The sequence below is a fragment of the Lissotriton vulgaris genome, chromosome 5 (genome assembly GCF_964263255.1).
Source record: "Lissotriton vulgaris chromosome 5, aLisVul1.2, whole genome shotgun sequence".
Classification (NCBI taxonomy): domain Eukaryota; kingdom Metazoa; phylum Chordata; class Amphibia; order Caudata; family Salamandridae; genus Lissotriton; species Lissotriton vulgaris.
In genome coordinates this window covers 24811133-24941336 of record NC_141693.1, presented here as the reverse complement: position 1 = coordinate 24941336, position 130204 = coordinate 24811133, and the positions used below count along the sequence as shown (strand labels likewise).

Below are 130204 nucleotides of genomic sequence, written 5' to 3'. Positions count from 1 at the left end.
CTGAAGGCAGGAGCAGCGCAGTAAGGCCATGGTGGGCCAATGCCTCATACAGGCACACATCGCAGTCGCCACTCACATCACACATCACAGCATGGCAACACACGCACATCACATGTGTCACCGCTGCCACTGGCCCTGTACACATGCATCCACTCCCCGACACACTATCCATCCCCAGATACTCACCATCTCTGTCTTACAGCTGATGCCCCTTCAGACGTGCAGCCAGGTCTGGATTGGTCACTGCCAGTATGCGTCCCATCTGCGGAGTCATGGTTCGCCGTGCCAAATGCCCTGTGCGTGGTAGCATCCCCAAGGTCATCTCTGCCACTTGCTTAGCCAGCCGGCTGATGTCGTCCCACCTCTTGTGACAGTGTGTGTGTCGTCTGTTTGATACCCCCAGGGCTCGCACCTTTGTGCTATGGCCCTCCACACGGCCTTACGTTGGTGTGGCTTGAGCTGAAGGTATGAGAATTGAGAAGGGAAAAATGACATTTATGACATGTGAAAAATCAGCATCCATCAGTACAGCAGCCACACACTGTCTCAGGACTCACAGTAACCTCCCTCCCTCCATCACTGGGGGTACCTTCACGAGGGCACTCAGCTTGACATAAACATTAGTGATTGCATGCACACATTGTGGTTCCTAGTCTCAATGACTTTCACACAAATGAACAAGTTACTTACCTTCGGTAACGCTTTTTCTGGTAGATACAATATCTGCCTGTGGATTCCTCACCTTGTGAATATCCCCCTTGCGCCAGCAACATTCGGAAATTCTTTTTCGTAGCCTCGCGCCGACGTGGATAGGACGTCACAGAGACACGGCTCCGCTCGCGACTCCGCTGACGTCACCGACGCCTACAATAGGCCCACGCCGGCGTGATGACATCAGTTCCGCCTTTTTTCTGTGCCATCGAGGCACACGGACGGACCAATGACAGTAGATATATACAAAGTATACACAGTATACAATAGTCAAGGCAAAACACACAGTGTAAAGCAAATGCCGTAAAGCAAATGAAACATTTCCTTGACAACAAAATAAATATACAATACAGTACAATAACTCTGGCATAGAAGAGTGGACAATGGGGAGGCGGGTGGGTCAGTGAGGAATCCACAGGCAGATATTGTATCTACCAGAAAAAGCGTTACCGAAGGTAAGTAACTTGTTCTTCTGATAGATACATCTGCTGTGTGGATTCCTCACCTTGTGAATAGAGTCCCACAGCAGTCCCCACTCCCGGAGGAGGGTGTCCACTCTTCTAAACCAGGAAATCCTGAAGGACAGAGCGCGCAAAGTGGCCGTCCCTCCTGACTTCGGTATCCAAGCAGTAATGCTTCGCGAAAGTATGGAGGGAAGACCAGGTTGCCGCCCTACAAATGTCCTCCACAGGAACACCTCTAGCCAAAGCAGAGGTAGTAGACTTAGCTCTAGTGGAATGAGCCCTAATACCCTCTGGAGGTTCCTTACCGGCCAAAGAGTAGCAGATCTTTATACAGAGGACGATCCATCTTGATAAAGTTCTTTTATGGACCGCTCTTCCCTTCTTGCAGCCAGCAAAGCCAATGAAGAGTTGATCGTCCAAGCGACAGTCTTTAGTTCTGTCCAAATAAAAAGACACCGCCCTCTTAGGGTCCAGATGGTGCAACCTCTCCTCCTCCTTGGAAGGGTGTGGGGGAGGATAAAAGGTAGGGAGGGTAATGGATTGACCAAGGTGGAAAGGAGTCACCACCTTAGGAAGAAAAGCAGCCCTAGTCCTTAGAACCATCCGATCAGCATGTATGGTCAGGAACGGGGGCTTGGAACTAAGAGCTTGAAGTTCACTCACCCTCCTTGCCGAGGTAATTGCAACTAGGAAAACTGCCTTAAAGGTTAAAAGCCTCATAGGACATGTATGAAGAGGCTCAAAGGGAGAGCCCATCAGAAAAGTCAGAACAAGATTCAAGTCCCATTGAGGTACAATAAAAGGGGTAGGAGGAAACTTGTTTACAAGACCCTTCAAAAACCTCAAGACTACAGGAGACTTAAAAAGAGAGGGCTGATCAGGCAAACAAATAAAAGCCGACAGCGCCGAAAGATAGCCCTTAACTGTGGCAACTGCCAGCCCCTGTTGTGCCAAAGAAAGAGCAAACCGTAGCACATCTGATAAATGGGCTCTCAATGGGTCAATATCATTCTCACCACACCAAATAACAAACCTAGACCATCTATAAGAATAGACAGTCTTAGTGGAGTCACGTCTGGCAGACAAAATGACATCCACCACATCAGGTGTGAGAGAATAGGAAATCAGGTTGCCCCGTTCAATCTCCAGGCATGAAGGTGCAATGTCTGGAGGTGGGGGTGTAGAACCTGCCCCTCCATCTGAGAGAGGAGGTCTGCCCTGAGAGGGAGACGGAGCGGCGGGTGAGGGGAGAGGTGGAGTAGATCTGTATACCACACCCTTCTTGGCCAATCCGGGGCGACCAATATAACTTGGGCCCGGTCTTGGCGAATTTTCCTCAGAACCCGAGGAATCAAGGGTATGGGAGGAAACGCGTAAAGGAGTTGATTTCCCCAACTCAACTGAAACGCGTCCCCCAAGGCTCCTTGCATCGGATACTGGAGACTGCAGAATGACGGGCAGTGAGCATTCTCGCGAGTGGCAAACAGGTCCACCTGAGGAGTCCCCCACGTCCGAAAGACGTGACGAACCACCTCCGGATGAAGCCTCCACTCGTGGTCGGCAGAGAACTGCCGACTGAGACTGTCTGCACGCACGTTCAGAACTCCGGCCAGATGATTTGCCATCAGACAAATCTGGTGGTCCTGAACCCAGGACCAGAGACGCAGAGCCTCTCTGCAGAGACACTTCGACCCCACTCCTCCCTGCTTGTTGATGTACCACATCGCGGTCGTGTTGTCCGTCAGGACTTGGATCGACTGACCGCGAAGGGAAGGGAGGAAGGCCTTGAGCGCCAAACGTATCGCCCGCAACTCTAGAAGGTTGATGTGAAGCAACCTTTCCTCTGGAGACCAAAGACCCTTGACCTCCAGATCCCCCAGATGAGCACCCCACCCTAGAGTGGATGCATCCGTTATCACCGTGGCCACCGATGGAGGTAGATGGAAAGGCTTCCCTTGCGACAGGTTGCCTTCCACGCTCCACCAAGACAGATCCGCTGCAGTTTCTCTGGAGATCTTCACCGACTCCCCGAGATCTCCGTTGTGCTGATACCACTGCCTGCGGAGGCACCACTGGAGTGCCCTCATGTGCCAGCGTGCATGGTTGACCAGGAGAATGCAAGAAGCCATCAGACCGAGCAGGCGAAGGACCTTCAGGACTGGAACGACCGCTCCAGGGTAAAACAAAGGAATCATTTCCTGTATGTCGTGAATCCTTTGAGGTGGAGGGAATGCACGACAAACAGTAGTGTCCAGTACGGCACCTATGAACAGGTTGCGCTGGGAGGGCACCAGGTGAGACTTGGGTACATTTATCGAAAAACCCAACCTGAACAACAACTGAGTTGTCTCCTGCAGATGATGGAGCACCTTCTCTGACGACTCTGCTTTGATCAGCCAGTCGTCCAAATACGGGAACACAGGTATCCCCGATCTCCTGAGATGAGCTGCCACCACCGCCATCACCTTGGTGAAGACTCGAGGCGCAGTAGTAAGACCAAACGGAAGGACCGCAAACTGGTAGTGCTGCGACCCAACCGTGAAACGGAGATACTTCCTGTGCGACTTCAGGATGGGTATATGGAAATACGCATCCTGCAAGTCGAGCGACACCATCCAGTCTCCTTCCATCAACGCTTGAAGAACCTGAACAAGGGTGAGCATCTTGAATTTCTCCTGCTTCAGATAGAGATTCAAGATCCTGAGGTCCAGGATAGGACGAAGCCTGCCATCCTTTTTGGGGATCAGGAAATACCGGGAGTAGCATCCCTGACCCCTTTCCTGCTCTGGGACCACCTCTATCGCACCCTTTCGTAACAGAGTTAGAACCTCCTCCTGCAGAAGAGACAGATGTTCCTGGGTGCAAAAACCTTGACAAGGAGGGTAAACAGGGGGGAATTCCCGAAAGGGAAGGGCATACCCATTTTCTACAAGATTGAGAACCCAAAGATCTGTCGTAACCGATTCCCAATCCTGTAGAAAATGGGTAAGCCGACCCCCAACCGGACCCACATGATCCTGAATAGCGGATCTAGGGCTGCTTTTCTGCGGCAGGGGGGTTGGAAGAGGTGGAGGAAGAGGAGGGCTGACGTCCACGAGGACGCGCTCTTTGTTTTCCCCTGTACGATCTGTACATTGAATTTTGCTGCTGCTGCTGTTGCTGCTGCTGTCGGCCTTGCCGGAAATTCCGAAAGGAGCGACCAAAGCCCCTGAACCTTCTCCCGGAAGAAGTGCCCCTGATCTGGAGGCCCAAAGACTTCGCCGTTGCCCTGCAATCCTTGAATCGCTCAAGAGCCGCATCCGCCTTTTTCCCAAAGAGACCTGAGCCATCAAAAGGAAGATCAAGCAGAGTCGCCTGAACATCAGCCGAAAAGTCCGATGACTTCAACCAGGCTGACCTCCTAGTGGCAACAGGGGTGCCCATAATACGAGCCACAGAGTCAGCAGTGTCCAGACCACTTTGAATTACCTGGCGGGCTGCAGCCTGAGTGTCATTAATCACCTCCTCAAAATCCTTCCGGTTTGCGTCAGGAATTTTAGGAGCCAGGATACGCAAGGAGTCCATCAGGGCATGCACATACCTCCCCATTAGGCATGTGGCATTAGTTGACTTTAAGGCCATACTAGCCGATGAAAAGGTCTTTTTTGCCACCTGGTCCTGTTTCTTTGCTTCCTTCTCACAAGGAACCTGAGGAAAGGCACTAAGACTCTTCTTTGAACAGGCAGCCTGAATGACCAGGCTCTCCGGCGAAGGATGTGAAGACAGAAAAGCCGGGTCCTCAGGAGCGGCCCTGTACCTCCTTGCAACACTCTTTGATACCGCAGGAGCCGACAAAGGTTTCTTCCAAACTTCCATAATAGGATCAGTCAAGGCATCATTGAATGGAAGTAAAGGCTCAACCACAGAATTTGGTGAATGCAAGACTTCTGTGAGGAGATTAGACTTGAACTCCACTGTAGGCAGAGTCAATTGAAGAAGCTCAGCAGCCTTTCTCATAACCAGATGGTAAGGCTGGATATCCTTAGAGGGAGCACCTGAGCCTGAGGGCAACTCCCACTCTGGAGAGAAATCAAGGGTCCCAGAATCCGCCAATTCCTCAAAACAGCTCTCCTCTAGTTCACCTTCTTCGACATCAGACTGTGAGCCCATATAACTCTGCTCCTCCAAAAGGCGTTGCGCCTCTCTTCTTGACCTCTCCTTTACACGCCTCGCAGCCGGATCCACCAGCGGCTTTGACGGATTCGGGGCCGGCGCCGGTATCGAATCCGACGGCACAGAAGAATGCCCTCGAGGATGATCAGGAGCAGGTGACGCCGGAATCGGCGTCGACGACTTCGGCGGAGCCGGGAAATGCCAATGCGGCGTCGGAGCCGGCATGTAGGGCATAAACGGAGCCGGAGGATAGGAGTGAGGAACTCCCAGGCTGAATGCCAATGGACCCGTGGGACCCGAAGGTGCACCAGAGGGGTACCATGCCCTTGAGAAGACACCATACATTGCGTTAAGAAACGCTGAAGGGTCCTGGCCTGGAGCAGGAAAGGGCGGCTGGAAACCATCAGGCCGGTCCTGAAGAGGGATCGGTTTCGGCTCTTCGACAGGCGCGGAATCCACATCCTCCCGGGCCTCTTCCTCTTCATGGGCCGGGGACGGCGCCGGAGACGGACTCGGAACCGGAGAAGCTTTCGGAGCCGGAGATGGAGAACGCCCACGCGACTCAGATGGCGAGACCTCACCTTCATGCTCGGAGACTTCGAGGGTAACCACCTTCGAACGTACCTTCTTCGGTGACCTCGACCTCGACCTCGAGCCCGACTCCTTACCAGAGCGACGTCGGGACTCATGTCTCCTCTTCTTGTGCTTCTTCTTCGACTTCGAAACATGATCCGACGCCGACTTCGAAGACGACCTCTCTCGAGAAGCAGATCTCGACCTCGCCCTGGACTTCGACCTCGCTCTTCGAGAACGAGACCTCGACGACTTCTCCTTTCCAGCTTTCACCTTCGCAACCAGAAGTTTGGCTTCTCTCTCCCTCAGGGCCTTCGGATTCATCTTCCGACATGAAGAACAATCCTCCACATCATGGTCGGAACTTAAGCACCAGATGCAGTCTTCATGGGGGTCGGTAATGGACATCATTTTACCGCACTCCCTGCAGGGCTTGAAGCCGGTCTTCTTAGATGACATCTTCGAAGAAACAGGATACAGAGAAGCAGAAATAACCAACAAAATGGCAACAATGTACCAGTAGGCTACAGAGATTCCCGATAACCGTTAGCGTTGACGACGCGGAAAAAAGGGAACTGATGTCATCACGCCGGCGTGGGCCTATTGTAGGCGTCGGTGACGTCAGCGGAGTCGCGAGCGGAGCCGTGTCTCTGTGACGTCCTATCCACGTCGGCGCGAGGCTACGAAAAAGAATTTCCGAATGTTGCTGGCGCAAGGGGGATATTCACAAGGTGAAGAATCCACACGGCAGATGTATCTATCAGAAGCATGATGCATCAACCAAAATGCATCGGCAGCAGTGTGTAAATCAGTAATTGTAGAGGGCACTGATGGGGCATATGTAATATTCAGTGTGCAGCTACTGTAGCTGGTGAGTCTGTTGATGTACATCGACTGGCAGTGCTGCCACTAAACCTACTCTGCTGGTCCTGAAGAGGGATCGGATTCGGCTCTTCGACAGGCGCGGAATCCACATCCTCCCGGGCCTCTTCCTCTTCACGGGCCGGGGACGGCGCCGGAGACGGACTTGGAACCGGAGAAGCTTTCGGAGCCGGAGATGGAGAACGCCCACGCGACTCAGATGGCGAGGCCTCACCTTCATGCTCGGAGACTTCGAGGGTAACCACCTTCGAACGTACCTTCTTTGGTGACCTCGACCTCGAGCCCGACTCCTTACCAGAGCGACGTCGGGACTCATGTCTCCTCTTCTTGTGCTTCTTCTTCGACTTCAAAACATGATCCGACGCCGACTTCGAAGACGACCTCTCTCGAGAAGCAGATCTCGACCTCGCCCTGGACTTCGACCTCGCTCTTCGAGAACGAGACCTCGACGACTTCTCCTTTCCAGCTTTCACCTTCGCAACCAGAAGTTTGGCATCTCTCTCCCTCAGGGCCTTCGGATTCATCTTCCGACATGAAGAACAATCCTCCACATCATGGTCGGAACTTAAGCACCAGATGCAGTCTTCATGGGGGTCGGTAATGGACATCATTTTACCGCACTCCCTTTAGGGCTTGAAGCCGGTCTTCTTAGATGACATCTTCGAAGAAACAGGATACAGAGAAGCAGAAATAACCAACAAAATGGCAACAATGTACCAGTAGGCTACAGAGATTCCCGATAACCGTTAGCGTCAACGACGCGGAAAAAAGGGAACTGATGTCATCACGCCGGCGTGGGCCTATTGTAGGCGTCGGTGACGTCAGCGGAGTCGCGAGCAGAGCCGTGTCTCTGTGACGTCCTATCCACGTCGGCGCGAGGCTACGAAAAAGAATTTCCGAATGTTGCTGGCGCAAGGGGGATATTCACAAGGTGAGGAATCCACACGGCAGATGTATCTATCAGAAGCATGATGCATCAACCAAAATGCATCGGCAGCAGTGTGTAAATCAGTAATTGTAGAGGGCACTGATGGGGCATATGTAATATTCAGTGTGCAGCTACTGTAGCTGGTGAGTCTGTTGATGTACATCGACTGGCAGTGCTGCCACTAAACCTACTCTGTGGGTCAAACTGACTCTGACTACAGGGGCACCCACAAATGTCCTCACAAGCATTCACTGTTCTTCCATCTAATGGGACAACAAGCGTTGGTTCTGTATGTGCGACAATGGAACACATCCCACTCACACATACAGGTACAGGGCTATAAAAGAGTTACATAGCAACACACACACTCCCTCGAGGTGGATACATATTGTCTGTCAGTGTCTGTCATCACCCCACATCCCCAATCATATTATGCAGCATCACGACTACACGTCTCACACCACCCTGCCCTACAGCTCCCTTCATGGTGACTTACCACAACATTGGGCCCACCGAACAGCCGTGGGTACTGTGCCAGCACCTCGTCCACAAGGACATCTAGCTCCTCACACGTGAATGGACTGGCACGGATCTTATCTGTTCTTGACATCCCTGTGGATATGGCAGACCTGTGGCGGAACTGAGTTGTGAGGGTTCCCAGACAGCAGGCTCTTGGTGCAGCAACAGGATAGGCTCCCAGGCAGCAGGCTCTTGGTGCAGCAACAGGATAGGCTCCCAGGCAGCAGGCTCTTGGTGCAGCAGCAGGATAGGCTCCCAGGCAGCAGGCTCTTGGGGCAGCAGCAGGATAGGCTCCCAGGCAGCAGGCTCTGTGAGCAGTGGAAATGTGAGGCTCACACACACAGATTTATAGCCCCCTGGGGTTGTTTGGAAGATCAAAAGCTGCAACAATTGGTTGTCCGGGTCTGCATTGTTCAAAAGCAACCAATGCCCGCCTCCGCGGTTGCGGAGCACACCTTCCGCGATTTTCAAATATACATCATGCCACCGCCATCATCGCTGCCATTGGCCGCATGCAATGCCCCATGGCAGCGACGCACCGCCGGGGCCCGGCGGTAGGTACTCCCATTTTCGTACCCATTGGTGTGTATGTCAATCAAGGGCACTGTATCAGCACCCTGCAGCAACAAGGAGAAGGGGACATCATTGTACACACGATGCCACACAGCCATGTCATCCACAGGTGTATGCACGTTCAGTGTGAGTCACTTTGGACTGGGTTTCACACACTTTAGTGACACATTTGTTGGCTGATGATGATTGACAGGCTTCAGCTGTTGATGGTCAATGCAGACCTTGACCTGGCTGGTGGCACCACATTGTATGGGACCAGACTTCTGCTATCACAAATGGTCATGCACACAACCGGAAGTGTTCCTGCTATTGTGATCATTCTGTTGATGAATGTGTAATGACTTTACATGATGCCTTGAGGTGTGGGAGGTACAACAGATGTGTAAGATAGACATTGTAAGTCACAATACATTAGCGGGTCTTGCTGCACCTTGTCTGCACATGTGAATTGGACATCCATTAAATCCGCATTCACTGTCCCAGATGTGTGCATGATAGTTGTGCATTGTCACTGGAGAGGTGTGCCGTCTGTGTGTAGCAATTAGCCAGCCATGTAACCTCAAGTGTCATCCATCTCTCGTGCAATGGTTGTTTTCCCATTACATCATTGGTGTTTTGTGCTATACCCATCTCATGATGCTTGTCACTGACATTGTCATTTCACTTCTCAACTAGGAGGAGGCCGAATCTCCTACGTCAACTAACAGTGCTGGAGGACATGGAGAATGAGGCAATCATCAGGAAATTCAGGCTGGACAGACCAACACTGAAGTTCTGTTGTGTCTCCCTAGGTGCCACAGTGGGTTCCTGCCATGCATACTGTACATCATTTCTACACATCATGGACATTGTGTACAATGTAAATACTGGACTACATAAATCACTACACAAAATCTTGTGCTTAAGGTATTTTATTTTGTGAGTGGACCTGTGATTGGTGCAGTAATATTTACATGAAGGTGTGGAATGAGCAGTGAGTTGACAGTCCTGTTCAATGAGCTGCTACAGTAGACACCACATTGATGTGGTGACCCAGTCCAACAGAGAGGTGCCATTGGCAGGGCAATGTGGGGAAAGATAGTCCAAAAAGTGAATGCAGTTGGGAAGAGGGTTGTCTTCACGGCTGGCTCCGTGACTGGCGTGTCGTTGGTGCTTTGCCCCCAGTAACTCCCAGGCTTTTCTTCGGATGCCCCCTAGTTCTTTTTGGCAGTGGGGGGTCTGCTGAATGGCCAGCGGCGTCAGGGAAGTCGTCCCTCTCTGTTGGCGCAGGGGAGGATGGTGCACTGTCATCCTGCGGTGCAACAGAAGGGGACGGAGGTGGTGGTTGGGACACAGGCCTGTCCCTCTGCAACGCCACTTGCTGGTCTATCAGGTCCACCATCTGTCCCAGGCGGTTATCGATGGACCTCATCAGCACGATCAGCTCCCTCATGAGTTCATCCGACCGGCCACTTTGTCCCTGGACCTCTTGGTAGGCCTCCACAACTCTGGTGAAGTGGTCCAGGGATGGTGTCCACTCCTCCCGAGGTCTGGTGGTGACCCTGGCCCTCCCACGTGCTCTGCTGCCACGGACCTCTTCACTCGCCACTGGGGGGCCACGCACTCTATCCCTGCCCTCCACAGCTGTTGGTGTGGGATGGTCATCCCTGGGGACAGGGTGGGTGCTGCTGGTGGTCCTGGTGGTGTTGGTGGCAGTGGCGGTGGTGGCTGTGGTGGTTGCGGTGGTAGAGGCAGTGCCTGCGGGGGGCTGCTGCGTTGTAGTGGCAGCAGAGGTGGTGGTGGTGAGGATGGGGGCCTGGGACCTCTGGGTCTGTGGCACACCAGATGTGCCGGGCTGGAGCTCATCATCCATACTGTCCTGGGAGTCCACATCCGAGAGTCCATGTGCCGGGGGTGGAGACTGGCTCAGCTGGTCGTTGGTGTTGTCCTCAGCAGTGAGTTGTTCGTCACCTGTGGAGTAGATGGGGAGTGGTCAGTGTTTGTGTCATCTGTACACTACTTACATATGCATTCATCAGTAGTACTAATCATGACAACACCGTGTAACATTTCATAGTGCTGAGTCACATCATGGAGTCATACATGTTGATTGTCAATGCTTTGGGTTCTATTGTTGTAGGTTGTCTGGATGCAGGTCACACACACACACACCATGCAGATTTACTGTAGATACGTGCCTGTTAGGTGACTGTGCAGGATGCAATGGCTGAGACATGCCCCTAGGTGGGGGAGGCCTCCATGCTCCTGGGTGGGGGAGGCCTCCATGCTCCTGGGTGGGGGAGGCCTCCATGCTGCTGGGGTGGGGGCCAGGGGGAATGGTGGCAGTTGTAGTGCAGGCCTCCCTCCCTCCCTCCCTCCCACACCCTCTCAGTGAAGATGGCTACCAACCTGTAAGTCTGTTTGTTATACTCTGCAATGGCTGAGACATGCTCCTGGGTGGGGGAGGCCTCCATGCTGCTGGGGTGGGGGCCAGGGGGAATGGTGGCAGTTGTAGTGCAGGCCTCCCTCCCTCCCTCCCTCCCACACCCTCTCAGTGAAGATGGCTACCAACCTGTAAGTCTGCTTGTTACACTCTGCAATGGCTGAGACATGCTCCTGGGTGGAGGAGGCCTCCATGCTGCTGGGGTGGGGGCAAGGGGGAATGAATGGCCGGATCTCGTATTTGTTTACAATTGGCACATTCCTCGCAGGTGTTGTATAACGTATGGCTGATGAGTGAACGCTTTGTCGGGCGTTTTTTGTAAGAACTGAGACGCCCATACTCTACATGTTTTTGTTAAGGGTAGAGACGGCTCATGTTTTAATAATATCTAGTCGATCACGGCTTTCAAAACTCAAATCGAATTCTGTGCGAAATACATCTTGTGCACAGTGTTTCCTCTTGATATTACATCATAATGTGAAAGGAAGCGACAAACGACATATGTTTCTTCCTCCTTTGGAATTACAAACTAATGGTGACTCTGGGATCTATTGATTCCTCATGTATGCATTTTAAACCTAGAGAATAGAATGCTGGTACATAAATCGAACCTCTGATGCATGTGTGGTATTATAATGAAGAACATTGCGATCATTGATTTTGTGACACATGAAACTAAGAACATCATTTGCTCTTGCCTTGCTATGAATCGGTTGAGTGTTTTCATGATTGTATTTTGCTAAACAGAGCGGTGCTCCTTATTTACCTGAGCTGCAGCCAGGTGAGGTGAGGCGCCATCCCCACAGAAATTGGGTGAGTGACATCATGTCAATTAAATTGTAAAAAACATGATCACAAGAATATCACTACTATGGAGTGCATTCTTTTACAAATATGCCTGTTTTTCTCTTTTTCTTTTCTTACATACACGACTATTTTAGATTGTGGTGGAGAATCTACACCTGAAAAAACAGGTGATATTGTTCCTTTTATTCCTTTCTAACATCTAGGTCCTGATGAATGCAGAGGATCTTTTCCTCACATGCAGAAACATGTCGACCACTTGCTGAGTAGATATTATGTCAAATCTACTTTTTTTCACCTTTCACTTGTTTTTAAGCTTAGGGGCCTGAGAGAAAACATTAAAAATACCTATTCTACTCAGTTCCACCTAATTTTACTCACTTCACTTACGTTCACTTGCACTGCTTTTTTTCAGTTGTAAATATCACACCGACACCATACTGACACCACCCAGTAAAAAACTAACGTCAGTCTCCTTACTCACACAGTCCCTTTCTTACAACTAGTGTGTCTGCCTTTATACTAACTCCTGGGTAAGGAGAAACCAAATGATGTAACAGTGGCGGTACAGAGAGACAACTGATGGGAAAAATTCCTACCTTGATTGCATGTTGCATGTATGGGTGGTTAAATGGTGTTTATACACATCTGTGTTCAACTCACATTCTATTTTTTGTCGTGTAGCGGTTTTGTTTAAGAGAGAAACTTGGTTGTGACTCCTGGATACCTTTTGTTGTAACTAGTCTTGTATTTAGGGGCATGTGTCCAGTACAGAGTCATTAAAGTAGCCCTTAGACCCTCATTTAAATAGTGTGTGTCCTGTAGAGACACCATCCTGAAAGATTGCTTCTTGAGATAGGTGTTTAAGGATCTGAGATCCAGAATGGGGCGCCATTGGAGCTTGTTTTTCTTGACAAGAAAAACCGGGAGTAAAACCCTTTGTTTTCCTGAGCTTTCGGTACCGGTTCTATTGCTCCCTTTTGGAGCATTGTCCGAATCTCCTGCCGGAGTTGATGCAGATGGCTGGCTCTCTGATGCATTGGTGGCGTACATGGGGGCGTTTGAAGAAATTCTAGGGTGTGACCGAATTGAACAATTTTGAGGACCCATTGGTCCGTTGTTATTTTCCGCCAATTTTGAAGATGGTGAGCAATCTTTCCACCCAGGGGAGCACCTGACATAGCCGGAAGATGGAGGTTGTCATTGCCGTCGGGTGTTGTCCTTCCCCTGACGGCCACCCCTTCCTCTTGGAGTTGATTTTGTATATCCTCCTGATTGACGCTGATTGTACTGTTGACGGTAAGGCTGCGATGAGGCAGAATAAGAGGAATATCTCCCTTGTTGATATCCTCCTCTATACGAGGACTGCCCTCTACCTCTGGAGCCACGAACAGGGGTTTTTCTGTACTGCAGTGCCCCCAAAGCCTTTGCAGTATCAGTATCCTTCTTGATACTCTGCAGAGTATCATCAATATGCTTCCCAAATAGATCCTCTCCATTGAAAGGGAGGTCTAGAATCTTGTTTTGCACCTCCGGCCTAAGCCGTTGCTCGTAGCCATCCTTGCCTGCGCAGGACTGCTGCTCCTCCCAAGTGCCGTCTATGACTTCAGCCGAAGTCCTCTCCCCTTCCAGGAGAATCTTCTTGGCCTCCTGCTTCTCCGGTTCCGGCACCTGGTTAATGTATGAAGACAGGTCACACCACATTTGCCTGTCGTACCTTCCCAAGATAGCGAGGGCATTAGCTGCTTTCACCAGCAGAGCCGACATTAAGGAAACATGTTTTCCTGCATTATCCAGTCTTCTGCACTCTCTGTCCGGAGGTGTTGTGATCGGAGCAGATGGGTTTCTGGATTTCTGCTGTGCCGCCTGAGTAATTACAGAATCCGGTTTGGGATGACCCAAAAGGCAAGCTGGAGCATCTATAGGTGCCTTATACTTTTTGTCTAGTCTGGTCATAACCAGCGTCACCGTAGCTGGCGTCTCCATGACTTTTAATCCTTCCTCCCAAATATGACTCACTATAGGCAAGGATCGCACAGATTTGCGATACGAGTCCTTGAAGTCGTATAAAAAGCATTCTGCTTTATCCTCAGTCATGATGAGTGCAAATCTCTTAGTGGCTCTTTCCATCAAATTATGAAAACCACCAATGTCTTCCGGTGGAGAATCTACTGGCCTCGGCGTAGGAGTTGAAGGTGAGGGGATGAGATAGTCATTCCATTCTGCACTTGGTTCCGCAATCTCTCCTCCTCCATCCTCGTGGTCCTCATCCGAGGTATCGTGTTGTGACGGTGGTGGTGGAGACCTAGCAGTAGGCTCCGGCAAAACCTCTCTCCTACGCACAGGCGTCCCCGGTACAGACCGTGGACACGGAGTAAGCTCTGGAACTTGCTATAATCCTTCAACATGCCCTGGAGGTCTTTCAACAAAGAGGATGGTACACTTGTCATATGCTCACGTTGCTGTTGGTGATATTGGTGCTGTTCTTGAAAACCCCCATATTCTTCCTCAGAATCGACCTCCTGGTACTTGATTTGCAATTGCGAAGGGCTACTCGCAAAACCATAAGGACCCTCGTCATCTTCTTCATCTGAATCTTCCTCTTCCAGAAGGTGAGATGGCATCAATGGGGATACCTTGCTCGGCGATGTAACCTCTGGTGTTATAGGCTTTTTCCAGGGTACCAATCTTTTCTCTGGTGTCTTTTCCGTCGTCGACAAGCCCGTCCACGAGATTCCCATCGCCGTCGTCGACCAAGTCATGGTCGTCGATGCCACCGTCGATGTTGTAGTTACCGTCGACGCTGTCCTCGTCGACGCTCCGGTCGTTGACGCTGCCGTTGATGATGTAGATACAGTGACGCTCGTCGACGCCCTCGCCGTCGACTGTGAAATCGTCCACGCTGCCTTCTCACCAGCTTTTACACCTTCTTTTCTCGTCGACGACGTCGATGTTTTTGTCATCGAGGATGACATCTTTTTCATCAACGGTCCCGTCGACAGCGCTGAAACACTACCTTTCTCCTCAGAAGGCGCAGAGGAAGTTCTCTTGATGGTAATCTTGACTTTATGAGGCGATTTTGGTGGTTCTGAGGCGGACTTCACTTGCTTTACCTAAGAAGCAGAACCCTTCTTCCCCTTAGCTTTAACTGAAGGGGATTTTGAGGGACTGCGCCCTGAAGACCCTGGGGTGTTTTTTTTGGGGCCTTCTCGGGTCTTTCTCAAGAGGAATGTGTTTGAGGAGATCTACTTCTGTTTTGAGATCTCTTAGACAATACAGACTCCTCCTCACTCTCACTTGAGAGGATTTCTTTTCTGGCTTTCACCTTCTGGAGCAAAATCAGCAGCTTTCCCTCATGATCCCTCAAGGTTTTATTTGAAAAGGTTCGACATAACTTACAATCTTCTGCCTTATGGTCTGGATAGAGTAGGAGTATATGCAATCTTTGTGAGGGTCATCTGTATAAAGCCTCTTCTTAGAGCAGGTGGAACAAGCTATAAATAATCCCCTTTTCTCCTTTTCAGACATGGTAGATGAATAAGGAACTCCAATAAGAAGAAATTAGAAGATGAGAGACCTCAAATCTCAGTCAAAATACTGTTGAAGTAAAGAGTTTGAGCAGAGCTCAAAGGAGACTCCCTAGCACAACGTGCGGTAGAAAATCTGAGGGGCAGAAGGTTCTCTCGGGAGTGTTCTAGAGGGTGAGGAGCTCTGATTGGTTCAGGGAAAAATTTGAGCCTTTTTTACATAACAAAGGCTATGGGTTGCAAAAGGGAAATGGGCCTAGGCCTCTTTTCAGTTTTCTATACTACTAAGCATTGCTTTCTTATATACCGGAGACTCCCGTCTCGATGACGGGGAATGATTCAGGCATGTGAATCTATGAAAGTTCCAATACTGGAGTAAAGAAGCCCTATTAGAACAATTTCCTCAGGCTAACTCAAACATGTATCTTTAAATTGGCACATTGCTATAGGCAACTTGACTGTCACAATTCTACTTTAGACCCCACGTTCTTTACGCACCTTGCAGGGGCGGTAAAGTGGGGAAAGGCACCAGCACTTTAACAACACAGCTTTCTCTCAGCTCAATGTGTTATTTCTTTTTTACGGCTGCTCTACGGCCAACGTGGACATTGTCATGCACATGTGCACTTTGATAGCCGCTCTCCCCATGCCATTTACATTTTTATGAAGGTGTTGCTAAGCCCCACTGCATATATGCTCATGGGGGCAATAATCTAGAGTGGTAGGGTAGATTGATGGTTCCCTCTCCCAACTTTGCCTAATCAATGCATCGGTTAGAGGGTTATTAGCTTTGCATTTGACGTTTAAATGAATTTACAGATGATGAACTTTGCTATGTTCGCCTCTAACCCCTTCCATGCTGCCGTCGGCCATTGGCCGATGGCAACGCTACCTCGCTGGTGCTGCCGTCGGCCAACGGCCGACGCGACCCCGCCCGTTTTGCGGAAGTGCCGCACTTCCGCAAAATGGCGGGCGCAGTGGAGGGGTTAATGCAGACTGTTCGGATGTGAATGCTTTACGTGTTTTATGATGTGTTTTTTGATAATAACATTGCAATGGTTTTTAGTAATCAAGCAACAAAGACTTTACTTACTTAGAAAACTTTATTGCTATTAAGCTCACCCAACACAGAAAATGTAGAGGGAATATCACTTACTCTTTTACAGCAGCTTCAACATGTTTCTGTGCACATTGTAGCCAGGTTAGTTAGGGGCATTCATCACAACTTCTATCTCATGACCAATGTACCTGGTAGATAGATATATTAAAGTTTGGACGAGTGGAGTTCACTAGTTTCCGCTGGTTCTTCCACTCTTCCTTACTTCCACTACAACATGTAGCTATCCCCAGAAGAAGGAGCTTTTCTCTAAGTTGAAATATTTTGTTCTGATGTCCATGCCATGTACAGGATTGTTTGCTTCCCACACCTATGTGCAAGGGTGCATGTACAATCACTGGACTGCCTGCATGGGTGTTTGCATGTTTGTTGGTGATGTATTTCCATTTCCATTGCCTGGAAGTGAGGAGGAGGTGCAAGGACGCGAGGGGGCAGCTTTACGACAACCCAGAGTATCAGAGATGCGGAGAGTGGAGTGAGAGGCTCAACGCGGTCAACACCAATCGGGCCCTTGCAGTACTTTGCAGGTTTACAAGCCTACCTTGCAAGCCAGGAGGTAAGCGCCGGGTCAGAGAGAGGCCCAGGCACTGCATTACCTCAACTCAACTCACCCTGCCTCTGTCCTGCCCCCACTCGAAGTCAGCAGATCTGTTGCTCATCATGCTACCTCACAGTGCCTCCCTCGACCCTCCCTTACATAGCAGCAGTGCGGACGAGCAGGGCAAGAGCAGGACCAGAAGCACAGCTCTCATGCCCCACGCATTTCTTGTTGAGGCAGCAGGAACTGGATAGGACCAGGAGTGCAGAAGGAAAGTGAGGTGAGAGCACCAGCGGGCAAGCAGAGGCGCAACTAGAGCCAAATTTCGTGGGGAGGGGGGCTACAAAATGTTTTGGGGGGCTGACTCTTCCAGCAATATGCAGAGTGGAGATGAGGGGGCCCTAAGAAGCAGTGAAAAGTGACAAACCCTTGTTAACAAGCAAATGGTCTTTTAAAGATCTGTGAAGTGCTCGGGTGACGCTGTGTGTGTGCCCGGGAAGCTGTCTCAGCCCGGGCTGCCACACACGACTAGGGGGAGGGGCTGAAGCCCTTTGAGACCAATGGGCGTTGCACGCCTGGCTGCAAGGCACGGAGGCGGACGGCACTATGCAAGTGCTGCCTGTGCCCGCGCAAAGTTCTGCATCCGCCGGCCACAGGCTGCCCAGAGAGTTATCCAGTGCTTTAAAAGTTGGCAAAATGTCACCACTTCCTCTGAAGTTAGATCTCAGAGTTCTAAGGCGGAGCAAGAAAGCTGACATTTATTGAAAAGAGCTGATGCACGCTGATTTCCAGATACAACCAGGCCGGCAGGTCCTGGCCCGGTCTAGGACCTGCAGATGATACCGGCAAGTGGGCAAAGTGATTCAAAAGGTGTGAAAAGGTCCAAGAGAAATGTTGAAAGCTATTGCAGTCCATTTTACAACAAAACATCTAAACAAATAAAACCCGCTCCCCGCACCTCCATAGCGGGTGAAGTCAGTCTGGAATCATGGCAGGGAGGGCAGGGCTCGTGCCTCCCTGACAAAACCGATTGCATAAGGCCGCCTGGGGTCCTCAAGCAGATGTCGGGAATAAGGCGGCCCCAGGAGAAATAGTCTCCGCTGTGTTGCCCAATCACCACTGTCTGTAAGGCGAGGCTTCCAAGCCCATTTCTTAAGTTTCATCTCACGCATGAAGTGGGAGTTTAATTAATGCTGTCAGGAAAAACAAGGGGGCGAATCCAAGCCAGGGGAAAACAAGCGCTGAAACACAAGTGCGGCCCGTGGCCGCGAAAGTTAAAGTGAAGTGCACTCTGCGGCTAGAAACACGCTCAGTCCATCTACAGTGTTTACCTTGCGGGAGCGAGCAGCGGCGGGCGCGATAATTGCAAACAGATAGCGCCGCTGCTTGCTTACGCAAGGTAAATGCCATACATGCTCGAGGGCTGATTGGAAACAGTGCAGAACATGCGCGAGTTTCCACAAAATCCCGGAGTGATTCCAAGAGGTCACTCCAAAGCACCGATTGCGCGCTTTGTAGGCAAGACCTAATGCAACTTAAATGTTCTAATTTTTTTCTTTTTGAATGCATTCCTCTAGGGAAAATGGGCTGCATTTAAAAAAAAGGATTGCTTTATTGAAAAGCATTCCCAGATATAATGGTCTGTTGACCGCAGCAGGCAATCATCCCTGTGATGGCAGCGAATCGTAGTGGGCCACAAATTGCAACCTACCACATTAATATACCTGAGATAGGTCTATTTTCAACCCACAGGGAATTGCTAAATGTAACTCAAAGAGTTTCATACATAAGGAATAGTGATTTCCTTATTACGATCTGCAGGAAATCATAATCAGGAAATCTGACTCCTAATCATCGTACATCTAGCCTAAATCACTTCCATGTACCGCAAAATCCGACCCCTAACAATACCCCATTTCTGTTGCAACTCAACATCCCATCACAGCTGATGAACGAATCCTGACTTCATGACCTGCCATCACCACTATTGAAATCACTGCTTCCATGAAGACAATCCACTTGAGGGCTTCATCTGACCCTTGCCTCCATCACGCCTTAACCAAAGGGCATCTACTGATCAGCGAAGACCTAACACCCATCCTTAATGCCTCAGTCAACTCAGCCACATTACTCAACATCTTGAAACATGTCACCATCAATCTCATGCTTAAGAAACCATCTGCTGACCCAGCCACGCTTTCCAACTACAGATAACCGCCCTCCTACCAATGGTCTTAGAGAAACTAATCAACAAACTCCTCACAGACCACCTCAGTAACCACTAGCTTCTCGACACCACACCGTTTGGATTCACGCACAACCACAGCACAGAAACAACACTCATCGCAGCCACAAAATCTTCATGATTCATGACAGAGGAGACATGACAGCCCTCATTATCCTGGACATCTCTGCAGCATTTGACATGATCTCATCAGGTGCCTGTATGGGATTGGCATTCAAGGACCCACTCTGCACTGGATCTGCTCCTTCCTGGCAAACAGAACATAAGCTGTCAGCATGGCACCTTACTCCTCGGAAGCCTGCAAACTCATCTGTGGAGTGCCACAAGGTTCATTGCTCAGCCCCAACCTCTTCAGTGCATACATGATCTCTCTGGCCAGCGTCATCCCTGTACACGACTTTCACGTCCTCTCCTACGCTGATGGTGCATAACTCTTCCTCTCAGATTAGACCGCAAAAAAAGAAACAACACATATTTTACAAGGAGACTGAGGTAACAACGATCACACTTTTCACCATAATGGGTACACGTTTTAAACAAAGTTAAAGAAGGTGCACGAGTCTGGAAGGTCAGTCCACTTAACCTTCCCAACAGGATAAAGTCCAAAATGACAATTACAACATGGGAGGCCCAGCACTCAAATCATCACGGAATTATACCAAACTCATGAGCGCAAACTATACCGTAAATTGCAAAGTTCAATATTAACAAAACCACACAATGCAAGGAATCATCCAGTTGGTTTGAAAGTAATACTTTTTAAACCAATCAGATGATTCCTTGCATTTTGTGGTTTTGCTTATATTGAGCTTTGAAATTTTCTGTAAAGTTTACGCTCATGTGTCTGGTATAATTCCATGATGATTTGAGGTCTGGGTTTCCCATGTTTTAAGCACAAGAAACACGTCCACCCCCTGCGTGATCAAAGTGGCTAACTGGATGAAAGCCAACTGTCTCTAGCTCAACACTGACAAGACAGAAGTAGTGATCTTCGGCAAGAAAACCACACCCATGAGACTCCAACTGGTGGCTAGCCAAACACGGACCCACGCTCAGAACCCGTGCAGGAACTACGTCTATCTGAACAGTAGCATCTCTTTACATCAATCACCCAGACACCTCAGCTCCACAGAACCTATACCTGCAACCATCCTCCTCATACAGAGAACCAGGCATGGAACGCCCTCCCACGTCACATCAGAGACTCCTCCTCTCTTCCTGAATTCCACAAGAAGCTGAGGCCCTGGCTCTTTAATTAGCCACGGGCGAGGCACACCCTCCTGCTGAGCACTAGGACACCCTTGCGGGTCATAGTGCACATTACACATAAACACATAACTTAACCTATTGATATTAACATCATAGGCTAGATCATAAGGATTATGGTGCTTACCCTGAATGCACCTATTTGTTGCATGTAGTAGTGTAGATTTGCATACTCTGCATCCTACTGCCCTCTAGTGTTGGTCTTGGACGTTGCACCTTGTTTTTCTTCAAATAAGTCTTTTGAGTCATGAGGTCCTGTGACTCATCCTCTGAAAAGTAATGCTCACGGTCATCAGCTCCATTGTCAGATTGTTTTTTGCACATCAGGTGCATGAGTAGGGAGCTAGAAGCCGTTTGTAGTGATGACCATTTAATGTAAAAAGGAAGAAGGTGAACATATGCGACACCCACTGACTTCCAGGGAGGAGGGTGGGCGCATGTGAATCTACGGCACTACATGCAACCAACAGATGCTTACAGGGTAAGTAAAATAACCCCTCCCTTCGTAGTATGTGCAGCTGTAGATACACATGCTCTGCAGAGACTGTTAAGCAGTTCTCACCTTGCAGGGGCTGGTCAGTGCCTGTTGCAGATGTTGGACAAGCAGTACTCAGTACTCTACGTCAAATGCATGCTTGTTCGCTTTGACACCCACGCAATAGTATTTGGTAAACATGGGTGGGGTTGACCATGGCGCTGCCATGTAGATGTCAGCTATAGGAATGTGCTTTTGAAGGGTCTGGAAATGTCCTTTTGCCCTTAATGTAACATGTCTCAATACATTTGACAGTTCATCTGGCAATACCTGCCTTAGATATTGCATGACCCTTTTTAGGGTTGGAGATCTGGCAGATTAGACACTGCATGATTATTAGGCTAGGAAACGCTAGGTAGGAGTATGTCATTGTATGTATAATCTCTGCCAATGCACAATCATCGAATTGTTCATTTTCTGTACCATCCTTATAATGCTGGTTACACTATTTTAGTTCCTACTAATAATCATTGCAGCACACACATTTTATACAAGAGTCCATTTGCTTCAATAACTATTTGAAATGCCAATCTGTGTACTTCTTGTATCTCCCTTTAAGTATGCATGAGCTACAAACGAAAGGGCAAGATCTGTTTCCACGATGTCTTAGGGGAAATTAGGACGTCATGTTCAGAGGTTGCAGACACCATTGTCTGCCCTATCAGGTTAGGGGCCTAGAGGGAACACTGTGAGCTAGCCAGGTACTAGGTCAACATATTCTGATGGTATGTACAGACTCAGTCCTACATAGTTTTGAAGGTTATGTTGAAGGTTATGTTGCCCAAATGTACAGTTTTACTGAGAAAGTAGCAACCATCCAACGTCACCGATGTTCTAGCTTGAGTATTTACTTAATGGGTCTCCCGAGTAGTTTTCTCAAATGTGCCCAGTGACTCACCAATTAAGCAGAGATGTTTGTGGTGTGAGGGAACAAATCCTCTTCAAGAGCTACTCAGATTTTTCACAGGTATAGTCAGGTTATACGGATTGGTGTCACTACAACGCATGCTTTTACATCGCATGCCTTTACAACGCGGTTTTTACCACGCAGTCCATTACAACACATAATGCTTTTAGGCGCTGGATAGTGAATTATTTAATTTACTATTCCAACTCCAGTCCCCGTGGATAGCAGGGAAGGTGTTGGATAGTAAATTAAATATATTCCCTATCCTAGAGCGCCCCCCAGCACAATGCGTTGTAATGGTATGCGTTGTAATGGTTGCGATGTAATGGTAGTGCGTTGTAAAAAATGCGTTGTAAGTGATGTTCCCCGGTTATACAGATGTATGACAGTTCATTGTGCAAACAATAACAATAAACTCAGCAAGGAATGCTCAAGCTACACAACCACATTTAGGGATGCCGGAGATTGGTCCAGTACCATTAATGCAATATTGGGAAAAGTTTCTAAAAGATGAAAGAAAGTCCTGTTCAGGACTGCACAAAAAACATATCAGCTGAAGCAGTGTTTCCCCCATATGGGACCTCAAACTAAGCATAGAATTCTCACAATGTGCCTGCCTTTGGGGAAGGTTCCCCCTGGTAGAAACTGCACCTCTTAAGGCATGGTATTTGCTGCGGTCTATACAATAACACAGGGCACAGTATCTATTGCTGTTTTACCAGAGATACTAAAACAGATTCAAAATTAATACGGCTGAGCCCCGGCCTTGGACTTGGGGATGAAACTTCTAGCAATTATGCAACAGTCTTCTTAATTATTTTAAGTAGTAATAAAAAGGAAGCAGCAGCCTTGGCGGTACACCAGCATCTCGCACAAGTTCCAACAGTGGTTCAGGAACAAGAATTTCCTAAATGTATTGCTGAAACCTATAAATCCATAGGTAGAGATCATTTGGGATCCAGACCTAGTAAACTACAACTTAAGGGTAATTCTGAAAAGGATAACTCGAAGCAGGCACCTGAGTCTTCTCACAAATGCTAAGATAGTGAAAAGAATAATCAAGAAAAAGGCAAACCACAGGGTGGATCTCCTGCACAGGAGTCCCCTGCAAAGAGCAATACTTTGAGCACCTGTGATACTATTAAACAGCCTGATAGGTACCACTATACTGATACACGTCCTTCTTGTTCCTTTCAGGAGTCATCTGAAAAGAGTTCTGAGAGATACACATATTGAGGACTCTGCTTTGAATGGGGAGTGGGATCTGACTCTGCTAGACAGCGTGGCAGAAGCCACAAAAGTTAGTCAGAATCTTCAAGAGTGTCTTGCGGCAGTAGCACTTAGTGAGTATGTCCAGGTAGAAACACCGAACCATAGACTTAGTATCCTAAGTCATTTGTATGAATTACAACTCCAAATGGAGGTTGATATACCTCGAAAAGTAAGCATTCACTTTTGGGAGAACGAATCATTTGGTTACGACATTCGCTTGGCTGAAAAGCATTGACCACCTGAGTTTGTTAGAGAAGTTCCATAAGGGAAAAATGTAAACATTCATATGCCACGAAGTGGGCCCTTGATCAACAGCAATCATGTGACCTGGGATGAGGGATCCCCCCTACGATGTTGTACGCATAAGGTCAAGCCCACAAGTGCAACCACAATATCCCATTAAACATAAGGCTAAACAACAAGTTAGAGAAATTCTCACACAACTCGACTATCAAGGTGTAATTGAAACATGCACCTCCTCAATGACTAATCCTTTATTTCTCATAATGTAACCAAATCATTCACATCAAATAATCTTACACTATAGACACACAATTACCATAGAAAACACACACAGGACAGCAATAATCAGCAACATAATGCGCAAAAAATACAAAATCACATTAGACATATCAAATGGGTTTCTCTGCCAAAACATAGCACCTGAAAGCAGTAATTTGACTTCACTTATTAATTTATTCCATTTGTAAAGTGCATGGTTTTACCCACCGGTGCGTCCCGACGCTGAAGATCTAACCCCAAGCAGATAGGAGGAAGTGGAAAGGATAACTCAGTGACCACATATTTACCACCTTAGGGTCTAAAAAACAATTCTGTTGATTGCCACATGGCTATAAGCTAAAGATTGTTTTCTGCCTGTGTAAATGAAATGTTACAGAACTTTGACAATGAAGCATTGTCCTATGCTGATTACACATATATCATTGATGATGGCTTACAAACACATCTGGGCAGAATAAATCACATAATTCTAGGATTTTCTCACACGGGGCACAAATTAATTTTCAAAAAATCAAAAAGGGCCTATCTCAGTGTTCTGTTTCTTGTTCTTAAGATACGAGTTGTCAGACAAAGCCAAAAGCTTAGCAACACACGCCCTAAAGAAGTGTGCACTCTTAAAACCACTAAATACAATAAAAAGACTACAATAATTACTGTTTTTTCTAAATTTTAGATAGAACGTACATACCAGATTATGCACAATGGATTAATGACCTGATCCATCCAGACTTTTAAATCACACATTGGACACCAGAGCACACATAGATTTTGCGTGCAGTACAAACTGACATGCTAGCAGCAAAACACTTGCACACATGTGTAGACACAACAAATGTGGGAATCTGCGTGATTGCGGTACCACTGGATACACATATATCACATTCAATGACGGTGACACAGTACCAATTACATATAAATTGCATTTATATTGCAATGCAGAATTGTGTTTTGCACCTACAGAGAAAATCTTGACAGCAGTACAGACTGCTGTAGTGAATGAAAGTACTGAGAGAAGGGGTCCCAGCAAACGAAAGCATAATATATACAAAAGTGACAGAAAATAATGACACAATTAATTCACATACATTGTTATTTAATCACAATGTAGGTATATCTTGAATAGCACAACATTGCATATATAAATAATTTATAAAATATTTACAAGTGCCCCTGGGAAGGAGGGAAGTGGTATTGTGATGGGAAGTGTGGGTAAAGGATAGTGACATACAACACGGCAAAGCGGCCTCACTGTATTATGTAAATATAGTCAAACAGAGACAAAAGGACCATCAGTTCAAATAATTCATAATGAACATATCATGCTCCACTTATTACAATCAATGTAAAATTTGTGTGGGGTGGAGCTGAAGGGTAATCAAAGCTGTCGACGTTTCGACCCCTTGTAATTTGCAGGTACCAATTGTTCCCTTGCGGTGGGGTCGGGCAGGATACCTAATTGGTAAGTAACAAATGTGTGTTTTAATAAATAGCACAAATCAGGATGAATTCGCTGAAAATGAGCCCACAACAGAAAATAGGCAAGACATACCCAATGGTCGCTTGTCTTGGGTGGAGATGGAAGGGAGGCTAACTGCTCTCGTAGAGAGGAAATACGGGATCCTACAGAGTCAAAGAGAATATGATTGACGGTCCAGTTACGGGAAAGGTCACAATGATACTAGGAACTGAGAAATTATCAGGACAGGCACTTACTCGATGGGTGGAGATGGATCGACCATCAATGTAGGGTTCAGGTCGCAAAAGCGTTGTGGGTCCGCCCGTGGTGTAGATCGTCGTCATGTAATACAACGTCTGTAAAAAGCGGACCCGAGTTATATTGAGGAAAACAAGTGGGGACAGACAAGAGACGTCTTAACCCGAGGGACGATGCTTACCAGAAGTGGGTAGAATTAATCCATCCAGGCAGAAGCGTGGTCAGTAATGGAGACCGGCTTCTTCCTGGTTGTTCTATAACCATGGTAACTGGAACACGTGACCAGGGTCGACGTGCTCTTTCAATAGACAAAGAAACAGGACTGTTGGAGTCTGAAATGGAATTACGAGGGATGAGTAATAACGGGTTATTGTAAAGTGCCGTTCTCAGTCTCAAAACATTGCGACGCCAAGAAAATAGCTAAATTTTACAATTCTGTAATATAATAAAACATTTTTAAGGGACATGTGAAATATTGGTAAGATCACAGAACAAATATAAAAAATGTTTATAAAAGAATATGCATATCAATGAGAAAAAGGATGGAGAGAGACCCATTTCAATTGCATAATAGCAGTCAATACAATCGAGGGCAATTGTGAAAGACGCGTGTGGCAACCAGGAACATTTAGTATTCAGCACTATATTTGTATCACGCATGTAGAACCCCATAATGACAGAGAAAGTAGTTGATAGATAGGAGTTCAAATGAGACTAGAATGGGAGTCAAAACCAGTTTAGAAATAGGAGGAGTAAGGACCCCATTAATTCAACGCGGCCAGTTGTGAAAAGGAACTATCATGCTCATTTAGGCCATTATGAATGGAATCGAAGTAAAACATCCCTTTCAGCTCACGTATGTTGAGAATATTGGACATGTTGCCACCTCGGGGCTCCAATGTGACCTTTTCAAGAATGACCCATTTGAAGCTATCAGCCGAGTGTTGCGCAGATAAAAAATGCTCGACCAGCGGTGCACCTTGTACTTCACAGGGTATAGGACTGGTATGTTGCGGGATTCTGACTTAGGCCTTTTGCTGCGTTTGGCCAATGTATATCTGGTTGCAAGGGCACACTATGGATGATGTTAGTTGTGTTACAATTGGTATGTGATTTAAGTGGCACTTTGTATTGATTATGATGAAACTCTTTGGTTTGTACCGTAGTATCACATGCCTTGCATTGTCCACATCTATGATGACCTACAACCGGAGGGAGATTCCACGTGGTTATAAGTGTTTGTTTCTCCCTGGGTTGTAGAAACGATCTCACCACATGGTCTCTTACACTTTTTTGCTTTTTTAAAAGCATGTAGGGGTGTACTCTCTTGTCCTACATCTTCAGCGACCAGTGTCCAGTGTTTGTTGATAACACGTTTTATTTTGTGACTTTTTGTTGATAACGTGGTAACGCACACAAGTCTTTGTTCCTGTTGGTCTGTCTTTTCTTTAGGAGTCAATAGATGTTCACGAGGACTATACCATGCACGTTTTCTAGCCCGTTTGACAATTCTTTTTGGGTAGCCACGTTGTAGAAGGCGGTTACACAAATCCAGAGATTCATTCATATAATCTTCTTTATTTGAGCAATTCCTACGAATTCGTAGGAACTTCCCATAGGGCAAATCGCCCCGCAGGGCTCTAGGATGATGGCTGTTATATTGTAGGAGTGAGTTCCTCTCCGCCGGTTTTCGATATAGAGTTGTTCGAAGAATCCCAGATTCCTCATAGATGGTAATGTCCATGAGTGCATAGTGAACTCTAAATGGGGTGATTGCTGATTGAGCCATGAATGGAAAGATGTCAGATCAGTATGGTTCCCGTTCCATATCAGTAGTATATCATCTATATACCTCATCCAGAGACCGAGATGGTCTCTGAATGGGTTGAAGCTGTTCAGGATGACGTTGTCCTCAAAAGTAGACATGTATATGATCGCTACATCAGGAGCAAAAGTAGCCCCCATGGCTACACCTTTAGTCTGAAGGAAGAATTGGTTACTGAAAATAAAAAAGTTCTTTGTCATTGCTATCCTGAGAAGGGCAACAATGAATTCTGTGGGCACTGCCACCGGTGCGGGGCGTTTGTCAAGAGATCTAGTCACTACTGCTAAAGCCTCCTCCTGGGGGATAGAAGTGTAGAGGGAGACTACATCACATGTAGCAAGGATCTGTTTACTGCTGTCGAAAGATAGGTTTTCCACAATGTTAATGGTGTGCATTCTATCACGCAGATATGTCTTGGTTGCTTCAGCAATGGGTTTAAGAAAGAAATCCACGTATCTTCCAAGTGGTTCAAGCATGGAGCCACAGGCCGAGACGATGGGTCGTCCCGGGGGGTCTACCATGCTTTTGTGTATCTTGGGTAGTATGTAAATCGTTGGTAGCCTGGGATTCTTCTGATTCAAATAGTCAAATTCTTGTTTATTTATTTAAAAAGTTTTATATAGCGCGAACAAGATCTTCGCAGATATAAGAGCGCTTTACATAGAAGGGTACATGAAAGAACATAGTCAAACAAGTAAATCAATAGATTACACGGTACAAATAGTACAAATAGGTGACTGCGAAGCCAATCGTGTGAGTATAAGACAACTCATACAAATAGGTAAAGCGGTCAAGCATGTAGTCCAGATCGGTGCAGGGTGTTAATAGGGTTCGAGATAGTAGTTCAAGTGTATTTAGCCATGAGGATAGCTTTTACTTCTTTTTTAAAGAGTGTAGTGGAGGAGATAAGCCTGGTTTCGGGAGGGAGTGAGTTCCAAATCCTAGGCGCCATTCCTGAGAAGGAGCGCTTGTATGTTTTTTCTTTCCGGAATCTTCGAGGTTTCAGCAGAAGATTGTTTGTGCCTCTCGTGTTTCTGCTTCCCCCAGAGATTGTCAGTTTCTGCGCAAGGTAGGCGGGTGAGTTTAGGTGTACCGCCTTGTGTGTCATGCAGGCGATTTTCAGATGTATTCTGGCTTCAAAAGGCAGCCAATTCAGGGATTTCAAGTCAGGGGTGATGTGGGAGTGCTTTTTTGACCCAGTGATGAGTCTCGCTGCAGCATTTAGAGAAGCTTTTAGTGGTGCGGTTGTAGTTAGGGGGAGTCCGCAGAGGGCGGTGTTGCCGTATTCAATTTGCGGAATGATTAGTGCTTGTACTGCAGTTTGGAAGTCTTTGGCTGGGAGGTAGGGTTTAAGTTTCCTCAGAGTGTTGATCTGGAAGTTCGCTCCCTTTGTTGCCTTGCTGATATGTTGCTGCATGTTGAGATTGGTGTCGAGTGTTATGCCTAAAGATTTTGCTGAGTCCACGATGGTGGGTTGGACATTGAGTGCGGTTAGGAGTTTAAGCCAATGTTGAGTGGTGGATATCTTCGCTGGTGGTGATATCAGAAGGAATTCTGTTTTCAGGGCATTGAGTTTGAGGTGATTGTCGGCAATCCAGGATTGGGTGCATCTGATCGTTGAGTTCAGGAGCAGGGTGTCATTGGGTGATTGTAATTTGAGGTAAAGTTGGGTGTCATCGGCGTACATGTGGAAGTGTACATTGGATGCTTGTAGCAAGGTGGTGAGAGGTTCCATGACTAAGTTGAACAAAGTTGGGGATAGAGAGGATCCTTGGGGGACGCCTAGCGTTACAGGTATTGGCGAGGACATCAGGTTGTTGCTCTTGAATTTCTGCGACCTGTTGTGAAGAAAGGAAGTGAACCACTTGAGGACAGTTCCAGAAAAGCCCATTCTTGTGTTTAGTAGTTCTAGTAGATTCTCATGTTTAACGGTGTCGAATGCTGAGGAGAGATCAAGAAGGATGAGGAGGCAGGTGTCGTTTTGATCTAGCATTTGAAGTGCGTCGTCAATTATGTGAGTCATAGCAGTTTCTGTGCTGTGTCCTGCTCGGAAGCCTGACTGGTGAGGGTTGAGGAGATCGAATTGCTCAATGTGTTTAGTCAATTGTAGTTGTGTGCATTTTTCCAGCAGTTTGGCGAGAGTGGGGATATTGGTGATGGGACGGTAATTGTTGAGATCAGAGGGGTCGGCTGTTGGTTTCTTTAGTAGAGGTGTGACCTGACCAACTTTGAGGGAGTCAGGTATGCTTCCTAGTTGGAGAGAGCTGTTGATGATTTTAGTCCAGAGAGGGAGAAGCAAAGGGGTAAAGTCTTTTACCGCAAAGGCAGGGAGGGGGTCTGTGAGGTGATTGGATGGTTTCAGGGTGCTGAGTAATTTGCCAATTTCTTCTTCCGAGTATGTGCCAAAGGTTGACCATGTAGCATTGTTTTTTGGTTCAGTGGGTGCTGGGCATTGGGGTTTGGAGTAAAGGCTTGCGTCAATAAGGAGATCGCTTTTTATTTTGTTAGTTTTTTGGATAAAGAAAGCAGCGAAGTCTTCACAGGAGGGTGCCTCACGCCCAGTGTTGAGTGGTTGTGGTTGCTCCTTGGATTGTGATTTGATTAGCTCAAACAGTTTTCTCGGGCGGTTTTTTGCTTGGTCGAGTTGGAGGCTGAAGAATTCCGATTTTGAGCGTTTTATTTTCCTGAAGTAGGCGTTTCTCTTTTTCTTCAGATCTTTTAGGTGCATTGCGGGGGGCGCTGATCTCCACGTCCGTTCTGCCAATCGCATGTCTCTTCTATCCTCGTTGAGACTCCCGTCGTACCATGGTTTGGAGATTTTAGTAGAGACTCTTTTTAGCTGCATAGGTGCAGCCTCATTAATTATAGAGGTCATAGCGTTGAGATAGTGGTCAGTCAGAGTTTGGACGTCCGTGACGCCTGTAGGTGGGAGTAGAAGATTGCAACTGTTAGGGGGCAAAGAGCCTGGGTTGAGCTTTTTCGAGTCTCTGTTCCGTGAGGAAGCCCAGATCGAGACCTTCCCTAGTGACTTCAAGGATTTCACGAGCCAGAGACAGTGATGGCTCAGCCGTGAGATGTTTGTAGCTAACCCCATCGTTCAATTGTGTGAGGATCTCTGATTCGTATTTGGAAGCATCCTGTAGGACTATTGCCTCGCCCTTATCGGCTGGTTTGATAACAACCTCTTTATTTTTGGCAAGGGACAGGAGTGCCTTCCTCTCTGCTTTATTGATGTTGAACTTGGTGTAGGTATTTTCTTTCAAGATTTTGTCGATATCGCTCCAAACCACAGACTCATATGTTAGAATCTTATGTGACATGGCTTTTGTGGGAGGAACAAAAGTTGATGGAATCCTCAAGCCAGTCTGTGATCGATTTGGTAGGGCGGGGCATTGCGGAAGAAATATTTCAATCTGATCTTTCTGAAAAACTTGAACAGTTCAGTCCTCACCGAGAATTTATCCGGTAGGTTAGTGGGGATATAGGATAGTCCCTTGCAGAGTACTTTATGTTCATCTTCACTCAGGTTGTAGTCAGAGATATTCACTACAGGGTTGACACTGGTTGTAAGATTTACCAAAGATAAGTCTTGCGTAGTGTTGTTCATTCTCCATGCTGTTCCTGTTGGAAATGTACTTGTTTCTGAGGTTGGCCCCTGCCCCCATCCCATGAGTTGGTGTTCTGTTGCTGTCCCCGTTGTGGGCCCCTGAACCAGTTGTTGCCTCTGCCTCTTGGAGGCCTCCATTGGCCTTGTCCCTGTCATAAAAAAGGAGGGTATTGGTTGGGGTTGTATCCGTAGTCTTGGTTAGTATAGGTGTTACTTGGGCCTGCTTGGTCAGGTTCTCCTTCGGAGCTATAGGAGGAATCCGTGAATGTTGTATACGTGCGTCTTCCACGGTAGGAGGCTCGGCCTCTGTTGGTAAACCGGCCTAGGTTGTCTTGGCGGTAATAATCCTCTTGCAGGTAAGGGTAGGTCGTCTTTTTGTCATATAATCGCAGATCACGGGGTATTGATAGTGACATACAACACGGCCAAGCGGCCTCACTGTATTATGTAAATATAGTCAAACATAGACTAAAGGATTATTTGAACTGATGGTCCTTTTGTACAGAAAGTCTTAAAAATCTGCCAAGAAGATCCTTGAGTGGCCAGACTCCCTATGAGGTCGTGTTTGGGGTCAAGATGTGGGCTCAAGACCTTGACAATCCAGGAACAGTTGTGGCAGAAATGCCTTTAGATATCAGTGAACGTTTGGCTGTCTTACAAGAACTATAGGGCATATTATCAAAGACTGGTGTTAAAATTGGTATGTAACACTTACAACGCAACTTTTACGTCGTAATGCTGTTACAACGCAGCTATTACAACGCAGGATCCATTACATCGGATGCCATTACAACGCATGGCATTACATAGCAGATGGTATTACAACGCATACCATTACATTGTAAGTATTGGTAAGTATATAATTTTTTTTATTTTATTTAATATTATATAATTGATTTAATTATTATTAATTATAAATAAAAATATTTATTTATGTTTTTAAATATTATAAATTAAATATATTAATTTAAGTAATTTTTTTAATAAGTATGAGTATAGGAGTATATGTTTTGGGGTACTGAGGTATATGTTTTGGGGTGTTTGGGTATTTTTATGTTTTAGGGCAGGGTTTGTGTTTTGGGGTACAGGGGTGTTTTTAGGTTTTAGGGCAGGGTTTGGGTTTTGGGGTACAGGGGTGTTTTTAGGTTTTAGGGTAGGGTTTGGGTTTTGGGGTACAGGGGTGTTTTTAGGTTTTAGGGTAGGGTTTGGGTTTTGGGGTACAGGGGTGTTTTTAGGTTTTAGGGCAGGGTTTGGGTTTTGGGGTACAGGGGTGTTTTTAGGTTTTAGGGCAGGGTTTGTGTTTTGGGGTACAGGGGTGTTTTTAGGTTTTAGGGTAGGGTTTGGGTTTTGGGGTACAGGGGTGTTTTTAGGTTTTAGGGTAGGGTTTGGGTTTTGGGGTACAGGGGTGTTTTTAGGTTTTAGGGCAGGGTTTGGGTTTTGGGGTACAGGGGTGTTTTTAGGTTTTAGGGCAGGGTTTGGGTTTTTGGGTACAGGGGTGTTAGGTTTTAGGGCAGGGTTTGGGTTTTGGGGTACAGGGGTGTTTTTAGGTTTTAGGGCAGGGTTTAGGTTTTGGGGTACAGGGGTGTTTTTAGGTTTTAGGGCAGGGTTTGGGTTTTGGGGTACAGGGGTGTTTTTAGGTTTTAGGGTAGGGTTTGGGTTTGGGGTACAGGGGTGTTTTTAGGTTTTAGGGTAGGGTTTGGGTTTTGGGGTACAGGGGTGTTTTTAGGTTTTAGGGCAGGGTTTGGGTTTTGGGGTACAGGGGTGTTTTTAGGTTTTAGGGCAGGGTTTGGGTTTTGGGGTACAGGGGTGTTTTTAGGTTTTAGGGCAGGGTTTGGGTTTTGGGGTACAGGGGTGTTTTTAGGTTTTAGGGCAGGGTTTAGGTTTTGGGGTACAGGGGTGTTTTTAGGTTTTAGGGCAGGGTTTGGGTTTTGGGGTACAGGGGTGTTTTTAGGTTTTAGGGTAGGGTTTGGGTTTGGGGTACAGGGGTGTTTTTAGGTTTTAGGGTAGGGTTTGGGTTTTGGGGTACAGGGGTGTTTTTAGGTTTTAGGGCAGGGTTTGGGTTTTGGGGTACAGGGGTGTTTTTAGGTTTTAGGGCAGGGTTTGGGTTTTTGGGTACAGGGGTGTTAGGTTTTAGGGCAGGGTTTGGGTTTTGGGGTACAGGGGTGTTTTTAGGTTTTAGGGCAGGGTTTAGGTTTTGGGGTACAGGGGTGTTTTTAGGTTTTAGGGCAGGGTTTGGGTTTTGGGGTACAGGGGTGTTTTTAGGTTTTAGGGTAGGGTTTGGGTTTGGGGTACAGGGGTGTTTTTAGGTTTGAGGGTAGGGTTTGGGTTTTGGGGTACAGGGGTGTTTTTAGGTTTTAGGGCAGGGTTTGGGTTTTTGGGTACAGGGGTGTTAGGTTTTAGGGCAGGGTTTGGGTTTTGGGGTACAGGGGTGTTTTTAGGTTTTAGGGCAGGGTTTAGGTTTTGGGGTACAGGGGTGTTTTTAGGTTTTAGGGCAGGGTTTGGGTTTTGGGGTACAGGGGTGTTTTTAGGTTTTAGGGTAGGGTTTGGGTTTGGGGTACAGGGGTGTTTTTAGGTTTTAGGGTAGGGTTTGGGTTTTGGGGTACAGGGGTGTTTTTAGGTTTTAGGGCAGGGTTTGGGTTTTGGGGTACAGGGGTGTTTTTAGGTTTTAGGGCAGGGTTTGGGTTTTGGGGTACAGGGGTGTTTTTAGGTTTTAGGGCAGGGTTTGGGTTTTGGGGTACAGGGGTATTGTAGGGTTCAGGGGTAGGTTTGTGTTTTGGGATAATTAAATTATATTTACCATTTTTAAATTAATTAAAATATATTTAATAAATTAAATTAATTTTATTACATTAAATACATTTTTAAATTTAATTAATTAAATTAAATAAATTATTTCAATTAATTTAATTTCATTTCATTTATAAAAATATGTACATTAAATTAATTTTATTATTTTAATTAAATTAAATTATTTCCATTTTTTATTAAAATTACATTTATTAAATAGATATTATTTTATTAAAATAAATCAATGGCTATTTTAAAATGTATTTTAATTAAATTAAATAAATTAAATTAATTAAATTAACTTAATAACATTTTTAAAAAAAAGGTATACTTACCTATACTTACGATGTAATGCCATGCGTTGTAATAGCATCTGCTATGTAATGCCATGCGTTGTAATGGCATCCGATGTAATGGATCCTGCGTTGTAAAAATTCCGTTGTAACGGAATGCGTTGTAAAAATCTGCGTTGTACTGACACCAATCCGTTAAAATTATCGCCGTTTTATCGGCAGGAAACTGCCGATAAAATGGGGATAATGGGCTTGATAATACGCCCTTGTTAATTCCCATAGAAGCCCATGTTAACATCAGAACATGGGCTTCTATAGGAATTAACAAGGGCGTATTATCAAGCCCATTATCGCCATTTTATCGTCAGTTTGCTGCCGATAAAACAGCGATATTTTAACAACGGTCCTTGATAATATGCCCCTCTATGATTTCCAGCAAGAGCAAAGCATCGAGCTACTGAAACGTTCAGCCACTGCAGAGGTGAAGGACAATCAGCAATTCCTGGCTGTATTCTAATGATCAGGGATCTGGTTTGAGAAAAAATTGTGGACAAGGAGTTCACCCATTTTACAGATGGCAGGCTGTCTGAGGTATCAAAAGCTGGAGCCTCTTCAGGTCCTCCAAACAAGATGCACATCCATATATGTGAAAAAATCCAAAAACCTTAAACCAGTTTATCATATCTTAATTTGTATTCCTAACGTTCTCGATTTTAATCCAAATGTTTTCATGCTTCAAATTTTTTGATCTCCAATTTCTCAGCGATTTCAATCCAGTATTTTCTCAGTGGCGCATGGAGGTTCAATAATCCTCATAAATCAATGTCAGAAGTGTGTACCCAATGCATTTCAGAATGATTCCCTTCATCAGGGGAAACTACAATGTAAGATGGTTAAAGAGAACCCAACAACACAACCAATAAAAATAAACTCAATAAAAACCGTGAATTCATCGTACCACAGTCACACCAAATGCACTGTAACTTGTCTAACATAAAAGCCTGAAATTACAACCCTGCCCATGTCAACTCATCTGTGACCACCCCCAAGTCCAAGTATAACAGCAATTTCAAACAACTACAGTTCAGTGATAAAGCCCAGTTAAACCAGCACCTGGAGATAAGCATAATACAACGCTGATCGGACAGGGACACAGCAAAATTAAATACTATAAAATAAACCTCATCTGCTTGCTGTGTAAACACATGGCGTGTCTGTGAAACACAAGGTTGCTAAAAGCTGACTTATGCTTTAAAACAAAACCCTGTTAAACCTCGAATAAACAATGAAAGGGGACAATGTAACCCAATAAGTTTACCTAATGTTTATCACAAAATAAACATGTGACTAGTGAAAGAACCAGTGCATCAACTCCATATTTATGTGGACCATGGCCAACTCTTGAAGCCACCATATATGAAACTGTAAGTTTTTATCAAAAAGGACCAGAAGATCTATGGACCGTCCACTAACATGTGGCGTCCTAAGAAGTGTTAAAAAAGAAACCAGGTTCAACCAGTGTTTTTAAATATTGAATATGATGGATTGCCTTCACATGCCCTGAAACCAGCCCATACTTGTCAGTAAAAACAAACAAAAGACTATACACATGCAGTAAAAAGCAAAAACTCCCCAGCGAAATATAAACTAAGTACCAAATCAAATGTAAAGGTAAATGTAGTTGTAAATGTAGTTGAGCTTATATAGCGCACAGCTACCCGCAGTGGGTGTCCCGGCGCTTGCTTAGGGAACCCGTCCTGATATTCCCCTGTGTGATAGCCCCAGCGGGTATCCACAAGGTGAAAGTCAGGCATCCCGCCGCGAGGGGTCGTTGTGGAGATTAAGCAAGCTATTGCCCAGAGTTGCAGAGTGTGAACCCGTGAGTCGAGAAGGCACCTGAGCGAGAATTATCGAGTCCGTGGATATTTTTAGCCCAAGACCCGCCGAGGCGGGGAATTGAACCCTGGTCCAGGACCGATCTCAGCTTCCGGGTCTGCCGTCTCTAACCCCTGAGCCACACTTCTCAGACGGTGACATGAAGTGAATGTACACAAATAAGCACAAAATGCAACACATTATGTTAAATACTTGAAAGTGAACCAAATATGAATGCAGAAAACGATTTAAATCATAATTACCAACAATACAGGAATAAAATCAATGAAAATGCATAGACCTATAATCAGTTAATTACACAAATCTACAGAAATATATATCAAATGTTTGCAAAGCAAATGTAGGGAAAATTAAATGCAATTAAAATAATATGATAATGCCTGTTGGTACTTTTACTGCCCCTTGCTGTTTGTAAACACAAGAGATTTGTATCCATTCATCTCATCAAACCACACCATGTGGCCAGTTAGTGGAGAAGTGTGGCTCACTGGTTAGAGCAGGCAGACCCTGAAGCAGAAGTCAGACCCGGGACCAGGGTTCAATTCCCGACGCGGCAGGGTCTTGAGCTCAAATGTCCACAAACTCGATAATTCTTGCTTCGGTGCCTGACCTAATCATGGGTTCACACTCTGCAACTCTGGGCATTAAGCTTGCTTAATCTCCACAACGGCCCCCCGCGGCGGGATGCCTGGCTTTCACCTTGGGGATGCCCATTAGGGGCTATCTCACAGGGAAAAGCCAGGACGGGTTCCCAAGGCAAGCGCCAAGATGCCTCCGGGTAGTCGAGCGCTATATAAGAACATACAAAAAAAAAAAAAAAGTTCTACATAGTTGGTCAGGAGGACGCCTGGGTAGTTGCCTGTATCCTCTCACTACCTTACAAGAGATCCAACTAAAAGCTTTTACCAAGACTGAAGCTTTTGTTCCCTGACTGGGGACATCCAAGACTGAAGTTTTGCTACTTCCAGTTACATCTGCCAACACCGTCGGTTTTAAAACTGTGTGCCAACAACAACGTTGTTTCTTACAAACTACCATTGGAGTTAACTACCAGCTCAACATAACCCTGTCAGGTCCCTGCTTTTGCAGAAACTGACTGACTACTTTGTCGACATTGATCACTTTTCCTCAGATTCATCAGACCCACCACCGCATGGAACTCATGCATTTATAATTTGGCTCAAAGACACATACCTGTACCTCCATGGATTTACATTCGGATTTGCATTTTGTTGTTCTTCCTTTTCCTGTGGATTGGTTTTGTGACAGTTTTCCTTTTGCTTCCGAATGGAGATTATCTCCCAGAACACTCTGCTGTTGAACTTGTAATCAAGGTATTGAAGCCTCAGACTTTATCAAACAAAGTGCAAAGAAAGCTGCCTCTAATTAACATTTCAGCAGCTCCTGTCATTGATGGAATTGTCAGAGACAAGGTTCCATTTGATATATTTGAACCTACAGAAACATTACCGATACCATATGTATTTAAATATCAATAAGTGACATTATTACTCGTAGCAGAATCTCTGATGATTGGGACCTGAATACTGTCAAAACGATGCTTTCTGAGCTTCTTCTATAATGATCAAGAAGCTGAGCTTCTTGATCATTATACTGTAGTTGAGGGTGAAGGTATATGTAGTGGAACGTCTTATAATGATGAAATGTTCTGTTATGGATATGCACACCATTACTTACAGAAAGCTAGTACTCCATGTTAAGTATTTAATTATACACAGTGGGAACATTTTGCAGAAATGTTTGCATATTTGTCTGGGAACAACCCCATAGATCCGGAGTCTTTTCCATTATCAGGTAATGAAAAATATGCTAATTGAGAAAAACGTGGTTTATTCGGCCTCCTTTCTTTCCCAAATGTTAATAGAAGGGTTTGACTTTTGGAAAGAAAATGTTGATTTAAAATCTATTCATGGACTGAAAGATTGGCACGTTCAAGGCAAAGAGGCTTCCTTTAGAGCATGTCGAATGCCACGACAAATGATTTTCAAAAGTGTACAGCAAACATCCTGCCTTGGCCTGGACAAGATAAAAGACATGAAAAAACCAAACATTCCCAAATGTGCACATTTTGAAAACTCAATAACATGCTCAAAAAAGGTACATACAATTCTTCACATTCCAGTACAGGGGTTCGGCTAGTGTGGCCATTACATACTAATGGTCGTCATGCATGCTTTTTGAACAACACATCAGGTTTTAGTATCAACAGACCAGACCCACGTTACATGCAGATACAACACTTAATAGTGGTAACAACATATAGCGTGGGGAAATTATACCTTTTAATGGCTAAAAAATTCCACATTACATTAGGTGAAAAAACATGTGTCTCTCCTTTCTGATGACTGGATTTACAGAATTGTTTTTTTAAGAACTAGAAAGCCACATGAAAAACACTTTTTTGTACGCAATATACAATGAATTGTGGAAAGTATTACTGTAGGAAGCTGCTGAACTGATACGTGAAATTGACTGGGCTAATTTAGAAAATGCTCTAGCAGTAGTTGATAATGGTATAACCACTTTATCCACTCACATTTATTCTCTGAGTAACATAATATTGTCAGCAATTGACATCATATAGAGTGACATGTCCCTCCTACAACATGGACAGAGCCACCTTAGATCCATCACGTTGTTAAGCTGGACTTTACAGACTTTGCGCAAATGTCATAAGTCGTGAACACATTTAATCATAATTGACTAGTTCCTGCCATATAATTTATCAAAAGAGCAGAGGGCTATGGCAAAGAAGGACTTGAGACACAATGGGAAATATGGAGCATTCAGAGAAATTACCATTCACTTATAGGGAGTCATTGAATCTCTCTTTACAGTCATCTATTCCATAACCTCATAACAATATTCCTCTGCCCTAGACAATGATGTGTCCTTACACTAGTCAATCTTTGGCTAGCTGCAGTGAGCACCCACATCCTTCCAAGCATGTGGCCCCCTCCCTGTAAAAACAAATATTTACTACAGACCACAGTCAATCTCCAGCAAATGCATTGATTCTCCCCTACTCTGGTAAAACCCCATTCCTTAGGTGCACGAGCCCCCTCACGGAGGGTACTCTCTGTTTCCCATACACCTCAGTCATGATCTCTTACAAACTATAGTGAGCCAATAAAGAACCCCTGATATGCAAGTGTCCTCCCCATGAGCGTGCCATGCTCATACCACAATCAGCTGCAGGCTGCAGCGTTGCTCTCTCAGGCCCTCAGTCCCATAGGTACCATACCTCAGTTGCAAGCTTCGACTGGCAGTACTTCCTCCCTACCCCAACACTGAGTTTGACATCACCCTCTCGAGGATACAAGTACCCCTCACCCTCACTGCTTGATAACCACCAGTTAATCTCTAGCACCCTGCAGTGGCCTATGTCTCCTAGACAGAAATGCTCCAAACTTGGGGGAGAGGGATACTTACCGCACGCTACCTTCAAAATCTCTGGCAGGCTGCTGTGCTCCACCTGAAGTGTGTATATTTTCTCATCTCCTTCCTGAATTTCCACAGTCGTCCTGACCTGGTAGGTTCCATCGGGGTTTGGCAGGATTTCCCTTGACTCCCATGGTATCTCTACACCATTCCTGACCCATTTCACCTCGATGTCTCTGGGATAGAATCCATACGCGTAGCCGGTCAGAAAGGTGCGAGCACCGCTCTTTGTTTGTGAAATCCTTGTTTTAGGAGAGACTGGAAGGAAACATAACTACAGTTACACAGCAATCCCAACATATGAAAAAGTTATCCAGAGCTCCAGTCCTCCAGAACACGCTTGGATACTATTCCTTGACACCAAATGCAGAAACCTTGGCTTTGGATTTTGAAGGAGTGCTCACCTTTGTAACCCAGTCACGCCACTTTGCAAACTCAGTGATGTCACAAGAGGTGCATAAAGACCTTGGCATCATTTCAAAACTCTTTTGCAAAGTACTGCAAGAAACAATACAGCCAAGGGATGGTGGCGCTTGGTGGCTAGTGGAGCAGACATGGTGGGCGGCAGCATCTTTGTCAGTTTGTGAATCAGGAAATACAGGAAGACAAACTGCCAGGCGTCCTCAAGCTGTGCTCCTGGGATCTGGAACGCCATTCCAATCCAGACAAGCCAATCTCCATTCCTTCTCGACCACTGCAAGGAGTCGAAGCACCATTTCTTCAAACAACACCTTCACAGAATACTATCGGGATCAACTTCACATTGTCATCTTTTCAGTCTTGTATCCAACATTCAGTCTGTCACCATTCCGTCCATCCATCCCTCCATATCCAAACTGATCCAATCATCTTCAATTTTATCCATCAAGCATACCATTCTATTACTCGGCCATCCCTCCTTTTACTTATCTATCCCCCTTTCATCCATTCAGCCATCATTTCAGTCATCCATCCTTTCGCTCATTCATTTACCCTTTCGCTCATCCATCCACTCTTTCCTCATCCATCAACCCTTTCACTCCATCCATCAATCCTTCCTTTCACTCATCCATTGAACCACCCATTAATTCAGCCATCCATCCTTCTACTCATCCATTCACCATTCAACCCATCCATCCACTCATCCATCCATCAACACTTTTACTCATCCATCCATCTACTCAATCATCCGTCTTTCCACCCTTTCACTCATTCGACCATCCATTAACCCTTTCACTCATCCATCTGTCCACCCTTTCATCCAGCCATCCATCTACTCTCCTTTCACTCATTCATCCATTCTTTCACTTACATCTATCCTTTACTCATCTATACATCCAATCATCCACAAATACACCCTTTCCACTCAGTCTGTGCATCCATCTTCTCATTGATCCATCCATTTATCCTTTCACTCACTCATCCATCCTTCCTTTCTCTCAATATCATCCATCCTTTCGCTCATCCATCCATCCACTCTTCTGCTTATCCATCCTTACATCCATAATTTTACTCATTCATCCATGCATCTATCATCCACCTTTTCACTCACACATCATTCATCCATCCATCCACTCACTCATCCATCTGTCCCCCCTTTCACTCATTGACCCATCCAACTTTTCATCCAGCCATCCATGTGCCTTCCTCTCACTCATCCATCCATTGGTTCACTCATCCATCCTTATATACATCCTTTCACTCATCCATACATCAAATCACTCCTCAATCCATCCATTTATCCTTTGGCTCACTTATCCATTCTTTCGCTCTCTCATCATCTATCTAGCCATCCACTCTTTCACTCATTTATCCATTCACCCGTTCACTCATCCATTCATCCACTCTTTAAATCATCCATCATTACATCCATCCTCTTACTCATTCATCCATGCATCTATCATCCACCTTTTCACTCACATATCCACCCATCCTTTAACTCATCCATCCACTCACTCATCCATCAGTCCACCCTTTCACTCATCCATCCATCCATCCATCCTCACATTCATCGAGCCTCCCTTTCACTCATTCATCCAGTCTTTCACTTATGCGTCTTTACATCCATCCTTTCACTCATTCATCCATACATTCTGTCACTCATCCATCCAATCACCCTTTCAACCTGGCCATACATCCAGCCTTTCACTCCTGCATACATCTTTCCTTTCGTTCACACATCCATCCTTTCACTCATTCATCCATGCCTCTATCCATTCACCCCTTCACTCATCCCCCACCATTTCACTCACACATCCATCAATCTTTCACTCATTCTCCTTCCTACCATTTTGCATTAATTATGAGATTATGAGCCATTGACAGCTGAGTTGAGGACAGAAGAAGCCCATTAAAAACCCACCCGTGCTGCAGCTGCTAAAGCGGGAGGGGGAATTGACGACCCACCTGGTACACACCCCCCCACTGTGTGCACCAGTTTACCTGTGCAAGTTAATGGTGCAAGAGTGCCTATGGTGCAAAAGCTATGACAACCTAGAGAAGGATGGAAAAAGCAGCACACTATACTAAACTAACAGGAAGAGCTCAACATTCTTACACAGAATTGTTCGATACTGTAAGGAAACTTACACAACCAAGATCAATATGTGATGTGATGTGATGTGATACGACATTTATATAGCGCACTACCACTCCAAGGAGCATCTTGGCGCTTAGACTCCATATCTGCCAGCAGATGTATGCGGCTATACTGTCCCCACTAGGAGAGAAATCCAACATGATAATGTCTAGACTGTCCCTACTAGAGGTGAAATTTATATGAGTCCTTTGCATCCTGTGTCTGGCAAAGTATAGATCCACGTTTTTTGAGATTTTCTGAATCTTTGCTCAGTATTGATCTCACGGAGCTGGTGAGGTAGCTTGTTCCAGGCCTTTGCCCCAATCACTGCCAAGGATTTACCTCCCTTTGTCGCCATCCTGAATTTGGGGACAGTGAGCAAGTTGGCTGTGTTTGACCTAAGTTCCCGAGATGGATGGCATTGCGTAAAATATTTGCGCAGATACAGCGGACCCTGATGATGAAAAGCCCTATAGGTAATAGTCAGGACCTTAAACAGAATGCGCTTATGAATCGGGAGCCAGTGCAGGATATCAATCAACCGCTGTGTGACTGTATTGACAGATTATTTTAGAATAAAGCAGAAGGCATCTACCTTGAGGGTTATAGCCCTAGGGTTACTTTGGCTGACCCTGATCCTGTACGGATCCCTCCACACCCCCTGCCCACTATCTCGGAAATCACCCCTCTCTCTTCCAATCAGGTCTCGACCTTATCCTTTCAGCTCAGTCAGGCTCTCCACTAGATCCTTGTCCAGTTTCCATTTGGAAAATGGTCCCTGAAGTCATGGCTGATAATATCTCACGTTGAAAAGGGGTGTTTACCCAAAACATGGAATTAGCTTCAATAATTCCTCTCCTTAAGAAACCCAGTCTCAATCCTAATGACCCTAATAATTCTCAGCCGATCTCTCAGCTTTCGCTTCCAGCCAAATTGGTGGCAATATTCTTGAATCTCCAACTCTCCTCTTTTATTCAGGAAAATCTTCTGCTAGATGATACGCAATCTGGCTCCAGAGAAGGCCACCGCACCGAATCTGCTCTGATTATATGATCAGAGGTAATCGGAGAGGACCTAGATTCTGGAGGTAGGGCTGCACTATCTAATTTGATCTATCGGCGACTTGTGACGCGGTCCACCAATACCTATTATTGGACCACCTCGCAAGAACTGGAGTACAGAGGTTAGCTCTGACTCCGTTGCGATTCTTAATTTTGGATAGGAAACTTTGTGGCTCTCGACTCTTTCGTTTCCAAACCATTTTTCCTCCGGTGTGGGGTCCCACAGGGATCCTCTATCAGCCCGACCCTGTTTAATGTTTATGTGTAAGCCTTGGCTCCTTCAATAGGATCCTTTGAGTTCTCTCTGACCTCCTACGCCGAAGACACGCAAACTGTTGTCTCTATATCTAAGAAGGGCAAAAATACCTGCACCAGTTTTAATGCTTGTATGAAGGCTATCAGCACATGGATGAGCAACAACTGCCTAGAGTTGAATTCTGACAAAACGGCCATTCTCTCTGACAACAATACCTCCTTCCGGTCTCAATCTTGGGGGCAAGAGGAACTGGGCTCATCGCCGACTCCCGTCAGGATAGCCAAAAACCTGGAAGTCCTAATGGACTAAAAGCTCGCCTTTGGGGAACAGGTTCATTCCTTGACAGCTTCCACCTGTTTTATTCTGAGTATGATTAAACAGAGCTTACATTTTATTTCTGCAGATTCCCCAAAACTTGTTGTGAACTCCCTGGTCTTGTCAAGGCTGGATTACTGCAGTTGTACCTTAACATGCAGCATCAACATCTTAGAAAGGTGCAAGTGCTTCAAAATGCTGCGGCTAGGCTTCTGTCCGGTATCCCTAAATTCAGCTCTGTTAAAACATTGACCCAGGAACAGGATCTAGATTGAAGCTTTGTGTACAGCCTTCAAGGCACTACACAACACTGGACCCTCGCACCTCAGACCAAGATTCACGTGGTACGTACCTACTAGAACCCTCTGTTCCTCATGTACAAGAACCCTGGTCACGACCAGATTTAAAAAACTCTAAGTGGAGACTTCATCTTTGGTATGGACAAGGCTTGTACGAGCTGCCTCTCTTCATCCGTTCTGCTCCAAACCTGATTACTTTCAGGATAAAGGTGAAAACATGGCTTTTTAACAACTGCGCCCCCTCACGGTTGTTCCCTGTTATTCATTGGAGCCAGCACCGGGACACCTCTGGGCAACTTTATAACATCACATAACATTAACCTCCCACACACAGCAGTGCCCCCTGTGTTACGCTGCCCCTGGAAACCCCCTTTTACCATCCTTGGGGGGAAGGAAATACCAGAGACTACATGCGGGGGGCGTTGGAGGGGTGCAGAACAAACTTTACAGGAGCATCAAATAAACAACGACCCCTGAGGGGAACACTGCCTCCCCCGCCAGACCCACTCCCACATGAGCTCTGTGCAGTACAGCGCTACCAGTACCTTTCCACACAAGCGCTTGAGTGCCTGGTGGAGGCAGTATGCGCTATATAAATACCATAACCCACCTCTCTGCATACTCTCCTCCCCGAGCTTCAGGTATTTCTTCAGATCCTCGATGCACGTCCCCTCAAGGTACTCCTTATCTCGCTGGGCCTTGGTCCTGTCCGAGTTCCATCGGTCCTGTGTGATCCTGGCCGCATCCATTGCTGCCGTGTAGGTCAGTCTGTCCTTGTCGAGGCTGATGAAGTCGTGTCCGTCGAAGGCATATTGTAGAAACCCCCCAGTGGAGCCGTCGTCCCGGAGCTCACAGCCGATCATCCGCTGAACAATGTGAAGACCTGTGGGGGGGAGAAGAGGAGAGTGAGGGCCCAAGGAGGGAGCAAGGGTCCAACACCTACAGGGAGAGAGTGAGGGGGGCAGAACCCCAAGCAGAGCCCTCCTCCCAGAGCTCGGTGGATTAGGAGGGGGAGATTTGAGGACGGGGTGAAAGAGTGAGGGGATCATGTGATCATGGAGCAGTGTGATAGTCTGGGGCTGAGGAGGGACACGCAAGGAAACCCGCTGGGGGAGCAGAGCCTGTCTTTGAGGGAGAAACAGCAGAGAGCGATGTAAGTGCGAGAACCCCAGAGGTGAAATGAGAGCCTGGGTGGAGAGGAGCAGAGTGATTGACCAAGAGCGGGGGAGATAAAATCCATCACCCCTGTCTCCCCTCGGCCCCCCGCAGAGCCGGTCACCCAGAGCTTACAGCCAAACACCACCTGAACCATGGGGAGACCTGGGGGCAGGGGGAAAGAGAGGTGGGGGTCAAGAGGGTCTGAGGGAGCAGAGCGAGGACTGGAGGATAGGGGAGGGATGCGACAGCTCCAGACAAAGAGTGAGTATAGACCTGAACTCCCCCACTTCAATTGAGCTGTCCCGATAATGAGGGGAAGGAGCTAAAGTGAGATTGGATGACAGTACAGAGCATCTGTGGGAGCGTGAACAGCCTGGGTTGGGGTGCATGTTACCCCCCCACCATCAGGGCATGCAGAAACACCCATCACAGCTCCTGCCCCTCAAAATGTTCAGTGTGACTTCATCTGTCACCCCGTTTTCCAGACACTCGCACCCCCAAATGCTGCCTCCTCTCTGACCTCTCACACCACCTCTTCCTGGGTCTCTACACCCCCAAGTCAAGTTCAATTCACAGTTGTACAGCCCTGTGCAGGGGAGTCCCCCCTCCCGTGCCATTCCACCATACTCTTCCCAAACCCCATCATTCACCCCCAGTCTTGATTTGTAATTACTCCGGAGTCACTTACTCCCTGTCTGGTTGCTCCTCCTTGGTGTCACTCACCCCTGGTCTGGTTACCCCCTCCCTCCAGTGTCACTTGTTTACGCTCTGGTTGCCCCTTCCCCCCAGTGTGCCTTACCCCCGGTCTGGTTGCATCCCTCCTCTGTGTCATTTACCCCTAGTAGGGTTGCCCCTCCCCCGGTGTCACTCACCCCTGGTCTGGTTGCCCCTCCCCCAGTGTCACTCACCCCTGGGCTGGTCGCCCCTCCCCTGGTGCCACTCACCCCTGGTATGGTTGCCCCTCCCCTGGTGCCACTCACCCCTGGTCTGGTTGCCCCTCCCCCAGTGTCACTCACCCCTGGGCTGGTTGCCCCTCCCCCGGTGTCACTCACCCCTGGTCTGGTTGCCCCTCCCCCAGTGTCACTCACCCCTGGGCTGGTTGCCCCTCCCCTGGTGTCACTCACCCCTGGGCTGGTTGCCCCTCCCCTGGTGTCACTCATGCTCGGTCTGGTTTCCTCTTCCCCATGTCAGGACCGGCCATAGTGGGCACCCTGGCAGGGTGGGGGTTGTTTTTTGAGTGATGGGGGCCATTTTTGTTACGAAGGTCCGTTTTTGTAGCAGTGTTGCAATATTGCCCCCCTGTAACAAAAGCAGCGGCAGTGTTTCTCACTAGCACCCACCCCCTCCAGGTGCCGGTCCAACTGAATTGCCCGGGCTGGTTTGTGTTCCTAGTCGGCCCTACCTTCCCTCGGTGTCCCTCACCCCAAGTCTGGTTACCTTCCTTCCCCAGTGTCACTCACCCCAGGTGTGCTTGCCCCTCCCTCGGTGTCACTCCACTTGGTCTGGTTTGCCCCTCCCCCAGTGTCACTAACCCCCGGTCTGGTCGCCCACCGGTCCTGTGGGTGGCCCAGGCCTAGGTAGAAGCACAACATCATTACATTGACATGCCTCTTAAGTTGTCTTAACAGGTTAGAATAACTTTCTCTGAAACACCAGTGCCTACTTCATGGGTACACTATAACGACCAACTTGAACATTCAGTACAAGGCCCAATAGTACAATGTGCAAATGTTGTTATTTGCCCATCGTCCGAAAGGGACACAGCTATCGTAAGTAAGTAAACGGTGTCTGCCAGGCTGAGGTCGTGGCACGGAAGCATGGACACTTGTTTTAAATACGAGTGCACTTCTGTTTTTAGACAGAGGAGTCCTCTGCTGTCATTGGCGAGGTCGCTGCTCGACGGAATCTCAGCCTTGCTGACTTCTGTTTTCTTTCTGTGAGAAGGGATGTCCAACTTGTGACCAAGAGGGGACCCTCACACATTTACCACAGGTAATGGGGAGTTAGATCATCCAGTACCGGGATTTGACGGGTCCCTCACCCTAGACTGCTACGCTAGTCATCACATGATACATAGTACATACATAAGCCAGAATATATCGACTGCTTCAGCACAATAGTGGAATTGTATATTCTTTTCACTGTTTTAGTAATGATAATTACACTTGTATGCTTCTGTCTAATCATTTCAGCACATATATTCCGTACAAGGATCACAGTGCTTCAATAAATATTTAAATGCCACTTTGTGTACGCCTTCAACATATCTCTGGGTGTGCACAAGTGACTGAGTGAGAGTGTTCTAGGTCTGTTACCACTATTCCTTGGGAGTCAGGGTTGTCATGTTCTAAGGTTGCGTAATCCATTTGAGACCGGCTCAGGGTTAAGGATACTTACGATTGCAGAGTGAGTTACCCAGACTATAGGCCGACAGGTCCTCAGGGGGTGCGCAAAACCAGTCTGGCACCATCCTGAAGTTTATGTCCAACAAACACACACTTCCTGCAGGGAAAACGGAAACCAGGCGACACTCCATCCCCGGTGCCACTCAACCCAAGTCTGGATACTCTTCCTCCACTGGTGTCACTTACCCCCGGTCTGGTTGACCCTCCCCAAGTGTCACTTACCCCTGGTGTGATTGCCCCTCCCCCAGTATCCCCGGTGTCACTCACCCCTGGTCCGGTTGCCCTTCCACCCCCGATGTTACTCATCCCTGTTCTGGTTGCCCCTCACCCAGTGTCACTCACCCCTGGTCTGGTTGCTCCTCCCCCAGTGTCCCCTTTGTCACTCACCCCTGGTCTGTTTGCCCCTCCCACAGTCTCACTCACCCTCAGTCTGGTTGACTCGCTCCATCAGGATCCTCACACCGGCCTTGTACCCCTGCTCCTTCCCTCGGAGCATCTCTGTCTCCGTCTCCCAGTACTTGGGGTCCTCTGCAGTCACATTCTCCATCCAGGGGGCCCGGGGCTCCACCCTGCGGCTCTCACTGGTGTAACAGGTGATAGGGATGTCATCCACGTACCCGACCTCAGCGAACTGGGGAACCCCGGGGAGGGACTCAGAGAGACAGTATTGGAAGTACCGGAGGGAGTGCGAGCCTGGGGGAGAGAGGTACAGTGGGTCAGAGAAGAAAGCACCCCACATGTAATTCCTTCCATCTGCTCCCCACACAACACATACACCCCCAGCCATCCCTACCATCAACTGTGCATGTGGCTCTTCCAAGTAAACTGGGGGACCCCTGAGAGGGGCCCGAGAGGGAGGAGACATAAAGGAGGGGCAGGGGCCTGAGGAGGGAGTGGGGGACCTGCAGGGGGGGCATGAAAAACAGATCTCCTCCCCCCACCAACGCAAGACATTGCCCTCTCCTTTCTGTCGAGCATGTTCCTGACCCGAGAGAGACGAGGCTGGTGGGGGGGATGGGGGAGGAACGTGGGGCGGGGTATCTTTCACAAGGAGAGATGGAGGAAAAAAGCATGCAAGTTTGGTGGGGGAGGTAAGGTAACACATCACATATAGATGCCTTAAAAGCGCCCACCCCTATGGCCCCACTTGTGTACGATTACTGCCTCCCCCCCCCCACCTCCCAGCGACCACTGCTCGGCACTTACTGTCTCCGTGAGGTGGCTTACGGGGGTAATGGGGTTTTAGTCATGGCGGAACAAACGGTACTAGGCTTTGATGATACTTTGGGCCTGTGTTTATATAACCCCCCCTTCAGTGGTGTAACCACACCCCTCTAATGATAGGGGGGTCCTAGATTTATCCCCATGAATTACATGGCCACGCCTCTTAGCTTTGTACAAACTCCCCTACATCAGTTCCAACAGAAGAGTAAGAACCACACCCCGCCCACAGTAAACAACTCTCTTATCGACGCTACAAGAATTAAAGGCTGAATGTGCCCTGTATTGCCTTTAATGCCTGTAGGTGATACCACTGTATGTACAGCCCTGGGATCCGAAAATACTTCAGGAACTCATAACTGGCGGTCAGTATGCGGCAGGGGAAAGGGTGGAATCACGAGGGGCGGTCTCCGATAGTCAGCTCTAAGCATGGGTGAATTTTGCGAATTCGCGATCCGCAAAATTCGCGAATTTGTGCGAATTTTTGTTTTTTTGCGTGTTCGCGGGGTTTTTTGCGTGTCCGCGGGGTTTTTAGCGTGTTCGCGGGGCTTTTTGCATCTTCGCGAGCCGCTTGCATAGCGAAGTTACCCATGCAGTCGTTTATGGGAGAGGGAGAGAGAGATAGATAGATAGATAGATGGATAGATAGACAGTGAAGTAGTGTGGCTCACTGGTTAGAGGCGGCAGACCCGAGAGCAGAGGACGGCCCGGGACCAGGGTTCGATTCCCGGCGCGGCAGGTTTCTGGACCAGGGTCAGCGGACTCGATAATTCTCTCGCCTCGGTGCCCACTCTGATCAGCGATCACACTCGGCAACTCTGGGCATTAGCTTGCCTCATCTTCACTAACGGCCCCAACAGACCGCCGGGGATGCCTGGTCTCACCCTGGAGATACCCATTAAGGGGCCATCTCTCAGGGAAGCCAGGAAGGGTTTCGCAGCGGTCGAAGCGCCTTGGGACCCTACGGGTAAGTAGTGCGCTATATAAATGCCTATACATTTACATTTACATTTACATAGATAGATAGATAGAAAGAGAGAGAAAGAGAGGGAAAGAGAGAGGGAGAGAGAGAACGAGAGAAAGAAAGAGAGGCCAGATCTCTGAAGGGCCAGATTCCTGAGTTGCCCCTACAGAACATACAGCTTTTCATTTTTAGCAAAATGCATATGAAAATTGTGCTGTAAAGGTCTCTTTTAGTTTAACCCCTCCTGACAACTCAAAATGGGTGCATTTGCCATCCTCTCCCTTCTTCCTGTTTTTTATATCTGTAAGTGCTTCCTGATGAGGTTTAATTCCTTGGACAGGTGCCTCGTTGCCTACTTGTAACTATTCTCTGACCCTGTTTCAAGGGTCAGAGCAGGGTCAGAGAATAGTTGCAAGTAGGCAACGAGGCGCCAGGAAGCAATTAGCAGCAGGTGTCCAAGTTGAAGTTAATTTGTTTGTAACCCTTTTCAAAAGGTTACAAAGAAATTAGGTTCAACTTTTGCACCTGCTGCTGTAACCCTTGCTTGGCTGAAAATTCGTCCCCGCTGATTCGAGGATTTTACCGCGATTTCGCGAGATTCGCGGATTGCGAAATCGCGGAAAATCCGCAAATTTGCCCGCGAAACGGATTTTACGCCCACCCTTAGTCAGCTCGCCCTTTTATTTTTTTTAAAATACACCAACAAAGACAAATGTGACACTAAATCTGCTCTGGCTTACCTAACTGATCACATCACAAAGAGGCTGCCTTTTAAAAGATCTCTTGGGGTTCAGGCACTTGCTGCAGAGATGTGTGTGCCCACCCAGCAACTATTAGGGGATAATAGTACTGGCAAGATAACTCTGGAGGTTAATGCACTTGCTGCAAAGATCCGTGTTTTATCCAGTCACAGTTTCAAATCAACGTAGCATAAGGGTTACTGCACCTGCTGCAAGGCACATCACGTAACCTACCAGTTAGTGAGTTACTCAGTTTCACATACAAAACTGCCCCCAGCAGCCACTACCATCTACAGAGCATGCTACTTGTCCAACAGACCTGGTGTAACCCCAGAGAGGGGCCCGAAAGAAGAAGTAAAAGAACTGGAGGGGTCAGAAGACAGAACGCCCCTCCGACCATATGTAATACCATCCGTCCACACCTCCACACAATACTTACCCCAACCCCCAGCCACCCCCTCCTGCCTACGTGCATGTTATTCCCAGGGCGGGCTCTCTGGTCTCTGGGATATGTACCAGAAGCACCCCTGTCAAGTTCCCCAGGTCCAAGCGTGTTGTCCTGGACCAGGCCAGGTTTTTATAAATGACAGGACTCCAAGTCCCAGAACTCAAAGGAAACAAACATTTGCAATGCAATCATTCCCGGATTTAGAAAGTTAGAGCTCTTAGCGTTGAAAATGACAATGTTTTTTATTTTTGTTTTCTTATTTGCAGTGGAGTGATCATATTTGCATCGCGCTATTCGTATGGCATCTGCACATGCATTATATTCTTTTCAACTTGACCAAAAACGGCTTGTTAAAATCAATGGCCAGAGTCACTGGCCGCTTGCCCAGAAGAAGGTGACTGAGCGAAGTGAGTGCCCAGTGTAAAACCGTGTCTAAAACCTGCAGGCAACAGATTTGTATCAGAACAGGATTATTCGGGCTCCTGGGACCGGCGAGTATAGTTGAGGAGCGACATATATTAAAAGCGACAAACAACTCAGTTAATGTCAAGAGCTTTACACTTAGGGGCAGATTTACAAGCCCCTTGCGCCACTTTTGCGTCACTTTCCCCATGTTAAAAGTGACGCAAAAGTGGCGCAAGGGGCTTGTAAATCTGCCCCTCAATATACCACGGCGACAGTATCCACACGGTTAGCCGCCTAGTAACAGGGCCTCCATACCTCCGCCGGGCTCAGCGAGCACCAGAGGAGACCGACACCTTTCCCACCTTTATCGCCTTTAATGGGTGGGCGGGGCTACTCGTTGCAATAAAAGTCAGTCGAGGACAAGTTGTGTATTGTGGAAGAGGCGTGGCCCTGCATGGGAATAACGTGGTGAATAGCTTCAATCCTTATGGTAATTAGACGACTCTAGAGCACGTCTATTGGCCGGGTGAAGAGAAGTAAGCCCACACGGCAGGTAGGAACAAGGGCTTTATTTCATGACCAGCCACAGCAGCTCCCCGGCAGCAACTGCCAGGGACGGAATTATAAGCAGTGTTCCACGCAGGGAACATTCTGAAATACATTGCAATGGCAGGACAAGCAGGCAAGGGGAAAACCCAGCACACCTCCCTTTCTACACAAAGAAAAGAAAGAGAAAGAAAGGGAGAAAAACCAAAAGAAAAGAAACAGAAAGAAAAAGAGAGGAAAGCACAAATCAACCTTGACCACATAAAACAGGCAAGGCATCACCCCATGGTATCACCCCATCATATAGTCCTGAAATTTCACAGGAACAGATCTGACTCTGGAGGAAGTTACCTCCAAAAATAATTGGGGCCAACAGGCTCTTTCTTACCTTTACAGGTATTGATTTAGAAAAGCTTCCACCTGAAGGTAGACAAAGGAAACAATAAAAGGACTTGGCACTGGACACCTAGATAATAGAATTAAAAAAAAATGAATGTGCCCATCTCTAATGCAATTGGTGCTCATATAAAGTGCTCTGATACATTCGGGTTGAGTTCACGCTACATAAAACTGCAAAAAAGAACGAGCAGGCAGGTCTGATGGAAAGAGCCCTGGGGTTCTTTAGATTATTGAATATTCCAAATGTTCCAAGTCCGCAGAGCATGCTGACGAACAAATCAGTTTTCAACTTGAGAGAGCACGCTTTATTGTACAGATTGATGAATTTGTGGCCCAAAATAAACACATATTCTCTGTGCAGCCTGCACGCAAAAAGAGACGTAGAGGAGTCACTTTTTGCAACATGCCGTAAGTTAACAACAAGTGTCTTTCAGTCTGCCTAAGTGGTTTTAAATCATGGATTTAGCAAGGAAAGCTGAAAGCTGCAATATAAAACTGTTGACTTGGGATTGCAGTTATGGTGTTGCATATGTTGCGATGGCCGACCAGGAAAGATGGCAGCATGGGCCGGAGGGGGGTATGTGAGCAAGGAGGCAAAAGATAGCCAGAGATGGCCAACCAAAAGAACCAATTGGTGAATTCTGCTGGGAGGGAACCAAGCACCCAAAGGCAGGACATAAGGACACTATTGACCAACCAGAGTAAAGAAATTTCGAAAGGCAGGCAAACCAACCAACCAAAAGCGCTGGGCGTGCTGAAAGCCCATAGACTGAATACAGCATGCCTTGCAGAGCAGCACATGCGCTGTCTATGCTTGACCTAAAAAGGCCTGGCGTGGAGTACCACATCACACACGGACCTGGGAAGAAAGACAGGTATGTGTGACGGTGGGGGGGGGTGAAGAACAGAGGGTCAGAGACCGGATATCACAGAGCAGTAGCAAAGCCTCCCCCCCTTGTGTGTCAGCACACAGGTGTGGGGGCAGCAAACATACCAAACCCCTGACAATAGATAGATAGATGTGTATTTTGTCAAGTTATTTAAAACCATCACAATAGAAAAACAGCAATCTGGAAAAAAGGAACTAAAACTGAACAACAGACAATTTATGGCTTAATCCGTTGATATACGTAGCAGCGCTTGACTCTGTAGGGAGGCAGGTCCAGTGCAAGGCGCGATGACGACCACATGAGATTAAAAGAGCCATCAAATGAAAAGAAATTAACCTACTCCATACATGGAAGGTGCAGAGTGAAACACTGTCCCCTCCCGCAAAGGCCACTCTTCTCTCCATTGTGTGCAGTCACAACTCCACCGTCCTGAACACTCATTCATACCAAACACTGCCTCCTGGCTGTCTCCTCCCACTTGTCCGTCACTGGTCCAAAACAAACAGAGGTGTTGGACAGGCCTCGTGAAAGGCCCGCTCCCTCCCCGCATGAGAAGACTCGGACGCCGGCTCTCCCGGTGTCCCCAGAAAGCACCACCCCTGCAACCCACCGAAGCAACCCGCAACCCATCCCCAACAGGACACCTGCTCCCGAACACCCCAGCATCGGCTGACCCGGGCCTCCGTCAGCACCATTGCCCCGGCCCAGCCGCCATCTTGGACACTGCACCACGAGGCCGCGTTGCCTCAGCTCGACCCCAACCCTGGGCCTGGCCAGGCCCCGACATCGAGGCACCACCATCCACCCAGGAGGTGAGGAGACCACTTGGCAGGTCAATGGGAGAAAGGAGTGTCGATGGCTCTCCCCCGCCAGGTGCCGATCGCCCCCGGCCTCCCCGGGCGCTGGCTCCACCCCCCTGCTGGGTGTCTGGAATCCCTCATCCCGGACCTCCCGACCTCCAAGCGCGAGGGTCCGGACATCAAAGGAGACCAGACCTATAACTGGGGCAGCTCCAGAGCAGGAAGGCAATTGTATCCTGGAGTCGAGAGACACCTTGAAGAACTCATCCCTGACGGACTGCTGGTGCTGCCGCAGCCCTGCCTTGTGAACCATCTCTGAAGCCTGCTGGCGCTGCCGCGGCCCTCTGCAACGTGCATCTTCGTCTGGACCTGCTGGCGCTGCCGCGGCCCATCCTTGTGAACCATCGCTCTTGCCTGCTGGCGCTGCCGCGGCCCCTCTGCAAAGAAGTCATCATCGTAGCCTGCTGGCGCTGCCGCGGCCCACCGTACCGAGAACCATCGTCCTAGCCTGCTGGCGCTGCCGCGGCCCTCCTTGCCGAGACTTTTCATCCTAGCCTGCTGGCGCTGCCGCGGCCCGACCTTTCAGACCTCCGAGCTCGAGGATTGTGAGCTCCTTCTGGCCGCCCTTGTACCGGACCGGTACCCAAGACTGTCCCGCTACTCCTTACCCTACAGAGACTAGAATTGGGAGAATCCTCGTGTCCTGCCCCCACTGTATCGTTGATAACCTTGCCTCAAGAATCCTATATAAAGTGTGCAGATCTTATCCTTGTGTGGTGTCCATTTGTGGGGGGGAAGTTACTTGTCTGTACGATCGTCGGAGACGGTCCTCACCGGAGGCCTCTCCCCCTGTACTAGGCCGACCCTCCAGGTCCCCGTCTAACAAGAGGTTACCCGGGAAACAGGAGTGGAAGAACTAGAAGGTGGGGGTGGGGCAGGAGGGGGCAGAAGAGGCGTTACAGCAGAGCTGGTGCTTTGAAACTGTGGAACCATGTTTGAGACATCGGCTCAACACCCTGTTATTCTGGGCAAATCACTTAATGTTTGTATCCCAAAAAAAGATCTGACCTTCTGTAATATAATCTGGAGCTCATGCGCTATATAAACTACAGAGATAAACAGGATTAAAGGCCAGGCCTCTGTGTGTAACCCTGTCCCGCCCCCTCTCCACCATGCAGGTACCCAACCCAGGGAAGGTGGAGGGCAGCAGACCTGAGGAGCAAGGGAACCAAGACGGTGAGGGCAAGGGCTGCTGCAAACACTGCAGCCCCCCATGTTTCTCAACCCCAGGCTTCCAGTGGGACATAAAGTAGGCCTGGGCACCCAATAAGAAGTGGCCTTCTGTCTTCATGTTCTCTTGTTTCGGGGGAGGGGTTTTTGGTTTTATTTCAAGTATTAATCTTCTTGACGCGTCTCCACCTCTAAGTCTAGCACAGCACAGTGGGATTGGGTAGGGTTAATGGCGGATCTGTAACACTGCTCAATGAGAAACCCCAGGAAGGGCACGTTCAGAGCCCTGCAATACACTGACTGGGGGTATCTGCTTTGGGGTTTGTGGGGGTTTAGACCCCTTACATTCACTGGCCGAGGGTCTTCGCGGCAAAAGGGTGGTTTAGAGCCCTCACATTCACACTAATTGAGGGTCTCTGCTGTGAAGGGTGGGGGATTTAGACCCCTTACATACACCGATTGGGAGTCTATGCTGCAGCCAGGACACGTTCGAGCCATTACATTCACTGATTTAGGGTTGCAGCTGCGAAGGGTGAGGAAGTTTAGAGCCCTTACATTCACTGATCAAGAGTACAGGGTGAGAGAATCACAGCAGCAACACAAGAATGTCAGGGGACGGGGCAAGAAAATGGCAATTCTCAAACTAGTACGCAGAGCGAATCTTGATTTCATTAAAGACAACAGAGGCTAACATTATGCAATACATTTTTATTGCTGCCCCAAAATACAGCCCGTTCAAGAACAGTAATACATCATAAAGCACTTAGAATGTTCATGAAAGCATATTAATATCCTGCGGACAAAGACATCCTCCTCTTTAGGCTGCGACGAACCAGGAAATGAGCTACTTCATGGACTTCTGTTGAATTTTATAAAGCACTGTTGGAAGGGGGCGACCTCAGGGGTCAGGATTGCTCTCCTAACCACCCGAGACCCTCCTCTCCCACAATTCCTGCCGAGTCTTATCGAGGGAGGGTCCCCACCGGGGAGGACCGATCGTACACACTGTCGGCACACCACTCTTACGAACAGACACCACACCGTGAATCTTTATCAAGTATGAACTTTATCAAAGGTAAAAAGGTAGCAATATACAGCGATCGAGGGATCGTGAAAGTCTCGCAACACAAGGGAACGGGGAAGTGGGACAGTCTCATGGGCCGGCCAGTACGTAGAGTACCCTGCGCACAGTTCGCAATCCTCGAACTGGGGGGTACGGAGGCGGGCGTTGGTACTTGCTGTCCTACTCGCTTCAGTTCGAGGTAGTCGAGATGGTAGCGTTGATGGTCCAGCCGGACCAGAGGGCTCCTCAAGCCGAGACAAGGTCAGCAGGGCTCGATCCGGAGGGCACCATAGTGTTCGTAGTTCAGGAGGAGCCGCGACAGCGTCAGCAGGGCTCAGGATGGTAGCAAAAGTCTCTTGTTCTCAAAAGTAGGCCGCGACGAGGTCAGCAGGGCTCCGATGGTTCAAGTCTTTCTCTTCGAGGAAGAGCCGCGACAGCGTCAGCAGGGCTCGGTGGTTCAGTTCCGTAGTTTCAAGGACGAGCTGCGACAGCGTCAGCAGGGCTCGGTGGGTCAGAGTCTGTTCTCCTCAAGGTCAGCCGCGATCAGATCAGCAGGGCTATCTTGTCCAGGATACAACTGCCGGCTGGATGTGAGGCAGGCTGTCTTATAGTTCAGAGGCCCCTTGATGTCCGGACCCTCATAGGCAGGGGGCCGGTGGTCCGAGGGCCAGGCGGCCGATTGTCTGGGCGGCTGGTTCTTTGATGCTTTGGACCGTGCGTCCAGGGATTCCCAGACGCCCATCAAGGTTTGGAGCCAGCTCGCTAGGAGGCCAAAGGTGTGATCGAAACCAGCCCCCAGGGATAGTTCAGAGGTGTGAGGGGAACCAGTTTCTCGGGGGGAGGCCGGAGGTGTGATTGAAGTCTTGGTTTCGGGTACTTGGTGGGTCTTTCACCCCCCGGGCGGGTCCGGGCGCGCCGGACGCGCACGCCTGTCTGCAGCCAGGGTCGGCCAAGAGCTGCCGAAAGGGAAAAAGGCGGCCGGCCGGCCGGTGTGGCCAAACATGGAGTCTGATGGTCACGTGCACGGGTGCAGGCACGCGGTCTGGAGATCGGCTCAGGTCCGGTGTAGAGGGGTCGTGTACAGTTCTGGGCGGGCTGGGGTCAGGTCCACCAGTAGTTCTTGGGTTGCGGGGATCAGAGAGGACCACGTCACGAGGCCGGGTCCAACAAGCACTAGCTTACCCGTCGCGCGTTGCTGCGATCTCAGAAGAAAGGAAATTTAAGGAAACTTGTTATGATAACATTCAATTTACATTGCGTCATTTTTATTAAAACATATTCATTTTAATATGGAAAACATTTTAAAGTGTTGTATTAATTCTGTTTATTTATTCGAGTGCTTGTGGATACACGGTATTTTTTGTTTTTCCGTCTGGTGCGTACACGAATAATTCAGAAGGTTTTCCGTCGCGTGAGCTGGCCACATACAGTTGTCCATGTGATAAGCACGGATTCTCCTAATCTAGTCCACACACTTGCAGCGATTGTCCTTGTGCTTTGTTGATGGTCAGTGCAAGAGCGAGTCGCACCGGAAACTGTAAACGGTCAGAATTGGAAAGATTATGAGGGCCCTGGGGGGCCAGGGGGCCGATATTTAACACATGTTTCTTTTTTTTTGCCAGAAACCTTCGCCGGAGTGTACTCAACAACTTCCCAAAGTTTCATGGCGATCGGATGAATGATATAGTAATGCATGAAGGACAAATAGACATACTTTAGTTTTTATATATATAGATTATCTAAAAGAATGGAAACAAACCTCACAAAAAATGAAATCCAAACCTCTGAATGGCAAATTAGTTGCTTTAAAGAGATACATTTTCTTTAAACACTACCAAAAAGATATTATTAATATATTGAAATTATTTTAAATACTCAACATTAAAATACATCTCCTTAAGGGTTAGGAGGGTAGAATAACGTCAGCCTTCGTAGTCTTTAATGAAATCAAGATTCTCTTTGTATGTTAATTGGAGAATTGTCATTTCATTACAAGACCGGCGGTTGCCATTATGCATATTTAAGGCCAGCTAAAGCTATATTACTAGCAAGCCCCACTGGCTGCAAACTTTGCAAAATTATTTGCATTTGGCCAGTCTGCTGTTTCAAGCATTTTAGGTAGGGAACCACCTGCCCAAAAGACAATACTAGCCTTGGCCCCCATGAAGAATGGGCTCCAAACCTAGAAAGGTCAACACCTGCTTCGCTCATAATCATACGTACCCATCTGGCCAATGTGGATGTAGATACAGGTTTACAAGGTTTTACACTGGATAAAAAGAAGTTGATTAACACCACGCATTCTAAACTACAAGACCTTGCTCTTGTACTCCTTCATACAGCTTACCACACTTTTTTTTATCTTACATCTGTTTTTATTATCTCATCTCACTAATTGAGTAAACAAGTTTTTTGTTTTTTTTACATTACAAAATCATTGCATGTTATTATACATCAGTTGTACATTTATAATGCTATGTTAAATGATTTCAAGCTAACATGGCTGTATGCTGAGATTAAGATAGGATCTTGGAGTGTTGTAATGTGACCTTTTTGACCCCATATGGGGTTGTCCTTCCTGTGATGTGTCCGGCTTGTGGAACTGCTGGTGCAATCAACTGGTTACTAGCTTGGGAATGAACCAGGGTAAGTGGTTGGGGATTTGAATGGGCGGACGAGTATTTGTTTTTTATGACCATGTTGTGGGTCTTATGGGACCTGGTGAGAGACGGTTCCGTCCCTGTAGGGGATGACTAGGATATGCGTACATTTGTTGTGTGTGGAGGACCCCGCAGTGCCGGGGGCTCACTGGGGACCTCGGCAGGTGGGACCCAGTCAGGCTCTCGGGTGGAGGCTAGTAACGTTGAGTCTGGTTGGGTTTCTTCTGTGTGTTGGCGGAAGTGCTGCAGAAGTACGGCCCATTCTGTGGAAATCTGGCACCGAGGCACTCCTCGTACCTCTTTGTGCCTAATTGCATCCTCCTCAGCTGTGCCCCATTTACTAACCGCACCTATACAGGCTGCCGTTAGAGGATCTGCTGGAGCCCACCAAAACATAGTGATCCTTCGCTTTGCTAATAAAATAGCCAGCGATGCAAATCGTGTCTGGACCTTACATTGATTCCGACATCGGAACACCCCTAGCGCGCAGGCCTCCCACGTGTTTATCTCAGTAAGCCCTGTGACCTCCCGCATTGTGTCGTGGACTAAGCTCCGATATGGTTACAGACTAGTAGGGCAATTCCAGAACCTGTGTTGGAATGTTGCGCTGGGGGTTTGGCAGCATGGGCATTGAAACTGTGTTCCTTGGTAGAGTCTCTGGGAATGTGCTGGTGTAAGGTATGCATGGTGTACGATGACGTGTTTTATATTTTTGAACCGCGAGTTGTGAAGAGACTTTCTTTGGATACTCCAGGGCTTGCTCCTATTCTTCATCATGTAGTAGCCACTCAAACTCCTCCTCCTATTTGTGTCTCAGTGGATTAGGTGAGGTTGTTGTGAGTTCTCGTATGGCTTTGTATAGCCATGTGAATAATTGGCGTCCAGGGTCCATGTGTTTTACTGTGTGGAGCACTGGGTGCGTCGCCGGTTCCCCTTCGGATAGGTCCCAAAGTTTGAGGCAGTCGGAGATGATTTGTCTGTGAAGGAGAAATTGTCCTCATGGGAGGCCGCTGTCCTCTACTAAGTGGTCGAATGTGAGAAGTTGACCGTCCGTGAACAGGGACCCCATCTTGAGGAGAGAGTGGTCTGTCCAGCACTGCATGGTTTGAGCTGTGTAAAATACTCTGCCTCGGGGCAGCCCGACCAAAATTAGCTGGGGAGTTTAGAGTGGAACCCTTTGGGACATGCGATGAATCCTCATCCTGCGTGGGATATGTCGAGGTAGGTCGGGCTCCAGGTAGGAGCAAGCGATGAAGCGCTGGTATCAGTAGAGGTCCAGCTTCTGAGAAGGTTTCCTCCAGGTGGCGGACAGCCACTGGAGCTTTGCTGCCAGAAAATACTCTTCAAAGGATGGGGCATCTAGAACCCCGGTCAATCGGTAGTTGCATCTTGATTAGGGCTACACTTCGTCGGCGATTGATCCATATAAGGGAGCTGAGCAGCGTATGTAGTCTCCTAAAAAAGGCGCTGGGGATTATCGGTATATTGGTGAAGTGATACAGGAGCCGAGGCACTATAATCATCTTTTCTAGGGTTATTTTACCAACTAGAGCCTGAGCTAAGTTCTTCCAGAAACCCATCATGGTCTGTATGCCTGTCAGTGCCTTACAGTGATTGCCTTCGTATAGGTCGGCCGGAGTGTGATAGAGTCTGACTCCCAAGAAGCGTAGGTCCTGGGCGCTTCAAGCGAGCTGGCCATTTCCCATGCATATTTCTCAACGGGGAGAGGTCGGGATTCAAAGGATAAAAGGTGGCGCGAAGTCTGTGAGTGTGGCCCATAGGGGCCGAGGTCCATCTCGATATCCTGCACATAAAGCAGCAGATCTGCCAGCAGAGTGAGAAATTGGTCTACAAGTTCTGCCCTGCGTTCCCATATACCTGAGCATAATAGTCATTGACGTGCTGCAGAATGCTTGCTTATGAGTGGGTCAATTCATGGCCCCTGCAGGGCTGATCATTTCTGTAATAAGAGGGATGTCTTCGTCCTGGCGGGCCAACCAGGCCAGTAGTGTCCCAGCCCGATCTCCTTCCAGGTGTGTCCTTGCTGCGTACTCTTTGAAGTTGTGTCTCTGTAAGTCTGCTAATGCTTCTGTGTAGGTCGTCTTTGCCTCCACGACCTGAGCCAGTAATGCCTCACCAGCATCCGTTGCTATGGTCAGGGCTGTAAGCTTGCTCTCTGTCTTCTGTAAGTTGGGATCTAGTGTCTGGCCGAACCCTGCTAGCTGTCTGATACATGCCCCTCTGATTACCACCTTAAAGGCGTCCCATACTAGCATCCTGGAGGATGCCGTATGGGCGTTTGTTGAGAAGTAACCTTGAATACTGTATTCCTGTTCATGATGAAATACCGGGCCTTCAAAGCAATCTCGTGGTAGTCTCCATGTGGGTACTGGAGGCAGAGGGGGTCGCATCTGAGGATTAAGAGATGCGCATCATAGTCAGATATGACCCGGGCCAGGTAATCCACATGTTGGTCATGGGAATAATTGTTGGCGTGCACAAAGAGCGGTCAAGGCGCACCAGTAAATTATGGGGGATGGAGTGGAAGGAGTAGAGCCTAGTTGTCGGGTATCAAATTCTCCATGCATCCATGAGTGACCAGTGTGTTACCCAGGAATTATATTGTTCTGGTTGTGCGTGAGCCAGAGTGTGGGAGTGGGCAGGTGTGATCTATCCAGGGAGATGTCTAATGCACAATTGAAGCCCTCCTCTATAATCCATGGTGATGTTGAACACCTTACCACACGTAACTCAGAATCAAGGAAAAAAAGGTAGAAGACTGAATCTGATATCTTTTTTTTCCAAATATCAAAGTGTACACCTTGTAATGAATAGAATCTGTTAGACAACTCTAGGGCTTTGATTTCAGAGACTGTTAGAAATGAGGTTTCTGGTTGGCAAGGGTATGCACCTAAGCCAGGCAGAATCCACCATTCTAGCAGGGTAAGGGAAATTGCACACCCACAAAAACCTCTGCTCACCTCTTTAGTAGCTTGGCAAGAGCAGGCAGGCTTATCTTAGAGGCAGTGTGTAAAGAATTTGCACATAACTGTGAAAATACAGTGAAAACACTACAAAATGACATCACAACAGTTTTAGAAAAAATATCCATATTTACCTTTGTAAAACAAGACCCAAACGATAAAAATCTAACATATAGTGCTCCAAATACCAGTAAAGCAAAAAAGTAATTTATATACAGTTCCTTGAAGTTGATAGCTCTGTCTGGGCCTTTCATGGCGTCGCGATCAAGTAAATCCAACAGTTCTGAGCTACTGCAGCGTCATGGGCCAGCTATGGTGTCAAGGAGACCATTTGTAGATGCAGGGTGCTGGACCTTGCGGGTGAGCTTTGGAGGAGTGGCGTTGGCAGGCGTTGGTTCCTGGAGTCGGCGCAGGAGTCGTCGGGCCCTTTTAGTCAAACGTGTTGCAGATCGAACTCTTTGCAGTTCAAGTGAGGATCACTGGCAGGTGTCAGGGCTGTGGTGCAAAGTGCAGCGGTGTGGTGTGCAGTGCCCTCAGGTTGCGGTGCAGGCAGCGGCTCGGTGATGGCATCCAGCAGCAGCAATGAGACCAGGGCTGCGGTGTGAAGTGGGGCGGTGCTCATCACAGTGCTATCAGGTCACAGTGCAATCAGCATTGTCGTTGTCGCTGAGGCAGGTCGTCGGCTGATGAACTGGAGTCGATGGAGCTGGAGTTCATGAGCCACGGCTGTGGTGTGGGACGGAGCTTTGCTTGAGTAACCTATGAGCGGTGCCCCCAAACCACGGTGCAGACAGTGGTGGCGTAATCAGCTTGGAGAGCCGTTGTTTGAGAGACCAGGGCTGCAGTGCAAAGCGGTGATCCCTGTTTTCAACGCATAGTGTCCACAGGTCACGGTGCAGGCAGCATTGTCGGCGATGGTATCGTTGGGGATACCAAGGTGGAGGTGTGAAGTGAGGCAGTGCAGAGTGCCGTGCCAACAGGTCACTGTTCAAGCAGCGGCTCAGTGGTGGCGCGGGCATCGGTGGTGAGACCAGTGTTGTGGTGCAAAGTGTGGTGGTGTCCTCTGCAGTGCCTTCATGTCATGGAGCAGGCAGCGGCATCATTGACGGCGTCGGGTTACCTTTTCTCCTCTGTGGCAGCTGAAACATCCAGTTCCAGAAGCCGGTACACAGAAGATGTTTAAGTCTTTGATTTCCTTGAAACTTCGAACAGGAGGCAAGCTCTACATCAAGCACTTGGAGATACTTAGAATTCAGAAATAGCAGCCTAGTCTTTCCCTGCCCAAGACAGAAGCAGCCACTGTAGGCCAACCCATCAAAGCAAAGGGGCAGTACTCCTCCTGGCAGCTCTCCCAGATCTTCTTCCTGGGAGGTTCCTTAGCCCAACAGTAATCTAAAGTTCTGGGATCAGGGACCACATTTCCCTTTGAAGGTGGCAGAAACAAAGTTGCAACCACCCCCAACCCATGTCTGTCTTGTGTGAATGTGCATCTCTGCTCCTGTCACTCTGAACCCAGATGGTGAATACACAAAAGGCAGAGGCACACAGGATGGTTAAGCAAGAAAATGCCCACTTTCTAATAGTCCATTACCACCCCCTTTTGTACCGCTTTTGGCGGCCATAAGTGTGGCAGGGTATGCTCAGACATGAGTCCCTTGCTCACTTTGCCACTGGATTCAAGCAAGCCGGGCTGAACACGGCTGGTATGCCAGAAAACGGTCCTCGGAAGCTTGTTTCCGTTCCAGGGAAGGCATGGCTTGGCAGTTCGGGCTGGACTGTTCCCATGAGGCACAGGGACAGACTGATTTGCATATAGCCATGTCTGAACTTTGGTGGCAGTGTGGGCTAAAGAACGGTGATGGATTAAACCCAGATCTTTTGACTGGGTGTGAGTGTTTGATTGGTTCAGATGCTCCATCCATTAACACCCCCTTTTGTACCACTTTCTAATAGTGGCATTTTCAAACCCACAACATAAAAATCATCTTTACCAAAAGACGTATTTTTAAATCCTGAGTTCAGGAAGCCTGAACTATACTTCTCTGTCTTGTCCAAATGGAAAGTTAGGTTTGCAAGATGTTACAAGGCAACCTCCATGTTAGCCTATGGGACAGATAGCCTTTCAATAGTGAAAACGTACTTCACATTATTTCACTATGAGGACATGTCACACAACCCAGTACATATCCTACATTTCACATACACTGTACCCTGCCCTCGGGGGTACCTTGGGCCTACCTGAGGGGTGCTTTACATGTAGGAAAAGGGAAGGTTTGGGCCTGGTAAGTGGGTGCACTTGCCAGGTCGACATGGCAGTAAAAACTGCACACAGACACTGCAGTAGCAGATTTAGACATCTTTGAAAGGCTACTTCTGTGGGTGGCACAATCAGTGATACAGGCCCACTAGTAGCATTTGATTCACAGGCCCTGGGCACACCTGTGCACGTTACCGGGGACTTATTGGTAAATTAAATACACCAATCATGGATATACCAATGAGTTTACAAAATGTACATGGAAGTGTAGGAAGCTGGCTCTGTATATACTATACCAAAGTGAGGTATAGTGTGCAGAGAGTCCAGTGGAACCCCAAAGGTAGGCAGAAATAAAAGTACATAACTTTCTGTTTGTGGTAGAGTGGACAAGTAGTAAGGCTTTATCAGAGGGGAGTGTTAAGCATTTATTTTGCACACTCAGACAAGGAATGATGTCACACACTCAAAGACTGAACTCAGGCCAATTATTTGTATCAAAAATCTTTCTTTATTTGTATTTTATTTTGGAACAGGTAAGTAGAATTGTACTTTTCAAAACAGATTGATCAAAACAAGCAAGCTGGATGGAATTAACTTTGCTACAGGTTTGTAAAATAGTTCAGGACAATAGGTATTTGTAATTACTTTGGGCCCGATTGACAAAAGTGATCTGAGACAAAATCCTAACTTTATGACTTTCGGTATTCACAAAAGGCATTTAGAAGTAGTAAAGTTCGAATTTTGTCCTAAGTTTGCCTTAAGTTTTGGTCTTAAGACAAAATCCTAACTTAAGTTAAACTTAAGTTAAGCTTGTTAGGATTTTGTTTTCAGACCAAAACGTAAGACAAACGTACGACAAAATCCAAACTTTACTACCCCTAAATGACTTTTGTTAATACCGAAAGTGGTAAAAATAGGATTTTGTCTCAGATTACTTTTGTTAATTGGGCCCTTTGTGATTACTTGTCAGATTATTCCTGAGAGTATTTTTTAGATTACTTTTTCTACTCGATGTGATATACCTAGATTTCCTCTGGGACATTTTCTAGATAAAAAGTAAGTAAAACAGTTTTGCATTAAAAAACACAGTTGCTTAGGTTTCCGTACAAACACAACTCAACCCTTAAAACATTTTCAGAGGAAAACAGTCATTGCAATACTTTAGAGAAAAATTAGGTTATCTGTTTGCAGGTAAGAAATGGTATTTAGGGTTGAGTTTCTGGGGTTAGAACAAGTGTTCCCTCAGAGTAAAGGATACAATCAAAAAACACCCTCAGCTTCACTAGGGTGGCCAGGTGCAGAGTGCCAATGTTAGCCTATGGGGTTAGGGGGCCTTCAGTTGGTGGCTGCTCTTGGGCAAGCCACAGGATGGAGGGAGCAAAGCTCAGGGCAACAGAGTACCCAGGTTAGCACTCAAGCTGCACCCACAGCAGCACAGGGGCGGCCGGTGCGGATTTGGAATCGGGTGGCCCGTTGGTTTCAATGGGAGATCTCCAGTCGGAACAAACACTGCAGGTTCAGCCAGGGAGGCTTCTTAGTGGCGACCACCAATTGGAGAGGTGAGGTGGGATGCAGGGGGTTGCCTGGACACCATTGGTTGGGCCATCCAAGGCTGTGGGGTGTCGGGTGCAGGGGCGTCTTTAGGTGTCAGGTTTCCTTACCAGCTCCTCTCGCGGTTGTGGGGACCCTCCAGATAGCGGCTGCAGGCGTCATCAGGAGGCTTGAGGTAGGTCAGGGTTCACCAGATCTCAGGTCAGGATCGCTGGAGAGACCTCCTTGTGGTGTTGGGCCACTGAAATTCAGGCAGTGGGCTTTGTGTGCAGAGTGGTGCAGACTCATGGTTTCAGCCGGAACCAGATTCTGATTCTTGAGCAATGAGGGTGATAACTTGAGACAACGTCTCTGTAGGGAAAGCAGAGCTGGTTCTGTGGGTTCTGGGGGGCTGTTTACTGCAGGACACAGCGGGATTCCGTTGGAGCAGGTCAGGGTCAGGACAGGCCGGTAGGTCTGGTGCCAAGGCAGTTGGTGTCCTACACCTCTTCTTTCAGCATGGCTGTTCGGTCCTTCTTCTTGCTTCTCTCAGGAGGCAAGGTTCGGGGTTGCCGCTAATTACTAAATTTAGGGGCGTTTCAGGTAGGTACAGGTTGGGACCAATGGGTCCCTTCCTTATGGTGGATACACCCCTATTATGCCACCCTCCAGTGGGAGGGGTGCATAAGCGTCTTTCTGGTTGGCTGTGTCCCCCAGTCTTCAAGATGGCTGGGACTGAGAGTTGTGCTTTTCCTCCCCTCCTCCACCTGAGGGGTGGAGTTGGCAAAGGTGGGCACACCTCTCCTCCTATCTAGGTTTTCCTGCCAATTCTCCCTCCCAAAGTGGGGGTTAGAACCAGTGGGGGCCAGTTGCTGGAGTAGCAAATGGCTTGGTCAGCTCACAAAGGCAGCAAGCCTTTGAAGCTTCCTCTTCTTGGACCCTGCCCATCCTGGGGAGGAGGCTTGACACCTCTGCCCAGGATGTGCTTTATTTCAGGATCCCAAGAGCCTGAGGCTCTCGACCCAAGAGTCCAGAAACTTGTCTGGTGGTGGCAGCTGACGAGCAGCCACTCAGCCAGGAAACTAGAGTCAGGTCGTTTTTCAGGGGACATCTCTAAGAGGCCCTCTTAGTGCATTTGTCATTAAATCCCACACTGGCATCGGTGTGAGTTTATAGGGCTGAGACGTTTGATACCAAACTTCCCAGACCATATACTCTTTATGGCTTTACTGCACTTACAGTGTCTAAGAATGGACTTAAACACTGTATGGGGTATTGGGCTCATGCACCTGACCCAGCTAGAGGGGTGTCTTATCTATACCGTAGGTAGTGGGTTGTAGGCATGGCACACAGGGATGTGTGCTATGCCGACTCTTCACTTTGTTCTACACCAAAACACGCAGCCTGCAAAGGCAGTGTGAGAGTGTGAAGGTACAGGACATCTAAGGGTGGCCCAATAAGTGCTGTAGCCCTTAGAAGCCTTCTCTGGTCACAGTGCCTTTAGTATCCAGGGTACCCTTCACAAGGGACTTACATGCGGCCAGGGTGTTGTCAATTGGGGGGCCAAAGGTACAGTTTTAGGGAAAGAACACAGGCTCTGGAAACCTGATTGTCAGCAACCCAGGGCACACTTAGTCAAAAGCATCAACATCAGGCAAAAAGTGGGCGGCAACCAAGCAAAAAGGGGCACTTTCCTACAGAGAGCATATGCACTTTAGAACTGATTAGCAGTTGTAAAGTGCCCAGAGTCCCAAAACCAATGAAAAAAAGGTCAAAACAGGAGGTAAAAAAGCAAAAAGTCTGGGGGTAAACCCGCTGAAAAAGCCAAGTCTAACACTCCGATAGCAAATTCAACATAACAAGGTTGCCAACTTCATTGATATCCGCTTAAGAGAGAGGTATGTAAATATTGGCTGGCCAGAAGCCAAAGAGCTTGAAAATCAAATTGACATCCCAGAGGGATTCATAACGTGCCTTAGGGGGTCTCTTCAACCTCACACCCTTCATCCCTCTTCTTATTAGAGGGGTACTACCAATTGCTAAAATATTAACCAAGGCATGGCCAGAAAAACTGCAGATCTAAACAATTAGTTGTCCTATACGAAAGTCCTAAGTTAAAAATATCCACTAGATAGTTGGCTACCTGGCGTACAGGGACTCCCACAGGTTCCAGATCCCTTTCCAGGCAGCACCTACACAATTTTTCCCAACACCCCTCTATCTGATGTTCCCAGGCCCATGATTCAACCAGTAAACCTTTAGCTTCTCTTAAAAGGCCTGAATATCTGCTTAGCCTCCTGAAATCCTCCAAAAAAAAGATTAATTTTCCCCTCTAAGACCAAAGGGTGTTCCTCTCTGTCTGAACCCTGTAGTAGACCCAAGGATATCGGGTCCAGATGTGAAATATCTATTGCAAACTCTGTCATCCCTGGGAACCAGACCTGAGACCTCCAAAAGTGAGTCACTAGGATAATGCTGCAGGGCTCCAACCTCACTTTCCACAACACTCTGAATCATAGAGAAGAGGGGAAAGGCATATCCCTTGTTCTTGCCCCAGTGCTGAAGGAAAGTGCCCACAGCCCCTGCCTCTGGCTCAGGCCTCCAACTGAAATACGTTGGTACTTGGAAGGATAGCCTGCTTTCAAATAAGTCAGCTTGAATCGTCCCCCACAAAACTTGTATCAAACTGAAAACACATGGGACTAACTTCCAATCGCTGAAGTCTCAGAGAAATCTGGAATTTCATTCAGCCTTTACATTTACTGGAATATACTCTGCTTTTAACACAATCTTATGTTTCCAACAAAAATACTACGTTCGTCTCGGCAACTCTGCCAAGACTTTGACCTCGCACCTCCAAATCGGTTTACATAAGAAACTGCTGTGAAACTGTCTAATCGAATCAGTGTGTTTGCGTTTATCAACACATCCCTGAAACTCATTAATGCATTCAGGCCAGCCAATATCTCCAAACGGTTTATGTGAAGTGACTGTTCCTCTTTTAATCATTCCCCCCTGTCTCTAAATTGTTTAGAAGGGCTCCCCAGGCCCGGTTGCTTGCAACTGATTGTGGGACAAAGTCTGGGACATTCCCAAAGATAGCCTTGTCATTCCATGCCTCGAGATTCCTCAGCCACCATTCCAGATCCTATTGAGCGTCTTCTAATAGGGGAAGAGAATCCCTGTACCATAGGCATCTGTAGGCCTCTGTAATGTAGCCGGCCTGGGCAAATTGCCTGAATCGAGGATGATAAAAGTCCCAGAACTCTCGCCAGGTCTCTCCGAAATATTGATTTCATTTCAAGACCAGAAGCTACCAATATGCACATCACTTTTAATGTCACTCCACCGCAGCACCCGTAAAGACCATAAATAATCCTTGCTTAGAACACTCTTCCTTTTTTAAATGCTGCTCTGACACGGAAAAATACCTTTATCATTAGTATGTTTTTAGTATGATTCAGTTTCTGAAACAGTTTCTGTAATTTAAATATGATATGGATGTGTGGTTTGATATGATTTGCTTAATGAAGGTTAATTTGTAAGCATGTTTTGTATTTTATTTTTCAAATAGATAGTAAGGAACGCTTCTAATTTACAAAGGCTTAGCAAGAATGTTCAGTTAGGTAATTGATGTAGTTTAGGTGATGAGAGTGTTACAAGTGCGGCCCAAAACAAAGAAGTTTAGAGGATGGGCCATTTTTTGTATGATAATCGGAAAATGCACAGGTTTTAAAAGTCGCATGGTAACAAGTGTGAGTGCTGGCTTTGTTCTTACCACATAGGCGAGGAATGATGTGCTCAACGCGCTTGGCGCTATGTGTCCTCTCTGTTCCTTGTTCATCTGCTGTATGATGTGCTCAACGCGCTTGGCGCTATGTGTCCTCTCTGTTCCTTGTTCATCTGCTGTATGATGTGCTCAACGCGCTTGGCGCTATGTGTCCTCTCTGTTCCTTGTTCATCTGCTGTATGATGTGCTCAACGCGCTTGGCGCTATGTGTCCTCTCTGTTCCTTGTTCATCTGCTGTATGATGTGCTCAACGCGCTTGGCGCTATGTGTCCTCTCTGTTCCTTGTTCATCTGCCGTAGAGCTCGTGCTTCAGCTCTGGTGTGAGACGTGACGCGAATATATCTTGCATGATTTGGGGGCCATCTTGGATTGGGCCTATAATTATGGAATCAATAGGAAGAATGGCAGTGTTGAGCTGCTTAAGCTTGACTGTTAGAATAAACGGTCAAAGGTTGTTCAGTCAGGTTTATTGAGGGGGAAGAGTTTTTTTGACGGATAAGAAAGTAGGAATTTATTGGTAAATTTGGGATGAAACAAAAAACAACTAAAAAGAAAAATGGAAGTTCATACTGGGATAGGTGTAAGAGAGTGTGAGCATTTTAGATGGAGCCAGAACGGGTTGCAGTGCAGGAAAGGATTGTGAGTATGGATCAAGAGCTTATAAGGAAACTTACACAGCAGAAATAAAAAATAAGGTAGAGGAATCGGTAACTAGCATCTTGGGAAAGGTAGGCAGGAAAGATTTGGAATCAGGTGAGGATTTTATTTCCTTGTCTGAGGAGGATATAAATGTAGTTGGAATAGGTAAATTCCAGAAATACAAATGAGCAACGGACTTATCAAGCATAAGCACCTCACTTGAAACCTTTGCCTATTACAAGCCAGGTTCGTGCACACTTCTCAGCACCCGTTGCTCTTTGGTGCCACTGTTCACAGATTCCAAAAGTATACTTTTCAAAGAGCAGTGTACGTGAACCGAAAGCGTTTGAGTCTCTTTAAAGTTTCTTTTAATCCTCTATCGTAAATTCATGTTATGCATTTCCCTAAAAAGAAGCCACCAACGGGTTTCGTTACAATTGGCAAACTGCCAGGAGAACTTCTTCAGGGCTTTAAGAATTTGCCTAACTTATAACTCCAATGGTCGCTTACAATCCTGTTTAGATAATGTCAATGTTGATCGAAAGAAGCTAGGTCAAATAATAAGATCAATTCAGCATAACAATAGGATTGAACGCACAAAAGTCATGTCAGTGGGATGGTACCCCTAATCGTCAGTAAATCACGTCCAATGTGCACCGATTTCATAAGCGAAAGGTGAAGTTACACCGTGCGACGTCCCACATCTCCTGGCAGTTTGCCAATTGGAACAAAAGGCATTGCTTGCTTCTTTTTAGAGAAATGTATTACTTGAATTGACAATAAAGGATTAGAAGAAACTTTAAATTAACTCAAAGGCTTTCTGTTCACATGCACTGCTCTTTGAAAAGTAGTTGGAATAGGTGGTAAAATGATGAGGAAGACGAAACATGTTGAGGACTTATTTTCATCAAAAAAAAGGAAGGGTGGTCTGAGTTCTATTGTAAAAAGAGGGGTCTTTGACAGCACACAACGTGTGGGTGTCCTTAGCGGCACGCAAAGGAAAGGTGTCCCTAGCTGCACGAAAAAGGATGGACACAGTAGTTCCTTAGAGAGGCCAATACCTATCTTAGAGAAGGAATGGGATGAATATATTCTGTATTTGCAGAATGATAAGATGGACAATGAATTTGAAAGCTATGATGAGGTCGCTCCAGCAGAGGGTTTTAGGGATCCCCTTGGTGAGGTGATGTTTTCACCATTTAACATAAGAGACCCCAGAATTCGGGATTGGTGGCCCATGGAGCATGTGGGTAAACTCATTAAAGAGTGGATTTGAAAGCCATTAGACAGAGAGGTGAGACAGGTGTTAAAGGCAGAGCGTTCTAGGCCCCTGATTTAGGAGAAGGTATGCATGACGCCCAATTTGGATCCAAAACTAATACGTTTTCTGTTAAGCCTGGGTAGAGATCCAAGAAAAGGGTTAGAAAGATCGCTAAAGATTTGCCAAGATAACCGATTGGATGTAATGGGAATTATAGCAAGGATTATGGATATGGTGGAGGAGGCACATGTAATGAGGCTCCTCTGGATATGAAACTGCTCAGGGGCTGGGACCGGAGAGCAGTAGTGGTATTAGGTCATGTCAACGCAGGCTTGCTTTCTGAGAGAAGGAAAGCGATATTGATGAAGAGAAGTCCTAAGCTGGGGTACATGCGTCAAAAGAAGCTGAGTGAGGATCCAAAGGGTTTCCTCTTTGGAGAAGGGCTGATGAAGAGTGGAGAAAAGTACGTAGCAAAGTTTACAGCTTTGGATAAGGCACAAACAAATATGCGAAAGGTGTTTGGAAATGGACATTTTGGAAGGGCTAGCAGAAGAAGACCTGCTGCTAGCCGGGGCATGTAGAGGTCCCAATATTTCTCAAAATACGGAAGATGAGGATTCCTGAGCTCAAATACCTTTTATCCAAGTTGTGGAAGTGCAGGAAGATCCGGTAGAGGAAGGTCTTTTGGAGGACAAGGACAAACTTTAGGGGGTCAAGGTGAATATGGAGACTATTTCTGGTTTTTCCCTAGGAAGAGTAGGGGCGTCCGTTAAGAGAATGCCTGGACGGATTGAGGAAGTTAACTCAGGATCCATGGGTGTTGCAGACAATAAGTAGAAGGATCTGTAATAGAGTCAATATATAAGATGTATACCTCATTCCATCTAAATAATAAATGTCTTCAGCCAATGCTAAAAGGGTCGTCTGTGGAAATTGGCAGTGACCGCTGTTAGCATGAGCTGAAACCATTTTGTTCGTGGCAGCCATTTTAGTTGGCCATGTGCTCGCCACATGCTTTTCCATCCTCACTGTTGTCTGCCCTTGTATTTCGCTGGAGTCATCAAGTATAGTTAACTGTTTCAGCACTGAGCTAGAGCCTTGCTCATGCTCAGAAAGACTTGCAGTTGTTGGAATAAACCTGTTATAATCGTAATTGTCAGACTGGCCAAGGGAATCAAAGCAGCAATGCAAGAATGTCAGGGCACATGGTAAGAGAATCGAAGCAGTAACATAAGAATATCAGGGCACGGGGTGAGAGAATCGAAGTGGTAACATAGGAATATCAGGGCATGATGTAAGAGAGCTGAAGGGCACGGGTGAGAGAATCGAGGCAGTAACAAGAATATCACAGGCAATGTCAGAGAAACTAGGCAGTAACACAAGAGTATCAAGGTCCGAGGCGAGAGATTCGAAGCAGTAACACAAGAATATCAGGGTTTGGGGCAAGAGAATTGAAACAGTAACACAAGAATATCCACGGGCGAGATAATCGAAGCAGTAACACAAGAATATCAGGGCACGCCACTAGAGAATCGAAGCAGTAACATAAGAATTTCAGGGCAAGGTGCGAGAGAATCGAAGCAGTAACACAAGAATATCAGGGCACGCCACTAGAGAATCGTAGCAGTAACATAAGACTTTCAGGCAAAGGTGCGAGAGAATCGAAGCAGTAACACAAGAATATCAGGGCATGGGGGAGAGAGTCAAAGCAATAACATAAGAATATCAGAGCACGAGGCGAGAGAACGACACCTGTGACACAAGAATATCAGGGCAAGGGGCGAGAGAATCGAGATCATACAAGAGGATTTATGATTGTGTCAGCAACCTAATACGAATGGAGAGACGTAGTTTTGGAGTGTAAAAAGTCATCTAGAACTCAATTACAAGCTTTTTTTCCAGTTTCTCGCTTCTTCTTCGACCAGCATCGTAGTGCTGTGGTCTTTCTTCCATCTCTATGTGCCTCTGTCCGAGGGGCATGTTGCAGCCTTGCCCGACAGATCCTGGCGTTCTATCGCCCTCACCGACACAGACAGAGCTAAGGCCATGGTCCCGAGCCGCCCTGGAGCTCCGGCGAGGAAGACGACTACGGAGCCTTTGGAGAGACCCGCGTATAGCCGTTAGTATTGCCGCCGACTTGGGTAGCTCTGTGGGCTCAGCCATAGTAGCGACAGCGGTGGAGAGAGGAGCGCTGAACGTAACAACAGCCTATGTGGCAGAGGTGAAGGTGAAGGTGGAGGGGGCTGGTGGGGCTTGGGAGGGCGAAACTTTACAGCCCGTACTCCTCAAGGGAGGTGTTTTAGTCGGGGTTAAGTCAAGATCACCTGGCATCTCTCAACCCCCTCCACATATTTCTACTACTGAGGTTCCAGCAAGTCAGGGGGTGCATGCTAAAGGAAAAAGCAAGTGTAAAAGCAAAAGCAGGGTGAAACCGACTCACAGCCAAAAAGGGAGAAGAAGGGATTTGGCAAATGAACAGACTGCCCAAGCCTTCCCAGAGTTGGAGTCAGGGGTAGTACCCTTGGGTAGTGCTTCACCCTCAGGCGATTTTCTACCAACTAAGACTTCATCATATCTATTAACTGAGTTGAAGGCGACACGGACATATAGGAGTAAGAAGGCAGTCACGTCCGCTCTTGACCCCAGTTTAAGGATTACGCCCTCCTTGCGCTCTTTTTTTAAAGTTGTGCCGCAAGTATTGGATTTGGCTCAAGATTTCTCCCCCCAACCTAGTGACCATACGCTCCACCTGCCGCCCCTGATTCATTGGAGAATCAAGTACCTCCGGGCTCTTGCAACCCAGCAACTCCCGTTCTCTTGCCAGTTCTTCAATCAGGTCCCTCACCAGCACCTGCTCTGCTCCTAATTTCTTCTATGTTACAAGCATCACAAACTTGCCCAAACCCAAGTGTCTTAGAGCCACTACGAGATCCCCAGGCTAAGGCTGGAAGTGAAGCCAGTAACGCTACTGAGTTAGACGATCTTAGCAGGCTTGGAGAGCAAGATGTGGCCATTGATCTAGATAACAGCGCAGACACAGAATTATTGCCAGTAGGCCAGGTGGGTCAAACTCGGAGGAGCACCTAAACCTAGGTACCTCTCAGCAAGTAGATTCTGGCCCTCTTACCATAGTAGAGAGATGAAGTGACATTATGACCACTGCATGTATCTCTGCCTCTTCCCTGCAGCTCATGTTTTCTAATCTATCGGCTGACATTAAAAGGGGGTTTGAAGAATCAGCATCAATCCAGAAGGAGATCCGTAGCTACTGTGAATCCTTGGATAGTAAAATCCATGGCCTCACCTCAAGAACAGGAGTTTTGGAAGAGACAGTGGCTGAACTAACTTTGCACCTCGATGAAGCAAAAAGCAAGATAGTGAAACTCAAGAAAGAAGATGTTGCATTAGCGGAAAGGATGGAAGTTCTTGAAAAAAATGCAAGGCGCATTAACATCGGAATCTTAAATGTGCCGGAGGGAAGTGAGGGACCAGATATTAAACGCTTCATCATCCCACTTTTAACACAGTCTCTCAACTTAGATCAAACCGAAGAGGAGTTATCTAAAGATATCCAACGGATACATAGGGATCCTTTCAGGCATAACCCCCCAAAGGACTAAGCCAAGAAAGATTTTAGTAAACTTTCATACCTATGTCATCAAGGAATACATCCTCAATCTAGCACTTAAGCAAAAATCCCTATCAGGAAACGGGTTCACTTTTCAGATTCGGTCCGGCCTATCTAGGGCCACTTTGGAAAAACAATGGGAACTAGGTAGGAGGATGCATGAGAAATTGCTTGCACTTAAGGGGGAATTGACTTCTGTCTTAAATCAACGCATCCAACAGAAATAGGAAGCAAGCAAATTAGCCCTCTTTGAATATGGTGAGGGGGCCGGCAAACTACTGGCCTGGAAGTCCAAAACCAATCAGGCACGTAATAATATTGATTCAGTTACAACCAATGCTGGGACTTTTTCATCGGGCGTAGATATCAGAACTGCCTTTAAAGAATTCTTTCAAAACATATATCAGGAGGATAAGGATATCTCCCAAGAAAGCATAGGCAAATGGCTGAATCTCATCGGTGCCATAGACATGGCGACCATGAACTCTATGCCACTGGCAATCCTCACGTTGGATACCACCAAGGCCTTCGATAGGGTCAACTGGTTGCACCTGTCGGGGGCCTTGGCCAAATTCAATGTGGGTAAGGGTTTTTGTAGAGCAGTAAAACTGTTGTATCAGAATCCTATGGCCTGCGTATTGATAAATGGGGGTTTATCCAAACCCTTTGCGGTTACAAGAGGAACGCGGCAGGGCTGCCCTTTATCCCCTCTGTTATTTGACCTCTGTATTGAGCCTTTTGCTCATAAATTAAGAGAGGATAATACCATCAAACCTTTTATTTAAAGAGAATGGGAAAAAAGGTGTCCCTTTATGCGGATGACGTAATGATCATGACATCAGAGATTAGCACCGCGTTCCCGGCAGCCATTAAGCTAGCAATGGAATTTGGGGAAGTCTCAGGATAGGAGGTAAATGCCTCAAAGACTGAGATAATGGTGTGGAATGAGGATCTGTCGGGATTCAATGAGAAACTCAGTACAAGTTTACGATATCTGGGGTTCAACATCGTTAAAGATATTAATTTGATTGCTTATTTAAACTTTGCTGCAGTTGTGAAAGAATGTCGAAAGCTTATGGGAGCTTGGATCTACCTTCCCCTGTCCTTATTAGGCCGAGTAAACTTCGGTGAAAATGACTATTCTCCCTAAGGTTTCTTTTTTATTTAATACAATTCCACTTCACTTTGACCCGTCTTGGTTGGCTAAGTTACAGGGTGATATTACCTCATTTATCTGGAATAAGAAAAATCCAAGGATAGCGTGGAAGAAAATCAGGCGCCGCAGGGAAAAGGGGGGCTTGCAGGTCCTGATTTGCTGAGCTTCTTCTATAATGCTTGCTGAGCTTCTTCTATAATGATCAAGAAGCTGAGCTTCTTCTATAATGCTTGCTGAGCTTCTTCTATAATGATCAAGAAGCTGAGCTTCTTCTATAATGCTTGCTGAGCTTCTTCTATAATGATCAAGAAGCTGAGCTTCTTCTATAATGATCAAGAAGCTGAGCTTCTTCTATAATGATCAAGAAGCTGAGCTTCTTGATCATTATACTGTAGTTGAGGGTGAAGGTATATGTAGTGGAACGTCTTATAATGATGAAATGTTCTGTTATGGATATGCACACCATTACTTACAGAAAGCTAGTACACCATGTTAAGTATTTAATTATACACAGTGGGAACATTTTGCAGAAATGTTTGCATATTTGGCTGGGAACAACCCCATAGATCCGGAGTCTTTTCCATTATCAGGTAATGAAAAATATGCTAATTGAGAAAAACGTGGTTTATTCGGCCTCCTTTCTTTCCCAAATGTTAATAGAAGGGTTTGACTTTTGGAAAGAAAATGTTGATTTAAAATCTATTCATGGACTGAAAGATTGGCACGTTCAAGGCAAAGAGGCTTCCTTTAGAGCATGTCGAATGCCACGACAAATGATTTTCAAAAGTGTACAGCAAACATCCTGCCTTGGCCTGGACAAGATAAAAGACATGAAAAAACCAAACATTCCCAAATGTGCACATTTTGAAAACTCAATAACATGCTCAAAAAAGGTACATACAATTCTTCACATTCCAGTACAGGGGTTCGGCTAGTGTGGCCATTACATACTAATGGTCGTCATGCATGCTTTTTGAACAACACATCAGGTTTTAGTATCAACAGACCAGACCCACGTTACATGCAGATACAACACTTAAGAGTGGTAATAACATATAGCGTGGGGAAATTATACCTTTTAATGGCTAAAACATTCCACATTACATTAGGTGAAAAACATGTGTCTCTCCTTTCTGATGACTGGATTTACAGAATTGTTTTTTTAAGAACTAGAAAGCCACATGAAAAACACTTTTTTGTACGCAATATACAATGAATTGTGGAAAGTATTACTGCAGGAAGCTGCTGAACTGATACGTGAAATTGACTGGGCTAATTTAGAAAATGCTCTAGCAGTAGTTGTTAATGGTATAACCACTTTATCCACTCACATTTATTCTCTGAGTCACATAATATTGTCAGCAATTGACATCATATAGAGTGACATGTCCCTCCTACAACATGGACAGAGCCACCTTAGATCCATCACGTTGTTAAGCTGGACTTTAAAAACTTTGCGCAAATGTCATAAGTCGTGAACACATTTAATCATAATTGACTAGTTCCTGCCATATAATTTATCAAAAGAGCAGAGGGCTATGGCAAAGAAGGACTTGAGACACAATGGGAAATATGGAGCATTCAGAGAAATTACCATTCACTTATAGGGAGTCATTGAATCTCTCTTTACAGTCATCTATTCCATAACCTCATAACAATATTCCTCTGCCCTAGACAATGATGTGTCCTTACACTAGTCAATCTTTGGCTAGCTGCAGTGAGCACCCACATCCTTCCAAGCATGTGGCCCCCCTCCCTGTAAAAACAAATACTTACTACAGACCACAGTCAATCTCCAGCAGAGGCATTGATTCCTCCCACTCTGGTAAAACCCCATTCCTTAGGTGCACGAGCCCCCTCACGGAGGGTACTCTCTGTTTCCCATACACCTCAGTCATGATCTCTTACAAACTATAGTGAGCCAATAAAGAACCCCTGATATGCAAGTGTCCTCCCCATGAGCATGCCATGCTCATACCACACAATCAGCTGCAGGCTGCAGCGTTGCTCTCTCAGGCCCTCAGTCCCACAGGTACCAGACCTCAGTTGCAAGCTTCGACTGGCAGTACTTCCTCCCTACCCCAACACTGAGTTTGACATCACCCTCTCGAGGATACAAGTACCCCTCACCCTCACTGCTTGATAACCACCAGTTAATCTCTAGCACCCTGCAGTGGCCTATGTCTCCTAGACAGAAATGCTCCAAACTTGGGGGAGAGGGATACTTACCGCACACTACCTTCAAAATCTCTGGCAGGCTGCTGTGCTCCACCTGAAGTGTGTATATTTTCTCATCTCCTTCCTGAATTTCCACAGTCGTCCTGACCTGGTAGGTTCCATCGGGGTTTGGCAGGATTTCCTTTGACTCCCATGGTATCTCTACACCATTCCTGACCCATTTCACCTCGATGTCTCTGGGATAGAATCCATACGCGTAGCCGGTCAGAAAGGTGCGAGCACCGCTCTTTGTTTGTGAAATCCTTGTTTTAGGAGAGACTGGAAGGAAACATAACTACAGTTACACAGCAATCCCAACATATGAAAAAGTTATCCAGAGTACCAGTTCTCCAGAACACGCTTGGATACTATTCCTTGACACCAAATGCAGAAACCTTGGCTTTAGATTTTGAAGGAGTGCTCACCTTTGTAACCCAGTCACGCCACTTTGCAAACTCAGTGATGTCACAAGAGGTGCATAAAGACCTTGGCATCACTTCAAAGCTCTTTTTGCAAAGTACTGCAAGAAACGATACAGCCAAGGGATGGTGGCGCTTGGTGGCTAGTGGAGCAGACATGGTGGGCGGCAGCATCTTTGTCAGTTTGTGAATCAGGAAATACAGGAAGACAAACTGCCAGGCGTCCTCAAGCTGTGCTCCTGGGATCTGGTACGCCATTCCAATCCAGACAAGCCAATCTCCATTCCTTCTCGACCACTGCAAGGAGTCGAAGCACCATTTCTTCAAACAACACCTTCACAGAATACTATCGGGATCATCTTCACATTGTCATCTTTTCAGTCTTGTATCCAACATTCAGTCTGTCACCATTCCGTCCATCCATCCCTCCATATCCAAACTGATCCAATCATCTTCAATTTTATCCATCAAGCATACCATTCTATTACTCGGTCATCCCTCCTTTTACTTATCTATCCCCCTTTCATCCATTCAGCCATCATTTCAGTCATCCATCCTTTCGCTCATTCATTTACCCTTTCGCTCATCCATCCACTCTTTCCTCATCCATCAACCCTTTCACTCCATCCATCCATCCTCCCTTTCACTCATCCATTGAACCACCCTTTAATTCAGCCATCCATCCTTCCACTCATCCATTCACCATTCAACCCATCCATCCACTCATCCATCCATCAACACTTTTACTCATCCATCCATCTACTCAATCATCCGTCTTTCCACCCTTTCACTCATTCGACCATCCATTAACCCTTTCACTCATCCATCTGTCCACCCTTTCATCCAGCCATCCATCTACTCTCCTTTCACTCATTCATCCATTCTTTCACTTACATCTATCCTTTACTCATCTATACATCCAATCATCCACAAATACACCCTTTCCACTCAGTCTGTGCATCCATCTTCTCATTGATCCATCCATTTATCCTTTCACTCACTCATCTATCCTTCCTTTCTCTCAATATCATCCATCCTTTCGCTCATCCATCCATCCACTCTTCTGCTTATCCATCCTTACATCCATAATTTTACTCATTCATCCATGCATCTATCATCCACCTTTTCAATCACACATCATTCATCCATCCATCCACTCACTCATCCATCTGTCCCCCCTTTTACTCATTGACCCATCCAACTTTTCATCCAGCCATCCATGTGCCTTCCTCTCACTCATCCATCCATTTGTTCACTCATCCATGCTTACATACATCCTTTCACTCATCCATACATCAAATCACTCTTCAATCCATCCATTTATCCTTTGGCTCACTTATCCATTCTTTCGCTCTCTCATCATCTATCTAGCCATCCACTCTTTCACTCATCCATCCATTCACCCGTTCACTCATCCATTCATCCACTCTTTAAATCATCCATCCTTACATCCATCCTTTTACTCATTCATCCATGCATCTATCATCCACCTTTTCACTCACATATCCACCCATCCTTTAACTCATCCATCCATCCACTCACTCATCCATCAGTCCACCCTTTCACTCATCCATCCATCCATCCATCCTCACATTCATCGAGCCTCCCTTTCACTCATTCATCCAGTCTTTCACTTATGCATCTTTACATCCATCCTTTCACTCATTCATCCATACATTCTGTCACTCATCCATCCAATCACCCTTTCAACCTGGCCATACATCCAGCCTTTCACTCCTGCATACATCTTTCCTTTCGTTCACACATCCATCCTTTCACTCATTCATCCATGCCTCTATCCATTCACCCCTTCACTCATCCCCCACCATTTCACTCACACATCCATCAATCTTTCACTCATTCTCCTTCCTACCATTTTGCATTAATTATGAGATTATGAGCCATTGACAGCTGAGTTGAGGACAGAAGAAGCCCATTAAAAACCCACCCGTGCTGCAGCTGCTAAAGCAGGGAGGGGGAGTTGACGACCCACCTGGTACACCCCCCCCCCTCTGTGTGCACCAGTTTACCTGTGCAAGTTAATGGTGCAAGAGTGCCTATGGTGCAAAAGCTATGACAACCTAGAGAAGGATGGAAAAAGCAGCACACTATACTAAACTAACAGAAAGAGCTCAACATTCTTACACAGAATTGTTCGATACTGTAAGGAAACTTACACAACCAAGATCAATATGTGATGTGATGTGATGTGATACGACATTTATATAGCGCACTACCACTCCAAGGAGCATCTTGGCGCTTAGACTCCACATCTGCCAGCAGATGTATGCGGCTATACTGTCCCCACTAGAAGAGAAATCCAACATGATAATGTCTAGACTGTCCCTACTAGAGGTGACATTTATATGAGTCCTTTGCATCCTGTGTCTGACAAAGTATAGATCCACGTTTTTAGAGATTTTCTGAATCTTTGCTCAGTATTGATCTCACGGAGCTGGTGAGGTAGCTTGTTCCAGGCCTTTACCCCAATCACTGCCAAGGATTTACCTCCCTTTGTCGCCAGCCTGAATTTGGGGACAGTGAGCAAGTTGGCTGTGTCTGACCTAAGTTCCCGAGATGGATGGCATTGCGTAAAATATTTGCGCAGATACAGCGGACCCGGATGATGAAAAGCCCTATAGATAATAGTCAGGACCTTAAACAGAATGCGCTTATGAATCGGGAGCCAGTGCAGGATATCAATCAATCGATGTGTGACAGTATTGACAGATTCTTTTGGAACAAAGCAGAAGGCATCTACCTTGAGGGTTATAGCCCTAGGGTAACTTTGGCTGACCCTGATCCTGTACGGATCCCTCCACACCCCCAGCCCACTATCTCGGAAATCACCCCTCTCTCTTCCAATCAGGTCTCGACCTTATCCTTTCAGCCCAGTCAGGCTCTCCACTAGATCCTTGTCCAGTTTCCATTTGGAAAATGGTCACTGAAGTCATGGCTGATAATATCTCACGTCGAAAAGGGGTGTTTACCCAAAACATGGAATTAGCTTCAATAATTCCTCTCCTTAAGAAACCCAGTCTCAATCCTAATGACCCTAATAATTCTCAGCCGATCTCTCAGCTTTCGCTGCCAGCCAAATTGGTGGCAAGATTCTTGAATCTCCAACTCTCCTCTTTTATTCAGGAAAATCTTCTGCTAGAGGAAACGCAAGTTGGCTTCCGAGAAGGCCACCGCACTGAATCTGCTTTGATTATCTGATCAGAGGTAATCGAGAGGACCTAGATTCTGGAGGTAGGGCTGCACTATCTTATTTGATCTATCTGCGACTTGTGACGCGGTCCACCAATACCTATTATTGGACCATCTCGCAAGAACTGGAGTACAGAGGTTAGCTCTGACTCCGTTGCGATTCTTAATTTCGGATAGGAAACTTTGTGGCTCTCGACTCTTTCGTTTCCAAACCATTTTTCCTCCGGTGTGGGGTCCCACAGGCATCCTCTATCAGCCCGACCCTGTTTAATGTTTATGTGTAAGCCTTGGCTCCTTCAATAGGATCCTTTGAGTTCTCTCTGACCTCCTACACCCAAGACACGCAAACTGTTGTCTCTATATCTAAGAAGGGCAAAAATACCTGCACCAGTTTTAATGCTTGTATGAAGGCTATCGGCACATGGATGAGCAACAACTGCCTAGAGTTGAATTCTGACAAAACGGCCATTCTCTCTGACAACAATACCTCCTTCCGCTCTCAATCTTGGGGGCAAGAGGAACTGGGCTCATCGCCGACTCCCGTCAGGATAGCCAAAAACCTGGAAGTCCTAATGGACTACAAGCTTGCCTTTGGGGAACAGGTTCATTCCTTGACAGCTTCCACCTGTTTTATTCTGAGTATGATTAAACAGAGCTTACATTTTATTTCTTCAGAGTCCCCAAAACTTGTTGTGAACTCCCTGGTCTTGTCAAGGCTGGATTACTGCAGTGGGTTGTACCTTAACATGCAGCAACAACATCTTAGAAAGGTGCAAGTGCTTCAAAATGCTGCGGCTAGGATTCTGTCCGTTATCCCTAAATTCAGCTCTGTTAAAACATTGACCCAGGAACAGGATCTAGATTGAAGCTTTGTGTACAGCCTTCAAGGCAGAACACAACACTAGACCCACCCACCTCAGACCAAGATTCACGTGGTACGTACCTAATAGAACCCTCTGTTCCTCATGTACAAGAACCCTGGTCACGACCAGATTTAAAAAACTCTAAGTGGAGACTTCATCTTTGGTATGGACAAGGCTTGAACGAGTTGCCTCTCTTCATCCGTTCTGCTCCAAACCTGATCACTTTCAGGATAAAGGTGAAAACATGGCTTTTTAACAACTGCGCCCCCTCACGGTTGTTCCCTGTTATTCATTGGAGCCAGCACCGGGACACCTCTGGGCAACTTTATAACATCACATAACATTAACCTCCCACACACAGCAGTGCCCCCTGTGTTACGCTGCCCCTGGAAACCCCCTTTTACCATCTGTGGGGGGAAGGAAATACCAGAGACTACATGCGGGGGGGTGTTGGAGGGGTGCAGAACAAACTTCACAGGAGCATCAAATAAACAACGACCCCTGAGGGGAACACTGCCTCCCCCGCCAGACCCACTCCCACATGAGCTCTGTGCAGTACAGCGCTACCAGTACCTTTCCACACAAGCGCTTGAGTGCCTGGTGGAGGCAGTATGCGCTATATAAATACCATAACCCACCTCTCTGCATACTCTCCTCCCCGAGCTTCAGGTATTTCTTCAGATCCTCGATGCACGTCCCCTCAAGGTACTCCTTATCTCGCTGGGCCTTGGTCCTGTCCGAGTTCCATCGGTCCTGTGTGATCCTGGCCGCATCCATTGCTGCCGTGTAGGTCAGTCTGTCCTTGTCGAGGCTGATGAAGTCGTGTCCGTCGAAGGCATATTGTAGAAACCCCCCAGTGGAGCCGTCGTCCCGGAGCTCACAGCCGATCATCCGCTGAACAATGTGAAGACCTGTGGGGGGGAGAAGAGGAGAGTGAGGGCCCAAGGAGGGAGCAGGGGTCCAACACCTACAGGGAGAGAGTGAGGGGAGCAGAACCCCAAGCAGAGCCCTCCTCCCAGAGCTCGGTGGATTAGGAGGGGGAGATTTGAGGACGGGGTGAAAGAGTGAGGGGATCATGTGATCATGGAGCAGTGTGATAGTCTGGGGCTGAGGAGGGACACGCAAGGAAACCCGCTGGGGGAGCAGAGCCTGTCTTTGAGGGGGAAACAGCAGAGAGCGATGTAAGTGCGAGAACCCCAGAGGTGAAATGAGAGCCTGGGCGGAGAGGAGCAGAGTGATTGACCAAGAGCGGGGGAGATAAAATCCATCACCCCTGTCTCCCCTCGGCCCCCGCAGAGCCGTTCACCCAGAGCTTACAGCCAAACACCACCTGAACCATGGGGAGACCTGGGGGCAGGGGGAAAGAGAGGTGGGGGGCAAGAGGGTCTGAGGGAGCAGAGCGAGGACTGGAGGATAGGGGAGGGATGCGACAGCTCCAGACAAAGAGTGAGTATAGACCTGAACTCCCCCACTTCAATTGAGCTGTCCCGATAATGAGGGGGAGGAGCTAAAGTGAGATTGGATGACAGTACAGAGTATCTGTGGGAGCGTGAACAACCTGGGTTGGGGTGCATGTTACCCCCCCACCATCAGGGCATGCAGAAACACCCATCACAGCTCCTGCCCCTCAAAATGTTCAGTGTGACTTCATCTGTCACCCCGTTTTCCAAACACTCGCACCCCCAAATGCTGCCTCCTCTCTGACCTCTCAAACCACCTCTTCCTGGGTCTCTACATCCCCAAGTCAAGTTCAATTCACAGTTGTACAGCCCTGTGCAGGGGAGTCCCCCCTCCCGTGCCATTCCACCATACTCTTCCCAAACCCCATCACTCACCCCCAGTCTTGATTTGTAATTACTCCGGAGTCACTTACTCCCTGTCTGGTTGCTCCTCCTTGGTGTCACTCACCCCTGGTCTGGTTACCCCCTCCCTCCAGTGTCACTTGTCTACGCTCTGGTTGCCCCTTCCCCCCAGTGTGCCTTACCCCCGGTCTGGTTGCATCCCTCCTCTGTGTCATTTACCCCTAGTAGGGTTGCCCCTCCCCCGGTGTCACTTACCCCTGGTCTGGTTGCCCCTCCCCCAGTGTCACTCACCCCTGGTCTGGTTGCCCCTCCCCCAGTGTCACTAACCCCTGGGCTGGTTGCCCCTCCCCCGGTGTCACTCACCCCTGGTCTGGTTGCCCCTCCCCTGGTGTCACTCATGCTCGGTCTGGTTTCCTCTTCCCCATGTCCGGACCGGCCATAGTGGGCACCCTGGCAGGGTGGGGGTTGTTTTTTGAGTGATGGGGGCCATTTTTGTTACTAAGGTCCGTTTTTGTAGCAGTGTTGCAATATTGCCCCCCTGTAACAAAAGCAGCAGCAGTGTTTCTCACTAGCACCCACCCCCTCCAGGTGCCGGTCCAACTGAATTGCCCGGGCTGGTTTGTGTTCCTAGTCGGCCCTACCCTCCCTCGGTGTCCCTCACCCCAAGTCTGGTTACCTTCCTTCCCCAGTGTCACTCACCCCAGGTGTGCTTGCCCCTCCCTCGGTGTCACTCCACTTGGTCTGGTTTGCCCCTCCCCCAGTGTCACTAACCCCCGGTCTGGTCGCCCACCCGTCCTGTGGGTGGCCCAGGCCTAGGTAGAAGCACAACATCATTACATTTACATGCCTCTTAAGTTGTCTTAACAGGTTAGAATAACTTTCTCTGAAACACCAGTGCCTACTTCATGGGTACACTATAACGACCAACTTGAACATTCAGTACAAGGCCCAATGGTACAATGTGCAAATGTTGTTATTTGTCCATCGTCCGAAAGGGACACAGCTATCGTAAGTAAGTGAACGGTGTCTGCCAGGCTGAGGTCGTGGCACGGAAGCATGGACACTTGTTTTAAATATGAGTGCACTTCTGGTTTTAGACAGAGGAGTCCTCTGCTGTCATTGGTGAGGCCGCTGCTCGATGGAATCTCAGCCTTGCTGACTTCTGTTTTCTTTCTGTGAGAAGGGATGTCCAACTTGTGACCAAGAGGGGACCCTCACACATTTACCACAGGTAATGGGGAGTTAGATCATCCAGTACCGGGATTTGACAGGTCACTCACCCTAGACTGCTACGCTAGTCATCGCATGATACATAGTACATACATAAGCCAGAATATATCAACTGCTTCAGCACAATAGTGGAATTGTATATTCTTTTCACTGTTTTAGTAATGATAATTACACTCGTATGCTTCTGTCTAATCATTTCAGCACATATATTCCGTACAAGGATCACAGTGCTTCAATAAATATTTAAATGCCACTTTGTGTACGCCTTCAACATATCTCTGGGTGTGCACAAGTGACCGAGTGAGAGTTTTCTAGGTCTGTTACCACTATTCCTTGGGAGTCAGGGTTGTCATGTTCTAAGGTTGCGTAATCCATTTGAGACCGGCTCAGGGTTAAGGATACTTACGATTGCAGAGTGAGTTACCCAGACTACAGGCTGACAGGTCCTCAGGGGGTGCGCAAAACCAGTCTGGCACCATCCTGAAGTTTATGTCCAACAAACACACACTTCCTGCAGGGAAAACGGAAACCAGGCGACACTCCATCCCCGGTGCCACTCAACCCAAGTCTGGTTACTCTTCCTCCACTGGTGTCACTTACCCCCGGTCCGGTTGACCCTCCCCAAGTGTCACTTACCCCTGGTGTGATTGCCCCTCCCCCAGTATCCCCGGTGTCACTCACCCCTGGTCCGGTTGCCCTTCCACCCCCGATGTTACTCATCCCTGTTCTGGTTGCCCCTCACCCAGTGTCACTCACCCCTGGTCTGGTTGCTCCTCCCCCAGTGTCCCCTTTGTCACTCACCCCTGGTCTGTTTGCCCCTCCCACAGTCTCACTCACCCTCAGTCTGGTTGACTCGCTCCATCAGGATCCTCACACCGGCCTTGTACCCCTGCTCCTTCCCTCGGAGCATCTCTGTCTCCGTCTCCCAGTACTTGGGGTCCTCGGCAGTCACATTCTCCATCCAGGGGGCCCGGGGCTCCACCCTGCGGCTCTCACTGGTGTAACAGGTGATGGGGATGTCATCCACGTACCCGACCTCAGAGAACTGGGGAACCCCGGGGAGGGACTCAGAGAGACAGTATTGGAAGTACCGGAGGGAGTGCGAGCCTGGGGGAGAGAGGTACAGTGGGTCAGAGAAGAAAGCACCCCACATGTAATTCCTTCCATCTGCTCCCCACACAACACATACACCCCCAGCCATCCCTACCATCAACTGTGCATGTGGCTCTTCCAAGTAAACTGGGGGACCCCTGAGAGGGGCCCGAGAGGGAGGAGACATAAAGGAGGGGCAGGGGCCTGAGGAGGGAGTGGGGGACCTGCAGGGGGGGCATGAAAAACAGATCTCCTACCCCCCACCAACGCAAGACATTGCCCTGTCCTTTCTGTCGAGCATGTTCCTGACCCGAGAGAGACGAGGCTGGTGGGGGGGATGGGGGAGGAACGTGGGGCGGGGTATCTTTCACAAGGAGAGATGGAGGAAAAAAGCATGCAAGTTTGGTGGGGGAGGTAACACATCACATATAGATGCCTTAAAGGCACCACCCCTATGGCCCCACTTGTGTACGATTACTGCCTTCCCCCCCACCTCCCAGCGACCACTGCTCGGCACTTACTGTCTCCGTGAGGTGGCTTACGGGGGTAATGGGGTTTTAGTCATGGCGGAACAAACGGTACTAGGCTTTGATGATACTTTGGGCCTGTGTTTATATAACCCCCCCTTCAGTGGTGTAACCACACCCCTCTAATGATAGGGGGGCCCTAGATTTATCCCCATGAATTACATGGCCACGCCTCTTAGCTTTGTACAAACTCCCCTACATCAGTTCCAACAGAAGAGTAAGAACCACAACCCCCCCCCCAGTAAACAACTCTCTTATCGACGCTACAAGAATTAAAGGCTGAATGTGCCCTGTATTGCCTTTAATGCCTGTAGGTGATACCACTGTATGTACAGCCCTGGGATCCGAAAATACTTCAGGAACTCATAACTGGCGGTCAGTGTGCAGCAGGGGAAAGGGTGGAATCACGAGGGGCGGTCTCCGATAGTCAGCTCTAAGCATGGGTGAATTTTGCAAATTCGCGATCCGCGAATTTGCGGATTTGCGAATTCGCGATCTGCAAAATTCGCGAATTTGTGCGAATTTGCGGATTTTTGTTTTTTTGCGTGTTCGCGGGGTTTTTTGCGTGTTCGCTGGGTTTTTAGCGTGTTCGCGGGGCTTTTTGCATCTTCGCGAGCCGCTTGCATAGCGAAGTTACCCATGCAGTCGTTTATGGGAGAGGGAGAGAGAGATAGATAGATAGATAGATAGATAGATAGATAGATAGATAGATAGATAGATAGATAGATAGATAGATAGATAGATAGATAGAAAGAGAGAGAAAGAGAGGGAAAGAGAAAGGGAGAGAGAGAACGAGAGAAAGAAAGAGAGGCCGGATCTCTGAAGGGCCAGATTCCTGAGTTGCCCCTACAGAACATACAGCTTTTTATTTTTAGCAAAATGCATATGAAAATTGTGCTGTAAAGGTCTCTTTTAGTTGAACCCCTCCTGACAACTCAAAGTGGGTGTATTTGCCATCCTCTACCTTCTTCCTGTTTTTTTATATCTGTAAGTGCTTCCTGATGAGGTTTAATTCCTTGGACAGGTGCCTCGTTGCCTATTTGTAACTATTCTCTGACCCTGCTTCAAGGGTCAGAGCAGGGTCAGAGAATAGTTGCAAGTAGGCAACGAGGCGCCAGGAAGCAATTAGCAGCAGGTGTCCAAGTTGAAGTTAATTTGTTTGTAACCCTTTTCAAAAGGTTACAAAGAAATTAGGTTCAACTTTTGCACCTGCTGCTGTAACCCTTGCTTGGCTGAAAATTCGTCCCCGCTGATTCGTGGATTTTACCGCGATTTCGCGAGATTCGCGGATCGCGGAAAATCCGCAAATTCGCCCGCGAAACGGATTTTACGCCCACCCTTAGTCAGCTCGCCCTTTTATTTTTTTTAAAATACACCAACAAAGACAAATGTGACACTAAATCTGCTCTGGCTTACCTAACTGATCACATCACAAAGAGGCTGCCTTTTAAAAGATCTCTTGGGGTTCAGGCACTTGCTGCAGAGATGTGTGTGCCCACCCAGCAACTATTAGGGGATAATAGTACTGGCAAGATAACTCTGGAGGTTAATGCACTTGCTGCAAAGATCCGTGTTTTATCCAGTCACAGTTTCAAATCAACGTAGCATAAGGGTTACTGCACCTGCTGCAAGGCACATCACGTAACCTACCAGTTAGTGAGTTACTCAGTTTCACATACAAAACTGCCCCCAGCAGCCACTACCATCTACAGAGCATGCTACTTGTCCAACAGACGTGGTGTAACCCCAGAGAGGGGCCCGAAAGAAGAAGTAAAAGTACTAGAGGGGTCAGACGACAGACAGCCCCTCCGACCATATGTAATACCATCCGTCCACACCTCCACACAATACTTACCCCAACCCCCAGCCACCCCCTCCTGCCTACGTGCATGTTATTCCCAGGGCGGGCTCTCTGGTCTCTGGGATACGTACCAGAAGCACCCCTGTCAAGTTCCCCAGGTCCAAGCGTGTTGTCCTGGACCAGGCCAGGTTTTTATAAATGACAGGACTCCAAGTCCCAGAACTCAAAGGAAACAAACATTTGCAATGCAATCATTCCCGCATTTAGAAAGTTAGAGCTCTTAGCGTTGAAAATGACAATGTTTTTTATTTTTGTTTTTTTATTTGCAGTGGAGTGATCATATTTGCATAGCGCTATTCGTATGGCATCTGCACGTGCATTATATTCTTTTCAACTTGACCAAAAACGGCTTGTTAAAATCAATGGCCAGAGTCACTGGCCGCCTTGCCCGGAAGAAGGTGACTGAGCGAAGTGAGTGCCCAGTGTAAAACCCGGTCTAAAACCTGCAGGCAACAGACTCGCATCAGAACAGGATTATTCGGGCTCCTGGGACCGGCGAGTATAGTTGAGGAGCGACATATATTAAAAGCGACAAACAACTCAGTTAATGTTAAGAGCTATACACTTAGGGGCAGATTTACAAGCCCCTTGCGCCACTTTTGCGTCACTTTCCCCAAGTTAAAAGTGACGCAAAAGTGGCGCAAGGGGCTTGTAAATCTGCCCCTCAATATTCCACGGCGACAGTATCCACACTGTTAGCCGCCTAGTTACAGGGCCTCCATACCTCCGCCGGGCTCAGCGAGCACCAGAGGAGACCGACACCTTTCCCACCTTTATCGCCTTTGATGGGTGGGCGGGGCTACTCGTTGCAATAAAAGTCAGTCGAGGACAAGTTGTGTATTGTGGAAGAGGCGTGGCCCTGCATGGGAATAACGTGGTGAATAGCTTCAATCCTTATGGTAATTAGACGACTCTAGAGCACGTCTATTGGCCGGGTGAAGAGAAGTAAGCCCACACGACAGGAAGGAACAAGGGCTTTATTTCATGACCAGCCACAGCAGCTCCCCGGCAGCAACTGCCAGGGACAGAATTATAAGCAGTGTTCCACGCAGGGAACATTCTGAAATACATTGCAATGGCAGGACAAGCAGGCAAGGGGAAAACCCAACACACCTCCCTTTCTACACAAAGAAAAGAAAGAGAAAGAAAGGGAGAAAAACCAAAAGAAAAGAAACAGAAAGAAAAAGAGAGGAAAGCACAAATCAACCTTGACCACATAAAACAGGCAAGGCATCACCCCATGGTATCACCCCATCATATAGTCCTGAAATTTCACAGGAACAGATCTGACTCTGGAGGAAGTTACCTCCAAAAATAATTGGGGCCAACAGGCTCTTTCTTACCTTTACAGGTATTGATTTAGAAAAGCTTCCACCTGAAGGTAGACAAAGGAAACAATAAAAGGACTTGGCACTGAAAATGAATGTGCCCATCTCTAATGCAATTGGTGCTCATATAAAGTGCTCTGATACATTCGGGTTGAGTTCACGCTACATAAAACTGCAAAAAAGAACGAGCAGGCAGGTCTGATGGAAAGAGCCCTGGGGTTCTTTAGATTATTGAATATTCCAAATGTTCCAAGTCCGCAGAGCATGCTGACGAACAAACCAGTTTTCAACTTGAGAGAGCACGCTTTATTGTACAGATTGATGAATTTGTGGCCCAAAATAAACACATATTCTCTGTGCAGCCTGCACGCAAAAAGAGATGTAGAGGAGTCACTTTTTGCAACATGCCGTAAGTTAACAACAAGTGTCTTTCAGTCTGCATAAGTGGTTTTAAATCATGGATTTAGCAAGGAAAGCTGAAAGCTGCAATATAAAACTGTTGACTTGGGATTGCAGTTATGGTGTTGCATATGTTGCGATGGCCGACCAGGAAAGATGGCAGCATGGGCCGGAGGGGGGTATGTGAGCAAGGAGGCAAAAGATAGCCAGAGATGGCCAACCAAAAGAACCAATTGGTGAATTCTGCTGGGAGGGAACCAAGCACCCAAAGGCAGGACATAAGGACACTATTGACCAACCAGAGTAAAGAAATTTCGAAAGGCAGGCAAACCAACCAACCAAAAGCGCTGGGCGTGCTGAAAGCCCATAGACTGAATACAGCATGCCTTGCAGAGCAGCACATGCGCTGTCTATGCTCGACCTAAAAAGGCCTGGCATGGAGTACCACATCACACACGGACCTGAGAAGAAAGACAGGTATGTGCGACGGTGGGGGGGGGGGGGTGAAGAACAGAGGGTCAGAGACCGGATATCACAGAGCAGTAGCAAAGCCTCCACCCCTTGTGTGTCAGCACACAGGTGTGGGGGCAGCAAACATACCAAACCCCTGACAATAGATAGATAGATGTGTATTTTGTCAAGTTATTTAAAACCATCACAATAGAAAAACAGCAATCTGGAAAAAAGGAACTAAAACTGAACAACAGACAGTTTATGGCTTAATCCGTTGATATACGTAGCAGCGCTCGACTCTGTAGGGAGGCAGGTCCAGTGCAAGGCGCGATGACGACCACATGAGATTAAAAGAGCCATCAAATGAAAAGAAATTAACCTACTCCATACATGGAAGGTGCAGAGTGAAACACTGTCCCCTCCCGCAAAGGCCACTCTTCTCTCCATTGTGTGCAGTCACAACCCCACCGTCCTGAACACTCATTCATACCAAACACTGCCTCCTGGCTGTCTCCTCCCACTTGTCCGTCACTGGTCCAAAACAAACAGAGGTGACGCGGGAAACAGGAGTGGAAGAACTAGAAGGTGGGGGTGGGGCAGGAGGGGGCAGAAGAGAAGGAGATGTGGCGTTACAGCAGAGCTGGTGCTTTGAAACTGTGGAACGATGTTTGAGACATCGGCTCAACACCCTGTGATTCTGGGCAAATCACTTAATGTTTGTATCCCAAAAAAAGATCTGACCTTCTGTAATATAATCTGGAGCTCATGCGCTATATAAACTACAGAGATAAACAGGATTAAAGGCCAGGCCTCTGTGTGTAACCCTGTCCCGCCCCCTCTCCACCATGCATGTACCCAACCCAGGGAAGGTGGAGGGCAGCAGACCTGAGGAGCAAGGGAACCAAGACGGTGAGGGTAAGGGCTGCTGCAAACACTGCAGCCCCCCATGTTTCTCACCCCCAGGCTTCCAGTGGGACATAAAGTAGGCCTGGGCACCCAATAAGAAGTGGCCTTCTGTCTTCATGTTCTCCTGTTTCGGGGGAGGGGTTCTTGGTTTTATTTCAAGTATTAATCTTCTTGACGCGTCTCCACCTCTAAGTCTAGCACAGCACAGTGGGATTGGGCAGGGTTAATGGCGGATCTGTAACACTGCTCAATGAGAAACCCCAGGAAGGGCACGTTCAGAGCCCTGCAATACACTGACTGGGGGTATCTGCTTTGGGGGTTGCGGGGGGTTTAAACCCCTTACATTCACTGGCCGAGGGTCTTCGCGGCAAAGGGGTGGTTTAGAGCCCTCACATTCACACTAATTGAGGGTCTCTGCTGTGAAGGGTGGGGGATTTAGACCTCTTACATACACCGATTGGGAGTCTATGCTGCAGCCGGGACACGTTCGAGCCATTACATTCACTGATTTAGGGTTGCAGCTGCAAAGGGTGAGGAAGTTTAGAGCCCTTACATTCACTGATCAAGAGTACAGGGTGAGAGAATCACAGCAGCAACACAAGAATGTCAGGGGACGGGGCAAGAAAATGGCAATTCTCAAACTAGTACGCAGAGCGAATCTTGATTTCATTAAAGACAACAGAGGCTAACATTATGCAATACATTTTTATTGCTGCCCCAAAATACAGCCCGTTCAAGAACAGTAATACATCATAAAGCACTTAGAATGTTCATGAAAGCATATTAATATCCTGCGGACAAAGACATCCTCCTCTTTAGGTTGCGACGAACCAGGAAATGAGCTACTTCATGGACTTCTGTTGAATTTTATAAAGCACTGTTGGAAGGGGGCGACCTCAGGGGTCAGGATTGCTCTCCTAACCACCCAAGACCCTCCTCTCCCACAATTCCTGCCGAGTCTTATCGAGGGAGGGTCCCCACCGGGGAGGACCGATTGTACACACTGTCGGCACACCACACTTACGAACGGACACCACACCGTGAATCTTTATCAAGTATGAACTTTATCAAAGGTAAAAAGGTAGCAATATACAGCGATCGAGGGATCGTGAAAGTCTCGCAACACAAGGGAACAGATTGATCAAAACAAGCAAGCTGGATGGAATTAACTTTGCTACAGGTTTGTAAAATAGTTCAGGACAATAGGTATTTGTAATTACTTTGGGCCCGATTGACAAAAGTGATCTGAGACAAAATCCTAACTTTATGACTTTCGGTATTCACAAAAGGCATTTAGAAGTAGTAAAGTTCGAATTTTGTCCTAAGTTTGCCTTAAGTTTTGGTCTTAAGACAAAATCCTAACTTAAGTTAAACTTAAGTTAAGCTTGTTAGGATTTTGTTTTCAGACCAAAACGTAAGACAAACGTACGACAAAATCCAAACTTTACTACCCCTAAATGACTTTTGTTAATACCGAAAGTGGTAAAAATAGGATTTTGTCTCAGATTACTTTTGTTAATTGGGCCCTTTGTGATTACTTGTCAGATTATTCCTGAGAGTATTTTTTAGATTACTTTTTCTACTCGATGTGATATACCTAGATTTCCTCTGGGACATTTTCTAGATAAAAAGTAAGTAAAACAGTTTTGCATTAAAAAACACAGTTGCTTAGGTTTCCGTACAAACACAACTCAACCCTTAAAACATTTTCAGAGGAAAACAGTCATTGCAATACTTTAGAGAAAAATTAGGTTATCTGTTTGCAGGTAAGAAATGGTATTTAGGGTTGAGTTTCTGGGGTTAGAACAAGTGTTCCCTCAGAGTAAAGGATACAATCAAAAAACACCCTCAGCTTCACTAGGGTGGCCAGGTGCAGAGTGCCAATGTTAGCCTATGGGGTTAGGGGGCCTTCAGTTGGTGGCTGCTCTTGGGCAAGCCACAGGATTGAGGGAGCAAAGCTCAGGGCAACAGAGTACCCAGGTTAGCACACAAGCTGCATCCACAGCAGCACAGGGGCGGCCGGTGCTGATTTGGAATCGGGTGGCCCGTTGGTTTCAATGGGAGATCTCCAGTCGGAACAAACACTGCAGGTTCAGCCAGGGAGGCTTCTTAGAGGTGACCACCAATTGGAGAGGTGAGGTGGGATGCAGGGGGTTGCCTGGACACCATTGGTTGGGCCATCCAAGGCTGTGGGGTGTCGGGTGCAGGGGCGTCTTTAGGTGTCAGGTTTCCTTACCAGCTCCTCTCGCAGTTGTGGGGACCCTCCAGATAGAGGCTGCAGGCGTCATCAGGAGGCTTGAGGTAGGTCAGGGTTCACCAGATCTCAGGTCAGGATCGCTGGAGAGACCTCCTTGTGGTGTTGGGCCACTGAAACTCAGGCTGTGGGCTTTGTGTGCAGAGTGATGCAGACTCATGGATTCAGCCGGAACCAGATTCTGATTCTTGAGCAATGAGGGTGATAACTTGAGACAACGTCTCTGTAGGGAAAGCAGAGCTGGTTCTGTGGGTTCTGGGGGGCTGTTTGCTGCAGGACACAGCGGAATTCCGTTGGAGCAGGTCAGGGTCAGGACAGGCCGGTAGGTCTGGTGCCAAGGCAGTTGGTGTCCTACACCTCTTCTTTCAGCATGGCTGTTCGGTCCTTCTTCTTGCTTCTCTCAGGAGGCAAGGTTCGGGGTTGCCGCTAATTACTAAATTTAGGGGCGTTTCAGGTAGGTACAGGTTGGGACCAATGGGTCCCTTCCTTATGGTGGATACACCCCTATTATGCCACCCTCCAGTGGGAGGGGTGCATAAGCCTCTTTCTGGTTGGCTGTGTCCCCCAGTCTTCAAGATGGCTGGGACTGAGAGTTGTGCTTTTCCTCCCCTCCTCCACCTGAGGGGTGGAGTTGGCAAAGGTGGGCACACCTCTCCTCCTATCTAGGTTTTCCTGCCAATTCTCCCTCCCAAAGTGGGGGTTAGAACCGGTGGGGGCCAGTTGCTGGAGTAGCAAATGGCTTGGTCAGCTCACAAAGGCAGCAAGCCTTTGAAGCTTCCTCTTCTTGGACCCTGCCCGTCGTGGGGAGGAGGCTTGACACCTCTGCCCAGGATGTGCTTTATTTCAGGATCCCAAGAGCCTGAGGCTCTCGACCCAAGAGTCCAGAAACTTGTCTGGTGGTGGCAGCTGACGAGCAGGCACTCAGCCAGGACACTAGAGTCAGGTCGTTTTTCAGGGGACATCTCTAAGAGGCCCTCTTAGTGCATTTGTCATTAAATCCCACACTGGCATCAGTGTGAGTTTATAGGGCTGAGACGTTTGATACCAAACTTCCCAGACCATATACTCTTTATGGCTTTACTGCACTTACAGTGTCTAAGAATGGACTTAAACACTGTATGGGGTATTGGGCTCATGCACCTGACCCAGCTAGAGGGGTGTCTTATCTATACCGTAGGTAGTGGGTTGTAGGCATGGCACACAGGGATGTGTGCTATGCCGACTCTTCACTTTGTTCTACACCAAAACACGCAGCCTGCAAAGGCAGTGCGAGAGTGTGAAGGTACAGGACATCTAAGGGTGGTCCAATAAGTGCTGTAGCCCTTAGAAGCCTTCTCTGGTCACAGTGCCTTTAGTATCCAGGGTACCCTTCACAAGGGACTTACATGCGGCCAGGGTGTTGTCAATTGGGGGGCCAAAGGTACAGTTTTAGGGAAAGAACACAGGCTCTGGAAACCTGATTGTCAGCAACCCAGGGCACACTTAGTCAAAGAGCATCAACATCAGGCAAAAAGTGGGCGGCAACCAAGCAAAAAGGGTCACTTTCCTACAGAGAGCATATGCACTTTAGAACTGATTAGCAGTTGTAAAGTGCCCAGAGTCCCAAAACCAGTGAAAAAAAGGTCAAAACAGGAGGTAAAAAAGCAAAAAGTCTGGGGGTAAACCCGCTGAAAAAGCCAAGTCTAACACTCCGATAGCAAATTCAACATAACAAGGTTGCCAACTTCATTGATATCCGCTTAAGAGAGAGGTATGTAAATATTGGCTGGCTAGGAGCCAAAGAGCTTGAAAATCAAATTGACATCCCAGAGGGATTCATAACGTGCCTTAGGGGGTCTCTTCAACCTCACACCCTTCATCCCTCTTCTTATTAGAGGGGTACTACCAATTGCTAAAATATTAACCAAGGCATGGCCAGAAAAACTGCAGATCTAAACAATTAGTTGTCCTATACGAAAGTCCTAAGTTAAAAATATCCACTAGATAGTTGGCTACCTGGCGTACAGGGACTCCCACAGGTTCCAGATCCCTTTCCAGGCAGCACCTACACAATTTTTCCCAACACTCCTCTATCTGATGTTCCAGTGCCCATGATTCAACCAGTAAACCTTTAGCTTCTCTTAAAAGGCCTGAATATCTGCTTAGCCTCCTGAAATCCTCCAAAAAAAAGATACATTTTCCCCTCTAAGACCAAAGGGTGTTCCTCTCTGTCTGAACCCTGTAGTAGACCCAAGGATATCGGGTCCAGATGTGAAATATCTATTGCAAACTCTGTCATCCCTGGGAACCAGACCTGAGACCTCCAAAAGTGAGTCACTAGGATAATGCTGCAGGGCTGCAACCTCACTTTCCACAACACTCTGAATCATAGAGAAGAGGGGAAAGGCATATCCCTTGTTCTTGCCCCAGTGCTGAAGGAAAGTGCCCACAGCCCCTGTCTCTGGCTCAGGCCTCCAACTGAAATACGTTGGTACTTGGAAGGATAGCCTGCTTTCAAATAAGTCTGCTTGAATCGTCCCCCACAAAACTTGTATCAAACTGAAAACACATGGGACTAACTTCCAATCGCTGAAGTCTCGGAGAAATCTGGAATTTCAGTCAGCCTTTACATTTACTGGAATATACTCTGCTTTTAACACAATCTTATGTTCCCAACAAAAATACTACATTTGTCTCGGCAACTCTGCCAAGACTTTGACCTCGCACCTCCAAATCGGTTTACATAAGAAACTGCTGTGAAACTGTCTAATCGAATCAGTGTGTTTGCGTTTATCAACACATCCCTGAAACTCATTAATGCATTCAGACCAGCCAATATCTCCAAACGGTTTATGTGAAGTGACTGTTCCTCCTTTAATCATCTTCCCCCTGTCTCTAAATGTTTAGAAGGGCTCCCCAGGCCCGGTTGCTTGCAACTGATTGTGGGACAAAGTCTGGGACATTCCCAAAGATAGCCTTGCCATTCCATGCCTCGAGATTCCTCAGCCACCATTCCAGATCCTACTGAGCGTCTTCTAATAGGAGAAGAGAATCCCTGTACCATAAGCCTCTGTAGGCTTCTGTAACGTAGCCAGCCTGGGCAAATTGCCTGAATCGAGAATGATAAAAGTCCCAGAACTCTCGCCAGGTCTCTCCGAAATATTGATTTCATTTCAAGACCAGAAGCTACCAATATGCACATCACTTTTAATGTCACTCCACCGCAGCACCCGTAAAGACCATAAATAATCCTTGCTTAGAACACTCTTCCTTTTTTAAATGCTGCTCTGACACGGAAAAATACCTTTATCATTAGTATGTTTTTAGTATGATTCAGTTTCTGAAACAGTTTCTGTAATTTAAATATGATATGGATGTGTGGTTTGATATGATTTGCTTAATGAAGGTTAATTTGTAAGCATGTTTTGTATTTTATTTTTCAAATAGATAGTAAGGAACGCTTCTAATTTACAAAGCCTTAGCAAGAATTTTCAGTTAGGTAATTGATGTAGTTTAGGTGATGAGAGTGTTACGAGTGCGGCCCAAAACGAAGAAGTTTAGAGGATGGGCCATTTTTTGTATGATAATCGGAAAATGCACAGGTTTTAAAAGTCGCATGGTAACAAGTGTGAGTGCTGGCTTTGTTCTTACCACATAGGCGAGGAATGATGTGCTCAACGCGCTTGGCGCTATGTGTCCTCTCTGTTCCTTGTTCATCTGCTGTATGATGTGCTCAACGCGCTTGGCGCTATGTGTCCTCTCTGTTCCTTGTTCATCTGCCGTAGAGCTCGTGCTTCAGCTCTGGTGTGAGACGTGACGCGAATATATCTTGCATGATTTGGGGGCCATCTTGGATTGGGCCTATAATTATGGAATCAATAGGAAGAATGGCAGTGTTGAGCTGCTTAAGCTTGAGAGTTAGAATAAACGGTCAAAGGTTGTTCAGTCAGGTTTATTGAGAGGGGAAGAGTTTTTTGACGGATAAGAAAGTAGGAATTTATTGGTAAATTTTGGATGAAACAAAAAACAACTAAAAAGAAAAATGGAAGTTCATACTGGGATAGGTGTAAGAGAGTGTGAGCATTTTAGATGGAGCCAGAACGGGTTGCAGTGCAGGAAAGGATTGTGAGTATGGATCAAGAGCTTATAAGAAAACTTACACAGCAGAAATAAAAAATAAGGTAGAGGAATCGGTAACTAGCATCTTGGGAAAGGTAGGCAGGAAAGATTTGGAATCAGGTGAGGATTTTTTTTCCTTGTCTGAGGAGGATACAAATGTAGTTGGAATAGGTAAATTCCAGAAATACAAATGAGCAACTGACTTATCAAGCATAAGCACCTCACTTGAAACCTTTGCCTATTACAAGCCAGGTTCGTGCACACTTCTCAGCACCCGTTGCTCTTTGGTGCCACTGTTCACAGATTCCAAAAGTATACTTTTCAAAGAGCAGTGTACGTGAACCGAAAGCGTTTGAGTCTCTTTAAAGTTTCTTTTAATCCTTTATCGTAAATTCATGTTATGCATTTCTCTAAAAAGAAGCCACAAACGGGTTTTGTTCCAATTGGCAAGCTGCCAGGAGAACTTCTTCAGGGCTTTAAGAATTTGCCTAACTTATAACTGCAATGGTCGCTTATAATCCTGTTTAGATAATGTCAATGTTGATCGAAAGAAGCTAGGTCAAATAATAAGATCCATTCAGCATAACAATAGGATTGAACGCACAAAAGTCATGTCAGTGGGATGGTACCCCTAATCGTCAGTAAATCACGTCCAATGTGCACCGCCTTCATAAGCGAAAGGTGAAGTTACACCGTGCGACGTCCCACATCTCCTGGCAGTTTGCCAATTGGAACGAAAGGCATTGCTTGCTTCTTTCTAGAGAAATGTATTACTTGAATTGACAATAAAGGATTAGAAGAAACTTTAAATTAACTCAAAGGCTTTCTGTTCACGTGCACTGCTCTTTGAAAAGTAGTTGGAATAGGTGGTAAAATGATGAGGAAGACAAAGCGTGTTGAGGACTTATTTTCATCAAAAAAGAGGAAGGGTGGTCTGAGTTCTATTGTAAAAAGAGGGGTCTTTGACGGCACACAACGTGTGGGTGTCCTTAGCGGCACGCAAAGGAAAGGTGTCCCTAGCTGCACGAAAAAGGATGGACACAGTAGTTCCTTAGAGAGGCCAATACCTATCTTAGAGAAGGAATGGGATGAATATATTCTGTATTTGCAGAATGATAAGATGGACAATGAATTTGAAAGCTATGATGAGGTCGCTCCAGCAGAGGGTTTTAGGGATCCCCTTGGTGAGGTGATGTTTTCACCATTTAACATAAGACACCCCAGAATTCGGGATTGGTGGCCCATGGAGCATGTGGGTAAGCTCATTAAAGAGTGGATTCGAAAGCCATTAGACAGAGAGGTGAGACAGGTGTTAAAGGCAGAGCGTTCTAGGCCAGTGATTTAGGAGAAGGTATGCATGACGCCCAATTTGGATCCAAAACTAATACGTTTTCTGTTAAGCCTGGGTAGAGATCCAAGAAAAGGGTTAGAAAGATCGCTAAAGATTTGCCAAGATAACCGATTGGATGTAATGGGAATTATAGCAAGGATTATGGATATGGTGGAGGAGGCACATGTTAATGAGGCTCCTCTGGATATGAAACTGCTCAGGAGCTGGAACCGGAGAGCAGTAGTGTTATTAGGTCATGTCAACGCAGGCTTGCTTTCTGAGAGAAGGAAAGCGATATTGATGAAGAGAAGTCTTAAGCTGGGGTACATGCGTCAAAAGAAGCTGAGTGAGGATCCAAAGGGTTTCCTCTTTGGAGAAGGGCTGATGATGAGTGGAGAAAAGTACGTAGCAAAGTTTACAGCTTTGGATAAGGCACAAACAAATATGCGAAAGGTGTTTGGAAATGGACATTTTGGAAGGGCTAGCAGAAGAAGACCTGCTGCTAGCCGGGGCATGTAGAGGTCCCAATATTTCTCAAAATACAGAAGATGAGGATTCAAGAGCTCAAATACCTTTTATCCAAGTTGTGGAAGTGCAGGAAGATCCGGTAGAGGAAGGTCTTTTCGAGGACAAGGACAAACTTCAGGGGGTCAAGGTAAATATGGAGACTATTTCTGGTTTTTCCCTAGGAAGAGTAGGGGGGTCCGTTAAGAAAATGCCTGGAAGCATGGAGGAAGTTAACTCAGGATCCATGGGTGTTGCAGACAATAAGTAGAAGGATCTGTAATAGAGTTAATAAAATTACTGGATCAGAGGAAGGAACCAAGACAGTTAGCAGGGAGCGAGGAATAAAAGAAAGCAGTGGACACAGAGACAGTTTCTAAGTTACCAAAATGGGCTGTGAGGCATCAAGTAGGAACAGAAAGGTGTTTTTATATGCATAATATTTTTGGTGAAAAAGAAGGAGAAAGGATGGAGACCAGTGATCAACCTCAAAAATCTGATCAAATACTTGGAGGGTATGCATTGTCTGAGGGATTTGTTGATGGAGAATGATTAGATGGTAAAGTTAGATTTGAAGGATGCGTACTTTACTATCCCTGTGGAGATAGGGAGTAAGAGGTATTTACAATTCTGTTGGCGGGGCCAACATATATCAATTTCAGTGCCTTCCTTATGATCTCTCTTCAGCATCTTGGTGCTTTACAAAGGTCATGAGGGTAGTGATGGCTTATATAAGAGAGGGAGGAGTACGGATTATTGTATATTTGGACGACATACTGGTAATGTCTCAGGGTATGGTTGAATTGAAAGAAGAGTTGAACAATGTGATAGGGATGGCAGAGTCCTTTAGAATCAAGCTGAGAAATGGACTTCTTGGGTTAACTAGTAATGAAAAAGTAGTTAATTATTTAACTTCCAGAGAGGAAGGTGGAGATGATAAGGAAGGAAATAACCATTGTGTAAGAAAGTGTCCTTAACGTTGAGACATTTGGCTTGTGTTACAGGATTGCTAACCTCCTGTAGTCAGGCAATATTTCCAGGTCCCTTACATTAGCGTGCTTAGCAAAGAAATAAAGGTGAATCTCTGAGGCAAGGTCTTTGGAATGAGAAAAATGTTTGATGATTTCGGAGGCGAAGGAAGAGTAGTTATGGTGGTTGCACAATCTGAAGGCTTGAAATGGGCGAGCTATATTTGGTTGTGCCCCGAATTTTGTCTTGGGACAGATGCGATCTGGAGAGGATGGGGTGCTCGTGTGGAAGCTACAGAGACTGGGGACACTGGAAGAAAGATTGAAGCATATAAATTGCCTGGAGTTAACAACAGGTTGTATGCGTTGAAGAGTTTCAAAAGAGAATTGTAAGGACATATGAAAATAGACAATTTGTCTGCGGTGCCTAGGAGGGAGCAGATCTCATGGATTGGCGGAGTTAGCAAAAGATTTTTAGGAGTTTTGTTTGAAGCGCAAAATATTTGTGAGGGCAGAATGCTTGCCGGGAGAGTATATCAGCTGACTGGAATTCAAGGCATTTAAGGGATTACAGTGATTGGAAGCTGGATCACAAGATTTTTTGGCAGAATAAACTAAATATGGGGACCTTTGGAAGTGGCTTTATTTGTGAGCTGATTGACCAGTCAGTTAGCAACTGATTATAGTTGGTTGCCAGATCTAGGTCCGAGTTCTCTGATTGCATTCCTGCAGATCAAGAAAGGGAGGAGCGCGAATGTGTTTCCTCCTTTTGTAATGTTGCAGAGAATGCTGTTGAAAGTGAGAGAGGAGAAATGTCAGATAGTGTTGGCGACTGCTTTTTGAGTTTCTCAAGTATGGTTTCCAGCGGTGCTGGAACTGGCGTGTGTGTGGTACCCTTTTTCGATTCCAGAAGAATTTTAAAGAATGGGGACAGAAAAGAACATGTTCTGGTGCAGAGTGGGGTGTTGAACCGTCTTGTTTGGAAGGTATCAGGAGATACAGAGTCTGCAGGGACGTTCGAGCAGAGCTTCAGAGCGACTGGAGGAATCTTGGGCTCTGTGAACAAGGAGTAGGTATAACGGAATATGGAGAATTTGAGCAAATTGATGCAAGGAAAGGAGTTTAGATCCGTAGAGGCTCCTGTGGTAGAGGTAGTAAATGATTTAGTGGAAAAGTATGAGGAAGGTGTAAGTTACAGAACGTTATATTGTTACAGGTCAGTAGTTTTGGTAGGTCATTTACAGGTGGATGGAAGATCAGTTGGAAGAAGCGTTTTAGTTTGTAGGATTTTGAAGATAGGATTGGGTTGACCTCCCAGGGCACATTACGTTGTACTGTGGGAGTATAAAAGATATTGAAGAAAATTGTAGAATGGCTGGTGAATAGGTATTTGGATTCTAAGAAGATTACAGAAAAATTGGCAATTCTTTTATGTCTTGTTTCATGCAGGCGTAGTTCAGACGTAAAGGCTTTGGAGGTAAGTAGTAGACAATATGGTCCGGAGGGAGTTCATTTTGAGATGTGGAAGAGCACTAAGAACATAACCGAGTTAGTCTTTTATCCTAGGTTTACAGAAAATCCAAAGTTGTGTGTGCTGAATGCTTGATAGAGCATGAGAAAAGGGTGTTGGAGCATGGAGTGCATGGTGAGGAACAGCAATTAATTTAATATGTTAAACCACACAAAGCGGTGAGTTCTGCGACCATTGAACAGTGAGTAAAGATCGAACAAGGCAATGCCTTTGCAGATTACACAGCTCATGAAACAGCAATGCAGCGAAGCACTACATCCATGTATGTGGTGAAGTCACAGGCTGAATGTTGGCATGATGCTAGAAAAGAAGTGCTGGACATCCAGCGATCTGCTTCTGCAGAGGAACTAGAACAATGGGCTAAGGAGGGAACGTTGGATGATGAGGGCTGCTGGAAAAATAAGGACATGACTAGATGGAAACTGCCGGCAGCCTATTTACAACCTATGATTCATATGGCACATGGCCCGGCACATGTTGGAGCATCCTCAATAGTGAAGCTATTTACGCAAGTTTAGGATCATCCTGAAATTGCCGGCAAAGCTAAAAAAATAGTCCAGTCCTGTCTGATTTGTCTCCAATATAATCCTGGAAGGGAAACACGAACTCCAACAAGAGGGTTTACTACACCAACTGCACCTTTTGAGGTTCTGCAAATGGATTACATACAGCTAGAACGCTGTAATAACTTAAAGTATGTCCTAGTTGTGATATGTGCCTTCAGTAAATGGATAGAGGCGTACCCTATGAAAGATAATACAGCTCTTAGTACAGCCAAAGTGCTTCAGAAGGAATTCTTTCCTCGATTTGGTGTTTGCCGACTTTTGTGGAGTGACAACGGACCACATTTTATTGGGCAAGTTGTTGAGTATGTTTTGAAAGGATTAGGGACTAAGCAGAAGTTTAATGCTGCTTTTCATCCGCAATCATCAGGACTAGTGGATCGATACAATTCCACCCTCAAACTTAAGTTATCGAAGATTCAGGTGTCCACATCTCTGAAATGGCCTGATGCATTACATTTAGAGTTGCTTTCCATTAGATCAGTACCACATACATGATCTGGCCTCACACTGTATGAGGTGGTATTTGGAAGGCCCATGAATATTTGGGGGACTCCTAAGCCACGCCCTATACACAGTGGTCGAAGTGGGAAATAAAAAGTAGGGGAACTGTGGGTGGAGAATCAGGGGGCAGGAATAACCAAAGATTGAAACAGTGGGCGGAGTCTAGGGTGTGGCTAGAAATAGCAAAACATACCAATTTTTAGTACGTTTACCATTTCACTGACCAGTTACAGCTTATAACGTTATTTAATTAAAACAATGGATAAACATGTTTATTTGAGGTTTAATTCAGGAAAAAGCAAACACTTATAGGGAATACAGGTTTATGAAAAGCGTGTGAAATATAAGCAGGAACAACATCTTACCTTAACCCTTTTGTTGCTGCCGTCGGCACACAAGGTGCCCCATGCATAGCCCGGTTCAAACCAGTTACTGGGGCACTCCAGCCCCAGCTCTGGTGCGAAACTGGACAAAGGGAAAGGGGTGTAACCAGGGCCGGTTCTAGGATTTGCGAGGCCCTGGGCTAAAATGGAATGTGCGAAGCCCCTCTAATGTAGATAAGTGGCCCCTTTAGGAGACCATTCACAGACACTGTGAGAGGCCCATTGTCCAGCATTTTGGCCCCCCACAGTTATTTCTAACACCTTCAGTCCTACAGGTGTGTGAATTGCTTGTGGGCTAAAAGTTAAAGCTATGGGGGTGCCAAAATGCTAGACAATGGGCCTCCCACGGTGTCTTTCAATGGGTCTCCTTGCAATTGAAGGGAGCGTCTCCCTCCCCTATGCCTCAAGACACCATCCCTGGGGGGCCCCTCTGAAGGACCTTAATTGCAAGGCGACACCTTTCTCTGAAATGGATCGCCAAGGAAACAACAGGACACATAACCAGTGCGTGGCCCCATGCTGGTGGGCTGAGTGCGTGGCCCTGGGCATCTGCCCACGTTGCCCATGCCTAGCGCCGGCCCTGGGTGTAACCACCCCCTTCCCAGGTTCCACCCATAGGAGGGACCTAGCAGGTAATCCAGCCCCTTAGTTTAGTATGAAGTTAGGAGCTGTGTATAGAGACATTAGATTTATCCTGGACAGAAACTCTGAAACTAAACTCTTTGACCTTCGACGTTCCATATCGACTGGAAGACTGAAAACATCTCCCTTGTGGTCAAGGAGTGACCACCCTGTGCATACAGGCACCAACAGTAACTTGCCGGTTTGCTTTGTCGACGCTCCGGCTGGAACCCGAAGACTTAGCGACGCAGGAACTGGACTTCCAGACTTCTGACTCCGACCCACATCCACAGCAAAGCTGAGACCCGTGGCGGACACGAGAGACGTGGGACTGGACATCCTGGACTACCTGATTTTTGTTACCTGTGCAGCTTCTGAGGTACCCTTGAAGTTGTGCATTGGGGTTTGAGAGGCCCCAGACCTGAGCAGCATTTGCACCGAAGCTCAGCCCTCCACACTACGAGTGCCGCGTGGGGCCTGTGCCTGCATTTCCGCTCAATACGTCTTTGCGGTTGCTAGCCCGTTGGCTAATAGGCCCTCTGAAGACATCTTTGTAAAACTACACCACTTTCCTGGTTGCTCCGGGATTGCTCCAGCTTCTCTGTGAAGGAGAAGCTCCCCAGCCTTGCTGGTCTGAACTAAAGCCAATCTTCCCATCCTGCGTGGATTGAATTTGCCAAGGTTTGTTGGATCTAATCCGGATACCGACACCGCCAACAGCTAGATCCGTCATGGGACAGCTCGACTCCAGCACCTGGTTGTTGTCGACGCCTCCTGGTCCTCGTGGCTGCAGAGACAAGCTTCACCTGATTGCATTTCGACATTGCCTGGTTCCTTCCTGGTCACTGGCTAGTGACCCAGACTCTGTCCCCTCTGCTTTCAGGTTCTTCTTGACTGCGATCCGGCCTTGGATCCACCTGGACACTTTTCTCCTGGTCGCCTGCAGCACTTTCTTGCAGCTCTCCATAGGAGACAGCGACGAAACCCGACACGAAAGAACACCTATACACCCGGCTTCCCTGGGTGAGGTAACTCGAGTACTCCGGTTCTCCCGTGGGTATTAACTATCCAAGTGTCCTAGTTTAACATGGTTTTCCCGTAGTCCTTCCGGAAGTGTTCAAAATCTACTACTTCATAACTTTTACGTTCCCATTGAAACTCTATGGTAACCTGCGTGTGTGTTTAGACACTGCACACGCTTCCTCTGGGCCTCCTACTTCCAATCCCTTGGTTGCTCAGTGTAGCCCCAGCAATTTCCTAGGCTTACTCACCTTTCCTGAAGTGGTTCTTATACCATTTATTTAGTATATGGTTCGTGAGGGCCCTAAGGCAGAATTGTATTTGTGCAACTTATAGTATGCTTATTGAGCAACTTGTGATGTATCCCAAACTGTGACCTCATAAAGAGTGCAGAGGGGTTGTGTTAGTAATAAATACATATATATTTGATATATAACTTGTCTGGTGTCCTTTCATTTGGTATTATATATGGTAAAACAGCTGGCTTCACATGCTCTCTGAAGTTTAAGCCTAAGACTGCTTTGTCCATGCTACCACTAGGATAGTTGGTCTATAAGGTTGACTTTACAACCATCACCATAAGGGTTGTTTGGACTGGTGCAAGGTGCCCACTAGAATAGTGGACATCATATACTAGGCCAACTTCTCACACTGCCCTGTTCACTACTCCTGCCCCGTTCACTACACCTGCCCCGTCCACTGCTCCTGCCCCGTCCACTGCTCCTGCCCCGTCCACTGCTCCTGCCCCGTCCACTGCTCCTGCCCAGTCCACTGCTCCTGCCCCGTCCACTGTTCCTGCCCCGTTCACTGCTCCTGCCCCGTTCACTGCTCCTGCCCCGTTCACTGCTCCTGCCCCGTTCACTGCTCCTGCCCCGTTCACTGCTCCTGCCCAGTTACTGCTCTTGCTCATGCCTAATCACTGCTCCTGCCCCATCACTTCTCCTGCTTCGTCACCTCTCCTGTCCCGTCACCTCTCCTGTCCCGTCACCTCTCCTTCCCCGTCACCTCTCCTGCCCCGTCACCTCTCCTGCCCCGTCACCTCTCCTCTCCTGCCATGTCACGTCACCTGCCCGTCATGTCACCTGCCCGTCATGTCACCTGCCCGTCACCTCACCTGCCCGTCACCTCACCTGCACGTCACTTCTTCTTCCTATCACTTCTTCTACCCGGTCACTTCTCCAGCCCATTACTTCTCCAGCCCACCGCCTGCCTGTCATGTCACCTGCCCGTCATGTCACCTGCCCATCACCTCACCTGCCCATCACCTCACCTGCCCGTCACTTCTCCAGCCCATCACTTCTCCAGCCGTCACCTGCCCATCACGTCACCTGCCCGTCACGTCACCTGCCCGTCACATCACCTGCCCTGTCACTTCTCATTCCCCGTCACTTTTTCTTCCCATTCACTCCTCCTGCCCCGTTCACTGCTCCTGCCCCGTTCACTGCTCCTGCCCCATTCACTGCTCCTGCCCCATTCATTGCTCCTGCCCGGTTCACCGCTCCTGCCCGGTTCACCCATCCTGCCCGGTTACCACTCCTGCTCATGCCTAATCACCGCTCCTGCCCCTTTACTTCTAATGCTTCATCACTTCTTGTGCCCCGTCACCTCTCCTGCCCATCACATCACCTGCCTGTCATGTCACGTGCCTGTCACTTCTTGCGCCCAGTCACCTCTCCGGCCCTGTTGCCTCTCCTTCCCAGTCACCTCTCCTGCCCCGTCACTACTCCTGCCCCATCACTACTCCTGCCCCATCACTGCCCCTGCCCCGTCAGTGCTCCTGCCCCGTCACTGCTCCTGCCCCGTTCACTGCTCCTGTCCTTTCACCGCTCCTGCCCCGTCACCTCTCCTGCTGGTCAACTCTCCTTCCCCTTCACCTCTCCTGCCACTTCACCTCTCCTGCCCTGTCACCTTTCCTGCCCCGTCACTTCTCCTGCCCAGTCACCTCTCCTGCCCAGTCACCTCCCCTGCCCAGTCACCTCTCCTGCCCAGTCACCTCTCCTTTCCTGTTGCCTCTTGTGCCCCGCTCCTGCCCTTTCACTGCTCCTGCCCGTTCACTGCTCCTGTCCGGTCAGCACTCCAGCCTGATCAACGCTCCAGCCCCATCACTTCTCTTGTCCCATCACTTCTCCTGCCCTGTTCACTGCTCTTGTCCGTTCACTGCCCCTATCCGTTTACTGCTCCTGCCCATTCCTAATCACTGGTCCTGCCCCTTCACTTCTCCTGCCCCATCATTTCTCCTGCCCCGTCGCCTCTCCTTTCCAGTCACCTCTCCTGTCCCATCACTGCTCCTGACACGTCACCTCTCCTGCCCCGCTACTTCTCCTATCCGTTACTTCTCCTGCCCGTCACTTCTCCTGCCTGTCACTTCTCCTGCCCTGTCACTTCTCCTGCCCGTTACTTCTCCTGCCCGTTACTTCTCCTGCCCAGTCACGCCTCCTGCCCTATTACCTCTCCTTTCCTGTCGCCTCTTCTGTCCCGTCACTGCTCCTGCCCAGTTCACTCTGTGTACAACATTGACAAGATACACAAGGTGGCAAATTCCCCACAGTACTCTGTTTGGGGAAAGCTCCTCTGTAATCACTAACTCCAATCTCACTGGCACATGACATGCTAAAGGCAGACGGTGGGTGCATTGTCATTCGAAAGAGGGTAATCAGCCTCAATCGGAGACTAAAGCATTTTCAATCGGAAACTAAAGCATTTTCAATATTATATAGAACAAAGTCATAGTTGCATGAATGGAGTATATTTGGGCCATATGAATCAAGCAAATTCGCATTCGCAAAGGCCGAAATTCGCGAATGCGAATTTGCTAAATGGTATGTATTAAGCAAAATCTGGTGCAAAATAAGGATTCGCAAAATTTGCGATTCCTTATTTTGCAATTGCATTTAAGGAATCACAAATTTAGCGATTCCTTAAATGCAATGTATGAAGCCAAAAAAAATTGCAAAATATCCTTAAGGAATCGCAAATTACCACCAAATTCTAGTTGGTGGTAAGTTGCGAATTCCTTGAAAAATGCACATTTATGCATTTTTCAAAGTGCCATGTGATGCACATACATGCCCTGTATGTGCGCCACATGTACACCCATGCATATTTCTGGGGTGAAACAGGGTGTCCTTTGGACACCCCTGTACCCTTGAAATTATTCTCAATTTGCGATTAGCAAATTGCGAATCGCAAATTGAGAATAACTTCCAATTCATTCATATGGGCCTCCTGGCCCATAGAAATGAATGGGAAAGTATTCCTTAATTGCGATTCACAATTTGCTAATCGCAATTAAGGAATTTTAAGAAATCTCAAAAAAATGCGATTTTGTACATACATACTGTGAGGAAGAACTCACCGATGTATCCCCATGGGCGGTTAAAACCAGTTGTTCATCGAAGGATCAAACATGTCCGTCTGACATCAAGAGTCCCGATCCCAACTCTGAAACTCCATGCCGTCTTTCCGTGTTCCTACAGGGAGCCAACGGTAGTCAAGACCCGGAAGGGGTTGGACATGACCCGGGAAGTATACCTAGAGAACCAATGAAAAGCGGAGATTAAGTGGAAGAAGGCGCGTCGCGTTGGAGAGCGGAATCAACGGTGAAGACGCCAGTGGAGGAGACGGAAACCATTCAACGGATCCAGACCAGCGTGCCAGGGTTCCGGAACGAAGACGGCGCCGAAGAGGAATCGGACGAACCGTGGTGTGAGGACTGGTAGAGTCCCCCGGAGGATGCTGGAGAGCGGCCGTGACTCTGGAGAGTTACGGCAGGGCCGGTGAGTGGGGTGTTACAAGGGACTGAGGGTAGAATCCGGAAATGTGGTGTTAGAAAACCAGTATTCTGATTTAGTGAATGTAAAACTCAGTTATCCTGACATATTGTTTTCTGAATCTAGAAGTTTGACGTAACTGGTGGCCCATTTGTATTTCGAGACAGTCGAACAAACTCTTAAAGTGGATATTGGTTTATTATTGTCATTATAACGCTGATTACGCATCCAAATAGGGTGTGGTGATCAAGATCCTTTATTTTGTACCTATTACAGACTGTGTCAGTTTACGACTATTTTAGGTCGCGACATCCCATACTTATTACCAATTCAATCGGTTTTAAGTTCCCGTTACTTTTGGCTAAATCACTCGAATCTCCCAAGAAACAAACACTGTGATGTGGTGACGGTAAAACCCTGTACCTCTATTTAGAATTAGTGAACTGACGGCCCCTTTCTTTTCCACTTCTTTTATGAGCCTCCGGGGAAATCCTGGGAACTCCGAAGACGAGGAGCCTGGAGACGCACCATCAACAGCCCTCCTTCGAGAAGAAGAAAAGCCGGAAGATATTCACACTGAGTCACGAACCTTTGTTCCTCAATCTGTTATTATTAAACAACCTATTCGAAACTATCTTCAGCCTCAACGCCTGTTTATCCGACCTGCGCTCCCACACATACCTATTTGCGATTCTCAAATAGTGATTTCTTAAAAATCGCTATTTGAGAATAGCAAATGGGTATCTTGATACATATGGCCCCTTATCTTTTCCAACCAACAACCTTTGACAAAGCCAATAGTCCTGGCTTCTTGTAGGTGTAATGTTACTTGTTGTATTATATATGTGGAGGCAATAACAGAAGCAGCAAAATACAAGTCGGGCAGCACATTACGCTGGGCACATATTTTTAGCATAAATGTTTTCAGCCACATCCTTAATTATATCGGCCACGTCCCTTTGAGAGCCCCACAGTTTTTTCATCCCACTTAAAGCCCTGCCCCAATTGTGCTGTGAGTGATGGAAGGTCATGAAAAGTTGGTCGTATGGGTGTCAAGGGGGATCATATTGTCAGTGCCACTGCAGCGTCACAACGAGAGATTCCCCAGCACACAGGCCCTTTATGAGGAGATACAAAGCTATACTGATCTGCGCTGCTTAACGATTTCAATCAGATCTGCAGCCATTGCAGTCTCAGATAAACAAAGTCAGCATAGAGGGAATTGAGACAAATAGTTTTTCTCAGTCTCTTTTGATTGTACTGGGTTGCCTTCGTGAGGAACAGTGCAAAACAATTCAGTGCATCAGTAAAAAAAATGGATTAACCCTATACACAGAAAAGGCATTTATTTCAGGCCTTCTCACATAACATGACATAATCATTGTATTGTATTGTAATTGCATTTATATGGTGCTTACTACCCCCAACGAGGCGTCGAAGCGCTCTTTCAGGGAAAGCTCCCTGTGACATGCTAATGTCAGACGACGGGCGCATTGTCATTCGAAAGGAGGCCATCAGCCTTAATCGGAATGACAATGGGCCTGCCCTCAGCCTGTGCGACCTCAGGGAGGGGCTGCTGCTGCCTCTGGAGTTTAACAGAGAAGTGCGAGCAGCCCCTGAAACCTGAAAGAAAAAAGAAAAAAGTTATAGTTTTTTATTAAGTAGAACTATTCTTGCCGTCCCGGGATGCGTTTTTGAAAGTAAGAAGTAGGGGAACGGATTGGAATAATTTCTAGAAGTAGGGGCACGCCGTGCCCTTCCGTCCCCGCCCACTTCTACCACTGCCTATACATGATGTACCTTGTGTCTTGATGAGTGACTACCTATCTCAGTATGACTGATAGCTTGCTTTCTATTCATCAACAGGTTCGAGACGCTCTTCCTGACAGGTCGCAGGGTGATGGCCATGACCTATGACCTGGCGACCAGGTCATGATGAAGGCTTTCCAGAGGTCGAATAGCCTGGAACCGAGGCGGCGCAGCTCTTAGCAGGTGCTCCAGCGACCAGAATTGCAGTCCGAGTGACTAATAGGAAAAATTGGATTCACTCCACCCATTGTAAGAAGGTGCCGTCTGCCCTGGTGGAGCTTGTTGTACTCACCAACCATCAAGACCTCCTAGATACAGAGGAAGGTCAAACCATATCACCTGAAGAACCTGAGGAAGTCTTCCCAGACCACAGGATCCCTGGTGCATCTCGATATCAGCTGCGACCCCGGAGAGAAACTTTGTTGTTGAAAAAGACTGGTTGAGCATCCGTCCTGGGTTAGTGAAAGGCTGAGCTGGCGAGGGGGGGAGATCGTTTGCTTAGTGACACCCGTCTCAGCTCTCAATGAAGAAATCCACAGCTGCCCAGGACTTTAGAGCTCCATCTACTTTGTTGTTTCAACGTCGAGATAAACATACCTATGGAGAAGATATCGACCGCTGCGAGAAACTTTCATCATGATTATTGTGGCGGTAATAGCTTGGGTTGTAAAGGAAGTGGCTCCTGTTCGACACACGCTGAATGCCACTACTCCAGCTCCCATTGAGCACCATTATTTCTAACCATGGGCGTAGTTCGTGAAATAGCGCTATGCGTAGCTACGCGAAGTGCACTTCGCACTACGCGAGCTACGCGTAGCACTACGCGAACTACGTAGTACCATGTTCGCACTGTGCAATATGCCGTTTTTTAAATGATTGCACAGTGCGGACAAGCATCCGGCACTGTGCAATCATTGAAAACGGCATCTTGCACAGTGCGAGCTGTAGTTTTCTGCCGCTCGAGTAGATTTTTACTCAAGCGGCAGCTTTCCCAACGCGTGGAGGTCAGGTTTCTCATTGCGAGTGGTGGCGTATGCTCGCGACCGTTCGTGATGAGAAACTACCAGTCCGCGCTGAGAAAGCTGCCGCTCGAGTAAAAATCTACTCGAGCAGCAGAAAACTACAGCTCGCCGGGAGGTTTATTTTCCACTCTCTCGATCAGCAACTTGATGTTGCTGATCGCGAACGAGGAAAAAGTCTCGCCGGAATGTCATTTTGATTGCTTGAGGTCGCCAACTTGACGTTGAGAACCACGAGCAAGCAAAAAATTACTGCTGCACTACGCTACGCGTGTTTGCACTGTTCTACGTGCAATTCGCATAGTGCGAAGCAGCGGAAACTTCGCAAACTACGCGAGCGTAGCGTAGTACTTTGCCCAGGGTTAATTATTTCTCCCTTCCCTATCATGAGCAGCAGCATATAATGTCCTACCTCAATTATACGTTCATCCAGATGCGGCACCACACCCACAATGCTACAAATGTCACCAACTGATGGGTGTGTGGAATGATGCCAGCTCATCAGAAAAAGGGAGGAACACCTTTCATTCCTCTCCCATTCTCTCACATGGTTCTTGTTGAGCCTGGTTTGCACTCTTGTGGGCTTCTGAGGTGGCTAATATTACTGATGCTGATGTAGGGAGACTGAATTATCATCTTAATAAAGTGTGCTAACCTGATGAGGAAGGAGATCCACGGGCTAAAGGGGCTGTATGGGAAATGGAGGAGTATCGACGAGGAAAGTCTTTTATGCGTTATGTTTTCCCAAATACCCGAACATCTAAGGGTAATGGACCTCCTGTTATAGCTGTTACTAGAACCAGAGCAGTTTTGTGTGTGAACAGTGTTGGAAGAATTCCTGTGGGGAAGAGTGACTGTACCCTGGTATTGAACATTACTGGCATCAATAACAGTAGTTTTTTGTCCTCACACAATACTTACTTCATCTGCAGGAATAAAGAATACTACCATCTGCCCATTGGATGGTCAGAAACTTGCTATGTGTCCTTTTTGTTGCCACCTGTGTTCTTGGCTCCAGCATCTTATCATGAAGACTATAAACTGCTTAATGACATTTCCAAGAAGCGATATAGGAGGACAATAACTCATGATGAGGTGGATCAGACTGACACTGCACGCAGCAATATGTTGACTTTAATTTGGGATTGTTCTTCTTTATTGGTGCCGCTTTGAACAGTAGGAAAATCAGATGCTTGACACGTGTTGTAGAGGTTGCAACTAATCAGACAGCTATGGCACTTGGAAACATCACAGAAGAACTGCAGATTGCTAGGATTGTGGAGCTCTAAAATCAAATGGTCCTTGATGTTGTCTTGGCTGATCAAGTTGGTGTATGTGGCATCATCGGAAGCAGTTGCTGTGTCTACATCCCTGATCATGCCCCTTCTGTTTTCAACGCAATTTCTAAACTGCATAAAATTGCTGCTGAGATTCACGCTGACGCTGGAACATGGACATTATCTGGTTGGCTATGGACATTATTTGTAACTTGGGTCTGGAAACTCTTGACAGTGTTGTGTACATTTTGTACAATTCTACTATTATGTTGCCTATGTCTGCAATGTGGTCCAATGCTTTGCTCCCTTTGTATTACTGCTTGTATACCTACCAAACACAATGTTAAAACTGTAAATGCTCAATATGTATTGGATCAAGAAGTTAATGAAATATTGCGTATCAATATACAAGATGTATACATCATTCCATCTAAATAATAAATGCCTTCAGCTAATGCTAAAAGGGTCGTCTGTGGAAATTGGCAGTGACCGCTGTTAGCATGAGCTGAAGCCATTTTGTTCGTGGCAGCCATTTTAGTTGGCCAGATGCTCGCCACATGCTTTTCTATCCTCACTGTTGTCTGCCCTTGTATTTCGCTGGAGTCATCAAGTATAGTTAACTGTTTCAGCACTCAGCTAGAGCCTTGCGCATGCTCAGAAAGACTTGCAGTTGTTGGAATGCACCTGTTATAATCGTAATTGTCAGACTGGGCTAGGGAATCAAAGCAGTAATGCAAGAATATCAGGGCACATGGTAAGAGAATCGAAGCAGTAACATAAGAATATCAGGGCACAGGGTGAGAGAATCGAAGTAGTAACATAAGAATATTAGGGCATGATGCAAGAGGGCTGAAGGACATGGGGTGAGAGAATCGAGGCAGCAACAAGAATATCACAGGCAATGTCAGAGAAACTAGGCAGTAACACAAGAGTATCAAGGTCCGGGGAGAGAGATTCGAAGCAGTAACACAAGAATATCAGCGTTTGGGGCAAGAGAATCGAAGCAGTAACACAAGAAAATCCACCGGCGAGATAATCGAAGCAGTAACACAAGAATATCAGGGCACGCCACTAGAGAATCGAAGCAGTAACATAAGAATTTCAGGGCAAGGGGCGAGAGAATCGAAGCAGTAACACAAGAATATCAGGGCACGCCACTAGAAAATCATAGCAGTAACATAAGAATTTCAGGGCAAGGTGCGAGAGAATCGAAGCAGTAACACAAGAATATCAGGGCACGGGGGAGAGAGTCGAAGAAATAACATAAGAATATCAGAGCACAAGGCGAGAGAACGACACCTGTGACACAAGAATATCAGGGCAAGGTGCGAGAGAATCAAGATCATACAAGAGGATTTATGGTTGTGTCAGCAACCTAATAAGAATGAAGAGAGGTAGTTTTGGAGTGTAAAAAGTCATCTAGAACTCAATTACAAGCTTTTTTTCCCGTTTCTCGCTTTTTCTTCGACCGGCATCGTAGTGCTGTGGTCTTTCCTCCATCTCTATGTGCCTCTGTCCGAGGGGCGTGCTGCAGCCTTGCCCGACAGATCCTGGCGTTCTATCGCCCTCACCGACACAGACGGAGCTAAGGCCGTGGTCCCGAGTCGCCCTGGAGCTCCGGCGAGGAAGACGACTACGGAGCCTTTGGAGAGACCCGCATATAGCCGTTGGTATTGGCGCCGACTTGGGTAGCTCTGCGGGCTCAGCCATAGTAGCGACAGCGGTGGAGAGAGGAGCACTGAACGTAACAACAGCCTATGTGGCAGAGGTGAAGGCGAAGGTGGAGGGGGGTGTAACGGAGAAGGTTTCTATTGCTGCGGGGGTTGGTGGGGCTGGGGGGGCGAAACTTTACAGCCCGTACCCCTGAAGGGAGGTGTTTTAGTCGGGGTTAAGTCAAGATCACCTGGCATCTCTCAGCCCCCTCCACATATTTCTACTACTGAGGTTCCAGCAAGTCAGGGGGTGCATGGTAAAGGAAAAAGCAAGTGTAAAAGCAAAAGCAGGGTGAAACCGACTCACAGCCAAAAAGGGAGAAGAAGGGATTTGGCAAATGAACAGACTGCCAAAGCCTTCCCAGAGTTGGAGTCAGGGGTAGTACCCTTGGGTAGTGCTTCACCCTCAGGCGATTTTCGACCAACTAAGACTTCATCATATCTATTAACTGAGGTGAAGGCTAAACGGACATAGAGGAGTAAGAAGGCAGTCAAGTCCGCGTTCGACCCCAGTTTAAGGATTATGCTCTCCTTGCGCTCTTTTTTAAAGTTGTGCCGCAAGTATTGGATTTGGCTCAAGATTTCTCCCCCCAACCTAGTGACCATACGCTCCACCTGCCGCCCCTGATTCATTGGAGAATCAAGTACCTCCGGGCTCTTGCAACCCAGCAACACCCGTTCTCTTGCCAGTTCTTCAATCAGGTCCCTCACCAGCACCTGCTCTGCTCCTAATTTCATCTATGTTACCAGCATCACAAACTTTCCCAAACCCAAGGGTCTTAGAGCCACTACGAGATCCCCAGGCTAAGGATGGGAGTGAAGCCGGTAACGCTACTGAGTTAGACGATCTTAGCAGGCTTGGAGAGCAAGATGTGGCCATTGATCTAGATAACAGCGCAGGCACAGAATTATTGCCAGTAGGCTAGGTGGGTCAAACTCGGGAGGAGCACCTAAACCTAGGTACCTCTCAGCAAGTAGATTCTGGCACTCTTACCATAGTAGAGAGCCGAAGTGACATTATGACCACTGCATGTATCTCTGCCTCTTCCCTGCAGCTCATGTGTTCATATCTATCGGCTGACATTAAAAGGGGGTTTGAAAAGTCAGCATCAATCCAGAAGGAGATCCGTAGCTACTGTGAATCCTTGGATAGTAAAATAGATGGCCTCACCTCAAGAACAGGAGTTTTGGAAGAGACAGTGGCTGGACTAACTTTGCACCTCGATGAAGCAAAAAGCGATATAGTGAAACTCAAGAAAGAAGATGTTGCATTAGCGGAAAGGATGGAAGTTCTGGAAAACAATGCAAGGCGCAGTAACATCGGAATCTTAAATGTGCCGGAGGGAAGTAAGGGACCAGATATTAAACGCTTCATCGTCCCGCTTTTAAAACAGTCTCTCAACTTGGATCAAACCGAAGAGGAGTTATCTAAAGATATCCAACGGATACATAGGGATCCTTTCAGGCGTAACCCCCCAAAGGACTAATCCAAGAAAGGTTTTAGTAAACTTTCATACCTATGTCATCAAGGAACACATCCTCAATCTAGCCCTTAAGCAAAAATCCCTATCAGGAAATGGGTTCACTTTACAGATTTGGTCCGACCTATCTAGGGCCACTTTGGAAAAACAATGGGAACTAGGTAGGAGGATGGATGCGTTCAGGAAATTAGGTGCAACAGTACAGATGGGGTTTCCCGCCGCCTTAAAAATAATGTATAGCAACAAGATGTATAACATCCGTTCAGTACAGGTGGCGGATGAGCTACTGTTGTCCTTGGGGGTAGTGAGGGTGGTTCTGGTTGAAAGATAGTGTAATGAAGGGATTATACTAATCTCCTCCATTACTTTTTGTTCGTATAAATAAAAGAAAAGCAGGTAACTTCTATAAATAAGAGGATTCAAGTTTAAAGAAAAGGAAAAAAATATATAAGAAGTAAAAATAGAAATAGAAAAGGTAAAAAAGAGAGAATGAGGGAAAATAAAGGAAGAAAAAAAGGGAAAAAATTAATTAAAAATAAAAATAATAAAAAAATAAAAAAAACACAATTTAACGGTACAACCTAGTTCCAAACGATTTATACTCTGCCTCTCAGCAGGGGCTTTGGTAGGGTTAGGGGTACCATCAACCGGATCTGTTCCGGTTAGTTAGAAAAAGGGTTTCTCATGGGAGGGAGGGGGTAGGTTGGGGCACTGGGGTGTAGGGGGCTGGGTTAAAAAGCATAACATTTTCCTCATTTCCAGATTGGTTTCTGACATTCTTCTTTTATATAGCAAGGGTAGTTGTTTTACTATTGGTATCAGTTCTTGGCAGTATTTCTTTTTCATCTGCTTACAGCTGACGGGGCACGATATATGATTAATTTAAAGATTCTCTCCTGGAATGTTAATGGCCTGCGTACCAAACCAAGAGCAAATAGGATTGTACAATATCTGAGAGACTCGGATGCGCAGGTCATTATACTCCAGGAGACACATTTATTCGAGTCAGAGATACTCGACCTAGTTAAAAAGAGCAGGTGGATAGATGTTTCAGTATCCACTTCATAAGTGCTCAATACAAGGGGTGTGACTATTCTCTTCAAAAGAACCATTAGCACAAGAGTAATCTCGCAGAAGGTAGATCCCGGAGGCAGGTGGGCAATTACCACAGTAATAATAGGGGACGCACGCTTGACGTTAGTGGGTTACTATGGGCCCAACCGGGATGATCCTACAGCTCTGGAATCTCTATTTTCTCAGTTACTACACTTTCCGGAGCCAACTATTATAGCAGGGGATTTTAATATCGGGCTGGACCCCTTTTTAGATAAGACCCCGAGTAGTAGGCAGCAAGTATTATCAAAGTCTAGAGCTTTTCTACTTAATTGTATGAATCAATACGGTTATGTGGATGTTTGGAGGGTAAGGGCAGGACAGCAACATGGATTTTCGTTTCGGAACTATAAACATCGTCATCAATCTAGAATTGACTTCTTTTTAACAAGCCGCAATTTGGTTGATGCTGTCAATTGTGTGGGCTGCTCACCCTCGCATCTGTCAGATCACTTCTCAGTATCTTTGGTTCTTGATGAAGTCATTAAACCCTCTTCTAGGTCTTGGTCTTTTGACCGATCCCTTCTCTCGTCATTGGAAGATGTTACATTTATTAAATCTGAAACTCAGAAGTTCATGCAAAAAAATATTGGCTCAGCTGAGCCCAGTATAGTATGGGATGTTTTTAAATGCTGTATGCGTGGTATAATCCAAAACAAGGTGGTATACCGAAGGAGGCAGTACGCACAAGAAGTTGCGTCTCTTGAAGGTACTATAGTCACTATGCAAGTTGAAACAGAAACTAGTAGCAATGACTCCATCCCCAATTCATTATTACTGCATGAGAAATTGCTTGCACTTAAGGGGGAACTGACTTCTGTCTTAAATCAATGCATCCAACAGAAATGGGAAGCAAGCAAATTAGCCCTCTTTGAATATGGAGAGGGGGCCGGCAAACTACTGGCCTGGAAGTCCAAAACCGATCAGGCACGTAATAATATTGATTCAGTTACAACCAATGCTGGGACTTTTTCATCGGGCGTAGATATCAGAGCTGCCTTTAAAGAATTCTTTCAAAACATATATCAGGAGGATATGGATATCTCCCAAGAAAGCATAGGCAAATGGCTGAATGGTATCTCTCTACCCACATTATCCTCAGAACAAAGCGCCTCTTTGGATGATGTGATTACAGTGGAGGAAGTTGCTGAGGCTATCCGGGGTAGCAAGGGGGGCAAGGCTGCTGGCTCTGATGGCTTGCCAGCCGAGATCTATAAAAATTTGACGGAAGAAATATCCCCTTTCCTTGCGGCCTTATTCAATCAAATTTTGCAAGAGGGGGTGTCTCCACCAACATCTTGGAACAATGCTTCCATAACGCTCATTTTGAAACCGGGTAAGCCAGCTACTAACTGTGGCTCATACCGCCCCATATGAATTCTAAATACAGATTATAAAATCTTTGCATCCCTTTCAGCAGAAAGGTTGAGCCTGGTCGCTCCACACATCCTACATCCTAGTCAGAAAGGTTTTGTTAGGGGTCGCCAAATCTTTGAGTTAACGAACGATCTCATCGGTGCCATAGACATGGCGACCATGGACTCTATGCCACTGGCTGTCCTCACGTTGGATGCCACCAAGGCCTTCGACAGGGTCAACTGGTTGCACCTGTCGGGGGCCTTGGCCAAATTCAATGAGGGTAAGGGTTTTTGTAGAGCAGTAAAACTGTTGTATCAGAATCCTACGGCCTGCGTATTGATGAATGGGGGTTTATCCGAACCCTTTGCGGTTACAAGAGGAACGCGGCAGGGCTGCCCTTTATCCCCTCTGTTATTTGACCTCTATATTGAGCCTTTTGCTCATAAATTAAGAGAGGATAATACCATCAAACCTTTTTTTCTAAAGAGAATGGGAAAAAAGGTGGCCCTTTATGCGGATGACGTAATGATCATGACATCAGAGATTAGCACTGCGTTCCCGGCAGCCATTAAGCTAGCGATGGAATTTGGGGAAGTCTCAGGATATGAGGTAAATGCCTCAAAGACTGAGATAATGGTGTGGAAGGAGGATCTGTCGGGATTCAATGAGCAACTCAGTACAAGTTTACGATATCTGGGGTTAAACATCGTTAAAGATATTAATTTGATCGCTTATTTAAACTTTGCTGCAGTTGCGAAAGAATGTCGAAAGCTTATGGGAGCTTGGATCTACCTTCCCCTGTCCTTATTAGGCCGAGTAAACTTGGTGAAAATGACTATTCTCCCTATGGTTTCTTTTTTATTTAATACAATTCCACTTTACTTTTACCCGTCTTGGTTGGCTAAGTTACAGGGCGATATTACCTCATTTATCTGGAATAAGAAAAATCCAAGGATAGCGAGGAAGAAAATCAGGCGCCGCAGGGAAAAGGGGAGGCTGGCAGGTCCTGATTTGCAGATCTATGCGTGGGCATTCCAGTTATCACACGCACGAATGCTGCTAAAAACGCCGACAGATGAGGGATTGGGGAGTATGTTTTCGGCCTTATTGAAGGGTGAAGGGGTAGGCCAGTCGGGCTTCTTATTCAAATTTGGCGACCCCAAATTCTTTAAAAAGGTAAAATTGAAGGTGCTGCAGGGCCAGGCAAAAACTTGCGCTAAGTTGAGGTCCTCAATAAAATTAGGGTACTACTCCAACAGATCTCCAATATGTGATCTTCCCACGGCTCCAGGTTGGGTGGGTGACATTCTAGCACTCCCATTAAGAGAGGCCGGAATAGCAGCTTGGGGAGATCTGTTTGTGGAGGGGACCCTGCTTCCATGGGAATGTCTAGTAAAGAAGGTGGGGCCCAGTCTTTCTAGATTTAAATATTTGCAAATATCGAGCTGGGCCCAAGCATTCACCACCCAAACCCCACGAAGGAATTACCTGCCATTAGGAGGAGGTTGCCATTTCGAAACTCTCTTGTTGGATAAACCACCTGTAAAGAAAGAGACATGTCTATGGTACAGCCTAATCTTGGAAGAACTTGACAGCAAATTCCATCTCCCTGAGCTGTTGTGGGGGCCTTCGATGCCAGGCTTGAATGTGAAAGATCTGTGGCTAGTGTCCTGCAATGTTTTGTGGGACCTAGTTAAACCAGCCTGGCTCCGTAGAAATCATCTTTTCACCCTACATAGGGCATATTACTCTCCACAAAGGTTGTCCAAGTTTTCCCCGGGGGGGCCCAGTGGCTTGCGGATGGTGTGGCTTAAAAAAGGCCTCTGATGCGCATATGTTTTTCGACTGCCCTCATCTGGCACCATATTGGGACTCAATAAGCAGCAGGCTTACATCCTCCCTGGGTTATATAGTAACGATCGACCTACGCCTCGTAATCGAAGTCCAACCAGGAACCTTCTGTTTTATTCCATCCTGGCCGCTCGTAGAGAGATTTGTAAGCGATGGAAGGATGCCTCTGCTCCCTCTTTTCATGACTGGCGTACATCAATCCTTCAAATCTCAAAATTAGATCTCGCCAGGGCTGGAAGACAAGATAAGAGAGCTTTTTGGCATCTTCTTGCCTGATTCCACTGATGGTACTGTTTTTTTTTCCCCAGGTCCGATGATTACGCGGCCATGGTTATAATCCCCCTGCTGCGCCATTTTGGCTCTTTTTGTGGACACTCTGGTAGGTAACAACAATGGTAGTAATTGGCCCAATGGTTGGTAGCTGCTAGCTAGGTAACGAGGTTCTTGAAGGGCATGGAGTCCATCGTTGCTTTGGGAATTGGGCTATTTCTTGTCACTTTCCATCCCACCCAGTCTTGACTGAGGCAGCGCGACTGTATTCCTTTATGCCATTCTCCCTTGTTGGGCGGTACAGTGGCTTGAAAACATGGTGGTAAATGAGGATTCAAAAAAAAAATATAAAAAAAAAAGAATGTCAGGGCAGGGGGCGAGAGAATCGAAGCATTAACATAAGAATATTAGGGCATGATTGAGAATATCAAAGCAGTAACAAAAGAATACCAGGGCAGTGGATGAGAGAATTAAAGCAGTAAGATAAGAATATCAGGGCATGAGGTGAGAGAATTGAAACAGTATCAGGGCTTGGGGCAAGAGAACCGAAGAAGTAACACAAGAATATCAGGGCTTGGGGCAAGAGAACCGAAGAAGTAACACAAGAATATCAGGGCACCGAGAGACAGAATCAAAGCAGTAACACAAGAACATCAGGGCACGGGGTGAGAGAACCGAAGGAGTAACATAAGAATATCAGGCACGGGGTCAGAGAATCAAAGCAGTAACATAAGTATATCAGGGCACAGGGCGAGAGAATCACCACAGTAACACAAGAATATCAGGGCACGGGGAGAGAGTTGAAGCAGCAACACAAGAATATCAGGGCACGGGTGAGAGAGTCGAAGCCGTAACATAAGACTATCAGGGCACAGGGAGAGAGTCGAAGCAGTAACACAAGAATATCAGGGCAGGGGTGAGAGAATCGAAGCAGTAACACAAGTATATCAGGGCACGGGGAGAGAATCACAGCAGTAACACAAGAATATCAGGGCACGGGGAGAGAGTTGAAGCAGCAACACAAGAATATCAGGGCACGGGTGAGAGAGTCGAAGCCGTAACATAAGACTATCAGGGCACAGGGAGAGAGTCGAAGCAGTAACACAAGAATATCAGGGCAGGGGTGAGAGAATCGAAGCAGTAACACAAGTATATCAGGGCACGGGGAGAGAATCACAGCAGTAACACAAGAAGAGGAGGAAGTAGAACTGTACATGTAAAATAGATTTATTTCATGAACATTCATTATTTCCATCTTTATAAAATATATTTCGAAGCGGACACGGCAGCCTGGAATCATCTCAGACGGTGCTAGCTGCTCTGTTTGCAACAGGTCTTTTTTAGACATGGCTGTTTAATCAATAATTCTCTTTCTTTCTGCCACGTCCGCAGCGCTGAGACGCCCCTGGGCATTTGCGCGCTTTATAAGTTTAAAAAATAAATAAATAAATAAGAATATCAGGGGACGGGACAACAGAATCGAAGCAGTAACACAAGAATATCAGGGCACGGGGGAGAGAATCACAGCAGTAACATAAGAATATCAGGGCACTGGCGAGATAATCGAAGCAGCAACACAAGAATATCAGGGCACGGGTGAAGAGAATCGAATCAGTAACATAAGAATTTCAGGGCAAGGGGCGAGAGAATCGAAGCAGTAACAAAAGAATATCAGGGCACGGGGTGAGAGAACAGAAACAGTAACACAAGAATATCAGGGCACGGGGTGAGAGAATCGAAGCAGCAACATAAGAATATCAGGGCCTGGGCAAGGGAATCAAAGCAGTAATGCAAGAATGTCAGGGCACATGGTAAGAGAATCGAAGCAGTAACATAAGAATATCAGGGCACGGGGTGAGAGAATCGAAGTAGTAACATAAGAATATCAGGGCATGATGCAAGAGGGCTGAAGGGCACGGGGTGGAAGAATCGAGGCAGTAACATAAGAATATCAGGGCACGAGGTGAGAGAATTTCAGGGCAAGGTGCGAGAGAATTGAAGCAGTAACACAAGAATATCAGGGCACGCCACTAGAGAATCGAAGCAGTAACATAAGAATTTCAGGGCAAGGTGCGAGAGAATCGAAGCAGTAACACAAGAATATCAGGTCACGGGGGAGAGAGTCGAAGCAATAACATAAGAATATCAGAGCACGAGGCGAGAGAACGACACCTGTGACACAGGAATATCAGGGCAAGGGGCGAGAGAATCAAAGCAGTAACAATGGTATATCAGGGCACAGGGCGAGAGAATCAACGCAGTAACACAAAAATATCAGGGCACGGGTTGAGAGAATCAAAGCAGTAACTCAAGACTATCAGGACCCAAGGCCAGAGAATCACATCAGTAACACAAGAATATCAGGGCACGGGCTAGAGAATCGAAGCAGTAACACAAGAATATCATGGCATGGGGCAAGAGAATCGAAGCAGTAACACAAGAATATCAGGGCATGGGGAGAGAGTCGAAGCAGTAACACAAGAATATCAGGGCACAGAGCAAGAGAATCACAGCAGTAACACAAGAATATCAGGGCACAAGGTGAGAGAAACGAAGCAGTAACATAAGAATATCAGGGCATGAGGTGAGAGAATCGAAGCAGTAACACAAGAATATCAGGGCACGAGGTGAGAGAAACGAAGCAGTAACATAAGAATATCAGGGCACGGGTGAGAGAATCGAAGCAGTAGCACAAGAATATCAGGGCACGAGGTGAGAGTATAGAAGCAGTAACACAAGAATATCAGGGCACGAGGTGAGAGAATCGAAGCAGTAACACAAGAATATCAGGGCACAAGTTGATAGAATCGAAGCAGTAACATAAGAATATCAGGGCACGGGTGAGAGAATTAAAGCAGTAACACAAGAATATCAGGGCACGAGGTGAGAGAATCGAAGCAGTAACATAAGAATATCAGGGCACAAGTTGATAGAATCGAAGCAGTAACATAAGAATATCAGGGCACGAGATGAGAGAATCGAAGCATTAACACAAGAATATCAGGGCACGAGGTGAGAGAATCGAAGCAGTAACACAAGAATATCAGGGCACGAGATGAGAGAATCGAAGCAGTAACACAAGAATATCAGGGCACAGGGCGAGAGAATCACAGCAGTAACATAAGAATATCAAGGCACGAGGTGAGAGAAAGGAAGCAGTAACACAAGAATATCAGGGCACGAAGTGAGAGAATCGAAGCAGTAACACAAGAATATCGGGGCACGAGATGAGAGAATCGAAGCAGTAACACAAGAATATCAGGGCACGAGGTGAGAGAATCGAAGCAGTAACATAAGAATATCAGGGCACGGGGTGAGAGAATCGAAGCAGTAACATAAGAATATCGGGGCACGAGGTGAGAGAATCGAAGCAGTAACACAAGAATATCATGGCATGGGGCAAGAGAATCGAAGCAGTAACACAAGAATATCAGGGCACGAGGTGAGAGAATCGAAGCAGTGACACAAGAATATCATGGTTTGGGGCAAGAGAATCGAAGCAGTAACATAAGAATTTCAGGGCAAGGTGCGAGAGAATCGAAGCAGTAACACAAGAATATCAGGGCACGGGGGAGAGAGTCGAAGCAATAACATAAGAATATCAGAGCACGAGGCGAGAGAACGACACCTGTAACACAGGAATATCAGGGCAAGGGGCGAGAGAATCAAAGCAGTAACAATGGTATATCAGGGCACAGGGCGAGAGAATCAACGCAGTAACACAAAAATATCAGGGCACGGGTTGAGAGAATCAAAGCAGTAACTCAAGACTATCAGGACCCAAGGCCAGAGAATCACATCAGTAACACAAGAATATCAGGGCACGGGCTAGAGAATCGAAGCAGTAACACAAGAATATCATGGCATGGGGCAAGAGAATCGAAGCAGTAACACAAGAATATCAGGGCATGGGGAGAGAGTCGAAGCAGTAACACAAGAATATCAGGGCACAGAGCAAGAGAATCACAGCAGTAACACAAGAATATCAGGGCACAAGGTGAGAGAAACGAAGCAGTAACATAAGAATATCAGGGCATGAGGTGAGAGAATCGAAGCAGTAACACAAGAATATCAGGGCACGAGGTGAGAGAAACGAAGCAGTAACATAAGAATATCAGGGCACGGGTGAGAGATTCTAAGCAGTAGCACAAGAATATCAGGGCACGAGGTGAGAGTATAGAAGCAGTAACACAAGAATATCAGGGCACGAGGTGAGAGAATCGAAGCAGTAACACAAGAATATCAGGGCACAAGTTGATAGAATCGAAGCAGTAACATAAGAATATCAGGGCACGGGTGAGAGAATTAAAGCAGTAACACAAGAATATCAGGGCACGAGGTGAGAGAATCGAAGCAGAAACATAAGAATATCAGGGCACAAGTTGATAGAATCGAAGCAGTAACATAAGAATACCAGGGCACGAGATGAGAGAATTGAAGCATTAACACAAGAATATCAGGGCACGAGGTGAGAGAATCGAAGCAGTAACACAAGAATATCAGGGCACGAGATGAGAGAATCGAAGCAGTAACACAAGAATATCAGGGCACAGGGCGAGAGAATCACAGCAGTAACATAAGAATATCAAGGCACGAGGTGAGAGAAAGGAAGCAGTAACACAAGAATATCAGGGCACGAATTTAGAGAATCGAAGCAGTAACACAAGAATATCGGGGCACGAGATGAGAGAATCGAAGCAGTAACACAAGAATATCAGGGCACGAGGTGAGAGAATCGAAGCAGTAACATAAGAATATCAGGGCACGGGGTGAGAGAATCGAAGCAGTAACATAAGAATATCGGGGCACGAGGTGAGAGAATCGAAGCAGTAACACAAGAATATCATGGCATGGGGCAAGAGAATCGAAGCAGTAACACAAGAATATCAGGGCACGGGGTGAGAGAATCGAAGCAGTAACACAAGAATATCATGGCATGGGGCAAGAGAATCGAAGCAGTAACACAAGTATATCAGGGCACGAGGTGAGAGAATCGAAGCAGTGACACAAGAATATCATGGTTTGGGGCAAGAGAATCGAAGCAGTAACATAAGAATATCAGGACACGGAGCGACAGAATCAAAGCAGTAACACAAGAATATCATGGCACGAGGTGAGAGAATCGAAGCAGTAACACAAGAATATCAGGGCACGAGGTGAGAGAATCGAAGCAGTAACACAAGAATATCAGGGCACGGGGTGAGAGAATCAAAGCAGTAACACGAGAATATCAGGGCACGGGGTGAGAGAATCGAAGCAGTAACACAAGAATATCAGGGCACGAGGTGAGACAATCGAAGCAGTAACATAAGAATATCAGGGCACGAGATGAGAGAATCGAAGCAGTAACACAAGAATATGAGGGCACAGGGCGAGAGAATCACAGCAGTAACATAAGAATATCAGGGCACAGGGTGAGAGAAACGAAGCAGTAACACAAGAATATCAGGGCACGGGGTGAGAGAATCGAAACAGTAACACAATAAGTCCGCTTATTTCCTGGACACCAGTGCAATCAGAGGTGCATTATGGGAGCCTGGTATATTTTTAAGGTAATGCCAGAGCACAGTGAGTATCAGACTAGAACTAGTGGTTAAGGCGATAGGGATATTTGGTTATTATTGGGCCCTGTACCGCCTTTGATGTAACTTCAGAGCCTCATTGTAGTTCTTTCACAGTCTCATAATTTCAGAACTGAATCATTTTCAATTTGTTATACAATGAAGTCCTGGTTGTTGCTTATTTATCTTATGTTAAACAACCATTGTCCAATCCAATTGTCTTGGCTAGTGGGTATAATGTTACTTGTTTTATATATCAGGAATGACAGAAACAGCAAAATACAATTCAGGCGGCAGAGAATGCTAAGGACAGGTGTTTTAAGCCACGCCCTGAATTACACAGGCCACGCCCATTTGAGAGACCCCGCCGTCCCCACCCCCAGTTTTTTCATCCTACTTAAAGCCTTGTTTATAGTCATCTCAGTGCTGGAGGCAGGGTGTCGGTGAAGACGCATATATATCTCAGCAGCATGGAGGTGCATCATAGGAGCCCGGAGCCAGGGCCATGAATGAGGGTCATGGCAACAGAGGTGCATTCACTGAGATACCCCCAGCTCTGCAGCGACCCCTCTGGACGTGTTCCAATCATGCCATCACTAAGTGAAGCAAACACGCGCTCGGGCTCTTTAAACATGTATGGGTTTTTGATTCATTCTTTACTTTTCCACTTATTTGAGAATATTACCCACCTCTTAAGTATGATGTCACCGGTGACGCAGCCCAGGTCCCACGCACCGGTGACGTCACTAGGTACCAAGTGTATTTTTTTGTTGTTCACAAATTTTTACTACCTCAAGTATTTTGTTTGCTCACAATTGTCACTATTACCTTTACTACCTCATGTATTTTTGGTTGCTCACAATTTTTACTACCTCAAGTATTTTGTTTGCTCACGATTGTCACTATTACCCTTACTACCTCATGTATTTTTGGTTGCTCACAATTTTTACTACCTCATGTTTTTGTTTGCTCACAATTGTCACTATTACCCTTACTACCTCATGTATTTTTGGTTGCTCACAATTTTTACTACCTCATGTATTTTTGGTTGCTCACAATTTTTACTACCTCATGTTTTTGTTTGCTCACAATTGTCACTATTACCTTATGTAACGTAACGTATGCTTTTGTAATCTGCTCTTTTGTAATGTTTCTCATTATGTTTCATTTCTGTTCCTAATGTGAAGCGCTCTGACGCCCTCGGGTAAAGTCCGCGCTATATAAAAATGCATAAATAAATAAATAAATAAAAAAGTGGTGCATGTAGTTGTCTATCCTTCTGCCCTGGTTATATATTGTCGCCCCCCACCCTGCCGTTGGAATGAGCCCCTCCCCGTGTCCGGCAGATGCTAGAACAGACCCCCCCCCCACCCGCTGCTACTTCAATGACCCTCCCCCCTCCCCCATTGTAAACAGATCTCACTGAGTACAGACACCCCGGCCCCCACCCCCCCTCTTCTGTGGCAGTGACTACAAGCCCCCTTACCCTCCCCAGGTCACTCACCTGCGCGGGCCGGCTGCAGCCAGAGCCCCCCCAGCAGGAACAGCAGGAAGAGGGGGGCAGTCATGGCAGGGGGGTGGCGGGGGGGGGGGGGGCTGCGCTCGAGGGGGGGAGTTCTTGAAGTAACAATCTTCGGAACTTTAACTTCAGCCCTGCAGCCAGGGCTCGAGCATGTACACACGTGACGTCACACCACTGGGGGCGGCGGAGAACCAATCCGAGCACAGAGACCCCCCTCTCATCCAGCTGCAGGCTGGGCGGGAGGAAGTTGAACCACAGCTGGATGTGGGGAGCAGGGCAGGGAGTGGGAGCGCGACCCAGGTCCAGGAGCGCTTTACACGAGCGAGTCCCCTTACACAAGGGCCCATTCATTCTTAGGCACGGAGCGGTGAAGTGATCTGAGCCCAGAGTCACAGGACCTGACGCCGAGGCTCCAACCTGCTTCTCCAGCCCACAGTCAGCTGCTCGGGCCCTAACATTCTGGGCATCCTAGAATCTAGGGCCTAGACTAGTCTAGGGTGACCACAATTCTAAAGCCAAACACAGCCACATTTCACAATAACAAGCATTTGCAATGTAATAGGTCTCGCTTTTGCGAGAGTTTGAACTATTCGCATTGTAAATGAAAATGCCTTTTATTTATGTGTTTTTTATAGCCGCTGCCTACGAGAAGCAAGGCTGGCAATAACTACAAAGTGCGTGTTTACCCACCGCTTGCAGGTTTTCAAAACACATAAATAAAAGGCATTGTCATTTACAATGCCAATTTTAACTCTTTGCAAACGCGAGACCTATTGCATTGCAAATGCTTGTTTTATGTTGGTGCCACTTTTTATTATGTGTCCAAATAGGGACATCTAGTGGCCAAAATGGAGCATTTATTACTATGCAGCTCAGTAAATACTATTTTAAACAATCACTGAAAATGCAACATGCCTCGCCTTTTATTAAGTTAAAGCCATTCGCTTTGCTATACAATACCATTAGCAAAGCAAATGTCTTAAACTTAATCAAAGGCGAGACCTATTGCATTTCCAATGCTTTTGTTCGGGGGGGGGGGGAAGAGTTAAATCAGTGACCTGCAAATTACACACACAGCTCTACAGAAAGTAGATTAAGCTGCAGGCCAGTTGCCATTAGACCTCGAGTGCTGTTAATTGCAAACAGTGGCAGCTGGTGAATTTAAAAAATGGTG

The 130204-nt window shown here is 46.9% G+C and overlaps 1 protein-coding gene across 1 annotated transcript; it reads right to left on the bottom strand.

Annotated features, from left to right (window-relative positions):
- Nucleotides 1-9730: 9730 nt before the first annotated feature.
- LOC147710033 (uncharacterized) lies at nt 9731-87032 on the bottom strand. Its single transcript, XM_086919930.1, has 4 exons — nt 86782-87032; nt 83551-83823; nt 78433-78699; nt 9731-10752 (listed from the first exon to the last, which is right to left on the bottom strand). The coding sequence occupies exons 1-4, from the start codon at nt 86903-86905 to the stop codon at nt 9920-9922; spliced, it is 1497 nt and encodes a 498-aa protein (XP_086776056.1). The 5' UTR covers nt 86906-87032; the 3' UTR covers nt 9731-9919.
- Nucleotides 87033-130204: the final 43172 nt, after the last annotated feature.

Bases quoted from the DNA above. Each gene is read 5' to 3' on its own strand.
- LOC147710033 (XM_086919930.1), bottom strand. From the start codon at position 86,905: ATGGAGAATGTGACTGCCGAGGACCCCAAGTACTGGGAGACGGAGACA. The intron at 78,700-83,550 runs GTGGGTTATGGT...GTTTCCTTCCAG, and splicing joins GGAGGAGAGTATGCAGAGAG to TCTCTCCTAAAACAAGGATT. The intron at 10,753-78,432 runs GTAAGTATCCCT...TCTACTCCACAG, and splicing joins GATTTTGAAGGTAGTGTGCG to GTGACGAACAACTCACTGCT.